This window comes from Platalea leucorodia (genome assembly GCF_965183815.1).
Source record: "Platalea leucorodia genome assembly, chromosome: 4".
Classification (NCBI taxonomy): Eukaryota; Metazoa; Chordata; class Aves; order Pelecaniformes; family Threskiornithidae; genus Platalea; species Platalea leucorodia.
The window spans coordinates 66441855-66582227 of NC_138826.1; the positions used below are offsets into that span (position 1 = coordinate 66441855).

General features: G+C 42.2%; 2 protein-coding genes across 2 annotated transcripts; one reads left to right on the forward strand and one right to left on the reverse strand.

Moving 5' to 3' along the window:
• Positions 1 to 6105: 6105 nt before the first annotated feature.
• Positions 6106 to 93200, forward strand: STAB2 (stabilin 2; the record flags this gene model as incomplete). The annotated part of the gene is made up of 69 exons (XM_082311375.1): positions 6106 to 6189; positions 10639 to 10772; positions 11590 to 11705; positions 15737 to 15822; positions 16680 to 16749; positions 19127 to 19222; positions 19527 to 19652; positions 21633 to 21829; positions 22809 to 22942; positions 27906 to 28039; positions 29860 to 29942; positions 30598 to 30747; positions 32037 to 32180; positions 32981 to 33043; positions 33136 to 33255; positions 33759 to 33812; positions 34982 to 35062; positions 36048 to 36200; positions 39442 to 39504; positions 40296 to 40379; positions 41578 to 41664; positions 42192 to 42303; positions 43627 to 43807; positions 44838 to 44931; positions 45152 to 45310; positions 45703 to 45798; positions 46582 to 46677; positions 47667 to 47714; positions 50131 to 50267; positions 50614 to 50728; positions 51674 to 51751; positions 51919 to 52011; positions 52125 to 52232; positions 54970 to 55101; positions 56496 to 56621; positions 57995 to 58051; positions 59224 to 59319; positions 59829 to 60024; positions 60565 to 60660; positions 61654 to 61699; positions 63182 to 63258; positions 64780 to 64905; positions 65437 to 65510; positions 67306 to 67377; positions 70079 to 70198; positions 70677 to 70724; positions 71899 to 71982; positions 72083 to 72229; positions 72636 to 72761; positions 73100 to 73159; positions 73702 to 73878; positions 73961 to 74050; positions 74798 to 74944; positions 76180 to 76236; positions 76685 to 76808; positions 77891 to 78040; positions 79904 to 80008; positions 80400 to 80507; positions 81209 to 81402; positions 82446 to 82587; positions 82937 to 83070; positions 84185 to 84350; positions 84575 to 84681; positions 85335 to 85454; positions 86232 to 86390; positions 88549 to 88656; positions 91163 to 91291; positions 92403 to 92522; positions 93150 to 93200. 69 exons carry the CDS (start codon positions 6106 to 6108, stop codon positions 93198 to 93200), a joined length of 7647 nt encoding a protein of 2548 aa, XP_082167501.1.
• Positions 93201 to 97356: 4156 nt separating this feature from the next.
• NT5DC3 (5'-nucleotidase domain containing 3) lies at positions 97357 to 117990 on the reverse strand (the record flags this gene model as incomplete). Its single annotated transcript, XM_082311059.1, has 14 exons — positions 97357 to 97829; positions 98974 to 99038; positions 99400 to 99540; positions 100737 to 100823; positions 101174 to 101255; positions 102240 to 102341; positions 102483 to 102585; positions 102822 to 102882; positions 104396 to 104533; positions 106210 to 106300; positions 109950 to 110005; positions 110518 to 110592; positions 114187 to 114371; positions 117798 to 117990. 14 exons carry the CDS (start codon positions 117988 to 117990, stop codon positions 97568 to 97570), a joined length of 1641 nt encoding a protein of 546 aa, XP_082167185.1. The 3' UTR covers positions 97357 to 97567.
• Positions 117991 to 140373: the final 22383 nt, after the last annotated feature.

A 140373-nucleotide genomic window follows, 5' to 3' on the forward strand; every position in this document is an offset into this window, starting at 1 on the left:
CATCCTCAGTTCTACCACAGCCAACTGCTAAGATCTGGAACGCGTGAGCCGCTCTCTGTCCTGCTTCTCTACCGTGGGGTTGGAGAAACCAATGTAACATTTACAGCACCAGAAATCCATGCTCCACATCCCTCTGTCCTTCCCAAATACTGGAATCTCGGGATTTTCCTGGTATTTTGGCCTTACATTCTGCAATTTTAGCAGAACTGCAGAAGTACAAGTCACACATACAAACAACCCCAGTCTCCTTCCTGCCTGGATGTTTATAAATTGTAAAATAGTTTTGTTTGACAATTGCCGTCAAGATCCATTTCAGCCACCTTCTCATCTTGTGTAAGCCCATTATTCATTCCTAGTTTCCAATATCCTTTAATTGCATCTTAAAGCTGAAGCTTCTTACATGTTGACATTACACAAACAGGCAGATGTTAATTCAAACTACAAGTTTATTTTGGTGTATTTATCCAGCAGCTTGTAACTGTGATTCATTTTATTCCAAATCTGTACAAAGAATATGTGTTATATTTATACCCCATTAAATATGAGATTTAATGATTCTGAAGAGTGTTATAACACCAGGGAGAGCTCCAGTATACAAAAAAGTCAGGATTTTGTACCAGGGCAGTACCTTCTGCGTTTACCATGCCATTAGCTGGCAGCAACATGGGACCAGAGTCTATGCATGGTCTATCAAGAACTGCAATGCAGGAGATGCAGCACAGACACAGGGACACAAAGTTGGCTTTAATATTCCTCTAAGCCAAAAACACTTCCAGGTGAGAGTTACTAAGTCCCTCCCTTCACCCCCATGGTACTGCCACCCAGCAACCCCATAGCTTCATCCCCCTGTACATCTCGGCCTGAATGTCACACAGCTGAACGTGGGAAATGCTCTCCACAAGTCAGGGACTTATTTATAAGTCCCATATCCTGCTGGACCTACAGGGCATGAGGCCTTACCTATGGCTAGAACATGATCTTCATCTTTTTAAACAACACGTTATTATAGCATGAAAAGGTAGCAGGGGTACCCGTGAGCAGACCCTGGTTTTGTGGTCGTTCCCCTTAGAGTGTGGTGCTGATTATAAGCTCAGCCTTACAGCTCACCCACCTAACACCCCCTTAAAATTCATAGTAAATCACACTGTCCAAGTTAGCGCCACGTACGCTACTTTCCTCATGCCTCCCTAGCAAAGCCCTCTTCGCCACGGCCTTAGCTAGAATGCCTTTTGTTTACAATTTCACCAGCTGAAAGACTCTTTTGAGAACAAAAAAAAAAAGAGGGGAAAGAAAGAAAGCTGAAGAGGCCACTATGAGGATCTAATCTATGGCTAAGACCACCCCTTGACTGGCAGTCTGCATTGCCATCAGCTGTATGCATCATGAACGCATTCGGGTTTAGATCAGCTGTCTGTGCCTTCTCCCTCATTAACATTGATAAAAGCGATGGCCTCTGCCGGGCGCACGGCATTCCTCAGCATACCAGCTGCAGCTCTATCTTAATGCATCCTATGGGCTTGGAGAATTAATTAGTTCTGATAGTCACCGTGTTTCAAAATGATGGCTGTCATAACCCTGCAGATAAAATTACACACCCTTAAAATTTTCCACATTGCCCATTCAGACTCTCCATAGGCCACCGTTGGCTTCCTCGGATGTATGGCACTGGAAAAATTTAACTTGCCAAACCTTTTTTTTTTTAATCTCTTTGTTACGTTCTGATTAAGTCTGTGTTAATCAAAGGCAGTATTTCCCAAATATTCTCCCCCCACCTCTTTCCCCAAGCCTCCTCCTAGGCAACTTGATGGTTTGTGCCCCCCTTCCTCCCACCTACAATTAGCATTCAGACGTTTCTTTTGGCAGAGCCAAAGCCTCCCTCCCCCTAGGAAGCTTTCTTCTTCTGAGCACATTTTATCTTTTCCTACCCCTCTGCAAGGTGCTTTAGCCAGTTAAACAAAGAGCAAAGTGACTTTCCTCAGACATGTGGAGCCTCAAACTGTATTCAGACACCCCTGGGACAGTTTTCCTGCTGTGACCAGCTCTAAAACAGAAGCCACATACAGTAAAGAACAGTAATTCATTTATTTTCTGCTGCTTACTTTCAAATTACTAAGTAAGAATATTAAATTTAGCTCAAGACTGCCCTCACCCTTGACACTCTCTAAGACCTCACTAACAAGGCTGCTCCCCTACGAGAGGAGCTGAGCTGCAAGTAGGGTGGCACATACCAGAAAAGCAGTACCCGCTTTTACTGCATAGAGCTCATGAATGTTCAGGCTGCAGTGAGTGCTCTGGTTCAAAATGGTCATATTTTTTTTTATTTCTTCCTCTAAAATGGTGCTTTTGTCATATGATTGATTGTGAAATGGCTGAGCTTTGTATGAGTCTCCAAGAGCTCACCATATACTGTTTGGCCACCTCTGGTTGAGAGCGCTTCACATTCAGAAAGCTCAGGGGAACGATATACAATGTGAGTCATGTAATCAATAATCAATTAAAAACTTTTTAAAATGCAAGAAATTATGTGGTTATCAAAACTGGAGAGGAAGGTGAGTGCTGCAACCATCACGTCTGTGTCTCTGCTGGTTTTTATTCACTTTTAAACTGACCTCATGCGCCAGATGCCTGTCTCTGAGAAAGACTAACTAGCTCATCGTAATGTTGAAATAAGTTGCAGCACAAAACATTGTTTTCGAAAACATCTACATAAATGAACAATCGCATTTTCTCTGGTTGGTTGACATTTTCAGCACAGAAATAGAAAGGAGCAACTTGGAGAGAGGCAGTAGGTGGATGAAGAAAGTAAAAAGGCAACCAGCTCACATATACTTAAAGTAGGAGCATCCAGTCCAGGAACGCAAGAGCAGAGCAGAGGAAGGCTGTGACGCACACGAGCGTATGCCACAGCGCATGGTATTTGTAGGATTACAGCACACACAGTGACTCTTACTAATCTTTTTCACGGGGCTGCTTGCAACCTGAAAGTTTTCAGGGGTACAAGGGTGACTGGCAGTTGAGACAGGGAGCATCTGAGTGGTTGGGATATCCCCAGGGAGGCTTGGTCGGGCTCCTCCATGTCAAATTGATCCCAGCTTTCAGGTGCACCTGTGCCCACGGTCACTGTCACTCCCACATTCCTTGCTCTCACTTCCCTCACCTCTATCAACATTATTTAAAAAAAATCCAGTGAGACCAATTCCACAGGCCCATTTGTAGTTTGATATTTGCTGTCTAAGGCTTCCAAAATTTTCACCTTCTTGTAGGAACCAAAGAGATCCAAGAACTTTCCACCACTCCAGCTGGACACAGAAAGAGGCATAGCACAAAGCTAAAATAAAATATCCTGCTAAAGCCAGGAAAAAGTAGGAGTAGGAAATGCAAGAGCCCGAAGGCCTCAGCTGAGCTGTATGAGTGGCAAGAAAACAAGAACATGATAGCTTGCCACCACAACCCTGGAGGAGGACAGCCCCAGAAATACACGGGCTGGACAGCCAGGACAGGATACAAACGCAACAAGGGCAGGAGCTGGAGGAGAGCCAAGACAAAAGTCAGCGCAGACGCGGCGATGCGCGGGGTAACACGCCGATGAGTGAAATCCCCGTTGGGGATCCCAGAGGTGTGCGGGCCCCTCGGCGTTCTGTGGCACTGGCACCAGCAGGGGAGGGGAGGAAGGATGTGGGTCCCAGCCTGCAGGGACCACCACCATCATGTTTCTAAAAGCAAAGGGTGAAACCCAGCAGACAGGGCTTCCTGCCCATGCTGACAGCATGCCGGCACCCAACACCAGCACAGACAGCAGCGCTGGAGCTGGTGGCTGCCCGGTACCTGGGGCACTGGCCAGGCCACCAAGGCAGCCTCCTCCCGAGCAAGGCAGTACCCCAGCTCCTCAGCCGGCTGGCAGATACACTGCCATCAGCAGTGGTGCCCCACTGCACAGGCTGTTTTGAGTGCTGGAGTGCCACCCTCCCACCCGCTGAGTCCCCAGGGAGCCCCGTCCTGTGTGCCAGGTGATGTATTAGCTTGTATTTCTGCTTGGAGCAGGGTGGGAGCTGGCCGAGCAGAGTTACAGTCAGAGCCCGGCACAGTCTGTATTTAACCCTGGCAAACAAGGAAAATCCCCGTCACCAACACAAGGAAAGGGTGGCCAGTCCCTCTGGAGCGGGGAAAGCGGTCATCACAGGGGTTAGCAGGGAGACCACGCTCCGACATGAAGGGAGAGGAAGGGAAGGGAAAAAGGGTTTATTTCACACAGATGCCTATACAGGAGGTAAGAGCAGATAACAAGAGAGCTGATGTGTGTTGCTTTTTATCTCTATCTACAGGACAGGAAAGGGACATGCTTGATTTACAGCTCCTTTCACCACTGTGCTGTCTGAAGTGGCAACAGGCAAGAAACCCTGCTGACCTCAAGCTGCTGCAGACGCTGTCAGCTCCTGCCATGACACATGCAGGGACCAGGCAAACATGTTTTGCCCAGGTAGCGCAGACCCTGCCCAAACAGCCACCCTGCCCACACTCCAACAAGGCACAGCTGCAGAAGAGGGAGGGTAAGTTTTACTCCCAAACATCCCACAGAGGACGGGATGCAGCCGTGAGCTATCATCAGAGGGGAGAGAAGATCCTCCAGAATTCTGCTCTTTTGGAGAAAAACCTGAGCCATTCCTTCCACCAGACCAGACTGTACATTGTATGCAAAACCAAAGTAACGTGAGAGACCTTGACCTCAGAAAAGAGAAATGGCATTTCTCAGGGCCATACGTACTGTTAGCATGTACGTCACGACCCCTGCCTGCTATCTTGTCTACATAAACAAGAAGTGATTTACTTTCCTCATCATATAGCAGAAAGGAACAGGATCTGATGAGTGCGCAGGAAACATCTTGCCCTGCCATCTTCTACCAGCAATTTTTCAGTATTCAGTTAGAGCATATAACAAAAGTAGATTAATTTCTGTACTATATATGTATCACCACTGAGTTCTTTAGGAAAACAATACAGAGTTCGAGATAATAGGTTACAACTGCATCAAGCATTACATTTGTGGTCTAAAGGTGAATGTAGCATGTAGCCATGACTACAAATAGGAATTTGGGAGAAAGCACTATGTTCACAGCACTGTACTTCTGTGGATTCTTCAGTCAAAAACATACCGTGGTTTTAAAATACAACTTTATATTAAGGCATGCTTATGGATTGCCTTCAAATGATTGAAAAATTATGTCAGGGGCACAAAGCAAAGCTGGCAAACTGGAGGCAGCCAAACTATTAGCTACTGAAGACACGAGAGAGGCTGCCCTTACAAGACTGACCAGAGCAGCAGCAAAGAGCAGCACTAGAAAAGAGCTGAAGAACTCTGAGAAGAAAGAAACAATTTTGATTTGGGCAACTCAAAACGTCTGTCTGTCTACTCATCCCTCCTAACCATATGCAAGTAACATAGCAGAGTTCCAGGAAATCAGTGAAAATGATTTAACAAAAAAAAAAAAAAAATTTAAAAAAAAAAAAAAATCCCCTTTTTTATCCGGCTAACCAAAGCTGGAAGATGTTCTTTTGGCCTCCTGAGATAAAGTCAGCAGTATTTCTCCCAGAACCACATTCAGGGGACCCACCCTTACATTACTAGGGCTGATAAGCCAACTTCCAGAGATCCTTTGCTCTGCCTTAGATCAGCTGAACAAAAGTAACGATAACAGGCACAGCAGTTACTCCAGTCCCCTGTCCATGCCCACCTAAAAGAAGAAAACATCTTCTGTCATAACAGTTCAGTGTCCTTGGTTTTGTACTGTCAACAGCTTCAGAGAGAGGGGTAAAGGAACAGAGCCCCGTCAGGATATCCTGTCATTCAGTTAGGAAGGGTTTATTCAGCTTTGCAGTGAAAACTTTCGGCAAATGCCCTGCGTTTTGGAATTTTTCCTGCCTGCAGGCAAGCTTCGCGTGCCGTATCCTTCACTCATTTTCCTTCAGGAAGACAACAGTCCTATTAAACTATTCACCTAAGAATGCAGAAGAAATAGCACCTCGAACAAACGATCACTTTACACCAGAGTATCAGTTCTCATGTCTGGAGGGCTCTGAAGGAAAAAAAGAAAAACCAAATTCTTCACAATGGAAAAAAATCCAGTTGTTTTATTCTTTTTGGCTTTTTTAGCTGCAGTGAAACTGTGTTTGACATCACAAGTCCCAGATGAGGTAAGAAGCAGCTTTTTATTTAAGTAATGAATTATTATATGTCTGTATTTCACTACAGGGGTGGGGGTTGTTTCATTGTTATAGAGAGAAGTTATCAGATACTCTATCTTATAGAAGAAAAACCCACTTTAACAGTCACTGATGCACATGACACTGAATTATAAACTAAGAGCTCTGTAATCCAGTCCTCTGAAACAACAGAAATGCATCTGTGTATTCCACATGAGAATTTGGCTCAAAGGATATGTCATGAATACATTGAAAAAGTCTCTAAAAAATGGCAAACATGGCAAAAGACTGTAGCTGACACATTCATCAAAAACAACAAAAGAAAACCATTAGAATTTCTGATAAATCAGAAGATGAAAGCAGAATTTTTTCCATAGTGAAAATTATCCACTCTACTAACCACAAGGAGGAAAAGCTATCTCAGATAGGTGGGGAAAAATTCTAAGGAATTGAGCTATTGGAAGTAATTGTACAAAGTTATACATTTAAGTAAAAGATTGTAGACTTCTGGGGAAATGGTGCGTTTGTCATTACAAATCCTATGGATCTGTGGAATTTCACAAAATCTGCTTTCACCACCCTCGTAGAGAGGTGGAAAGTGTTGGGTTACAAATCTGAACCAGGAGTTCAACAGCAAGACATTCACTCATTTAAACTACCTCTCAACATGAGGCTTTAAATTACTGTGTTCTGAAGAAAAAACACTTGTAAAAGAGGAAACAAAAGGACAGGGAGAAATTGCGAGGGGGCCAGGAAGGGAAGGCACTCCGGTTGGTTTTTTTGTTGTTTGTTTGGTTGGGTTTTTTACATGGAAAAATATTTTTAAAAGTACAAACAAGTGCTGGGAATTGTGTTAAGCTCATTCTGTCTCTATAAAAAGAGCCACTAACAAATCACTTTTCTTCCATTTTCCCTATGAGCAAAAAGGGAAAATGAGGAAATGGGAGAAAGTGGAAATAAACCCACCATTCTAAAATGAAGAGGTTTTTTTATAACTGGTTGTAGGGAAAGGGTATAACCTATTTTTATTTAGATGTTACTTTTTCAAAATCTCTTTGAATTTTCTTGTTCCAAAAATGAAATTTTGTGAGGTGCCTTTTTGATGACCACTTCTGCAGTGACATCATTTCAGTTACTCCTACCAACAGCTTTTTCACTTCTGAACCTTAATATCCTACAAGCCCTGCAGTTTATCCAGACTCTTAATGGCTTACCCCAAGCACCTGTGAGGAGCAGGTCTTAAGTAGCATACTTGGTTAGACTCAAAAAACAGCCAATGCTCTGAGTTTATGATTCTTCAACATTAACAGTACTGATTTGACTCAGTGGAAATGCTCATAGGAGTTAAGGTGCCCAGACTGCATGTTTGCGCTGTGTTGGTTCTTGCTCTGGTGCATGCAGAGCCTCTCATTAAGGATGGGCCATTAAGGTAGCTGCACTGGTGCTGAGCACTAGCATTTTGAAAGGCTTGAAGCATTCAAGCTCCCTCATGTCAGTGCCTCATGAGGTGATTTTGGATGGGAAGCAAGGTGCAGAGATGCTCTGGCTTGAGTTTGTGGGAGCCACCTTAGACCTGAAGCCCAAAGAGATGAGTCAGTCCAGTGCCCCACCAGCACCATGCTCTGCCAAGAGGGCAGAGAGGCTGCTCAGTCCTCCTAGCATGGCACTGCTCACTGCTACTTTGCCAAGTGTCTGATCAAGCTGTATCCACAGCTGTGTGTATAATTACCCACATCTGGAAAAAGGTCTCATTTTTATTTCAAAGACGCCTGAAATGCACCTACGCAACAGTAAGAGGTTTTACTACCCAAATACTTGAATGTTACCCAAATCGGATTTCAACAGTACACTTATAAAGACTAAAATTTGCCAACTAAATAGATGTTGAAATGTACTTATAACTGGGTGATGACTATCAAGGGGAGTCCCCCAAAGCTCATGCAACTTAATCTCCTTACCAGTGTCTGTGATACATTCTCACAATCTTCACTACTGAAATGAGCTGCTACCACAAACATTGAAGGAAGGATAACTAACAAGGGGAGAAACCACTGGGGTGAGGGCTTCATCCAGGACTACCAGGCTGTAGTGCATGTAGAAATCCTGCCCAAGGTGCCAGTGTACCTGCCCAGGCCAACCGTGAGCTTCTGCAAAGAGGCTGCAGCATCCCACATGTGCTCAGAAGGTCCAGTACTACCTGGACAGCACAGGGTTGCATGTGCACATATGTCGTTCGGGAATCCCTGGACAGAAATACTGGAGGATATCCATCAAGCAACACATCACAGCACTCCAATGGGCTCCATCCTTGGAAGCGGTGGGTTGGAATATACCCTGCATTGCAAATGAGCTGAAGCTCCTGCTGTGATGCTGCTGCACAAAGGGTTAATGGTCAATTTGCCAAGGCAGGGGACAGAGAAGACCTTGCAGGGAGAGTGTGCAGGTCCCATTCACATGCACAAGAATTGCCCAGACAGGCTGGGTCTGATGCTCCCCATCCAGGAGGGCTATTGGCAAACTGGGCAGGCTCCAGAGGAGAGCTGGGGGATGACTCAAGAATTGGGAAACCAGAGTCATATCAGGGAACTCAAGAAATGCTATTTATTTAGGTGCACAAATAAAATGTACTTTGATCTCAGACTGTAAGTATTCATAGGAAGGGAGCAGTAAACTCTGTAACAGAACAGATTCCTCCTACCTGTTTTGCAAGCTACAGAAAAGCAACGGCTGGAAACTGAAGCAAAACCATCACAGATAAATTATGACAGAAGCAACATACCACGATTTGTTTCTCCACAACTGACCATTTCCAAATCAAATGAATGCTTTCTGAAAGATCTTCTTGTTCAAACTAAATTTCATGCAAGAAGCTCCGTTATCCTGTGTTATGCTCCTCTGGTATAATTGTCCTTCTGGCTTTATAATCTGGGAAACTACTTAAAATGTCCACAGACAACTGTTAACATATATAAATATTTTCAAGCAGATGATGCTGCTAGAACTGGCCCCTACATACATACACATGTGCACGCACACACACACACACAGTGGGCAGGTACAGTTTTTCAAGATAAACACTAAGCATTTCCTCACGTTGGCCTGGCAATGATTCAGATATTGCCTTAATTGACTACTCAACTGCTTAATTGAAATCCCATTCAGAGAGTTCATTTCAATTCTATTGTGTCAGATAGGAAGTCTCTCACGGTCAACATTGCTTGCGTGAGTTAAGACCACCTAAATGAGTCCATAATTAGAGAACAGTGGATAAATGGTTATCTTGGAATAGAAAATTGAGCACTTCACAGTACTTCCTCTCTAAGAATGATGATTTCATTTATTACTTTTTGTTGGTTTTTAAAGATCATATTTTGCATTAGATCATTTCTCACTATTTGTGAATTACGAACTTACTTCTACAAATACTCACCAGGAAGAAAGAAGATGAAGCCAACATTAGATGGAGTTCAGCAAAGACTTTTTCTTTAAAATAGGTTGACTATTTTAGTAGTAGGAAACAGACACTAGTTTTGGTACATAGACATTTTCAAATCTATGATTTCTACAACAACAAAATATAATGCCACCGCTGTGACAATACCCTAAGCCTTTTCTCCTTTTTGCCACCTCCCCAAGTCATTTGTCAGATTTCCATGCTTGAAACTGGGACCTCCACAGCAAGGGGCACAAGCCCTTGGCATTTGAGCTAGAGGACTACGGTCAGGTTTCCCAAGCTGGGCTGGTTCCTTCTGTGGCTTTCTCTAGATAAAAAAAAGAGGACTCTGCTCTTCTCAGTGTGTTCCAGTGGGCCCAGGCCCATAACTCCTACCAGATTTGAATGCAAAGCTAGACACCATTCTTTTACACCAATTTGAAAATAGCAGCCATAGTTCTTTAGTTCAATATGGCGGTGCTGGTAATACAAAACCCGCGTTTGAGAGGAACAAAGGCTTGTGCTGCGCTCTGCATGCACAGAGCCCCGAGCAACTTCCACCACACCTTATGTTTAGCTATTCTGTTGAATGGAGAAGGCACTTGCCGGCACGTGGCTTTCTCCATCCTGCTTTAGGTTTGCGAGGCAACTTCAGAACTAACACTCCATAGGCTGATGCTGTCTCGGTAACCTGGCTTTTAAGTCTGCTGAACTTAGCATTTGTGGATAAAGCATTCTTAGGAGAAATATGACACTTAGAAGGGTTTATCCTGCAGTGGTTGGACATATTTTGCACAGACAAGACTACTGCAAAGCCCGAATATGTGGTCTATTACCTAGTTTAGCTGCACAGCAGGGAGCTCCTGCTGAACACGACAGAGCTTGCGTCTGTGAGTGAGAACAAAGCTGAGTTAAATTTGTCATTTTTCAACAATGCCACTGGGGGCAGAGTTAAGCCAACTCAGAGAACTTTTTCCTTCTTTTTAATTAATCTTCTCCTATTACAGATGAAGAAGCAATGTGATCAAAAGCTGCTCATTCAAATGAAAACTGAATGCGTACCTTGCTCTTTAAACCTCGAAACCCAGTGCCCTGCTGGTTACACCAAAATTACCAATGGGACCGGGATACCAGATTGCAGGTATCTCTTATGTCAGAGATTTTCACCTTTATTGTTCTCTATGAATTAGGAAATACTAATTTGTATTACAAATACTCTATTCTATGCAATTTCTATGCTTCACCAACTCCAGAACTCAAGCTTCACTCAAAGTATTTTAAGCCTAAAGTTAACTAGCAAATGATATAAGAGGAAAATGAACATTGCTATCGATGGCCTACCAGATTTCTTTTGAGTGATACCATAAAAATCACTTCCTTATTTATTCTGCGTACTTGATATGAATGATATATAAATATCATATGATAAATATGTATTATCATATAAGTGATATTTATATATCATTCATATCATATGTTATCATATAAATAACAGAGTTTTCAAAGTGCCAGATTGAGGAGGTGTGGGAGTGAAGGGCAGGAAGAAATATCTCAAAACAAATTTGAAATCTTGCCTTTCAGATTAGAAAAAAAGAAAAGCACTATTTTATGGAAAATGTAACTATTTTGAGCTTACTTAGCATTTAAAGAACCTTGATATTAAATAATTTTTAAAATACTATTTCAAATCAAAACTTAGAGAAAACTTCTGTGTTTAGGTTGCAGAAATGAAAAAAAAAAAAAAAGATAAATATACTATGCAAAAGAAACCGCTCCAAGGATCTTTTTAGACCTTGATGTACAATGTATGTTTTAATGAAGAAAAAAAGCAGATCAATACAACTAAGCTTAAAGTGCCCTTGTCTGACACTGAAAGGAGAAGAGGAGGTTAAGAATTTAATTTTTCCCCACAGGAGGCTTTTAAGTACTTTAAAGCAGCTCCAACTTCTTTTCCTCAGGTATTATCTAGAAATTAAAACACACACACTTTTTTTCCCGGGATGTCGGCATCATTGTATAAAGGAATTTGAACAACCTGAGTGCTGCCAGGGACACTGGGGCCCAGACTGCATGGGTAAGCTCTTTTTTTTTTTTTTTTTTTAATAGAATTTTAGTAGAAGTAAAGCAGTGATTTTTCTTCTTTTCAGAAATTATTGCTATGAGAAGATTGCTCCTCAGAGCTTATTATAGGAGTAGAAATAAACAGCAGTTTTCAGCCAAAACTTAGAGGATTTGGAGAAAAACACATATTCAAACTTTCATTTAAAAAGAAAAATTCAAAACACTCATGAACCCCCTTGGTTTTGAGATTTTTCAAAACAAATCATTTCAGTCAATGCCTGCAACGTGACTTTTCATTTGGGAGGATCCCTGCAATGGATTTTAAAAATTAAAATTTTTAAACTGCAAGTTTAAATGTTTCATTTTAGGTCAAAAATACCCTCATCTGAGTCTGAAATATTTCCAAATTTCTTTAATTCTTTACTTTCGGATGCAAGGAGGGTCTTTTCTTTTGGCTAAACTTGAAACAGTTTTTTCCTCCAAGTTTTTTGAACCTCCAGCGAATGCTGAAGACCATTACTGAAGCAGGGGTAATCAGGAGTGCCTCTCTTCCAGCTGCCCCTTCCTCAGGAAAAGCCTTTCAGCATCTCCACGAATGCGTCAAACCTCAGGCTACAGAGGTGGGCATCAAGACCCTCAGAGGAAGTTTCCCTGCCCAGACAGAGCACTTCCTCCTTTAGTTAATGCTTTAGATAACAGGGTAAAGGTCTGGTTCAACTTCTGTGAAGTACTTTTGTCCACAAAATAGATAAAAAATTTATTTTAGCATTGCCCAAGCTATGATTCAAATACCAGTCACTTATCTACTAAAGTAAAATAGTTAAACCCCAACTCACAGCTATTTCTTCTATAGAAAAGATAGGTGAATAGCTGAGTACATAGTGTGTGGTCCTATCTTCTTCTGAAGATAACTACTTGTGTGGTGATTTACCATTTTTCCACCAAATGCAGCCTAAGTGCCCGGTAGGAGGAAGGCAATGCTACACGTGATTGTCATCCCATACTTCAGGGTGCTCTGGGAGGCCACGCAAGGGGCATGCGTGTTTCTAGAGAGGGCAGAGCTCGCTGCCCCCGAGCCAGAGCCCTGCCTGCACTGCTATGGGCAGGAGGCTGCAGAGGCAAGGAAGCCCTCTCTCTTCCTTTGGACAAAATTCCTGGCCCTAAAAACCAAAGAATCAAGGTCTCGGCATTGTTTCTGCTGTCATCTGGAGGAAGAAAATAGCTCTTTGCATTATCACAATCTCTCTAAGAGCATACAGCGCGCCTTGAAATGTTTGGAGGAAAGCCGGTCCTTCCTGAGGCCAGAGAAAAATCCCTGATTAGGAGTTTACTTCACATTTAGCATCTGATGGCAATGACAAAATTAGGTCTTAAATAGCACTCCAACTTCCTTAAATGATAGCACGCGCTGAAACACACAGTGTGAATGAAAGATGTTTTGTCCCCTTTCCTCCCCACGAAGCGCCCCAAGCCAACAAGCCGCAGACCCATTCCTCTGTAAAAAGGCATCAGGGAAAAAGTACAGGGGAGAAAAGGTCCAGGGGAAAAGAACACAGACTTTTAGTACTGCCAGCATCATCCAGCCACAGATGCCAAAGCTGGTGGAGCTCAGATGCCCCACGTGTGTAACTGATGGGCTTCAGCGGGAGCTACGCCCTGCCCCAGCTCAGGTTCCTGCTCTGAGCAAATATTTGCATGGCTCCAAAGAAAAGCCTGGGTACCAACTGAAAGGTGCGCAGTATGAGCAACTAAGTAGAAAGCACTGCAAGAATAAAGGGGAAAAAAAAAAGTGAAAAGGAAATAAAAAGGCCAAGAGGAAAGATAATAAACATAATTCTTTCAAATTATATGTCCAAAATACATCTTATTTACAACTTCTACCCACTGCTCAGCCTGCAGGGGTAATCCCAGAAGAGGCTGCATTTGAGAACACTTGGGAAGTGCTGCATTAAACTCTGTGAGGCAAAAAAGCTGATAGATTTAAGCTCTTTTGGCCTAGGTATAAAGATTAGGCCTTCGGTCTCTGACAACTGTAAGAGCTAAGCAGAAACATCTCTTTCTTACTACTTTTCAAAAAACATCCTCAACAGAAGCGAAGGTCTCGCTCCTCCCTGGTACGGGGGGCGGCGGCAGGTGACTGTGCCAGCATCACTCCCGTGTCCCGGCACTGCCTCCTGCAGCCCCGCCAGCCGGGGGAAGCGCTTTATCTGCCTGACCAAACTCGTACAACAATGTGGTAATTTGCTAAACTTCTGATAAAGCTGTCCCTTGGTGGTGGTATCAAAACAAGAGACAAGAGGTAGTGAAGACAAGAGGAAGCAGAACAAATATCAACTGCAAAAAAAAATGTTTTGTCTGCAATTTTGAAGTATGCTTCCCTAGAATTTATACCATAAACTGAGTTTTCTCATGATTTCTCTATCTTTGCACATTCAATAAAAGCATCAGCGCAGTTACAATTGTTTCCATTCAGAGCAAATATTAAATAGTTTGCACCTGTGTCGGTCCTAAAGATGAGATTTTGCTATCACATAGTAGCCAAAAAACAAGACTCACTAAAAGCCACTTTAAAGATTAAAGTACATGTATTTATTACTTTACCTCATTCCTGGTTATTTCATCTCAACTCTTAATAAATCTTTTTATTTCAGCACGTATGAAATAAACTGCACCAAAATGTTAATCTTTAAATTCCATGGTTTCTTCACAAGAAGCTTACTCAGATCCAACAGACTTCACAGACTCATCATTAAGGAATAAATTGAGAAATATTGACAAATAGATATAAAGCCAAAGCCTTTGCTAAAATTCGGTGTATACATATACACATCCACTTATTTTCTCATCACTCTGCCCAAATCAAATTAATTTTCATTAAAACTTCTGTATCACTTAAACACTCTAAAACAGGATTAAGTTACTCAGTGGAAGCATAAATGTAGTGCTGCCCATCTCAACCCACACAGAACAAACTAAGACTCTTTATAAGCAATAAATCTACCAGTAAGGTACAGCAGAGAACCTATGAGGGCAGTTCGAGTTTGCTACATTTAAATACCACCTGCATCAGGATTATGGTTCCTAACGGGAATTCCAATTACAGGAGGAAAGGGCTTATGGAAGGGAGTTAATAAATCATTTCCATGGAGAGGCTGCAAAACTATAAAAAATGAGGATATCCCTGTGGGGGGGGAAAATGACAGAACAATCTGACTTAAAATATGCATTTCCTATAGGCAGCCTTTCAGTAAAGATTTGAATATAGAAAAATTTCAACCAAAAATTAATCTATTTTGATTTGAAAATGCAGTTATTGTTTCTTAGCCTCTCCTGCTGGCTGGAGTTTTTGGTCAGACTCTGTCTCACCTGGTGTGCCACTGCCTGTAATCAAGGTCTTAGCACCTGAGGATCTGAAGAGCATAGCACATCATTGGCACACAAGTTTTACTAGTGACCACAGCTCATTGGACAGAAGTGGGTTGTGAGATACCCAAATTTCAATTTCCAAGATCATTTGAATCAAATATCACAGTCTTATGGGAGGTAGTGGGGAAAATTTAAAAATTTCCACATAAAGCAAATGCAATTTGTAGGGAAAAGAAAAAGGCATATTTAAACTCTAATTTAGCATCAAATATAATTCTGACAGCAAATTTTCAATCAATCAGAGTTGTATTAACAAACAGAAGAAACGGTCAGGCAAACTCCACTTGTATCAAAACAGTTAACAGTTTAGAGTGTCTGCAGATAGAGGTGGATCAGCAGGAAAAAAACAAAGTGGTACTCTAGAATAAGAAAACTATTTTTTGTACAGTATATTAGTTACCGTCACTAGCTTAAGTTCCCATATTAGAGAAGGTAACGGTCTCTACTGAAGCTGAAATTCTAGTGGAGAGATTCAGGCAGCTGCAAAATAGCAGCAGTCACTCGAGGTCCCTGTCTGGCCCAAAACCCTGCAGCCTCCAAGGTCATCACCCCTAATGTGCAAGGGAGGCATCAGGGTCAGAGCGAGCTGACTGATGGCTTTAACATTGTCAATTTTAGCCTGTCCGGGAGGAGCTGCATCACCATGCAACAGGAGAGGACGCTGCTCCCAGGGTATAGATGGGGATGGAACGTGCACTTGTCAGGTACGCCCCTTCTTTTAAATGAAAAAATACAACAACAGCATATAAGCTCTGCTAAGAAATAACATATATTATGTGGTATAAATACATTGAAGGAAAGTATTTCAGAAATAGCAGAGATGATCTGCTTGGAGGTCATTTTTTGCTTGGTTTGCACTAATCTTCAGGCTATTATTTCTACAGACTTGAACATGTTTGGATGGTATTAAAGAGCTTTTCCATCTTGTCTTCCTGAAAGAGGTGGTTTGAGTCCCTCTGTTTTTAAGTGTGCTATTCCTTATGACTTTTTGCCCTAATTAGAAAGGAGGTATACCTGGGACTAATACTCTCAATATTATTTTCCTTTGCTGAGAATGCAATGCACAGTGCTTAATAACTTCAGCCAAAAAGATTAAAAAAAAAAGAAAAAAAAAAAGAAAAAAAAAAAAACACAACTCCTGAAATCTTTTCTACCTCCCCCTCTACTGGTTAATCTTTCCATTACATCAAAAGCACATCTGGGGATGTGTAAAGAAGAGACAGAGTGAGTAGTAGTCAGAAAATACAACATAACAATTGTAAGAATGATTTGGGCATTAGACTTGATTACTGTTCTTTATTGTTAACTTGATATTCAGAACCTCTGATTTGATTTGAAGTGCAAGAGCTAAAAATTTAAGATAAAAAAAAAGACAGGAAAAAACAATTCAAAAGACAATGTTTTCTAGATTGCAGTAGTCATCTTTGATTTTCTGACTGAACCTTTCATGTTATTTTCTTTTGGCAGCTAAAGATGCTGTTTTCAGGCTGCTAAGCATATATCTATGTATATAGAGATAGATGAGAAACTTAAGTTTTGATTTCCATTCTGTAATTCACAGAAAGGCTTTGGTGGGACAGCCTGTGAAAAATGTGCTGAAGATAATTTATTTGGTCCTCACTGCACATCAGGTAAGTTTGAGCTTGCTTTATTGAAGTGGGGAAAAGAAGGTGAGTGGAAGCTGTATTCAGACACTACGAAATCCCAGTGAAAGGGGTAGGGGGTCTAAGGGTTTCCCATCAAGAGCTGCTGTCTGCTTCAGGGAACACAACAGGGAAAGAAACTAGGCAGCTACTCAATTCCTCATGCACAGTGGGGCTGGATTCAGCTCAGGACTGTACAGACAACACTCAGTGTAGCACTACAAAAATATCTTCAGCTTATCTTGAATATCTTTATTACAGCCAACAGTCAAACAAATTAGGAATTAGAATCATCTGTGTCTTCCTGCAGGTATGCCTCCCTGTTAGCCAGTTATCATGTTATCCGCTTTTCACCCTAAATTACAGATTTGCATTTATTTGATCTAAATACAGGGGGGTTGTTATGGTACTTAAAATATTGGGTGGGAACGTACCAAGTGCATAATTTATAGTAGCTTACAGTGTTTTGGTATGTTTTTTAAATACATCTACAAACTGGAGCATCTGTATTAAGGCATGAAATACTCATGTGGTATTGAAATCAGTATATCTGACTCAAAAAAAGCCATTTTGAATCAGGCCAAAAGTCCTCTTAGCCTAGCATCTGATATTAGAGGCCAATAGTTGATATCTAGGGTAAGAGTACAAGCAGCCAGAGATTGCATTCAAATCGTAGTGTTTAAAGGCTCCTGCTGGATCCATCCTCTATAAATTATCTACCTTGCCTCTGAGTCCAGTTCTGCTTTTGCTCTCCACAATATTCTGTGCCAAGGAGCTCCACAATTTAGTCAAAAGCATGAAAAAGGATTAGTTTGGTTTAGTTTTGATTTTTGATTGGTAGATCATTCCATTGGTTGGCCATACTTCTATTAGGAGAAGAGGGATGTTGAAGGAGGGATCAGAGCTATGTGCACTATTTAAAATGTATGTGTATCACAAGTGTATACATTTGTATAATATTTTCCAGTTTTGCCTGTTTCTTAATGACTTCTAGTATTTTATTTGCCTTCCTGACCCCTGCTGAGCATTAAACAGACACATCAAAAGACTGCCTTAAAAAAATATTAAGAAACATCTCTTTCTTAAGTGGTAATAGTTGTTTATCTCTAAGTAAAACCCTTTTTGTTCCCTCAAGATCTACATAAAGTTACTTCTAAAAAGAGTCACAAATGGCCTCACTTTAAATGATCTGTGTTGGCCTTTCTACACTAATCCTACCACTGCTGACTCAAAGGCCCTTTTTCCACCAGCTGTCCACTGGATGCCAGTGTTGATACACAGAAATGTAACTGAGCCAACATTTTCATGAAAATAGAGTACCTGAATGAATTCAATACAGTAAATGTAATTATTTTCCAAGAAGCTACCAGAGGACTCAACTGCATATTAATTTAAGCAACATTTTACACTTCAGCTTGCAGGTATTTGAGCTCCTCCAAGTTTTCTAAGCACCTATAAATACTGTGCATTTGTGACGCACTGCTTTTCAGCAATACCTTAGACGTTCCTGGGTTTTATATTAGCACTACTAACATAGGTAGAATGTTATTAATTAATTAGTGTAGGTGATTTGCATGAACACAGGATATGTTTGTAAAGGGAAGAGGATATGCTACATCACTGCAGCTTAAACATGAAGTTACCAACGCAACTCTGTACATCTTAGAGGCTTTTCCAGGTGTAACTGTAAAGGGCCTTTTTAGAAAGCATCATTACGATAATTAAAACAGTTATGACTATAAAGCTTTTTAAGTATACTTAAGGCTTCAAAAACCACTTATAAAAGGGTCTCATAGTTGCCTGGACTCTGAATACGGCATCTTGTGTGCGTATTATCACAAGATTTATAACCAGAAATGACAGAATATAGGAACAGGACCAGAAAAAAGCCTGAGACCTACACAGTCATTAATTATTCTCTTAACTAAATAAATTCTGTTTAGGGAAAAAAAAAGTCACAAAACTCATCTCTTCTGGAGGTGTTTGAGAGAGGCAAACAGAATTGAAGCAAAAATGGGCAATTTGTTAACAGTTATAAAAATGGTCTCTGTTACACATTATATTCAATTTTGGCTCAAGATTGTATGTCAAATTTTACAAGTTTTATGGTATTAGCAACTAGTCAGTTTGGTGTTTATAGCGTGTGTCCTGAAGACTTTCAGGCCCCAGGCTATTAACAGCCTGTAAAAATGTTATTTACTGATGCATGCAACTGTGAGTATTGATCTTCTCATTAATGGAAGCCTATAAATTCAGGAACTCAGGCCAAAGCTTGGTTTGGCCAAAGCTGTTGGCCAGGACACTATTTGCTACAGGTAACCACTAATGATGTCTTTCTGAACACCCAATCCATCTCTCCATATAGTTTGTGACTGCGTTCATGGAGTATGCAACAGTGGAATTACAGGGGATGGAAGATGCACTTGCTTGTCTGGATACAAAGGGCTCAGCTGTGATCAGCGTAAGTAGATTATTTTCCATTTAAGATATATCTAACAGCTCTGATACAGTCAGAATTGGTGAGAACAAATGTAAAATCAGCCTCAGGTCAGTCATTCTAGAGCAACCAAACATACACTGAACCTCAAACCCTGTGTGTGAGCTCCCATAACCATCATCACCACTTCAATCACCATAAAAATGATGACAGCAATGGGGTCAATGATCCCTAGATCAGGCATACTTTGAACTAGTATACTGCAGAATGCAATGCCTCCTGGCATAGTGTGCAGACACAGTTTAACCTGTCACACTCTGTCCCTCAGCAATACCTGAATGCGAGGCCTTGCGGTGCCCTGCAAACTCCAGATGCACTGACTCAGGCAAGGATGGAAAACAACTGCAATGCACATGTCTGCCCAACTACCATGGGGACGGTACACAATGTGAACGTGAGTAATTTCCATGTCCACCAAGTTCTTGTATACAAACATCATTGGTATTATAATTCAGATATTGAGTGCGCTTTTGAACCAAATCTCACCATCTAATTGTCCTTGGGTTCATATCCCAAAGCAGTCTCATGTGCACAAACTAGATTCCTGCAGGATGAAACTATACCCTAAAATGTGCTTCAGAAGCACATCAGTCCAATTGCTAACAAGCTTCAGTCCATGCAACCAGACTAAAGCTAGTAAACCCCCCTTGAAATACATAGTGTGGATACTGGGTCATCAGTGCTTACAAATCCATTCCTATCATATCCCTCTACTTGCTAAAGTTCAGCCTCATAGTCTGCTTCCATAAAAATCAATAACAGCAACCAAGGGCTTGTATTTATTGAATATCCATCATGTGGCGTCTCAGCTTCATCACTAAACAAACTCTACAGACAAGTAAAGCTCATTTTAGCTTTCCCATTTTTCATGAAACAAAGCTAATAGTATCTCAGCTAGAGGTAAAAGTCTACCTTAAAGCTGTCTTTATAGACTCCTCAACTTGCCATTGAATGCTCAAATTAACTATACTACAAGAGTCCAGATTTTCTTTCCTCTACTTCCATTATGTCTTACAGCACCAGATCTTCCTTCTAGACCAATTGCAATGAAGAAAATGGTTGTATCTGATGCTGGAAGCACTATTTAGTAAATGTTGGCTTGGATCAGGCCACAAATACAACACTTCTTATCCTGACTGGGAATATTTACATTCAATCCTCTTGGTCCTAGCTATGGTGTCATCCTCTCTGAATAGGCTTGAACACCATCCAAGAGCAAGACATCAGAAAGTCAGTCCTCAGGGAATGTGATGTTCTTCTAGTAGGCAGCATAGACAAGTGACAGCCAAAGAAATTGCAGCAACCAGCAACATCTCTTGGGTTTTGTATTGATGCAGTCTGTGTGGATGTTGCTCCTCTGTCCTAAAGGCACTGGCCTTTAGATACTGGGGTCATCTGTGGCTTAAGCCAGTGTCTTCTACATTTGACTGGCTGGGAAGCAGAGGACAAGCAGCTCCAGCACAGCTAAGTATGTGAGGATAGCAGTGGCTGTCCCAGAATCTCCTTGGAGGTAGCGTTGCTTATGGTTGGTTTGAGCATGTAAATATGGGTGTACATGCGTGGTTTCACACCAGAACAGAAGAGGAGGCTTGAAAGAGTGAAGCTGAGCATTTCCAACTCTCAGTCCAAGCTGAGGGGGAAGAAAGGGAGGAGGAGAGGGGAAGGCAGGGAGCAGCACCACCTTTTAGGTGAGTCCAGGGCCTGCCACCTTCCAGCTACAATGCGTGCTTGACCATATCCTAAACTGGACACAAAGGTGTGAGAAGGTGTTCTCCAAGCACTGCTGGACTATGAACAAGGACAAACAATGCCATTGCCTTGAAAAAAAGGGTTCACAGAAATAACTAGTGAGCTTCCAGTCCAGTCCTGAAACTACAGCAGTGTAAACAGACTCGACTAAAGCACTTGCTGGCCAGGTTTCCATATAGCTGAACGGATGACATTATATTGTTTAATTACCGGAAAGAAAACAGTGAAGCCCTATTGTATTGAGAAATATTTTCCAACTGATCTAACACGTGCTTAAAGCTTGTACAGACCTCGTATCACCTACCTGACCTTCTCTGGTTAAAATCCTCCAGAGAACAGGGAAATAGTTGTGATATTTTAATGAGCACATTACATGTTTTAATCTGTTTATAACTCAATTTGCCAAGTTAAGAGATCATTTCTGTTCAAAAGCAAACAGTTGGTTGCTACGTTAGTATAAACACATTCCTCCCTTCTGTCTTCATGCCACCACGATACTTTAGGCTTGGCTGTTATGAGAAGTTTAGTCTACCCGGGCTTTGTTTGGCATGGAGGTGCTCTGGTAAATCCTCATCTTCAATTTCAGAACTGTGGGCGATAATTCGTTTACTTCTTTTTTCACAAGCTATCAACCCATGCTCCAAAAAGGTCTGCGATCCTAATGCCGACTGCATTTACCTGGGACCAAATCAGCACACATGTACCTGTCGAGAAGGTTACAGAGGGGATGGTCAAGTCTGCTTACCCATAGACCCCTGCCAACTAACATATGGGAATTGCCCTGCACGGTCTACTATTTGCATATACGATGGTCCAGGAAAGGTTAGTATTGAACGGGTGCCCCAGACATTTCCTATGTCAACTGCCTAGGAAGTAAGAATGCTCTCTCTCCAAAAAGAAGCCATCAGGGTATAGGAACAGGCCTCAGCAAGGCCAAGCTCTACTCCTAGCTTTGGCATAAGCCCTGCTGGTGACCAGGAGTGAGTCCCTTTACCTCCCACTCTATGCACCTATGTGGTGCTTTCCCCTCTGAAAATGAGAATGACAATAGTGTTCTTTTTGCTAGAATATTTAGGCTCAGATTTGCCTCCTGAAAATGAAGGTACTGAAATGAAGCTTCTCCCAGTTAAATCTTCTGTCTCTGACCACAGGGGGCTTGTAGGACCAGTAAGATCCTTATGCAGGTACCACAAATAAATGCCTACAGTGAATGTATTTAGGAAAGAAGTAATCTGGGTTTTTGAGGACTGCCAAGAAAAAGCACCATATAAAGGCTGCTGTCAGGAACTGGCTCAGGTTTCCATCTGTAAAACACCTGCCACTGAGAAAGCAAGACTTCAGAAGACCATGCCTGTTTTGCCTGGACACCCTGAAGAGCTGAAAAGGGAGTCAGTCATCCAGGGTCGTCCTGCAGTTCACTTTCATATAAGTGCTGATATGCCTCGCTCATTAATAATAAGCATTGGCGCTCATTTTGCCAGGCAGAGGGCTCTGGGAACAGAGGTAAAAAAATCTGACCTACCCACACTGATTTTAAATGTTCTATGGTCACAGAAGTGAATCTGAAGGGCTTTATCTGAAGGAAATTTATCTGAGAGTCAGTAGTTTTTGGAGTGGATAAAACCTAGAAGGGAGCTGTATAAATATGGATAAGCTTTACACTTGCATCTGAACTCACCAGGTGATTAACTAAGGCTTTGGAAGCTCACTGTCTTTAGACCCTAGTTTTAGAAAGTATTCTGAAATCCACAGTTTGTGCATGTCTAATTTTTTTCTCCCCTCTACCATCCTTCTGATTTAGTCCCACTGCGAATGCAAGGAGCATTACACAAACTTTGTACCTGGGAAAGGATGCAGCATGATGGACATCTGTGAAACAAACAACACCTGCCATAAAAAAGCTAAATGCTCAATGGTTGCCCCAGGACAGATTACGTGAGTCTTTTTGCTTATTAAAGCTTTCACCCAGTTTCTCCCTCCTCCCCCTAGTCAGCAGGCTGCTAAAGCAAATCCAGTGGATGAACACCTCCTGAAGTTATCATTAATGGTGTCTTTATCAAGGACAAATTACAAGATTTAATGGGGTTATGGTCAACCAATTAGCATAATGTTTGATTTAATCAGTCCAATTGCTAGTACCTACTAAGTTTTATTTTTATAGCACTCAGAGGTCATTTCTACACTACTAAATAAAAAGGACCAAGACCTCTTTTCTGTTTCTCAGGGCAAGCAGCATGGTCTGGCTCACAGCTAAAGTTTCTTCTTCTTCCAAAGCAGAGTAACTGCCTCTTGGCAGAGGTCCCTGGCACATGCTATCCCTTCAACTGTGCCCGGGCACTGCCTGGGAAAACGCTACTTGGTGTGGGCCAGAAACATGCCAGGCAGCATGCTAAAAATTAATCAGCATTAATTATCACGGGACAGCACTGGAGCCCTGGCTCTTTTTAGTATACTAATACTAGGGAATCTGACCCCATGCTGTGAAAGCAACACCAACCTCGGCAGATTCCTCAAAGCCTTGAGACAAGCACGTGGGAAACTGCAAAACCTCTGGCAGAGTTTGTTTTCCTGTACAGAAATTTGCTACACAGATGTTAGGAGGAAAGTAAATTTAAAAACAAGTGTTAAAACTGAACAAAGCTATCTTAAACCAAATAATTTGGATTACACATTTCTGTAGCCCAGTGATGGCTAGTACTGGGTTTAAAGAGGTGTCCCTGAAATGTTAGTTTTCAGGAGCTGAGAGTTTGAATGCGAAAGACAAGATAGGTTATTACTTGTAAGCTGGGAACAAATAATTTGTCATATAAATCTATACAGACAGAAAGTGTTCACTCGGGAGAGTATTCTTATTTGCTAGTTCTTGCTTCATCATGCAGCTTATGCTTACAGTGCAATACCAATATCACTTTTGTGTAAGCTATTGTGCATTTCACACAAGTTTATCTAGAATATCCCCTAGTTCATTTCTAGAGTGTACTATATACTCAAACTGCACTTAGTACATACTTATACTATACTTAGTATACGACTATACTGCACAACATGAGTTGAAAATTAAAATAAAATTCCACATCACATAAATCGGGACCTTTCTTTCCTAATTTGTCACTGTTTCACTGTTGCAACTCAATTTTCAATAGCTAAGGAAGTTTTGAGAATTTTAGAATGGGAAAATTAAAAATTTGTGACGGTGGAGCAGGGCAACAAGCAATCCAAACGTTTTGCACATCATTCATTCAATGACCTTTAATGGCAAAAACTAATACAGAAGAAAGGAATGGGATTCAAATCAAACTAAAACTACCTATTTGGAAAAAAATTTAAACTATACTGAATAGTTTTCAACTAAGGAAAATCCATTTATGAAAGGGGAACTTTGCAAAGAAAAACATTGATTGGTAAATGTGGGCGCAGTAATTTTCTGATAAGTGACAGACCCTGTATTTTGGCTGCATCACAGCTTTTAAATGTAGCTGGAAGGGCTTGTTTTGGTGGTGGGTTTTTTTTTTTCTTCTAAAACACAAAGCTGTAACAGAGGCCACAAACCTGCTTTGCTTCCTTTCCTTTTTTTTTTTGGTTTTGTTTTTATTAGAGATGCAGTTGTGCTGTTATCTTCCCCCATATAGAGTCACTTTTACTTTCTCCAGAATCAGATGATTTGTACTGGAATAGATCTCTTATACGGACAAAGATGTAGAAAAGACAAACAGTTTGTGAACATAACAACCTCCTGGAAAATCAAGATCGTCTTTGTTTTTTGTTCCCATATAGATTTTACTGAGTGATTGCTGATACTTTCTATGGCATTGCTTCAGCACAGTAATTATGTTCAGCCTTGCCGAGAAGCTACGAAGCTTCAACTGGTGCAGAATTACACTGCATATTAGACCATAACCTCTCTGGTTTCCAAGCAGAACTAGCTTTCCCTCAGCTAAACACCATTATTTTCTTTTTTAATCTCACTCTTATTTTTGCTCTGACTATGTCTTCAAGGTAGAAATTAGTAGCTTCATAAACCAAAACTCTCATACACATTTCAGGTAAAATAGAAACAGAAAGCTGAGCTCCTCTTTTCTAGAGAGATACAATTCTCTTCTCCCTCCTGGGTAAGCTGAAGTAGTGACAATTCCTGTCTTTTTCAGTCCTGCCTGTACTGTCCATGCAGCATATATGAAAACATTGAACAACTAAGTTTAAACAGTCCAGCAGGGTTTGTTGTAAAGCTGTTCTTCTTTAGAGGCAGCCAGCCCGTACAGTATACAGTGCATTCAAAGCAAAACCTATAAAGCCATATGCAGTACGAGTTGCAAACCAGATCCCCCAGACAAAGCTAAGACAAAAATAATCTAGTCAGTCAGCCAGCTGGTCCTTCCCGAGCCTGGCCACACAGAGTAAATTACTCCATCAGAAGGGGCAAGGGGACAGACAGGTTGAAGGGTTCAATCCCATGCAATAGGTGCTAATCTGTAATTGCTAAATACTTGCCTTTGGCAGTCAAATCCAAACCATTACTGGATGCCCGCTCAGTTATAAGCAATATTGTCCTCAGAAAAGAAATTTCAAACTGCATAGGTATTTCTGTAGTTCATTGTGCCCCTGGAAATGATAGCCAAAAAAATTATGTTTAACCACCTGCTTCTTTATGACCATTTGCAGAAAAAGAGAGGAGAGGTTTATTTTGAAACCTTGGTCTGATTTGTGCAATATTTCAAGAGTAGTTTCTTTTTTCTACTAAACTATTCCTCGGCTCCTTTGAAGCCTCAGGTTTTTTTTTTTTTTCTTCTCTGCTCAGAAGCAAAGGGAGCTATGTATATCAATACAGCAATATTTACCCCATCAGAAGAAAGGGGTCAGCTCCCAAGGAGGAGCTGCTCCTCTCTCCCAGCCCTGAACCCTTCATCCGGGCTCCACAGTCACACCCTCTGCCCAAGAGATCCCCTTAAAAAGAAGAGGGCTCACCATCAGAATCACATCCTAAAAATTTAAGATGCTTTCAGACTGCTATTTTTACCCAGGACCGGAAGGACTCATAGCTTGAGCCTCTTGGCCAAAATCCCAGCACCCTTCTGAGGCTATATGCAGTCCCCCAGACTGCAAAGACTGTGGGGATTTTCAAATATTGCTGTCACCAGAGAAACAGCTACGGTAGAGACCATACGTGGGAAAAAGGAGATGATTTGGCATCAGATTGATACTACTGTGGGGTGTGAGTGGCAGATGTGTGTTTGTAACAACGAGCACATGGAAAATTATTAGGTCATTAGTTATATAAAGAACATCTTTTGCTTGCGTGGAGTAATGTTCCTTCTGTAATGATACCTTTATAAAAAATATCCAGAGAGATGAATCATTATGGATAGGGCTTATACAAATACCGAGTGTGCTAGAGATTGAATTAGGAAAGGCACTATTAAAAACCAACGTTTGGCAACACATACCATATAGTTGTTTAGCCTCCTAAATATAGTTAGGGTTTCTTTCTGTGCGCGCTACATGTTGACAAGCACCTGCTTTAATTTTAGCACTGAAGATGAGTAAATGACTGAGCTGACACCACTAGCCGGTCTCCCAGGAGCAGCCAAGCAGGAGCTGATTATCTGAAAACTGCAACAGAAAGAGCTGAGATTGGCAAAACCAGCAGGCATCAATAGCCCCTCACATTGAGGCAGGCTTAAAGAGTCCAGATTTTTTAGAAAGTACTAACCACATCTCCCAGTGAATAGTCAGGCTGACACAAGGTCAAGGCACACACAAGTCCTACTTGCTCTTTGAAACTCACAACCATTTGTATTCATCAGGACCTAATAGCAAGCATGTGTCAATCACGTTGACAACCAACAATTTCTTCCCCACCTCTCTTGCGATGCTGAGGTCTTTCACAGCCATAGGATTCAGTTTTCGTGAGGCGTGTTCCCTCCCTCATAAGACAGAAAATGTCAGACTGACACTTAGGGTTGTTGTTCCATAAATTTCCTTTAGATTTTGCCTTGGCTGCAACTTGCTACTTCAAATGCAGCCCATCCCAAGGCAGTGAGGACATCGAGCCCATCTCAAGGCATCACCTGTCACTCTCATGGGCACCACGACCTGAGCCTGCTTTGGACATACGTAGGACTGGGTCAACCGTACATCACTGACACCTCTCACAGGCTGGAGTCCACAGGGGACAGCCAGGGTGTTACAGATGAGATGCTATTTCCAGTGCAGAGACAGCAGCACCATAAAGCATATATCTGAAAAAGTATGAGATTTCATGCTTCAGCAGCTTCAGAAAAAAAGATGAAGTACAAGTACCATTGCCCAAAATGGTTACTTTACTTCAAGTGCAGGGTAACAACCAACCATTTTGCTTTGTTAACACTCATGCCTGCCTTTTCCTACCAGTGCCATGCAGCTATCACAGGGATCACCCGCTTCGTACATAACTACCGTTAATCCTGCCGAGTCCCATGTAGCAAGTGGAAGCTTCACACAGCCGCCTCCCCGCTGCAAGGCTGGCACCCCACACATTTATGCCATAGGCTCTACTCGCCCACAGGCAGGCAGGTTCAATGGCTTTCTGGGCTCCAGCAACCACAACATTTGGGGACCAGAGGCTGCACCACAGGCAGGGGCATCATGTAGTCCCCATTCCAAGAGGCCCTGTGAGACAGACAACGCTGCCTCCTGGCCTGGCTGACAGAAGGACATCATGTCAGGCAAGCAGCCACCAGGCTGCCCTATGCACTAACATACTTCACAGCATACAGAAGCAAAGGTTAAACTAAAAAGCATTAGTGCTTCCTGAAAATGCCTTCGGAGAAGCAATTAAGTAACCCCTGGAGTAGGTTTAGTTACAGCCTTGCTGACGCCACAAGGCATCAAGCCCACAGCTAAAACGACAATCCCTTCACAGGTGTACATGCCAGGGGGGCTCCGTGGGGAATGGGTTTGTGTGCTATGGAAACATCATGGAGCGCCTCCGGGACATGAACGCCGAAGTAGGGGGACGGTGGCAAGGCAAGCTGACATCCGCCTTATCGCTCATGGGTAAGTGACCACATGCAAGCAGAGTCAGCTCCTGCTGGGTAGGTTGATCTTGCCCTGTCTTCCCCCAGTGCTCCCCGCTGCAGGAAGGTGCCACTAACAGCATGACACGGCACGCACACTACACACCGCAGACTCCCTCTGACCACCTAAAGCTTCCTTTGCTCACCATGCCGTGCAATCTGCAAGAATTTCCAAGCAGAAGCGCTAAACACATTCCCACAACCCCTCACGTATCATTTGGTATCACCAGTGGGTTTTGCCCCATAGTGGGATAAGTGGGATCATCCCAATTCCTCTCCCTCCCTGCCCCCATTGATTTGGATAATTGAGATTTGATCTGGAATGACGCACCGAAGTCTACCAAAAACATCAGGATTCCCAGCTGGGTTCCTCTTCCCCAGTTCCCAGCCATCAGCAGTAGCATTGCTTTCACCAGGAAAGAGGAGAGAGGCAAAAGGAAGAGACTGATCCCATCCCTGGTCTCCATCACCCTCAGGACCCCCCACCAGAGCACATCAGCCACAGCTGGGGGGTCTCCAGGTTTCCAAATTGTCTGCAGAGGTGAGGCGGAGACCCCATCAGGGTCACAGCTTCCAGCCTTTCACAGTTATTGCAGCCACCCCGTGAAAGAGAACCGCATAACTGTCTTCATCATCTTCTGTTGCACGACCACAAATATGAGCCGTGAACAAACACAAGCTGGATCTTCAAGTTAAATTTGCAAATATGAAAGATTTCCTCCTATTTAATATAATTTGCTCAGTCCTTTTCACTGAGCCCAGCAATTAAAATAAAGATCCTGAATTCCTGACCAGAACGGAATAAGAATCCCCCGTAGCTGGCCAAGGACAAAGCCTGGCAGTGACCTTCACATTCAGCACTGAAGACCAAAATCCATTGCCTCAGCACTGAGAGCTCAGTTGCAGTTTCTCTGTGTGTTTCTCCTTACGTGTCTGAAAAGTGCCTGACATACTGGGCACCACCATTTGTTACCAACAATCCAGATTTTATGTTATTTGGTTAAGTTTTGGACATAAATGTGCCATTTGATTTACTAGCCAGAAGCTACAAAGACATGTTAAGGGCACAGGTTATTTTACAATACTTTCACTCCACACTAATGTCTTTCAAAAACTAAGAATATACAGCAGAATAGTCCACACTGTTGTGAAAGACAGCATATTAATTTTGAGGTATATTCTCTGGAACAACACACCTGTAACAACTGTAAAGATTGTTTTAGTTCTAATTTTAAACCTCTGGAAAAAGAGATGAATATTAGAAATATTTAATGCCTTCAGCTACAGGATCAGTGGTCTCATACTACTGTCTTGGAAACAGAAATACCATCTGGGTAGCAAATAAACTTTAATTAACTTTCAGTTTTATTACCAGCTATGTGTTTGCTGATGTTTGCACTACCAGCAGGTTATCAGCAGCATATCCCTCACCCCATGAAGACTGAATTGATTTAAAGCAGGAGGCCATCTTCCTGTAAAATCACATCACCAAAGAAACGCTGTTTTCATGTCTATCACCCTGGCCTGCATGCCACAGAATACGGGGTGCCAGAAGCATTCTGAATGTTTTGCCTCATCCTGTATCACATATGCAGCAGCACCTGGATTTCACATCCCGTCTGCCTCTCATCTTTCAATGACTTGGATTTTAGAATCTTAAATTAACATTTAATAATCACAGATAGCGTTCTTTCTTATTCTGCCCTTGCATAGCTGGCACAGATTACACAGTCCCTTCCTCCAATGAGCTTTTCAATATACATTTAAACTTTTTTTTTTTTCTCCCTTTCTCCTTATAAGAAAATGTCTATGAATGGCCGCTGAGTACTCTAGGACCATTTACCGTGCTTGTACCAACAAACAAGGGGCTCAAAGGTACAAATGTAAGTAAACAACAGAAAGGGTTTTAAATTGGGGGGGATTTAGCTCCTTTGGAAATCTCATCTGTGTTAAAAGTGTTTTGATGCAACAGATTCAGAACTTTTTGCTCTAGTACACTTTTGAATACATTTAAATCTAGGGGCCAGAGACTGTCTTTTTCCTACTTGAAAGAAAAACAAAATAATTTGGCGAGTCAGAGTAGAATGCAGTCATGCTTCACCTAAGCTTTGGATTGTCTTACATGGCTATGCTCAAGGTCTTTTCACTTCGTTGACAGAGGGTCTGAATTAAGATCTGAATTTTCAGCAGGGAGGCCTACAGGTCACCTTTTATGTAATTTATGCAAGGGTGATAAAAAAAATAATGTTTTTAGTTAAAAAAAATGTCCTGATACACAAGTGGTCAGCATCCAGTACTTTCCCCTGAAGTGAGGACAACTCTGGAGGCACTTACTGCTCATGCAGGGACATAAGGGTGTAATCTGACCTGAACTGAAACCAAGAGAGGCCTCCATTTGGTTCAGACCCTATCACCTCACTTCAGAAGAAAACATATCATTCAGAATGTAACAGCTAGAGGGAAAAAAAGCATTCACCATGAAATTATTTTTAGATGAAGCCTGTATTGAAATAAATCTCTGTTCTTCTGCTCTTCTAGATAAAGAATCTTCTGAATAATAAACAGAAAGCACAGTACTTCGTGAAACTCCATGTAATTGCTGGTCAGTTGAATACCAATAGTTTGAATAGCACCAATGTAATATATACTTTGACTGGCAAGGCAGGAGAAATATCAAAGGGAGAAAAGGTAAGTGGCCTTCCAGCCTACCTCAGCAAGACTACTACTCTGTTCACTCAAAAAAGAGTATGACAGGTCTTTCTGCAGCGAGACATCAGGTTGCAGATAGCTGCTGGGTTACAAAAAACCACAGCTGTGGTCATGCTTACAAGGAGTTCAAGTGAAACTGGAAACCTGACCAGCATCAAAGTTCCCACTAAAATCAGTGAAAACAAAAGTTACTTTTAGAGATGCATCACCGCTGAGTAACACAGCAGTATAACACAGACCGCTCTAAAAATGTTTGGTAAAATTAAGTCATCTTAAATCTGCAGGCACGACCAACAGAGCTGGGGGGGACGTTAAAACAGCCTAGGTGAAGTAAGAGGGGGTGTGGGGAGGGAAAAGCCCAGAGCTTATGCTGGAAACCTGTGCCCACTGCTCACACAGAGCAAGCACCGACTGCACTGCAGATCCCACCTCCCACTCAGCATCAGCCTGGGCATCCTTTGCAGCACATAGAAGTCTTCAACATAAATAAAATGCACGTGGCAATTTATCATGAAAAACATGGAGTCAAGTTCATCACTAGCCCAGCTTATTTCATGTCAGAAAATATCAGGACAGCCTGATCCCACAGTTTAAAAGAATTGTTCTCTACAGCTGATGTATTAGATTTTATAATATGGAATTATTGTTCTTGGTCCCTTAAGCGTCTGTTAATGACTTGAGCCTATGTGAAGGCTGAAATCAAATACTTCTCATGTTTTTAGTATATCAGTGGCATCTGAGAATAGAGATCTATTTTATTTCTTTAACGGGTACACTCTCTATTGGTAACAGGAAAATATCATCGCTGTCTGAGGCCTCTTAGTTTCCTGCAGGCTTCAGTACAGTGCAGAATCAGCAACATTTTGTTGTTTTAAATATACATATAATATAAGGAAATGGGTTGTAGTCCCTTAAGATTACAGGAGTTGACCCTTTCAGTACAATCACATTTTAAATCATTTCCTGGCAGACTTTTATTACTAGCAGTCATCACAGCCCTTTTAGGTACACTGCTCTCCCTCCAGGGCCTGTCCCTGCTTCTTTTCTGAACTTTGTTGTCCTGGAACACAAAAACACAGTCCTGATCCAAAGTCAAAGAAATTTTTTCCATTTCCTTGATAAGCATTGGAAGCAACCTTTAGCCTCCCCAGATTTAAACAGCCCAGGTGGTGGCAATGGAAGGGGGTGTTAGACTTTATTCAACACATACTCTCTCTGTTGTCATTCCATAATAAAGAGCTCACTATCCATTGCCTGGCTTCTTTCAGGATAATCAGTTAAGAATTAGACTCCAAGGAGGAAGGAAAAAAGGAAAACTTTTGCAGGGAAATATTATTGCTTCCAATGGGATTTTGCACATTATTGACAAAGCCATGGACAACATGGACCCAACATTTGAAAGCAGCAAAGAGGTGAGCAGTAAGCTATATGCATGCAATATCAGACTTCGTTTTAAAATAGTTCCACATCAATTGAATGCAAAGGAGGATGACTGACAGCAGCTAGACAAACTCTACTGAGCCATTGTGTGTCAACTCAGAGAAGCAGCACTCAAAGTGAAAGGTAACAATGCAGATTCCACAACAAACAGACATTTGCTGTTCTGCCAAGCTGGTCCATGGAGGATTTTGTTGTGCTCACTGCATTTCAGTGGTTCCTTGGCAAATTGGCAGTTACAATCAGTGCATCTCACTGAATTCCAGAACAAAATATGAAAAGGAGGGACATCCGGACAGATGTCAGGCAAGACTTGTATTCAAAGCAGCAATCCCTCCCCCCAAAAGACTAATATTCTAAAAACCGATAATTTTGGATGCTTTGGGTTTTTTGGTGCCTGCTTAGCGTACTTCTCTCCTTGAGAGTTCACTTCTTTATATGGTGTTTTTGCAGGTATTTTATTTCTCTGCCCTTTCTCATTGGGAATGAAGAGATAATAACACTTTCCCCATACACACACTGTTTGTATGTTCTGTGACTACACAGTATTTCAGGAAAATGACAAACTAACTATAAGCCAGTATAGCACCAGGACAAGGGTGCTACCATCTCAGCCATTTCCAGACACCACCAGCCACCCAAACAATAAGGAAACCCAAATGTATTCAATCCATAATATCTAAGACTCATACAGTAATTCAAAAAGTGTCTTATAAGAATTGGTATTTATTCCATGTTCCCAACTAAAATGTATCTTACTTTCATCTTATTTTAGGAAACCATAATGTCACTACTTCAAGATAATGGAAGATACAGCCAATTTACATCTTTGATAGAGGTAAAGATCCAGAAAAGCCATTCCATAAAGCTATTTTCAGATGTTCTTCAATATTACTATGTAATTTCACTTTTATTTTTAAACCAAAACAGAAAACCGGCCTGGGAATGGATTTACAGCAGGACAACCGACCTCATACAGTATTTGTTCCAAGTAACGAGGCTCTGAGTAATATGAAAGCTGAGGCTCTGGACTACCTGCTTTCTGCAGAGGTATAGTCTTTCTATAATGCAAATCTGTCTTAGATAGTAGGTATGTAAGTAGATGCATACATACATAATTTTCCTGTGTTCATCTAGTTTAGTGTTCATCTAAACTACGCTCCTATGATCAAGGCTTAATCTATCTCTAACAATTAAAGATCAAGGTAACACCTAGAGAGGAATGGGATTTGGGATCTCCCATCCTGTGAAGTGACACCAATCCCCCCCACCAAGTCCTCATTCCCCTGCTCTTGCCCTGTCAGCACAGCCCCGACAGCCACATGGCAAAGCCCCAAACCCTCTCCAGGGAAGTGTCACCCATGGCAGGGACAGACAGAGGGAGCAGGCGCCACAGGGCAGGTTGCATGCCACGAGCTGCGCACCACCACTGACCCAGAAGTTTCTGGTGCACTGGCCAGTGATGCCATTCTCATCCCCATGTCCTCTCAGAGGCCAGGTTGGGTTTGTGTGACTCATTTTGGGCTAAAACAGCCTCTTTTCTGCTTTGGCAGGGTTCATGGAAGCTGCTGGAGCTGGTTCGATACCACATTGTTTCCAACACTGAGGTGAGTGCAGCTGCTTTACTGACCTGATGCGTAAGAGCATTTTCTAACCCTTTTTCAAACCCCCTCCAAGAACAGCCTCCACTCAGTATTGCACAGCAAGACTGCAAAGGACAGCTGTGCCTCTGCCTTTACTAAGGGTAGTCACATAAAGGCTGCTAATGGAGAACACAAACTTTTCACCTCAGTGTTGCTGATCAAAATAAAACCCTGCCAGGAGGCATGGGGTAGTCCTTGCATCATGGCAAATTAAAACTGTGTTGTGTCACACTAGTGTTTTACATACAAGTAACTATTTCCACTTTAAAATATACCTTTTGGTCATGGGGACTTAGCCCAAGTGGGGAAAAAAAAGATAGATAGATAGATAGATAGATAGATAGAACCATCCTGAACCTGAGACTCGCTACCTTAGCCTGCTGTGGAGCAAGAACTGCTGTCAGGGGGTGCTATAAGCTTGGCAGGGCTGCAAGAACAAGTAGCAGGAAAAGCACTTGCTATCAAAATCAAGCTCTCTATGAGCCAGTTCTGCTAAGATTAGTCTTCTGATTATCAGAAAGAGGTGGTTTTGTCATCCTCTAAGTAAGCCCCGTGTTTTCCCCCCCTTTTTTCTACTGGAAACAAAGAGCAGAACCCAGCAACACCCCCAGCAGCTAAGGCTAGAGGAGACTGAAGTTCATCCCCACCCCAATGCCTGCTGTGGGGAAGGAAGGATGTGCTCGTATCCTTAGCAAAAGGCCCTGTCACAGCATCCAAGGCAGAGGTCATTCCCAGCACAGAGCGGCATCACAGGGAGCAGAGGCATGAGATCCATGTGTCCCTTCATGGGATATCAGCACTGCTGTTTCCACAATGGTCTAAGGATGCAAACAGGGCTATTTTTAGGGAGAGGTGATAACTTTAGACTGGCTGCTATAGTTAGGAGAAAAATTAATATCTTTTTGGGCAACAAGCTCTTCACATGCAGCAACCAGCAAGCTCAGTCAAAATTTAATCCCTCTTTGTTACACGAGCAGGTTAGTCAACGTGAGGCTGCCCATGTAGCTAGAAAAAAAGCTGATAGGGTCATTCAGTCACCCTAAAGAGAACAGTGGTCTTTCTTGTGAAATCCATATGAATTTGAAAAGAATAATGATATTACATTTCTTTCAATCAATTTGTATTCATTTCAGCTAGAGGTTGCCAGCCTCGTCTCAATAGAGCACATCAGAAGCATGGCAAATCAGTTCATTTACTTTAACAGGACCAGCACAGTAAGTCAAAGACAGCTTTCACCTGTGAACAGGTCTCTCTGATCTAGGCAACTGTTGTTTGCATGCAGGGGGAATAGAAAAGGGAGGAGGGGGGACACTAGCAGAGGAATTTCTTGCTATAATGAGGCAGAAATTTTCAACTTGCCATTCCCACCTACTGTTAGAAATTAGTATTATAAACGATGCAGAGCAGATGACTGGTATATAAGGACAGCCTGCAGTTTCTTTTTTCTTATCATTAGCTCCAGTCCAGGAATGATACTCATTTATGCTCTACCTAGCTAAAAAAAAAAAAAAAAAAAAAAAATCTATTTAAAATATTCTAAATCATTCTGTTACATATTTTGGTTATTTTAAACACTTCGCAGTGCACACATAGATATTCTTTTATTCTCTTTAATATTATAGTCTCTGATCCTGATGAACCTAGCAAACACATTTTTAAAAGTGTTAATTTGTCAGTACTTTTGCAAAACCAAACTTATCCATTATGTTAACTCCCTTCTGTTCTTTGCATATTTTAGCCAAATATGAACATTCTGGAGAAGAGATACACATATGAAAATTCTTGTAAAGGCAGAGCAGTTGCATGAGTAAATGCAGAAAGAATACTTCCCCCCCCCCCCCGCCATGAATTTTGATAGATCCCAGATTCTCTCTCACTTTTTCTCCGCTTTGTCAGAGAGAGGACCAAAGCATGCTTATGCCCACTAAAATCTCTTTCTGAAGTCATCAGTAGTCTTCTCATTTTGGCCAGTCTTTTAATCACCAGTTCCACAGGCTAACAGTGCAGATTAAGACCATATTGTTGTAGACCAATATTCAAGAAAATGCACAACATATGCATGCTTTTTGCATAAAACAAGCATAATAAAAATATGTAGCCAATTAAAAAGAAGTATAACTAGAAATTCTTGAAATTAAATTATCAGAAATTGAGAGGGTATGAAAAATTTATTATTAATAATAATTTATTGTTTCATAGGGACAAGTCTTGGTGAGTGGAGAAGAAATGGAAGAAACAGATATTGTTGCAAAAAATGGTCGCATTTATACTCTTGCAGGAGTCCTTATCCCACCCACAATTGTTCCAATTCTACCACATCGGTGTGATGAGACAAGAAGTCAAGTTGCAATGGTAAGAGAATCACGACAAATCAATAGCTCTTTACTGCTCCATATAATGTGCTCCAGCTTCCTCTTTACTGCTTTCTCTGATATAGTCTATTAAAAGGGGGGTATTTTGGGAAATTAATATATCAGTGACATACAGCCACCTGGCTAGCAGTACTGCACAAATAGAAATAATCTCTAAATAGGGAACTCATATGAGCACACCCTATACCACTAACTCATCTAGTTCTTGCAGTAGCCCTTTTAAATATGTTATCTCTCTGGTCAAACTTTTCCCTCCAGTTCCTGAATCCTACCTGTGCATACAAGTACATGGTAAGTAGTGTCAAGTTCCCAGGGAAACTATTTTGAATCAGTATTTTCATTGCTACCAAATTTAGGTTGGATATTAGGAAAAACAAATTCTTCACCGAAAGGGTAGACAGGCACTGGAACAGGCTGCCCAGGGAAGTGCTTGAGTCTCCACCCCTGGAGGTATTTAAAAGACAGGTAGATGTGGTGCTTGAGGACATGGTTTAGTGCTGGACTTGGCAGTGATAGGTTAACGGTTGGACTCAATGACCTTAAGGGTCTTTTCCAACCTTAACGATTCTGTGATTCTATGAAATATGCAGGGAAAGGAACCAGCGACTTAAAACATAATAATTAATTTTATATTAAATATTAGAAATATGTTATTTTTGAAAGCCACAATTTCCCCTAGCCCTGCTTTCTTCCAGTTTTCTTCAAATTAGGAATTACAAAACTGTTTCATATTTCAAAGGGTGGATTTCAACATACCTTATTCAGTTTGGTAGCACAGTACAGGCATTCACACTTAGTAACATTCAGATACTATTTCTGGTAAGAAGACTGAGTATTTTAGTTTGCAGTAAGCGTGGCTCCAATAAGCTGTTACTGGACCGCGTTCAAGCACGTATCTGGGCCAGTAACAGTTCCAGTACAGTAATGCAAAACATTTACTATCGTTAACTTACAACAGTCCAGAACCACAGCCTTGAAAGAAGTTCCCAGCAGAGCTGGGCAGCATCAAAATTTAATGAAGAAAACACAAGAGCTGGCACTAAAGAACTATTACCTCTGGCAGTAACTACAAAGTGCCGTATGTGCAATATAATCGTAAACCAGGCAGAGTGCTGAGCCGCAATCTCCAATACAAAAAGCTATCAACACCTTACAAATTCAAATTACACTCTAGTAATTTGAATTTCCTACCAGGAGCCTACCTACAAACTATGTCTGACATCAATCAATCCTAAAGCAACACTATGAAAAATTATTTAAGGACAAAACAAATAGCATCTGTCACAAAAATTATTCCCCAAACTGAAGACAGGGACTTTCATCAGCTTTGAAGGCTTCATGCATAGTTTGAAATATAGTTTAATATCCAAGGCTTTAAGCAGAGCAACTTCTACCGAGGAGAATACCAGAGGGAGCAGTGGCTTTGCTGTTCTTACCTACCATCGTGCATCTTCATCATTCTCAGAAAACAAGAGCAATGCCAACTTGTAAATACTACTTCTGGTACCAGTGAAAAGTGACAAACCTTGTAGGAACTGGCAGTTGCACACACCTACAGGAACTGTACGTCCCTAAAGATGAAACCATTATGCTAACACATACATATCCATACAACTGTACCTGAGTGCTGGTAATAAGCGCAGGACTCTCTATCTTGCTCCACCTCCTCCCAGAGGTCATCACTTCCACAGCAGACTTGGTGGAAGGGAATATACGTCTATGCTTCAGACACTTTGGTGAAAAGACAGTATCCTTATCTACTGCTGAAAATGGGCAGATTTGACCTTGCGTGGAATTGCAGAGACATTTCCTTGTTCCCCCTCTGTGGCATGGCAGAGGGGAGAGACAGGACTCCCATCCTCAGGAAAAGGAGGAGCAGGTACACGTCAATGGCTGAGACCATCGCAGGTGGAGAAAGGGAGCACGTAGGTGACACTGAGTGGCACTGAGCAGCAGGGAGAGCAACACCAACAGCGGAAAACGCTTTCCACAGCAATCAGACAGATTTTTAAGTTCTAAAGGAGGAAAGAGGCACTTGCAGGGATTTTCAGAAACGCAAAGAAAGCCAAGAGCCTAAGTCAATTTCAGCCACGACTACACAGCTTATCAGAGAGTCTTATAGCACCCAAATGTATTTGCCAAAATACATCTGACTGACAGACCTTTAAAACATAGTAGTGGCATTGGTACCTCAACTATTTGATGTGCAAGTGCTTTTATAAGTGTGGTCCTTTATCCCTTTAAATGCTGTAAAATATGAGGGACTACTAAATCCAAACCAGTACCCAATTCTTTCCCCACAGCTCCAGTTATAAATCTATGGGGAAAATGCCATAATTCAGGTTCGTGGTCACTTATCCACTGATTATGAAACACAGTGAAGTAACACATCAGGTGCGGGCTCTAGGATTTATTCTAGCTTGGTTGAAATGCAAGATATTAGCAGTCACAAGCAACACGGCTTTGACAAACTCCATATCTGAAAGGCTCAACCTCTCTGAAGTTATTGTATGTTGAGCCTGTCAGAGGACTTACCTTTAAAACTACCACTGGAGTTTATATCTCCTCAGCGCTGTAACTGCCAGTCTCTGTCACCACCACATGGTGATAAGTTAGCTAGTGGGGAAAGGCAACCAAAAGGTGAAGACATAAAAACAGTTATACACTGCTGGATCATACCGGAGTACAGGATCCATGACATGGAAGCAAAGAATATTTGTCTTTCCACCGTCTGTACACAAGACAAATTTCTGTTCACACTGTCTATATACGAGACTCAACTAATTTGTGGTCTTCCTCGGAAGAAATAAAAAAATTCTCATAGAAATTACGTGTATGGACTGCACCAGACCCTCACACTATATATATATTATTATATAATATAATATTAATATATTATACTGGGTTAAGCAAACACCACCAGTGCACTTGTGCCCATGCTTATCTTCTATTTAGGAAGCTGCCAGTTCTTTAAAAGAAGGGAGCAGGGGAAGGACAAATGAAGATAAAAAGGGGAAGGTGGAAACGAACAACCACTCAGCAAAAATCAGAGCCAGCAGACATCGTCCTGGTGCCGCTGCTGGGTTCCAGATCCATGCTGTGACAGTTAAAAGTCATAAAAAGATCTACTTAAAATTTACAGGGTATATCATCCATAAGTATGCATCTCAGTAGTTGGCATAATGCCTTTTCAACCGACTGTCCTTATTGTTTTCATCTAGAGTGCCTGTGCAAGTTGTTTTTCACATGCATTGGCTCCCTGTCCGCGGGATTCAAAGCCCATCGTAAGTAACATTTTCTGACAGATTCCTCCGTTGTAAAAAAATGCATAGAGAGAAAGCGTCCCCATACGTTGATTACTGCTCTCCCAATATAGGGAGCAAAATAACCAGATATGAATACAGGACACTGCATAAAAATACGAATACAGATGATACTTTAGTCTCTTTTTAGCAATGACCGATCATCAAGTAATTTCAGCATTATTTTGTTTGCTGTTGCAAGATCCCTCATACACTTCACAGAAGCTCTGACTCTTTTCTCAGGTAAAGTAAGATCTATTTAGGATAAGCTTTGGCAGAAGAGGGAGCTGAGGATGAGAATTGCTACAATTATCCTCTGAGAGTTAGCAAACAAAAAACAGAGGAGGGATACATTTAAAATAGACCTCACATCTGTTAAAAATTTCCTTTTGATTTAGCATCTTCCCAGAACTAACTGTCTGCAGAAGTAGCTTCAGAAAGGATTGAAAATCTTCCATCTGCTTTACATCTAAGAGTTGCAAATCTGGCTGCATGTTTCTCCACATACAAAACTCAAGCCTAGCTACCACAGGAATTTTATTCCCCATGTTACTAAAAAAAAAAAAAAAAATCCACTATATGCCTTTATTCAGTAATAATGAAAAGAAAGCTCATATTATGAAAAAATACATAATTTAATAAATTTCTAAAATGCAACGCTATAGCGAGGTGCTTTCTGTTCTCTGGTTAAATTATGCTGCGATATTAAGACTGTATCAGAGAACTGTACTTTCCTTCAAAATACTAATGCTTCCATTTTGTGCATGTTCCAGCCTTTCTCAAAACGGAGATGCATTATTGAAGGCCCAACCTTTCAAAGAACTGGCTGTGCTAGATCCTGCAATATAACGATAAAGGTACAGAGTTGTGGTTTCTTAAGGTGAAACTTTTATTTAAGTTTTCCGAAACACTGCCTGTTGCATTGTGAACTTTCCTTTTGGAGATGTCCATGTAGTTTCCATATGCTTCTACGCTCCTCTAGCTGAGAGGAGCTACTGTAAATCTTAGAGCAAAATACTAGGCAAATTCCAGTGAGGTTTTTTTAGCTGCCATACAGTATTGATAGCAATGCTTTCATACTCTGTAACTCAGGAGTTTTCACATAGGACCCCAAGTCCAAATGTTGTCGTTACCCCATACAGCTTCACCGAGGAAGAACAGGACATCTTGTTCACCCCTGGTCCCCGCCTCTCCTGTCCCAGGATTTCACATGATACTGGCTAACAATGACTGGGAAACACTCCTGGGAACCACGCTCCACTTGGTCTGCTTGGCGAGCCTAGTCCTCGGAGAAGCCATTTAGCCCCTGAGAAGTACTTACAATTTTCTGGCTCCTGGGGCTCCTGAACAGGCTTCTGCATTTCATGACCACCATTAAGTAACAAGCAGAGAAGTCTACAAATCCATAAGCTTTAAGAGCCTTTTGCTAATTCCTGTTTCCCTTGAATCACAGACATAAATGAGGTTTTCTTCTAATACACTTTCTGTGCTCTTAATAAATAAATGGATCTAGCTGCCAACTCATGATTAAAACAAAAGATGCAGCCAAGAAAAACATTTAGGGCTGTGTAGTGGCTAAATCCCATACTGGTGCAAGGGGAAGGAGGAAGATCAAAGCAGCGTGTCTAGCTTTCACAGCATCTCCCTGGGGTAAAACGTATCTTTGAGTTCCTGATCTCAGACGCAAAGGAGACTGCCTGCCTCTGAATTGCACTGCGCTCCCACAGGCAAATATGAGAGTGCACGCAATACGAGCGGACACACACACAGGCACGTTCGTAACTAGTGACAGGACGGGGATTTTTAACACTGATGAGTCTGATAAGAACAAGGGAAGGATCCGGTGGTCTGTGCATCCCCTTCTTGGGCTGCCAACGCCCCTCCTGGTTTTAACAAGGCCATTGCAGAGGTGGTTCTGGTTCAACACAAGCCTTTTAAGAGCCAGCTACCCCTACAGGCCTTTGCCAGAGGGGCAAAACACAACAGGGAGCTGTCTTTTGTGCACTGGCTCTGCACTAAGGCACTGGAAAAGAGGATATTTGCTTTATTTCACAGGAACCAAAGTGTTGCAAAGGCTTCTTTGGCCCTGACTGCAGTCCGTGTCCAGGAGGTTTCTCCAAACCCTGCTCAGGAAACGGGCAGGTAAGCAGAGCATCTGGCAGCACCCTGCACACCCATGGCGGGAAGGACAGGCTGTGTCCCAAAAGTCTCTGAAGCACTTCTGCACAACAGGAATGTCAGGCTCCACAAGAGCTGCACCCTCCATTTATGTCCAGTGGTGGCTGTGAATTTCAGGTTCGGTTATACGGAGGAGGAAAAATGAATCGGTCTCTTCTCAGATGTCCAAATGGCAGGTTTCTGTGGTTCCAACACACAGGCAAAGCTGGGGCTGTGTGACCCACTCTGATACTTTTACTTTGCACAGCACAGGGTAATGACCTAGCTCACTATTTTCATTTTAAAATTGCAAAGGAAGGTAGAATACCCAGCAGCAAACTACAAGCACAAGGAAAGCTTTAGCTTTGAAACACCTTTTTCATCAAAGCTGAGATTCTTCCTGGTAGTCTATTACAGTCATAATACAGACAGGCATATAGTCCCTTTTCTAGGGGAAGGATAAAGATTCATTTCAATTTATACATAGAAATCACCTCTCTTCCATATCACAGTGCATGGATGGCCTGGGTGGAAATGGGACCTGCATTTGTGCTGAGGCATTTCAAGGCTCGCGCTGTCAGTTCTGCTCAGACCCTGGCAAATACGGACCTCAGTGTGACAAAGGTAAGTACAGCCGTACTTCCTCAGCCCAAGAGCATGGTCTATTTCTTTTGGACACTAGTAACGTGAAGGTAGGAGTTAACTGCTTGCTAAACAGTCTCTACAGAAGATGAGCAAGATCTCTCTGGGGTACTTTCATTTCTCATTTCAAAGGGATACATCATAAACCCAGTGTCAGTGAAAATCTTCTCACTGACTTAATTGGGCTTTCTACAGGGGCCATAGCTTGCTTTATATTAATTTATTGTTCTTTTCATTTCTGTCTGCCTCGCATAAGTAATTGAAAAGAAAATCTTTGCTATTCCATTCCCATCTGGTATTGCTCACAACAGAACAGATTCTGCCTGCAATGACAAACATATGTAATCTAAGAACAACTAGATCTATAAACAGATTGTGTTTAGGGCTACTTCATAACCATCTTTACTGAATAATTTCTGATCTATTGAATAGCTTATAGTTCTAGCAGTCATCTTCTATATACTGACAGATTTAATCCTGCTATGTCAAACCATACTACATTTCAGAGTCTACAGAAAATGCAACATCAAATATAGATATATTCCCCATCTACAAAATCATTTTTAGGGTTTTTTTTGTTTGTGGGGGTTTTGTTTGTTTGTTTGTTTGTTTGTTTTTGCTATGAAACAGCCTGTAGTTCCTGAAGCACAGCTAACTCAAAGGTTCAGAGCTACATAGACAAAAACAGAAAGACAAAATTCCGTAAGAAAGGGCTGTATTGCCTAAGCTTAAGCTCCAGTCCTGCCAAAGCAGTATGTATTGGCTTAACTAGTCACCACTGGCACTTCTTGGGATTGCAGAAGGCTTACCTACTCTGTCCTTTGGGCACATTTCTGTGCCTCCCAGCAGCATTACTCAGCCCAGCCCCAGCAAAGTGCTGGTAGGTCTGTGCTGCTGCTCTGTGTACTAGCCCAGCACTGTACAATTTATAGGATTGTGGACTCGGTATTAAAAGGCTTCCCATATCACTGAAAGTATGCCAAAAGTTGTGCAATGAAATAACTTTAGCCTTAATAGCCTGGGACATAGTATTTTGTTCCTACTTCTCTGAAGTACTTTGACTTTCATTGACAGATAAGTGCACTATAAAGACAAAATAGATTTTAAATAGTTAATCCATAAAACACACCTGAAAAGACATGGGTATGATAAATAAAGAATAACTCCCCAAACAAAGTGAGACTTTAAAAATATATAAGTTTAGATTCTAGAAAAAAAAGGAGGACCCAATTCATAAGAAATTCTGTGTAAGGATAGATGCCTTTTACCACTATGGAATTGTACACTGTAATTTATCTCTGGTAGAGTGCCTCTGCATTTATGGGAAGTGTGATAACCGAATAGACAGCGATGGGATCTGTGTTCCTGGGTCATGCAGAAGTGGATACACGGGGAAACTCTGTGATAAGCAGATTGTTCCCTGTGAGCCCTCCCTACGGCTCTGCCATGCACATGCGGACTGTCAGCTTAGTGATGGTGCAGTGAGGTAAGACAGTAACTTGCATCTAATTAATATTAACGATGATGCAGCTCTTTCCTATTTGCTTGATCAAAACAGCACCTTGTAGCAGTACACAAACATCAGCTACTGAAATACTGCTATGCGGCAAATAAGCATAAACATGCACCACATCGACCTTGAGTTGCAAGATAGTAATTAAGAGTTCTCAATGCCCTATCCTGTACCTTATATTTAACACTGATAAGATAGATGTATACGGATCTGACCCTTGTTCAGAAGGCTGCCTTCCTACCAACATCTACAAAGGCTCTTAGAAAACTTTTATTTCTACCTGTCCCTTAGTGAATTAGGAGTTTGAGCCTTATTGAAAAACAATGAAATTCTCAAGCAGTTTGGGGATAGATAGCTCGCTCTGGTCAGCTCAGGTAACATTTGCATGCCACAACACCACAGGCTTCAGCACAGGCTCTCCAGTCCTGACAGGACTGGTCATAAAACTCTTACAGCTACAGCTGCCTTGCGCTTGCCTCACACTCACCTTCACATGCAGCAAGTTTGCCTCTTACTGCAGTGTATTCATAATGAGTCACCACAGAAAGCAGAATGTGGGATGCTGTGTAACATGAGTGCTTATGAAATTCCCTCCAATATGTGTTAATTCTGGGGGGGGGACACCCAGGGAAACAGGGGGTCTCGTTGTCTTGCATGCATTTCAGGGAGAGCGCACTATCTTCTGTGTCACTGAGAGAGAACAACCCTGGCTCATAATTAATTTAGAGCTATTAGCTTACCTTTGTAAAGATCACATCAGCACAGAATTAATTTCACTCCCTATCTCACGTACAGAGAATGGATCCCTGATTTGACTAAATTAACCCAGTCAATATTTTGGAAAAAAAACCCATAATGTATGCACTTAAGCTATTTGCATCATGAATCCAAGGTTACCAATTTTAAGCTGCCTATAAATAGCATGTTACAATGGAAAACAATCACTTCACTTCACAGCTGTCCTATCAAGTTTAATGCCTCCCTCCTCCTCTTGTCTCTATAGCTGTGTTTGCAAACCCGGCTACGAGGGAGATGGCATGAGCTGCAGCAAAGTTGATCCTTGTGCCGCTTTAAACCCAGGTGGCTGTAATATCAATGTAAGTATGAACTTTACCCACAGAGCCTGTGGGTACCATAGAAAAGTAGGCAGTAAGGAAGGTTTGACCAGAAACCGTTGCAGAAGGAAGAGTCACAGTTTTCACTGTGATTTCAAGCTCTTTCCCCCAATAGCGGCATCACTATTGCTTAGACAAGCCTTACACCTAAATCCAGGTGCCACCTAACCGTCCTGAACAGATGTCTCTGCATCCCTCCCAGGCCGAGTGCATTCAGACAGGCCCAGGAGAGCACACGTGCATTTGCCAGGCAGGATGGACAGGCAATGGAAGGGACTGCTCAGCCATCAACAACTGCCTGCTGCCCACCACAGCAGGGTGCCATGAAAATGCCACCTGCATATACATTGGGCCCGGTCAGGTACGTCCTCTCACATTCATTGCCACCTTCAGCACTAGTCCTCACCCATTTTGCTCTGCCAGTGCTTCCTACCCTGTTTTCTTCCCCAAATTCTCCTCTCCCTCCCGGCCACAAGGCTATTTCCACACGGCGCTCTCTACCCAAAGCAGTCTCCTTCAGTTCATATCCCAGTACTCCCTCCCTCCTACGTGGTGGTGTTCTGGTAGCAATTCTTTTTAGTAAGTACATGAGCAGATATCAGGTATAAAGGTCTTCTGGAGATATTAATCAGTGTCATTTCACTGAAGTCAATGGACCTACGCAGAAACAGAGAGAGACTAATTCACCACATCTCCAATATGCACACTATTTTAATCATTTTAATGAACTGCTGTGTTTTATTGAAATAACAGAATGACTGCAAGTGTAAGGATGGATTTCAGGGGAATGGAATTGAATGCACACCCATAAACTCATGCCTGGAACAAAATGGAAAATGCCATCATCTGGTGAGTAATTAATCATTCCCTGAACAAAGTGTTCAGATACATATCACACCTCGCCTCCTGCACACACCATAGAGTTTCCTTGCCATTTCAAGCCTGCAATTTCTGTCTTAGTTGGAATAAAGCTTTCCAAGCAGTGCTACAAGCACCAAAAATGCTATGTGAACCACATCGGTATGGTAATGCGCTGAGGACAGACAGCAAGGACAGATCCCAATTCTGCCTGTACAGAAGGACTATCTTGAGCCTGGAGTAAATAAATGCTGCTTCTCTACCAGCAATTACAATTTGGATGCAATAGCCTGTTGAGATGTTTACTCAAGTCACACATCTCTACGCAGGCATCTATCAGCTCTATCAGTAGCTGCATGCGTTCAGCAGACTTGCAGGCTCTGCTGTGCTCTGTAGGGCCTGCAAGAGCCACATCAGCCTCAGGTGGGATGCAGGGACAGAGCTCAAGAAGAGCATGGGGGAGCAGAGGATGGGTCTGCGGTAGTCAGGTGAAGGAACAGGGCCCAGTTTATGTAGGGAGGAAGTAAGAAAGGGTCGAGTGAAGGTTTAGACTCCTAGACTTAGTGGAGGGTGGGCAGATAAGGGAGTTAGTGCCTTCAGCTGGTGGAGTTTTGTCCTATAGGAGGGCGAGGATGTCCATGGAAGATGGTATGAAGATCCTTTGTTAAGGTTATGTCTGTATATGAATGTGTGTAAGGAAGAGGGTTTACAGCCCATCCTTGCTCTTGAGTGGTCTCCTGAGTATTTGACAAGTTCTCTCTTTCTGGTTCAAAGGCAACTTGTCAGTATGAGCCTTCACATGGCTGGGAGTGTGTGTGCCCAAAGGGCTATGAAGGAGACGGTAGAATATGCTATGGAAACGCTGCAGAAGTAAGTAAGATGGTCATCTTCTCTGAGCACAGGACCTGCTGCACAGTTTTCACGCTGGATCTTAACCAGAGAGATAGCAAAGCCATTATAAACAGTAGAAAAGTGATGCCCACCAGTGCAGATAGCTATCTGCAGACAGTGTTCCTGCTGGAGACTCTTGCCTGATACAAAAATGATCTGTTGTGTTTAAAAGCACAGCTTGGAAAAGGGTCTAAGGGATCCGAGCATATTTCTTTAAGACAAATTGAAAAATGCCAGCCCCAAAGGCCTAACATGCAGAAGTGCTAAGCACTCGCCTCCCATCTGGGAGTGGCAAGCACCCAGCTCTTCTGAAGTTCTGCCTTGAGGTCTCTCTCAGCAGAAACAGTCAATTTATCATGTTAAAACCAACCATGCTGACCGGCAGGCAAATAAAACCAAAACAAGTAAATTGGTGAAATAAATACACATTTAACAGCATAGGAAAAATGAAACTATCAGCTGTCCCAGCCATTGGCAATAATCTTACATGGTTCTTAGCACTATCTGTCGTCCCTGCTCATACCGTCATCTATCTCTGTTTAAAGTACTGTGGCAGAATAAAGGCTCTCCACTTGCAAGGTGATATGTAAGATGCTGTACAAATACCAATCAAAACAACATACCTTTTTAATTCATTTTGCACTGAAGAAAAGATTTAGATTTACATTCCCAGAAAAATAACGCTGAGCCTGAGGTCAGTACACGCTACGTACCCAGGTCAGGCACACCTAATACACCTAAGCAATAGATGGCCTGATTTTCAAAAGAGTTGGTAACTCACCATTACCAGAAAGTATCAGTACTAGAAAAACATGACTGTTCTCCCTTTTCACACATACTGAAAATTGCTCCTCCATGACACATCAGCCAGGCCAGACACAGCAGGTTACACCACAGGCTACAGCAAGAGTACTTTGGTACAGCTAAAGCTATAGCTTGCATACTCATTGCGCTCTCTTTCTAATCAGGAATTATCTACTCTGTCAGAAGCAGCTGCATTTAACCAATGGGTTAATGTAAGTACACTTCATGGTTGATTTTTTTAATATGTTCAAGTTTGCAGAAATACATGAGCCTTTTAGCCTTTAGAAATGGGAGCCTCACAGCCATATTCCCATCACATAACAGAAGCCCAAGCTCTGGAGAGGCATTGAAGTCTCTCTCCCACCAGTAACGGTGAAGCTGATCACCTGGTTCCCTATTTCTATCTGAAAACCAAATTCTGATCCCAAATTCAGGCAAGCGAGGAAGCTCCACAAGCAGAAGAGCAAGTTATAAGCCCATTCTCTGAGGCAGGGGGCTCCGTAAGCCATGACTCACTCTGTACATAAATACACTGCAGTCCAGATGACCAGCAGCAGGGTACAAGCAGAACCTGAATATGCGCCCAAGTGGCTCCTTCCAACTTCCCTCATGCAATAAAACTACAAGTAAGTGGAGAGGGAAGGCAATGCCTTACCCTCCCCATTTTCACTGAGCCCCATGCCAGGAAAACGCAACCGTATGGCTGGTCGTACTTGGGCTGCTGCCACAGCAAGCAAGGAGGAAAAAACTCAGTCTGTGCAGGCTTGACTAAGGTGCAGGAAATGAAGGAAGAGATTAGCTTGTTTGGCTTCAGATTAGGGAAGAAACACCAATTTAGATGGGGGGGGGAAGAGGTTCTAGATAGATTGGTTGTCACTGTCTACTTTTTATTTTCACATGCTATCTATTACTAGGGCAGCAGTAACATTAGAGGTCTTACCCCACTGTGGTTGGCACTGTATGAATAAAGATCAAAACCAGTTTCTCCCAAAGAGCTTAAAACCTAGATATAAGTATACAGCAAATACATGGCAAACAGAAAGGAACAGGGATATGTTAATGAATAGCGTCAGAAGCAGAAGTCACAGCATATTAGCTGCTTTCATGCTTTTCAAAGTTAGACAGCTCAGGGATCTTTAAAGCATGCGATTGCAACAGGGACCTCAGGGGGCTGCTTAAAAGAGAGGCCAGTGTGGCTAATTTAAATTAGTTACCTGCCTGGCCCTGGGCTCAGGCTGCAGCACTGGACACTGTAAAGAGAAACTAATGAAGTTAACAAAATGAGCATAATAGGAAAGGCTAATGTGCTCTTTAGATAATGAAGGGGGGGGGGGGGGGAAATCAGGGAGCAGATTCTGTATAATCTATTGAAACACAGATGTGGAAATTTCTGCTACACTTCAGAGAAATGTTATCCCTTAAATTAAATAATGGTAGCTACAAATATGAGCAAAATAGGGAGTTGTAGCCATCTGTGGGGTTTTTAGCTTCATACTTGAGCAGGAATGTGATGTTTACCACTTTTTATAACAGAGTATTTTTCTTGCTGGCCAGGAAGGATGAGAAAGGGAAGTCTGTTGCTATTTCTATATTTAAATATTTGGAAGGTGACAGTGATGATGGCTAGAAAGAAAGATGATCTTAACGGAGACAAAATTCACAGCTATTTAAGGGAGCCAATTCCCTCCTTGACTTAAAACCCAGCATGGGTATTGAAGGACTATCCAAAACAAGCCAGCTTCCAGGCAGAATACCAACTGCAAAAAGGTAGAATGCAAGCTCATATTGCTCCCTCAAGTTTTGCAGTATCAAAAATGGCAAGTTGTGAAGCCTGTGAAAAGTTTAGAGAACCACATCTTCAACAAGATCCCAGTGAAATCTTTAGCTCTCCTTTTTCTACCCCACAAAAAATCCACTCAACTGGAAAAATCCTCTCCAGTGGAGGCTCTCTCCAGCCTTAAGGCAGACACAAACATATGGAAGATGAATCAGTCCACACATACTACAGAGCCCACATCCCCCATCTAAAATTAGGGCTGTCAGCAGCAAGCCCCACTGCAGTGCTAGTGGGCACAGATATCCCTTGGACATCTTGAAAAATCCCAGCCATGTTAAATAGTCTTATTCCAAATGGGAACATTGTGTCATGTGGGTTTCTTATTTCATAGTTCATAAGCCTTCTGTCTATTAAATAGCATGGAGTGCTCTGTAAGAGCAGGTTACTTGAAGTTATCAGTAACTGGCAGTATTTATGACCATGGGATTTTTTTGTTTTGGTTTGGTTTTTTTTTCTTTTTTTTTAACATTCAAGTGTATCAAAGAATCCATGAGACAGACTAACTTTTGTGGGAGGCTATGTATGTGTTTCATAATAAAAAACAATTCTGGCCTAAACATTGCTTCTGCCCTTTAAATGCTGGCAATCTGTTCTGTGAAGAACAGACACTCATTTACCGTTTTTGTACAGCTCTAAGTACTTTTGTTCAAGTCATTGCTCAGTATAATAGTTTTTCCTCTCCAGGCCGGTCACAAAGCACGTCACATACTCCACCTTGCTAAAAAGTCACCAGCTGCTATTTATAGATCGTCCTCAGGATGAATTATTTTACACTTTTTACTTTCATGCAGGAGGCTGAGATAAACTCTGTGTTGTCCACCACCTCAAACCTAACTGTCCTCGTGCCTTCTCTTCAAGCAATTGAAAACATGGATGAAGATGAGAAAGCCTTTTGGTTGTCAAAGAGTAACATCCCAACTCTACTGAAGTACGTTAATGGGTTTGGGTCGGGGCGGGGGGGAAGTGTGTTACATTCCAAACAAGACTTTGGTCTGAAGTCTCTAAAGCAAGACAGCTCTTACATTTTTGAGGGAGGGACACAGGATTCCCCTTCTAGTTACAGTGGCATAAATCTCTGTAGCAACTCCACTGAAAACAAAGACGTTATTTGTATTATGTCAGAAACGTTTAAAGGCCAAGCTGAGATCAGAACATAGCTGAACTAGGTATTGCACAAACAATTCCTGCTTTAACCACAGTTTTAGACACACTAAGCATATATATCTGGAAAAAAAAAAAATACAAACCCTTTAAATCCAGTTAATTTCCTTTAGGTATCATGTATTGACAGGAGCTTACAGCTTTGCTGATTTCCAGAATTTATCATCCTCCGACATGCTGCCAACATCTCTACAGAGCAACTTCCTACACTTGTCTAAAGAAAATGGGGTGAGATGACCTGCAAACCTCTGTGGTATCATACACCAAACCCTGACCATCACTGCCACTACCTTTCTTGTTTTACAAAACCACACAGACATTACGTACCTGCATTTAAAAAAAGACCATGTCATAAAATCAAAGGAATAGATCAATTATATTGGGCCCTCTGGGAGAAACATTAACTTGATTTTCTCCACCACTTTACCTAGCTGAAATTTGTTCACAATATTATGTATTCCTAATGTCCCAGTAGCTGCTGCAAATGCTGGACAATCTCGTAGCCAAACAGAAGCGCAGCCCCTTCCTGGAGCAGCCTGTGGGAACTAATTTAAGACAAAGAGCATCAAGGAAACCCAATAAATTATTTTAGGGAACTGGGAAGGTAGGAAGAAGCAGTCATACCGTGTACATGTCTGCATGTGCAACGTGATAGTCCCAAACCACCGGACGGTATTTTTAACGGTAAATAACTACAACTGACAGCCCTTCTCCCTCAGCCTTTTTATTTAGTACTCCATGTTCTGAGGAGGATTTTCTGGGAATCCATGTGGCACGTTTAAGCACTTCATCCCCATTTTTCCTTTGCCTCCCTTCCCCGAGGGAAAAATCATGAATGGGGTCCTTCAAAGCTGCACAGACACAGGAGCACTTAAATTGGCACAGGAGCTCATCCCGCCATGGGGTGGGGGGAGTGCACCTGCCCCAAATAACCATCCCAGTGCGAGTGACCCCATGGCTTTGCCGGTCTGTGCGCAGAGAGCAGCACCGAGTCCCAAAGTCACCTCTCCTGCGTGTGGTTCCCTGAGGGCAGGCGCACGCTGGCATGAGCAGAGCCATGGTGGAGCCTCAGGCAAGCGTTTGGGAAGGCATGGAAATCCACAGCACGAACCACCAGGGAAACGCTGCCACCACGATGGCAGAAGCAAACCCTTTCTCTTTTCCTTCTTTCAGAACCTCACCCTCGGGGGCGCTCGCATTGTGGCTGGCGACATCGCATCCACAAATGGAATCATACATGTTATTGATAAGGTATATGGCCACATAGGGAGCTTTTTCCCTCTGCACCACAAGCAGTGGAAAATAATTAACAACTCCTGGAAAAAAGCATTTGCGCAGGACAGCATTTTCTCCTGCATCTGATCCTTGCAGCTGCTACCACAGCGTGTGCACATGTGGGCTATCTGCTCCCTTTTCAGGTTCTGACCCCGCTCCGCAGCACCGTCATGCCGAGGCTGCTGGCCCGCCTAGAGCAAATGCCCGATTACTCCATTTTCAGAGGCTACATTATTGTAAGCTTTCACATCCTTTTAAGAACAGAAGCGGTTCTTTGCTTTGTTTGCATTTGGACTGGTATCAGACTATCAGTGGTCATTCTGATTTGTTTTTATGTCTTTCACAACAGGAATACAGCCTGGCAAGTGAAATAGAAGCTGCAAACACATACACAGTCTTTGCCCCAAATAATGATGCCATAGAAAATTACCTACGGGATAAAAAGTCTGCTACTCTGGTATGTATTACTTACAAGACCTGTCTCTAACTCCTCAGCATCTCATTTCTGTTTCAAGTGGATGGATTGAGAGGAAAGAGAAATAGGAAGAGGGATTTGTTCTCCAGAAATCCAGGTTTTATTTTGTTTTTAACACCAGAAGAAGGGAAGAGGGATGGATCCATCTATATTTTCCTGGCTTGCTAGAACAGCCTAGCTATTTGTTCTGGGTTTTGTCCTTCTCTAGATTAAAATCATGCTGATTATATCCAAGACATTTCATCAGTAGACTTTTTTTTTTTTTTTTTTCAAAGAAGATCAGTACAGGAATGACCAGGAATAACACTGAAATGAGTTTCCTAGGTGAACAAGTCCAGTCCCCTGTCATCACTGGCAACCTCATCATTAATAATACCACAAAAATATTCTGACTCTTCCTTAAAACTATCCAGATGCTTGCCCTGTCACTCCTGCAGGACTGCTATTGCCCAGCCACTTTCCGCAGACCATTTCTAATCCCAGTTTACAAGCACCGTTGGCTTCTCCTGGCTAGAAAAGTTTCCTTGGACAAACCCTGTTGCTGCTGCCCACTCCCAGGAGCCCCACACCAGGCTCAGGCCTGACCTGGCTACCAGCTCCTCCCACCGGCACAGACATGTCCATCCCACCTCCCCTGCTGACCTCAGTCCTCATGCCCAGAGCTAGTTTATATTATTTTGACAGCACACCTCTGGCCAGTTTATATCCCTTTATTCTTACGCCAGGAATATGCTTTAGCTGAAATAACTTTTTCTCTCTGGCATTTGTGCCTGACATATTCTCAAGGCCAAACAGCCTTCTCAGTCCTGTCGGTCTCCTCCCAAGATAAGCTATCCATTTTCTGCATCATCCCAGGGCCTTTCTTTGCATTTGCTCCAGTTTGAAACAGCTTTATCGAACGCATATATTGAGAGCCACACCTTGCAGAGGAAGCTTCGCCCATGACTTGCTCAATGACATTAATACTTCCCTGCCTCTTCCATAAATATTTACCCTGCCACATCCTGTCCCTACTTTCATGGTCTCCACTTACAGCCAGGAAGCTGAGGAGCACAGGGTTCAAATGACTCGTCTCAAAACATTTACCACCAACTAGCAGACTCACAGCAAAAGTCCCACTTGCTGTGTCACCGGAAGAATTCATGCACGATCTACAAGCTATGTCTGCTCAAATGACTTTTGAACGGTATTTTAATTAGTTTCATGACACGACATCATCATTTCTGCATGACTGTAAGAAGCATTTATCACAAACTTTGAAAGACACATAGGTAGCTTTAAGACACCAATCCTGTTGGATTTGGGTTACACACACACAGAAATCCTTTTCATTTCCACCACTTACCAATATGTTTCTTCTGTCTTTCTTCCATACTCCCAACCTTGCTTCATCTGGCAATCTGACAAAGAAAATCAGAAAACAACCATAAGGTTAAGCCTGCCTAAGCCTTATCTTCTTCATGAAACACCTTGGGAGAATTCTGCCACAGAGGGAAGAGACCCTATTTCTTGGCCTCGCTAGAAGCAAGGTTTTGTTCTCACTCTGCTGGTGATTAAAGACAGAAGTGGAGATGCACGAGAGTTAATTTTTCCTCCAAAGCATTCAAGTCAGGAGGATTAAATAGGGTTGGACATTGATGGAGGTCTATGCCTTATAAATTGGCTCTATCTTAATTCCCACCCTCTTGCCTGCAAATATTTCTTCATCAAATTTGTGGAAAACAAAGCAGAATGAGTCCCACCCTATGAGATGTAAAGACCACTACTTCACCCTGTGGGCAAAGCCAGGTAACATCACAAATCTTGCAAACTGGGGTTGTTTCATAGTTTCACACACTTTTGAAGGAGCCGAAGGTCAAGGAGCAGTATGAATGTTCATAACAAGGGGACAGCAGGCAATGGGATTTCCTACAAGCACCATTTGCAAAGACATACAGCTTCAGCAGCACTATATCTGTTGTCTAGGCAGCTCCTAAACCCTCCAAATGCCCCAGCTTCTCTCACATCTACAAGTCTCTCACAAACACATCCCCCCTTCTGCTTCCTCCTCCAAGTCAGGGAGAGCTCTGGGAGCCCCCTGCTTCAGAACAAGATGCAGAAGCCTTGTGAAGCCCTCACAAAATTTTGATATACAGAGAATAATTTCACCACCTCAATGGAAAATGAATATACTCTACCAATAATGCATAGAAAACTTTCCAATTAGCAGGTGTGGTTCTAGCACTTTATTGACTGAAGATGACCTTAAAGAGTAAAAAAAAAAAAAAAATCCTGCTGTAAATGTTCATCCATAGGTCATTCATGGATTCACAAAGGAAGAAGGAATGGGTATGGGGAAGATTATAAAAGCATTCATGTATATGCAACTTTTGATGTGAAATGAACTCATGAACTTCAGAGTCCTAAAAAATCATCTTACTAACTTTTCCCTGAATCTGTCAGCCAGCCCTGTACACTGAAAGACACACACACCACCAGGCACAAGCAAAACTTGGTCCCACCAGTTCAATAGCCTTCCATCCCCCATGGTCAATAAAGTTTCATTATGACAAGAATGTAGACTCTCCGCAGCAAGAAATATGAAATCACCTGCCAGCTAGAGAAGCTTCTCCTTAAGTTCAGGCAATCTATGTTTGGCTTATACCCTGTGAGAAAAAGCTATCCCAAAGAAATATCCATGCTTAGTTACGTAACTCTGAATTTAATTGTGTGTTTGCAGGATGAAGGCCAAATCCGCTATCACGTTGTGCTGGATGAGAAGCTCCTGAAGAACGACCTGCACAACGGCATGCACAGGGAGACCATGCTGGGGTTCTCCTACCAGGTTGGGTTCTTCCTCCACAACGGCCAGGTACTGCTGTCTGCACTTGCTCAGAGAAACAGGTTTCCTGCTTTTTACAAATCCAGCTTCAACTTTAAACTAACATGCAGTCAAAAGGAGCTGTGCACCTCACATTAGCTTCTGGGACTTAATAGCACAAAAGATGCCACTCAAATGCAATGTCTCTCTCAGACCAGCTTAATTCAAAGTCACCCTTGAAGGGACATTTGATTGAATTCGATCTCAGTTATGCTGTTCCCATTTAGCATTGCATTTTAGAAGCTACTGTGGTGGATGTTCTCTGCTACTACCTGAAAGGAGGCTGTAGCGAGGTGGGGGTCAGTCTCTTCTCCCTAGTAACAAGCGATAGGACGAGAGGAAACAGCCTCAAGCTGCGCCAGGGGAAGTTTAGGTTGGATATTAGGAAAAACTTCTTCACCAAAAGGGTAGTCAGACATTGGAACAGGCTGCCCAGGGAAGTGCTTGAGTCTCCATCCCTGGACGTATTTAAAAGACGGGTAGACGTGGTGCTTGAGGACATGGTTTAGTGGTGGACTTGGCAGTGATAGGTTAATGGTTGGACTTGATGACCTTAAGGGTCTTTTCCAACCTTAACAATTCTATATGATTTTATGTGCATCTCTAGCAGCTACAAGCCTGCATTGCAAAGCAGTCGTTAATCTGACTTCCAAGAGCTATTAGAAACCTGCCTTCAATTATAAAACATTAATTCTATTTTCTGTGGATATACTCCACTTTCAAGCCTAAGAGCTCAAAGCACTTAACAATAAATATGAATTGCTTTTCAATACCACACATGGGAAAATCAGGCACAGCAAGATTAAACAACACCCCCAATTCCGTGGCACAGCCAGGAAGGGAACTTGGTCCTCCTTCTCTATCCCAGAGCTCCCTCCAGGCATAGGCAAAGGAGGACATAAAGCTTCTCACCAAAGCAGTTTTGGCCCTGCTTTTTGCTCTGCCTACAGCAGAGCCTTGGAAGAAACATCTGCTCCTGGGGCTGTTGCTGATAGAGGGCACGATGGGAGTGTGGGGTAGCAGTGAGACAATGAGAGTCTGCCTTGAAGGAGCAGCTGCTGGGAGGTCTTCCCTGAAGCCCATCATCCCCCACAGACAGCAAACCCAGCTCTTGGCTGGCTTTAGGCTCCTTCTTCAAAACCTTTACACGCCATGATGGAAAAAGCTGCTCTGTCAAATCCTATGCTAAGAAATTAACAGACTGCATGTCATCTCATGCCCTCCAGTCCGGTGAAGCTCTTAAACACAGCAAAACTGGGATGCGAGCAAGGTCTTCAGTTTTCCTGAAGTGACGCTTGTACAGTACTCCTTTCACCCACTACTGCTGCCGTTACCATAAAGCTACTAAACAGCTCTGCTGCTAACTGATTGCATTTCTTTTGCAGTTATTCATAAATGATGCACCTATAAGCTATACAAATGTTGCAACAGACAAAGGAATTATTCATGGTTTGGGAAAAGTCCTGGAAATCCAGAGGAACAGATGTGATACAAATAACACCGTGATCACCGTAAGTGGTTCTGTTCATGTAGATGTTTAAAGGTCCAGCAGAGATATCTATAGCCAAACACAACTAAAATGTATGGGATACGTGACACTATATTTCCCAGTAAGGAGTGCATGCATTTTCCACAAAGGATATTCCTACCAGAGTTTTAGCATCTATTAAGACTGCTTTGATCCTGCAGTGTATGGACAGCCTAGATAGATAAAACATAATTAGAGTAGCACAGGAATAAGCAATTCCTGAGCTTTAATTTTCAGCAAATAATAGTAATGCACTATTCTAATACATCTTCTTAGCTAGACCACTCGTTTATAAAGTAAACAAGTGGAAAAAAAAATGAAAAATAAAATATTTTCAGTAAGGAAAAATGTTTCTTTTCATTCCAGGTGTAGATTACTACTGCAAATACACATTAATTTCTCATGCCCTCTGAGTAAAGCATTCTCCTCCTTTTGTTTCTTTTACATATGAAATTCAAATGGGTTTACGTTCCTTTAAAGAATAGGATGTGGTTTCCTTAAACTGGCAGAGAAAGGCTCCCTTTGCCTTTTCTCCTGAGTCAAACAGGACAGCAAACAGCCAGGTACCTCCATTTTTTACAGAGCATGCAACAAACTAGACAAGGAAGACAAACTGAGACTTGTGCTTCAGTTAAAGAAAATTTAACAGGCATGAACTTTTGCAGGTTAATTCTTTTCCTTGGGATCAGTCCCATATTTGAGTGTATTTCACTCAAGGCTTTCCCCCAGCTTTGCTCTGTCAGGTACTAACCAGGTTCACACATAGTCCTTTGTTTTCCCACAGAAAATTATTTTTCCTGCTATGTTCAAATGCAGCAACATACTTAAACATTCATTTAAGCCTTACTAAAACTAAGCACATATTTACCTAAACAGGAATAATATTAAACCTTGTATATTAGGTACAATATACACCTAAGCATTTCACAGAAACTGACCTTACATGAGCAAATGAATCACACACATAGATAACACAGGACATATACACCGTATGAGTTTTCCATTTCCAAGCTGCTATTGCCCCCTTGTACCACAGGCAAATTATGTCCAACCTCAAGATTTGCCTCTTATTGTGCTTTCAACGGGGAGGCCTTTGGGAAGCACTGCTTTAGAAGAGCAAAGCAAAATATCCAAAAGAGCTTTCCCATGGGGTGTCCCTACAGACCCGCTGGTAGGGGTGTTCTTCCTTGCTGAGCAGTCCAGCTACCCTCACCCCCTTTATCAAAGGGATTATCCTGACTAGGCACCCTGAGGGCTAGGTTTAGAAATACGGCTGGAAATTACGCATTTTTTATTAAACAACGTGTCTGCAGCTCTATACAGTCAGTTAACTACCTCCCATTTGTGTTGCTTAAGGAAAAGTGCACAAGTTGTCCACAGCCATCAAGTTGTCCCCCAGGAACAAAAGAAATAGTAAGTATCCTATCATTAATGCTATTTTTTTTTTTTAATCAAAACAGAGCATAGATGCATTCAATCCTGGTTTTAATATAATTGCCTCAGTTTCAACAAAATTTATCATAGTTACTTCAGCCTGCTACACACATTGCTTACAGTCAATAAACTCAATCCACCCTAAGAGCAAGGTAGCAGAATCAAGGGCAGCTTAAAGGTAGTTTTATCTTGAAAGACCAGTTTCTAATATGTATTGGGACAACTGGAGACTCCTCAAACTGCAAAGGTTACCTCCACCATGCAAAACTGAGGGAGCTGAACATGGTCTGGATTATACTTGCTACAGGAGGAATTACAGAAGCAGCTTTTAGCCATTCAAGTCAGAAATGTACAGAAGGGCAAACTCAACCTGTCCCCAGCAATATACTGTGAGTTATGTCACAAGGAGACTTGGAAACTATACTTTGGGTGCCCAGGTCCAATGCATGAGAACTCCAGATATTTAGCAGGTCCCTGTCAACTATGATAAGACCTAGAGTTTCTTGGCATTTAAATTTCTCTGGGAAAGCCCCTCTGTTGGGATTATATGAGCATATTTGCCTTTATAATTTTTTAATTAATTATGCCAGTGATAAGATTCCAAAGCAGATCAAGTCCCATCTACCCCATTAAAGTAATTGGCTGAAGTGCTCATAAGTAAAACTCAAAAACATTAACATTTTCTTGACAATGAGCAGCTGGATGGATGCTTATCTCAATCTCCTAGCAAGCATACAATGAGACCAGCAAGTCGTCTTCTGCAAGCAATCTTTCCCAACTGTGTTCAGACCTGGAAGATAAAGTTTCAACAACTGTTTTTGCAGAACTTTGGCACTCAGTTTTCCAAGAAGAATTAGGAAGAACAGGAAATGTGTCAGAAAAAGAGAGAAATGTTTGTCAAACTTCAGAAAAAAATTCCATTCAATTCTGAGCAAAGGCAGTATTAGACACATCTTTAATCACTAGCAAAAAAAAAAAAAAAATCATTTATCTAATGCATTTTTATTTCCAAAAGTATTGCCTTCATTTTCATTGTGAATGTGTGAGAGCGCAGCATGCATAAAGTTAATAACCCATTTTTTTAAAAAACATTTGAAAGTAGCTGATCAATACTACTCAGAAGTGGAGCCATTTCTCCAATTTTTATTCAGGCAGAGGAGAAGAAATACTGCATCCTCTCAGAAAACAACATGAGAACATACACCATCCAGATCGGGTGCCAGCTGAAGTGTGCCAAAACCATCATTGTGAGCAGACAGTTTCTGTTACGATAAAAGCCAGGAACCCCCATCCCTGAACTTCACCCTCCTTGTAATCCCCGCTAAACACACGCAGCATGTCAAGGCGGTCCCTGACAATATATCTATAGGCCTTTTACTCCAGATGCAGCAGAGATTGGAAGGTTAAAGGCTGCTGGTGGCTGCAGCACAGGAAGGGCTGGGATCTGATATGGTGCAGAGGGAGCACAGGTTTGGGAAGTGTAACCCCATGCTTGGCCCTAGCAATCCCATCCACCTTTCCCTGGGGTGGTGGAGGGCACCTGGGTCCCACCAAGGACTTGGGGTGGCAGCCTGAGCCCCGGCACAGTAAGGAGCATGGCCAGAGACCAGTAGAGCTGAAGCACTGCTAAAAATCCAGATCTATAGTTCACCTCCACCCAGCAGCCATCCCAAAAGACAATACCAGCAGCCACATGCTTGCTGCCACGCTTGCTACCCTGATCGTGACCCTCAGCATGGCATTTCTTGTTTTCCAGACCAGGGAGTGCTGCGCAGGTTTCTTCGGACAGCAGTGCCAGCCCTGCCCAGGGAAAGCAGGGAATGCCTGCTTTGGAAATGGCATCTGCCTGGATGGCATCAACGGCACAGGCGCCTGCGAGTGCGGAGAGAGGTTTGTTGGCACAGCCTGCGAAAGCTGCATCGAAGGCAAATACGGCCGCAACTGTGATCAAGGTACTGAGCATCCCCAAACCACACGGGCACCTTTGCTGGTCTTGTCAGATATCAAAACCTTCCCCTTAGGTCTTCTAACCATGTCCATTCTAGATCCTGGAAAGGTACATCACTTTCAGAGTAATAGGCTAGTCTCAAAAAACTTCATTAACCCCTTTTCTTTCCCCATTATGGTATTTTCTCTCTACTCCCTTGTCTGGAGATGGTGCCTCCTACTCTGGCACACTACAGGCTTAGAACAACATCCAGCAAGAATAATCCTCTTTAGCACTGCTTTTTCACCAATGCTTTTCCATTAAAATACAGTTTCAGTCCCTTTATTTGGGAACAGAGGAAAGATAACGTATTTTGAATTTAGATTTATTCTGTAGGAAGAAGCCAATAGGCACAAGCCAAAACATTTCTTGAAATAGCCTAGAGCAGAAGGTGCCATCAGCAGATATCTGGGCCATCCTCCTCCCCTTCCTTCCCCTCGCCGCCTTGCTGCACACACTGCTACCCTGCCCACAGACAATGGTTTCCTCCCATCTCTCCCCACAGCGTGCACTTGCGTCCATGGGAAATGCAGCAGCGGGATTGATGGGGACGGCTCCTGTGAATGTGATGTTGGCTGGAGAGGAGTAACATGTGAGACCGGTGAGTGTCCCCTCCTTTTTCTTCTGGGGAGAGAAGTGAGCATTTCAGGAAATGCCACAGCAGCAGCTGTGATCAGATCCCAGTGCAGGAGGTCCAAGTGCACTACCAAATACCCAGCAGCTTCCCACATGCAATGAAATACAGGTGATGCTCGTGTGCTATGGCAATTAATTACCATATTAAGAGAGCCACCTGCAATACTGCTCTTGAGACTTAAACGCCTTACTTCGCTAGTTCTCTAACTGTATCACCCTGTATCTTTCCCAAAAGAATATCCTATTTGTTAAGGCTATATATTTTGCAGTTACCTAGCACATTTTGATCCTCTGATCAAAAGCCTCTCAAGTGCTTCAATAGGTTGCTTTAGCTATACAACACTAGGTATTATGTTCTTGCTAATACAATAAAAATTAATTAGCAAATAAATCATTTTGTGTTGGTTTAATACAGCTCCTATATGCAATACAATTATATCTTAGTTAGACATAATTAAAATGTATTAAATAACTATTTCAGAACTCTACATATAATAGTATAAAATAAAAAAGTATAAGCACATTAATAATAGCATTCAATATCTGTTTTAAATTTGCTTGGGGGGAAAAATAGTAATGAAATGAACTTTAAAGAGTTGCTATAGTTGCTGCATCTGAGCAAATTTCAGTTCCTTTGGAAAACTTACACTTATATAAATAAACTAATAATGTGCAAAAGTCACCAGAGTAAATACAGATAAATGACATCAGGTGAAACGTTTTCCTGGGAATATGTTGACATGCGTCTTCCTCAGAACTGAATTTAAGTGGTACCCACTGATCTATACAGATGGGGTCTCTATACAGACAGAGAGCAGTTGTCTGGTACAGAACTCATACCAGACTCCAGTTCTCCACGGCGGGAGCAAAAGACTGGGAAACCAGAAGGATGTTGACACGAAAGGTTCTGATCCCTTTGGTTTTTGTTTGTTTGTTTGTTTTTTTTAAACTCTTGCAGAAATCAAAGATGATGCATGTAACGCCTCATGCCATACCAGTGCTAAGTATGTATGAAATCCACTAATTTGGAGGAGGGGGGAGAAAAGGGGGATCTCTTGCAAGCAAAAAGCCTAATCCACTTGCTCTTTATGAGGACTTCTTAGCAGCATAGATAACACTCATGTTTTCTGCCAGAGATAAGGGGTGATATTGATGTAACATATTCAGTGATTAGACCAAAAAGTTCAAAATGTGCATGTTTAAAGGGGAAACAAGTGAGATTTTGTGGGGAGAAAAATAAAAACACACCCGTGAGACATCCTACTGTGCAGCATACAAAGAAATGGAGCCTGCAGCACTAAAGAGAGCAAGAGGGCAGGGCAAGGCTGTTCACAAAGGTGGGTTTCTGAGGTGGGCTTTATCTGTACCCGCTATTCCCCCCATCTGCCAGCACACATACGACTGAGAAATGTCTCAGGGACTTCACTAGAGAGAGCTGCATTTGACAAGAAACAGCTCTCCTCTTCACATCAAAGAATAAATAATGCTTTTGGTGGTCCAGCACCAGTTTCAGGGCACTAAACAGTTTTCAAAGGAAAAAGTCACTCCCATTGCTCCATTTACTGAAGTGCACCTGCCACCCGTCATTGACCTGACAGCAAGATTTACATTACCCAAGACATTTAAAGAACAAGAAAATGTAGCTGGGAAGATTTTCAGCCACAGGTCTTCTGTATGAGCAGAGAAGCCAGAGGGACAAACCCCCTTTTTCCCAGATGTAGATCATTCTCTCCCCCATGTGCTTGTGAACTGCAGTTCACAGCAGTGGTATTTTACCAGGCTTTTTTGGCAAAACTCCACTTTCAAATTTGCTCAGGGGATCCCACATATGCTGGTATCAAAACTGTGTTTCTGACAGGAGCAGCAGACTGTTCTTCTCTTGAGCCTTATTCATCCACTGCCTTACCCCTCTAGGTACGAGGATAGGTACAGGCATGGCAGGATTACAGGGGGAAGGATGTGATTGTGCTGGCCGTGTTGGGACGTTGTCCCTGGCTGATGCCAGGGAGCAATCCCTGTATTACACACAGCTCATGGGGCAGTAAACCCACACTTGCATACAGAAGGCCAAACTGTCCAAAAAAACCCAAACTTGAACCCAGGGGACTCAAGTCTGGCTTGGCTCCCACCCCTGCACATCAGCTCTGCTGAGTCCCTCAATAAATTGTGAGCACAGAAACAAAAGTTTGTGCACAGTTTTTGGGTAAGCAGGCAAGCAACTTCTGGAGTTTTGTGTGAGAAAATAGGACACTTGATGACCAAAGCATGCATTTTTAATACTTAAAACAATACATCCAAAATGCATTTGGAAACCTTGGTCTGACTAGGTTCATTTTTATGGTTATAACTACATCATACTGTATAGTTAAATGCCTTGTTATTTCTATGTGACATTACCCTCGGAACAACGCACAAAAACAAGGGCTGTACAGAAGACCTGACTTTTTTTTTTTTTAAATGTCGTCTCACTCTTTTTACTTCTTTAGCTGCCTTCTCCTATCAAATGGCACTGCCTATTGCAAGTGTGCAGCTGGGTTCGAGGGGAACGGGACGTTCTGCACAGGCAAGTGGACTTTGTTTCTTCCCTTTTGAAAAAAAAACATGCTTGAAGCACTCTGTGGTCACAGTGGAGCTGGTAAGAGATGAGCGCTTCCCTATGCACCAGTTAAAAAAAAAAGAAAAAAAACAAACAGGAATTGCTGCCAATTTGCTCAAAACGAATAAGAGCCCGACAGGTGTAGATTCATAGCAAACAAAGGGCTCAAAATCTCCAAGTTGCAAGGCATTGTGCTAGGGGAGACCAGAGAAAAGGGAACGTGCCATGCACAACCCAGGCCCCATTGTTTGCAGAGTAATGAAACCTGGATTATGACTTTTACTCCTTTTCCCAACAAAGCCCAGAGAAGAGAGGCCAATTCAGGGTACAATAGCACTTCCAGCTATTGGAAGCTGTATAGCCCTACCATTTCCTCAGCTTTCTGAACTTGCACAGATTTCTGGGGTGGCAAAATAAACTTCTTTAGACCAGAGATATCTGAGAGACCTTCAGAAAGGGGCAACAGCAGCTTATCCTAGGTGTTCCTCCAAGAGTCTGGGATGGCCAGACTTACAAAATAGACTGCTTCCAGCTACAGTGATTGTAATTAATGTTACAGTTGGTTTACTCAATCTTTACCTGATTAAAATACTAATTCTCTTGGGAACAGAAGCATATTTGTCTACTTACAATGGCTGGCAGGGTCCTAATCCAAGATTTTAGCGCTCTTACTCTGGCTGCTTTCGTTTTCTCTACTGGCACAAACCAACCAAATCCATTTTAATCTGTTGGTGGGAAATTCCCCATGTGCAGGAAGAGCTGGGTGACACAGATCACCCATAGCAGCTCTGCACCCACCCTTATTCCCCTATACAGGATTCCCAGGCAAAACCAGTTACAGGATAAGTCATCTCCCCAGTCTGGCTGTTACAGCTGCTGAAACAGCAATTTGGGGTCATTTGAAGTAAAAACTAAACCAACGTTTGGGCTGATTTGATTCGCACTGAAGACCAGGAAAGGCTCCCTCCCTGCTCTCGGGGAAACCCAAGCAAGCTCAATTTGCCAGCCTCTGACTCATCCAGAGTTGCAGAAATGCCATGAGTATCCATCTGAATAACAACCAGGGCTTTTTGTCACAGGAGGGGGCCGGGTGGTATTGCACTCTAGACCTCCTGCAAGAGAAGGCTATTTCATCTGTGTACAGAAAAAGGCAAGCTAAGGGAAGTCTTCCAATGCCGTTTAATCTAGATAATAACGAAGGTCCCTTTTTTGGTGCTTGGTTGGAACAGGCAGAATCAGATGGGAAGTTACTTAAAGTCAGTCCTGGATGAATTCTTATCTTCCAGACTAGAAGCATCTTCTCAGCTTTCCCTCTTGCAATCAATAGGATATATTAAATATCTGGCACTAATGAAGTCTATGGCCTCTTAAATCAGAAAGGTTCCGTGTTCAGAGGATGTTAGCAAATCCCTTTAAAATAGACAGCTTAATCTGAAAAGCAAAAAGCCATTTAAGCACATTGTTTTAATCTGTGTTGTCACTATTCAGCTATTGATGCTTGCAAGACCAACAACGGTGGCTGTTCTGCCAAAGCAGAGTGCAAAAGAACAACTCCTGGCAACAGAGCATGCATTTGCAATGCTGGGTACACTGGAGATGGAATAGTCTGCATCGGTAAGCATTCCCAATCTATCACAAGGAGGAACACAGGAGTGAGTTTTCCTGTAGATGGAAGAGCCTTCTTCCACTATGACCCAGAAGTGCAGTTTCCTGATACTATAGGCCCTGACACCAAAGGCATCTCTACATGCCACATGGTTGATACTACTTGGCAAACCACGCAACTACAGCGGTGTGGTGTGACACCAAAGCTTATTAAAAAAGATCTACCTCTCAACAAGGATAGCCCCATCTTCAGCAGCTTGATACACTCACACTTCTCTGACCATTGCAAACTTAAAGACTTTTAGACACTGTTGTACCATACCTCCCCAGGTATGGTTTTAGAAATGCTGATGGCCAGGTTTTAGCCTTCACGAAGACAACTGCAAGGTCTAGACTGAGGTATTAAGTAGCTAAGGGAAGGAGAATCATTCCTTCACAGTTGTCGTAAATCTGTATTTCTAGTATACTTTACTTAAAATTCTCCCTTCTTGGGTTTTCAGAAGTCACTTTTTTTTTAATTATATTGTTTGTTTTATAAAGAAATCAACCCTTGTCTGGAGAACAACGGTGGATGTGATAGAAATGCAGAATGCACACAGACTGGACCCAATCAAGTGAGTACTTTGTCAGTGCAGAAAAATAAGACTGGCCAACTGTTTACATTTGGGTAAAAAAAGATTTCTCAACTTCATTTTTAAATGGAAAAGTGGATTTCATAGCAAAGTCTGAAAAGTATATGCTTCCCTCAAAAAGGTATTTGAGAGGGAGTGTGGACAAACATGAAAAAATTAATTTCAGTAAAAGAAATCCAAAACTGCAGAGGAAAGCAGTGTTTTGCTGTTTCAAGTGGTTATTTTTCTCCTTTGGGAGGTTTTGATGTGAAAACCTGTCAGTTTGAAAGTCTTGCCAGATGATGTTTCTTTTTTGTTATAGAAACTGTCCATGGAAAAGAAATCTATTTCAGAGTAGCCCTTCTCCCAGAATAGCTCAAACATATCCACAAGGAAACAAAACAGGCTGAATCATAGTTCTCATATAGGGGTTACAGCATACCAGCATCCACTCGCTCCTCTGCTGTTCTGTGTCCCCCATACAGAAGTACACACGCTCCCCAAAGAAAAAGAAGTATAAAAGGACAAGGTGGAAAAAGAGAAACAAATTGGCCTAGGCAATCAAGTGACACAGATTAGTGTTTCTATTTTTATAACGGTTTCAGAAGAAGCTGAATGCCCTGATTGCAGCACTACTTATCATCCCCCTATAGTTTCATATTGGCAGGACTGTAAGCCTCCAGCGAGCACTACACAACAGTATTTCTTCAGGAGCAATGCAGGAAACAGCAACCAGAAGTCAGAGGCCACCTCCTGCCTTCCAGTTGTCCAGGGACAGGAGGGGCAATAACACCATCAGCCCTTTTTGCCACTCCTGATCAATTAACTCTTTGCCTTGACTGTCATTTGCAAGTCTACATTTCTGGTGGGAGCACAGAACCACTTCACTCCTTCCCCATTCCCTCTAGACAAGACAGGTGATGGCTATTTGCTTCCATACACTTTCACTGGGGATAGAAGTAGTAGCTACAACATGATTATTTATACTTCCTCACCCATGGGAATATAGTTAACATCAGAGCAATAATAAGCCCCACTACAAAAGTCCCACTGCAGCAGAGCCAAACTTACAGGGCAGAAATGAGTCTGCTTTCTGTAGGGCTTTCAGTCATACAGATACCTAAGCCACTGCTATTACACTGCCTACCAGTTTTATTTCTGCTGCAGAAATCTCCTTGAATTTTCAATCTCCTACATATGAAATGTGAATTCTAAATTGAGAACCATTAAGCAGTGAATTGGAGAGGAAGAGAAGTCATTTCTTTGCAGCCATGTTAATTTTTCATCTTTGTGGTAACTGCAAGTGCAAAACAGAGTAATCATGACTTAAGTGTCAAATGCATTAGCACTGTATGGGAAGCTGTCAATACCATCAGGACACAATTCCAAATATGTTTTGAAGATATGTTTCATCACTTTAAAAAAAACAGGGGAAGGGAAGGGAAGAGAGGGGAACACCAACCTATGCAAATAAAGTGAGGGAAACAAATTAGGAGTTTAACCTGTTTTGCCAGCAAGATGACTGTATGCAGGTGTCAGAGGGGTCATTTCAAATGACCAGGACAGCAGAAGAGAGATGAGAGATAGGCAGAGAAAGGGCAGATAGAGCCTCTTGGAAATTGTTATTCCCCAATCTCAGTCTATGGTTGCTCATACTGGCTAAGAAACTGCTGAGGGAGAGATGATGTACACCATATCACTGTGAAATAATCTGGCAAAAAAGTAAATTAAATGTAAGTGTGCTGAAAAAAGTCAAACACCTTTCCATGTATGCATGTTTTCTGGTTTTGCTTTGTAGGCAGTATGTAATTGCTTGAAGGGATACTCCGGAGATGGTAAAAGATGCACATATATCAATCTCTGTTCACAAGTAAGTATCCATTTAAAGAGAGCATTTTAGGTCTTGTTATAATCATTACACTTTGGGGTTTGTATGCATTCAAAACTAAGTCAGATGGGTAGATCTGGGACCCTCTGTGCCCAGAATCCACTTACGTTAACTTAGCTAATTTTTAAACGTGCTTAGTTCAGTACACACTTTAGTGTTGTCACCGTTTTAGAAACTACACACGCAGTAAGGCCTTTTCCCAGGCCACAGCCTGGACATAATACAAGTGAGGGCAAGACTCATTACTTAGTCTTAAAAAAAGCACTTCAGATCTAGAGAAACAGACCCTAGTCCATAGTGGTAAAGTGCAAGTCATGTCTTCTCAGCAGATATTTTGCCATTGCTAGAATTCATATAAAAAGCCACCACCTAAATTTGTGTTTGGGACACAGCGGGCCTGCCAACATGTCAGTTACTGGGGGGCAGAACAATGCAGCTTCTAGGCAAGACAATTAAAGAGCTTGGTTCAAATGATAAAAGAGAGAAGTGTGATCTATTGCATGTTACTTGTAATGTTAAGAAAAAAAAAAAAAAAAACAAAGGCTCAGGTTGTTGATGCTCAGGGGCCAGTTCTAGCTGTTCTAGGAGCCAGGTGATTAGAAGCCAAAGAGAATAGCCTACAGTGGATCAAAACCCCTATTTATTTTTAATATTCTCCTGTCATTAAGTCCTCTGGTGTGATTTGGGACCATATCTGTGCAGCCTGAACAAGAGAAATGATCAAGTGTCAGCACACACAACCCCTTCTCAGTCTGAAATTTATATAGCTAAATCAGAGTATCAAATCCTGACGTTGCTGGGTCATTACCAGTGAAATCCACGTTGGAGCAATCCAGGCTCAGGGGCCTGAGCATGCCTGGGCTCCCTGGAGTAGGTGTTTCCAGCAGAAGTCCCAGCCTGCGGGCTCACCTAGGGCAGAGCTCCCATGGAGCAGCCAAAGAACAGAGCCCCACAGCCCCTACGGCCATGCATAAGCTGCATCCCAAGCGCATCCCTGTGGGTGCATCATATAGGATAGCAACACTGCAAGCTGCAGAGGCGGGTTAGTCAATAGTGAAACAGGAGATGCAGTGGGAGGATGGAAGCCTGTCTTGATGGGGAAGGTAGAAGGAAAAAAGAAAAAAGCATTCTCCACAGAAACTATCTCCTTCCTTTCCCTCCGCAACACACAACACAGGGCTTCCAATAGCATTCCTCATTCTGTCCCTTACTTATCACTGCAGGCTGAGAATTAGCTACATTCATTTCACACAAGCTAGCTCACACACTGCAAGCCACCTAATTCACAAGCAACGTGGTGCCCTGCACCAGTCACATCGCTCTGCTTCTTGGCAAGCTGCAGCAGAGACATATCCACTCTCCCGTGCACATCAATCCTTTGTGCTCCAAGTGCAGTGACAATAATTCTCACCCTCCCAGCGTGGCCTGTCAGCAGAGTTTCATCTCTGCAACCTTTCAAGGTTAGAGAAAGAGCAAGGGCAAAAACAGAAGCTGGAAGAACGGAAGCTCAAAGTTATGAGCTGCTGCTTCCTCTGATTTTGTATGCTTTTGCTTTTTCCTATGCCTTATTCCAGCAATTCTGCTTCCACTTGACTAATTATGCCAGGCTAATTATATATAAAAAACAAACAGTCTTGAGAAGCATCTATGTCAGACCAGAGGCTAATCTGGCTTCATCATGGCCAAACCTCTGTACAGCAAAGCTTCACAGGAAGCTATGATAAAACCAAGATTACCAACAGTTCACCTAAAGCTAGCCAAACAAACAGCAAGTGCACCCAAACCCACCGCTTACAGGCAGTACTCACTATGGCCTGTCAAGTCAGGTCCTGCTGGTAGCTCCCAAAGGAGCTTCTGCTCCCACTCATGGCCTGTGGGAAAGGATCCCCGAGATGACCAGCGGCAGAAAGGACACCATGAAACAAGCACAAGAAAAATAAGATGGCTTCTCAGTTTTTCCTGATTTGCTCTCAAATCCAAGGTAGAAATGTATCTGCAAGCTGAGGTGCTAACTGGGGAGCACCTACTTGCAACTGGGCAGAGCTCTGAACCCCAGCACGCTGCTTCTGGGTGAGGAACATCTCCCCTTAGCACAGAGAGCTTCCTGGAGCAGGTGGCCAGGTTTGGTGCTCCAAGCCTTAGGTCACACTGGTGGTGCACCCGTGGGCAGACAGGATATGTTTTAGAGGAGAGCACATGTGGCAGGTCCCCGTTCCAGCTGGCCTGGGCCATCAGACAAAGAACAATAGACAGAATTATGCTAATGCTACTCTAGAAATCCAGGCTCCTGGCACCACAAAAGTGATTTACAGCTGTAAATAGTTCCTTTCAGTGTACATCAACACTGCCTTGGCAGAACAGCTAAGACTTATCCCCAAGGTCCAGAATGAAACCTGCCTGGAAATCTTTTGGATCCTTATAGCACCATAAACTGAAGATGTAAGGAGGGAATCAAAACTGCATCCTCTGCATAACAGGAGAGTTATTTCTTATGAACTTTAAATGCTCTTTGTTGTTTGCAAGAAAGTATATACCATCAGAAGTTCCAGTAAGATCTGGTTTCAAAAAGCTATTGGGATTAAGTCTTTCTAAGCTATATACATGGAAAAAAAGTGATGAACTAGAATTGTTTTGTAAACCTGGCAATGAAGGAATTAAATATTTTAAATTTTGATCTTACAAGAATAACGGAGGCTGCAGTGAATTTGCCATTTGTAATGACACTGAGCTGACAGAAAGGACCTGCACCTGCAGACCTAACTACGTTGGGGATGGATTTAAGTGCCGAGGCAATATCTTCCAGGTAAAGTGCTGCACGTGTTTCCTGTCCTTTATTTTTCTTCAGATAGTTACTTAATACGATGGTTATCTTTTGAAACATGCCAGTTTTTCTCTTGGACAAATTGGCAAATGTACCCCAGAATTTCAAATAATTCCAGTCCAAGAAACCCAGAATAGGAGCAGGATGCTGCAAGATAACCATACCTGCCAAAAACACCCAAACAAACAAAAAAAAACCCACAAAGACAAAAAACTGATGGACAGTTATTATGACTGCAGTACTTGACTGCAGTACTAGGGAGTTAATAGTGGTATTTTTAGGTTTCGAAGAAACCTGTTCTTTGATAGAGCAAGGTAAGAACAGAACAGGAGCAATGCAGATGGGCAGGATTTATTCCAAACCAGAAGTTCCTGGTCTTGTCCGAGTGCTGCATTTGTTTGCACTCCACAGATGTTGCCTCACATTTGCAGCTCTGTTAAAGTCTTGTTCTTGATTGCAGGAACTTCTCAGGAACTCCAACACATCTAGGTTTTATTTCCACTTAGAGGTAAGAAAAGGTTGAGTAGGGGGTTTGGGGAGGTTTTTTTGTTTGTTTGTTTTTTGGGGGTTTTTTTTGGTTTTTTTTTTGCTTCAAGGGTGTAGGGGGGCAGGGAGCAGGCAAGAATCTGGCATGTACCAACATCCTTCAACTTAATTGGGACTGGATTTGGATCACCAGTCACTAATATCAGAGATGCTCTGATTTAAAATATTAACTGCCATTAAAGCCTCTAGAGAATTAACGATCAAGACCAAGACCCCAGGGAAATCTAGGGCCTCCAGACCAGGCATAAAACTGAAGCTTTCACCCATTAACAGTCCAAGATCTTCCAGCACATCTCTTGAAGTCTGATGTGAACAAATACCACTCTTCTACTACCCCTGCTGCATTTGCAAACTGTGATGCTGTTTTCAGTTGGCCCTCTGAAACGTCTCGGGACGCTTCTGTGTGTTTATAGACAGCCAACATGCACCACCAGTTCTCACTGCTTTTTGGAGACTGGCAGTAGTAATTCTCCATTTACCCTGAGCCTCAGGGCAGCACAAATCTGTATACTGGCCTACTAGTCCAAAGACTCATATTCTAGCTTCGATTCTGCTACCTGGTAGACAGATGGCTTCCTCTCACTTTAGCAGAGCTTTCTTCTTATTTTAGTTTGTCAGCGGTCATTGCAGAGTGCCTGCAATACCCCAGGTCCATTACTCTAACAGTAATTAGTCTACTCATAGGTACAAGCAACCATGTATCAACTAAATACACGTACAAACACATGCCTATATCCACTCTTGACTATCTCAGGATGAAAAGGTTTATTCATCCTCCCTTGCCCAGGAGGGAATAAGCCTCTCCATCCTCCCTATGCTTAGTGTTTGTTGCAAGCTTTCCCTCTTCTACTGATCGTTGTCGCAGAGGAAACAGGGACTTGGCTATAAGCCAAAAGAGCAAGAGAAAAATCTTCCGTTTTATACCCATGGGCAGAGGTGACAGAAGGGGCTGGGAAGGAAAGTCCACACCATACAAGAGAATTTCTCTCACCCTTGCACTGCAGGGAAGGGAAACCAATGTGCAGCAGCAATGGGGCTGTAGGCCCCACCGCCCACTCAGCAGGGCTGCCCCCATCGCTGCGTGACGTTACGTGCATTAACGAATCATTAATGCTTTGTCCTCTTAACTTTGGCAGGCCTTGTCTATCAGAGATATTGCAGGTCCTGGCCCTTTCACTCTGTTTGTACCTCACACAGATGTACTAAACAGTGACTCACGAGTAAGTAAGAAGGCCAGAAGTTTTTGGTGAGATGGCCATGAGTTTTCGGAGTCAGATGCCTTGCTCAACTGCTTCTGAACTCCTCCACATTCTGCTGCAGGTCAAGGACTGGATTGCCAAAGGAGTGATGGCTCAAGTCCTCCGGTACCACATGGTAGGTTGTGCCAGTCTGCTGTACAATGACCTGAGGACAATCACCAACGTCACCTCTCTCCACGGGGACCCAATACACATCAGCTACTCTCAGGTAACAGAACATGAAGAGGCGGGGGACAGACTAATAAAACAGTCTGCTCTCATTCCGCTTTTTTTTTTTTTTAAACCTGAATGGTTCCCTTTCTTCCTCTGATGCACAAAATTAAATAAATAGCATTAAAAGAAGATTGCCCATTCAGCTGAAGCGTTCAGCACTTATCCGCTACGCAAAGAGTGCAGTTGTACAACCCTTGCTTTGACACAAGTTATTTTATCCTCAGACTCTGGCTTTATGAGCATGATAAGAGTTCGAAAAAGCAAAGGGCAATTTCTTAAAATTGAAGCAACTGTTTGCTGCAAAGAAAGGACAATCTGGGCTCACCATATCAAAGAAATTTGTCATTACCCTCACCCTCGCACAAGGTTCCACAGAAAATGTGTTTTTGTTGCCTTTCCAGAACTCGCTGGTTTTGAACAATAAAGCTGAAATTATACTCAGTGATGCTGTTGGCACAAATGGAGTGATCCATATGATAAACCAAATTCTGGTCCCATCACATATGCAAGATTTCCCCCTTAAGAAGGTATGTATAGCTCATTGCCATTCTCAGTGCAGGAGCTTTTCCACAGTTACTGTTAGATATATAAATCACGTAAGTCACAAAAAACCCCCGTGATACTAAAAAGACCTTATACAAACATCATTTGACACTGCTGAATAAGTTAAATATTGTATTTAAAATTCATTCAGGAATTACAGTTATACTACAAACAGTATAAGAGGAATTCTGCACAGGGCTTTTACAGTGGCATTGATTTCATAACAAAAAGTGACTTACAGGGGAAAGCAAACCAATATCTGCTTTTTAAATACCCATTAATGTATTTATTAGATAAATTACTGAAATTCCTTTCTTTGTAGGAAAGCCTTAAAATGGTTGCAGTCAGACATGGGTACATCCTGTTCAGCAGTTTGCTAGAGGTAAGGACACAAGAGACAGCAGCCATTTGGCAAAGATTTTAAACACTTTTTTTTAAGGACAAAAGCACAGACATGGCACATGGCATTAGTGGCAGGATGGTGTTCAGTGGAGCCAAAGGGCTCACAACACAGTACGCAACAACCCTGGTCACCACATGGTCCCTCTCCCACAGAGGTGGGTGGGATGTCAAGCAGACACACAGCCACCTTTCCCCTCCCCGCTCAGCTCTGTCTTACCATATGTCAAATTACGTGGCGAAGCTTTGACCCAAGTATGAATTTTTGAGCCCAAAGCGGGGCCATCAGCCTGGTTTTCAGTGGGCAGCCCTGGGTTACGAAGCACTTCTGAGAATTCAGTCATATAACTCAACTTGGGCAGCTCAGCTCGGGCATCTGGTTCTTAAAGTCAGGGTGTTTGCAGGCTGGTGACCAGGCGGCCCACAGGCCACTGCATCCCAGCTATACTAAACATTCACTCCATAGGGTCAGTGTTGTTTTAGATGGAGCATTAATCCTCCACCCCAATTTTTGGTATGTTGCAGAAAAACAACCTGCTTGGGCTGATCAACGATCCTATTCACAAACCCGTCACGCTCTTCTGGCCCACAGACGCAGCTATCCGTGGGCTGCCACAGGAGCAACAGGACTTCCTCTTCAGGAAGTCCAACACTGACAAACTGGTGCAGTACCTCAAATTCCACATTGTCCGTGACGCTGCGGTAAGCCCTTGCTTTTTAGGAGCATTGCCAAGGCCAAGACATGCAAGCCCAGACACGTGCGTTTCCCCTGTTCCCTTCCCAGGTGATGGCCTACCAGCTGCCTGTCTCCACCTCACTGAAGACCCTGCAGGGCTCCAACCTCAGCGTTAGCTGTGGGGATAACAGGGACATTGTAAGTGCTCACTCTGTCAGCACACTTACCCCTTGCCCCTGCTGCAGAATCCACTCATGCAGACCCTGCTGTGCCTGTGCATAGCCCCCAGAAAGGGTCAGTGGCACCAAAACTCAATCGGTCCTCACCAGTCCGTGCCAACAGCCACAAAACCGGGGCAGCCACCTCAACAGATTCAGCAAACTAGATGGTTTGCAAGACTCTTTGGAGCTGTCATTTTCTGTGCTGTAAGATGCTATTTGTTCAAAACAGCTCTCAATCACCTCAAAACTGACATACCAGCACATTTTAATTTCTCCTACAATGAAATACACAATGGAAAACTATTTAGGTGAACCTGGCTTTGGCAGAAACCTCACGAATGCAGCATCTGCAAACTCTGGTTTGTAAGCACTTACAAGCTAAGATTGCAGGCATGTATGCAGCCTGTTAAGCCAGAACAGCACATTTTTCTTTGCAAATGTATCACACCATCCCTGGCAAGCATCTGCTTCTGAAAACATGACTAAGCCTAAATGTGTGTAAGGTTAACCTGTGGACATAGGGCTGGTATACTCTGTCCCCTTCAAGAAAGGCAGAAGATCTGCCCATCTGTGATGTTATAGCATTCAGCTATAGATCCCCAGATTGGTTTAGAGCAGAGGGAGGATTATCCTGAACACCCATGCAGGACATGGATTCAGCCTGGCCCCAAGGAAGACTGGCTCACAACTTGTCACACCCCCCTCTCCCCATCCCACCTCTCAGGGTGCCCTTTTCCTGAACGACAGACAGTGCAAGATAGTGCAGCGGCAGCTGGAGTTCGACGGGGGCATCGCCTACGGCATCGACTGCCTGCTGACGGACCCCAGCCTGGGGGGACGCTGCGACAGCTTCTTCACCGTGGATTTCATGGTCAGTCCCCTTTCTTGGTCCCCCACCCTGGCAAAGACACAGCCAAAGGGCCAAACCCTGTCATCACAGAGACCAGGGCAACACACGCAGCAGCTTTAGCACTACCGAGATTAAGTCCCACCATTTCCAGCTGACTTCATCTGCCTCACTGGTTACAGCTAAGGTTATGCAGCACAGCACAATGCCTGCAAGATACACAGCAGAAATCCTGCATCCACACTAAGCAACACACAGGACAAGTGGTTTCAGTTAAGACCAGCTTAGCGAGCCCTGCCCTGTTTTCAATAAGAACAGTACCATACAAATGCAAGCATAAATTTGAGCAAGGACAGATCTTTCTACCTTGCTTTTACATAAATACAAATTCCCACTATGAATTTGGTCATACAGATTGCATTTACAAAGTTCCTAATTACAAAGGAACAGCATTGCTGTCCCAGCTGCACAGGGTATTAAGGACACAAGGCAGAACTGCCTCATCTGTTAGCCAGGATCTTGGTCTCACATTTCTTGCTTTCACAGAAATATCCTTTAACACACCTGAACAGGCACTAGTAGCGTGGAGGAGGTTTCCTCCATGAACTTTGATAGGTCCCACAAACAGGAAGTTTTGAAACCCATTTTGAAATGGTTTCAAGCCCAAATTTACTTCAGTTTAATTTGAATGTATGAAAAAAAATTACCTAGAAGTAAAAAAAAAAAGTAGTCAGTCTTAAAAAAAGCTTATGGGAATTTATATTTTAGTTATAAAACCAACACTTGTATATACCCCATCTGCTCAAATTACCTTTTGTTTCAGGATTTTGTTAAATGAGATAGATACAATTTCCTCAGGTCTGGTCAGCGCTTCCCAAGAAGTAACCATTTACCTCTGCTCCAAATTAGACATCCAGGTCTGGTGCAGCCCATGTCAATATTTATTTGAAGAATAGCCACCATATTTTCCCTGCATGTTTAAATCCAGAGAAAAGTTTCTTCTTCCATAACTTATATCCTGGTATCAAAACTAATTTCTTGCATCTCATGGCACTAAATTAATGCAGCTATTTTTGTTGTCATTCTCCTCTCTTCTTTCTCCAGAGTTCTTATAATCTGTTTCAAGCTTAATAAGCCTATGCTCTTCCCTGCTCATATTTTTCTGCTCTCATAAAACAGACTTTCTGTCCATTTCAAATAACCTTTTGTTGCCATTATTTTAATACACTTTTCTTTTTCTTTTCCATTTTGTACAACAGGGGCATTGTGTTAGCTGTTTCAGTAGTTCTAAATGCCCTCCAGGGACAAAACCAAAGGTAATACATTAAAATCTTGCATTTAAGCAGACTCTTCTACTCTTCTCTCTACTTAAACACAAGCAAACTAGAATAAGTTGCTTTGAAAAAATAAGAGAACCCTCAACAGTGAAACCACAGTTAAATGATGCCATAAAGCCTCCGGGACAAAGCCGTCCCTGGGCAAACACCCAGACACTGGTGGTGGGGGGACGCTTGCCGGTCTCAGTCAGCATCCACTGTAGCAAGTACTTTGACTTTGGAGCAACCCCTTTATCCTCATTAATGGTGCTCAGCAAGCTGGGAATCAAAGAGAAGGTGGGGGGCCTCACACTCTTCACACATCACATTTTGATTCAATGTACATCAAAACCTGTGATTTAAAGAGGAAAAAAACCCAAACCTCCACATAGCACTCATCTTCTTGTGTTTTTACCCCCCTCTCTGCGCTGGCATGTGCAATGCCCAGGAAGGGATCCGCTTGTGCACGTACGAGTCCTATGGGCTGCAGAGGACCGGCTGCCGTACGAACTGCTCCGTGGTCATCCAGACGGCCAAGTGCTGCAAGGGCTACTTCGGGCCAGACTGCCAAGGTAGGACACAAGGATGGACAGACACACACACACCCCCCCACACACACTCTGCTGCCGGCAGCCTCTGGCCTTCCTAAGCACAGCTGCATAGCGCCCAGCAGGCTGAATTGAGAGCGCTGGGATAGGGGGCATGAGAAGAGACTGGCCGCAAGATGGGGGAGCTCTGTTGCAACAGCTGAAACAAACAGAAAGCATTATTGCTTTTCCGCTCCAGATAATCTCTTTTTCACATTTACAGCAAGTTTTAAACTCCATGCTAGTAGCAAAGGGAATGCTATAGAAAGTAGACTGCTCTGCTGTAACCAAACCTAGCGAGTCTTAACCAGTCACCAGCTGAAAGTCCTTTCAACACAAAAACAGACATCAGGCTCATGGCAGGACACACCAGAGACACAAAGTACAACTCCTCAGCCACCTGCAAGCACACACACCACTGGTGCAAGCTCAGAAATTGTAGCTTTAAGCAGATGTGAGACAGTTTGGGAAGCTTTATCTCCAGCTGTTTGTTAGCAGATACTAATGAACGGTGTGCTCCTTCACCTGCCAGCTCCGCAGGGGAACAGTACAGAGGGTCTCACCAGGGCACATAAGGTCAGAATCCAGGTTAGGATATCTGCTGGCAGACAGCTCCCGGGACACGTAGCCTTGCCAGCTCACTCTGTCTGGATTTCACAGACACATGGGGGTCCCAAGCCATTTTGGGCAGCCCAGCCTCAGCTGCCCTTTGGGCTCACCAGCACATGGAGGTGCACAAGCAAGGATGGATTTGGGCTGGGGCTGGGCAGTGCCATTCACTGATGGGTCTGAATGAGCAAGCACCCAGAGCCAGGGCTGGAAGAGTCCACACCTTCCCGACAAGAGTTGCAAAAGTATGTTAAGGAATTCGGGGCAGGAGGCTTGCAATTGCAAGCGTCACAGCTGCTTTTACACACCCCAATAGACACGTGTTTACAGGCCTTTCCCTGTTCAAGGATTTTTACAGAACAATAAATAACAAACAGTGACAACAAATAAATATGCACTTGAGCTAAACAGCCACTTGTTTTTTGTTTTTTTTTAAACAACAAAAAAAACCCTTTCAGCTTGCCCAGGGGGCCCAGAGACCCCGTGCAATAACCATGGCTCCTGCGACGACGGGTACGCCGGGACAGGAGAGTGCCACTGCCACAGCGGCTTCAACGGGACTTCGTGCGAGCTGTGTTTGCCAGGCAGATACGGATCCAGCTGCAGGCGTATGTTTAAGTTACCTTTCCATATCATTGCCCGTGTCAAGCCTAAACTATTTTGTCAGCGATGAGTTTTTAAGTAAACCAAGAAACACTTCCCACTCTCAACACCAACATTTTTCCCAAGTGCGTCCTCATACGGAGGGAAGGCACAACATCTCAGAAGGAAGGAAGAAAAGGCAGGGGGAGCGGAGACTTACATAGCTTTCTCTGCAGGGCTCTTCCTATTCTTGTAGGGTACATAAGTAACAGGCAACAGAGACAGAACCTCCATCAACAAGTGTTTTCAACTACAGCCTTCTCCCCCATTCCCATAAAAGACAAGACAGCATTTTAGCAATGCTGTTCCTCAATGATTGCAGGAGGCCAAGGCCATGCACTGCTTTTGCAGAAGAGAAGAAAAAGGACAGAGATGAAGGCAGTTTGTGAAAAGGGATGGCAGCCAAGAAACTGCTCATATAACCCACTTCACTGTGGTTTTAAGTGTAAACTAGGTGGAACCAGGATCAATATTACCTTTTAAACTTAAATGCTTCCCCAACATAAAGCCTTCAGATGCAAAGCTACAATATTAATGCTTCCATCCTAACTGTGTGCACCTGTAGTACTCATGAGGCACCTACAATGGAGGATTATAGGCTAGATACCCTTGCAGTATAGGCAAGACACCAGACTTAGACACCAACACTCAGGATTATGCTTACCTACAGTTTATCCATTTTATAGTACACCATAGCATAAACTGTATGAGCTGTTCATCTGAAACCCAGATTGTGGTATTCTAACAGAAAAGTTTTATAGCCACTTCTTTTTAATGTATATTTATATCAACCAAAAATTAGGTAACAAGGCTAAATGAAATAAAGCCAGAGGATGAAACTCCTTTTCAGCAGGATCAGGTTTTCAGAGAATCAGTTCCCCCAAACCCACATCATTTTCCTCTTTAAACAACAATATTTCAGGAAGACAGATAAGGCAAGAAAGGGTGCTACTTCATTACGTTATAAAACAGAGAGCCATCAATAATTCCTTAAGGAGGACTCAGCACATAAGTTATTGCAGGGCCCAAAGAGAGGGGGGAAAAAAACATCACCCATAGATTAAATCAGCCCCTCATGCTTCAGTTTGCAGGGCACAAGGGGTAACACCCACATATAAGAGGAAGAAAAGGAATACAGAAGCTTTTAGCCATAAAAATATCTAAAAACCTAAAAAACACATCCCAGGTAACTTGCCCAGGTTTTACAGCAAAGCTCACTAACCTCATATTTGGTTTCCTTACTCAGACAGACCTTCTCCCAGGCAGCAACCACACACTCTCTCTCTGTGTACACTTCTCTCTGGCTAAAAGGCTTCCCCACAGCTAGCAGGTGCTGCACATTAGGACCTGATCAGGCTAGGTCTTCAGCTCAGCCATTAACTCCTTCCTGCCATAGCCCTTTGTAAAATTTGCTACTCTGCTACAATGCAGATCAAGACCCATTTTCATTTCCAGAGGTGCATTGAACTAATGCCAGTTATAAAATCATAGGACCACAGGATAATTCAGGTTGGAAGGGGCCTCAGGAGGTCTCTAGTCCAACCCTCTACTCAAAGCAGGGTCAGCCCTGAGCTCAAGCCAGGCTGGTCAGGATTTATCTTGTTGGGGCTTGCAGACCTCCCAGGATGGAGACTGCCCAACCACTCTGAGAAGTCTGGTCCACTGCTTGACTGGCCCCATGGTGAAAAAACATGAAGTTAGATTTATCTGAATAATTGCTAAAAAATACTGTATCTAAACTGACAGTATAGGTGATGTTTCTGTAGGGAAAGATTTTCCCCTTTCCCAATGGCAGCTCTGTAAGTGATCCCTCTGCATTCCTTTTGCAGCCTGCGAATGCAAGACTAACGGGGAGTGTGACGAAGGATATTCAGGAACGGGACGATGCTTCTGTGAAACAGGATGGACTGGCCAGCTGTGTGAAACCAAGCTAGGTCTCTGCCTCCTCTCACTGGACTCCGTCACATGGAGCCACGGGTTAAAGCGCTTGCAATTTAACAGAGGGTTTGCATAGAGGAGAGAGAGAAAGGGTTAATAACGCCAGAAGCCCTCAAAGGAGACTAAGGGACTCCTCTGGACTGAGAAAAGTCCCTTCACCCCCCTGTCTCCTCCTTTGTGAAATGGGAATATGAGTGCCTACCTCCCCTGTGGAGCGGCTCTGGGCTGTATGAGGGAAGGTATCAACTGTGAGCTAAGCAGTCAAAAAAAATATTCTTACAGGTTTTCCAGTTAGCAAGACTGATACGAGGGCTTTTCTTTCTGCATAAAAAAGGGCATTGCAATATAAATAGCACTTTCATCCCAGCTGTTCTGCCTTCCCCACAGCTCTGCCCCCAGTGTGTTCCCCGAGCTGCTCTGCCAACGCTGTCTGCATGGAGAACAACACGTGCCAGTGCAAGCCATTTTACAACGGGGACGGGCTGACGTGCACAGGTGAGCTCCCTCTCCCATTCACAGCCTGCTACGAGAAAGCAGGATGTCCCCTCTCGCACCTGCACGCAGTTACCCTCTCCTATGAAATGTTGCCTATCAAACCTAACAGCTTCCATAGTGCAGCAGGTGAAACAAATTTAGGATATATAAAGATCAGGTTTTTTTCTGAAGCAAGTGGCTGGTTTCATCAGGTTTTACCGAATAGGAGTATGAGCAAGAAGTGTGCTTCAATCAGGTTTTGGAGACAGCAGGGTTTTTAGCAGTGTTTCACTTACAGGATTTTTCTTTGATGATCTTAGGCGAGGCAGGACCCCAGTAACATCGCTGCAGAAACAGTCATTCTTTCTGAGCCAGGTGTCTCGTGTCCTCTAAAGTCACTCTGGCCAGAGCAGAGTCCCCAAAAAAGCAGCTTTCTTGGGCTGCCAAAGGTGAAGGAGAATCTTGGGGGGGGGGGGGGGGGAGGCGAGGCGCGGAGAGTGTCTCTTAAATCGAGGACATCCTGAAAAGGGCTTCAGGGCCCTGAAGGGTAGCCTTCACACAAGTTCAGGAATGCCTCAGGAAACTCAGTTTTTGTCCCAAAACAAGTGTTTTTTAAGGCCCATTTTTAGTGGGCCTTAAAAATCTGGAGGTGGTTTGTCTTTGTGAAGAACGTCCTCTTTAAAAGCAGACTTTACTCACCTGTTTTCTTTTCCCCCATGCAGCTGCAGACCTTTGCAAACAAAACAACGGTGGGTGCCACAAGGCAGCCGAATGCACGCAGCTCGGGGTGAAAGTCTACTGTACCTGCCAGAAAGGATACAAAGGCGATGGCTTTACATGCCTTCCAATAAATCCTTGCGCCGATGGGTTCAACGGAGGCTGCCACGAGCATGCCATTTGCACTGTCATAGGACCTGTAAGTTGAATGATTTCAGTCAGCCCCAGGGAGGTCTGAGGCATTTCTTCCTGGTGCCAGCAGAAGTCCTTTCTCTGGCTGGATCACACTCCGTACCTCTCAAAGTCCCTGTTTTCCAAAACAACCTTTACATAGCTCCAGCCTACTTTCCACACCAGTTTGGTATCCTTTCAGCTGAGGGGTGAGCAACAGTTTGACATCTTTTCTCTAGGGAAAGGGGTACTACAGCAGATTGGATATTTTGCATGTCTAATTTTTCTGTCCTCTTCTTAGCTCTCCCTAACTGGATATCCCTATTTGCAATAGGAGTTTATTGGATTGAAACGGAATATATTTTGGTAGCTAAACGTAGGGACAGCTGGGAGAATAATGTCACTTGTTCACTGGCCAAATTCAGCTTGAAAAGCTCTCCAGCCACATGACACAAATTCCTTGGCCCAAACGGTCAATGTTGTTGAGGAAGACTTGTGCCAGTGACTTGATCCAGCGTTTGTCCTGGTGCTTTCAGGATCACCTGTCCATCCCATTTTGGTGGCTTGCCTGATGTGTCTTCCAGGAGCTATTTAGAGAATCCTTGTCGCTAATCCATTCCAGCTGCCAACCATCACAATCCCTGGATGTCTCCAGCTCCTGCTTGGTTTACAGTTCTCAATTTATTACTATCAGTGGACTGCTAAATTCCTTTCATGCTCCCATGCCCAGTCATTTAAATATCATTTTGATAGGTTTGCCATCCATTTTTGTTAATTACATGTCATATAATTCTCCAATGCATGTTATTAACTTTGTGGATGGAATTATGCTTTGGTATTAATTCAGCAAAGCACCCAAGCACATGTGGAAATGTTTTGCTTCGAAGAATAAATGTCACCATCAGAGTTTGTGGTCTGTTGAATCACAGTTGTTAGTAGCAACTTTCCTATTTGTCCATTCTTGGCTATTATCAAGTGAAATTTTTCCAACAGTTCAGAATGTTGCTTGAAATACCACTTTTACGTCAGCTAAGTACTCGGCTTGGCCTTTTTTATTCTCTCTCTGACCAGGACAAACGCAAGTGCGAATGTAAAAGTAACTACATCGGTGACGGGCTGAACTGCTCGGTGATGCAGCTTCCTCTCGACCGCTGCTTGCAAGACAACGGGCAGTGCCACCCCGACGCTGACTGTGCTGATCTCCACTTCCAAGGTGAGGATGGCACACCGTGCACGCCATGGGGCAGGGACATCATCGTCCCTGTCCCGCCGCAGTGAAGCCTGTGGCCAAGTTCTTTGTGTCTGTAAGCTCACCCAGTCCTTTACCTATATCCTCTTGAAACAATGAGATTTAAGCACGATTGAAATTAGAACGTGTGCTTAAATACTTTGCGATGCCGGATTTATGAAGCAACAGATGAGGGCATTCCAGGTAGGAATATTACCCGTAAGGGATCAATCTGTCCTAACTACATTTTAACAAAATTCACAGGTAATTGCATGGCACAGTTGACTGCACGGAAACCCCCTCAGGAAGAGCTGGTTCTTCTCTCTCTTTGCAGATACCACGGTTGGAGTTTTCCATTTACGGTCCCCACGAGGGCAGTACAAAATGACTTACGAGAAGGCAAAGGAGGCCTGTGCCAATGAGTCAGCCACCATCGCTACGTATAACCAGCTGCTGTACGCGCAGAAGGTGAGGTAGCCTCACTGCCGGAGGAGATCCCCACAGCAGACCTAGCCACAGCATAAATGGGGAGGGAAGAGCAAGGGGGCTGCTCTGTGCTAATAAGCTTCATTTTCCCTCCTTTCCTTCCCCTGTGCCTCAGGGAGCAGTTTTTAGACTGTTTATTGGTTTCACGCCTGCTCATATAGCACTGAAACCAGTTGCCAAGTTCTTGTTTCCAGTGATCCTGGGGTGAGACGGTAAAGTCACTTACAGAGTGTTTTCATGGGGGTTTTAATTATTAACACTTCTTAAAGGAATGTACACTTCAGAATTATGCTTAGATTGATTTTTTTTTTTTAATGTAAGGCTCCAGGAATCTTTTCCTCAAAGGCTGTTAATTTAGCAGAGCCATTTCCATATTCTTTTCCTTAAGTATGTTATAGAGAACACATGACTGACATCAGTGGGATGGGCATCACATCTTGGGTTTGTAAACCTTGATTTAGAAGAGTGGGTCAGACTGGCTGTACCTTTCTGGCTCCTTCCCATCTGCAGAAGGAAGAAAGATGCTTACTGTTTAGAGACACCTTTAGCAAAATGTGAGGCTGGATCACGGCCAGAACGTAAACCTCCTCCTGCTGCCTGAGGAGATTCAGATTGCAACCGGAGCTGCATGTCCCCTGCACCTCGTAGTCTAAATCAAAGTTGGCAGTGGGGCTGGCTCCAGTGCTCCTGGGGATTTATTTTCTGTGTTGAGCTGGTTTGTCAGCCCTTCCCATGACAAAAGGTGGGCTGGCACATGATGGGATTGCACGTCCCCCTTTGGCTTTCACACCCACCTCTGATCCTGCCTGGCTATGGGCTCAGGGAAGCTTTTCCCAGGAAAGGCTCCCTTGGCCCATATGGGAAGCCACTGACTTTCGGGGGGGCCCCCTCTCTGCATCCCCTTGGCCCCGAGCTCAGCACAGGGCAGGCTGCAGGACAGATGGACAGAGCCTGCTCAGACCCTCAGAAAGAGGGCTGGCGGGTTGGGTGCTGCCTGAGGGCCCCGGGAGGAATCATCCATTTGCTCTACGGCACCCCAGCCCCACCACCCAGCTCTTCCCCCAATGTTTTTTCCTTATGGCCCTGCCGGCTGCAGGCGAGGTACCACCTGTGCGCTGCTGGCTGGCTAGATGGTGAAAGAGTGGGCTACCCAACTGCCTTCTCCTCCCCAAACTGCGGGTCTGGGTACGTCGGCATCGTGGACTATGGGAGAAGAGCCAACTTGAGTGAAACCTGGGATGTCTTCTGCTACAGGGAGAAAGGTAAGAAGGTCCTTTGCTGCATCCCTCTGCACAAAGGGGAGCAGCAGCCCAGATTTTGGTTCCTTTGGTCGGCCACAGGCTGCTAGATAACGCTGCAAGAGACTCTGCCTCTTTTTAACTGTAAAAAAAAAAAATCTGTTGCCTGCAAGTTGTTTTTCAGGCACAGGACAGCCTGCTAGCAAAGGGCATTTGCCCACATGGCTATCTGTGTTTGTACCTTCCAGAGGTGAACTGTACCTGCAAGCCAGGCTACGTGGGGGATGGCTTCTCCTGCAGTGGGAACTTGCTGGAAGTGCTGACGTCCTTCCCAACGCTGACAAACTTCTTGTCGGTATGGCCCGCAGCTGGCGCGCGGCTCCGTCGGGTGAGCGGAGCGAAGCAGGCTCCGCCACTGCGTTGTATCTCAATGTTTGCTTTACTAGCAGGTAACACCACCACACCAGCAAAGCAAGGGTGGAGTGGTCTAAATCTGCACTGTCAAAATCGGAACTTAGTTGCTGCTTTTTTAATTACTTGCTCCAAAGAGATTTTGGATTTTTTAAAACTCATTTGGAAATTAAATGCTACTGCAGCTTTAGCTTAAAGAGGATTCTGTGATTCTGTGCACAACTGCTCCTGGCTTTCTAAGCATCCCAAGGAGTGTCGGGCTTTTTTGTGATTTTATTGAATTGCTGCTGGGGAAAAAGGCATAGCATTAAAAGGGTCCCTTTCTTGCCACTACTCAGAAAGGCATTATGTGTGTAAGGAGCCTCACAGAGACAACAAGGGCCCAACTCCTGCAAGTCAGTTTAAGATGTGCTCACCAAATCAGCAGTTAAAACTGGGTTTTGAATACAAACTCCTTCCATAATGTCACTCCAGAGTTGCTTTGTGGCTATTAATAGAAAGCTGCTTTGTTGTTATTTATACAGTCTCATCTTTTCAGCTCCCTGCGCCGGAGCACGCGATTGCTCTTTAGTAAAGCTGGGTTTTGTTTCCACTTAGGACATCATGGCTTACTCCAACAGCTCTAGGAAGGGGAGAGAGTTCCTGCGGTACCTCACGGACCTGTCAGTGCATGCCACCCTCTTTGCTCCAAACAATAGCGGGTTAAGGGAAAATGAGGTCAGGGTTTTTTCGTTTTTCCTTCCTCGTTGTAATAAGACTTTTTAAAGAGCCATTATGAGTTTCTGTATCCTGGTGAAATTTAAGTTTAAAAAAAAAAAAAAATCTTAGTGTGACATGACTTCTGTGTAACCTCACATAGTTTAAACTGTGCTTCTGAAAGAGGTGCGTTCATCATTTCCATTTCTTTTCCATAGTTAGGAGTATAAGGTTATCCAGTGTTCAAGTCACTACAGAGACTTTTCCATCAGGGATTTTAGTTACCTTTAGTTATAAAGGAGTCTGCCTGAGATGAAGCTTATTAACATCACGCACAGTTATTTGAAGAAAGCAGTGCACAGCTTTGGTATTTCCCACAAATACATTAAAGGCATCTGTTCCTAGCTTCGTTTCTGTGCTTATCCCTTTTTTCCTTCCTTCCTTCCTTCAATCAAACATTGTCTCAAACAATTCACATGGGTTTATGCCCTGGCTTACCCCTTCAAGCTATTTGGAATATCTCGGAGGCTCGTCACTTCAGGTCGTCATACAAAAGAGTAAAATCCTTTGTCGCACCAGAATCAAGGCACTGCCTGCGGCAGGCAGCTGTCAGAGGCCAGCAGGGACAGCAGATCCCACTGTTCGCACCCAGATTTCCCAATAGCCTCCGCCCCATATTGCACTTGCTGCAGCATTAATAGCAAAGAGGGAAAAAGGTCACAGGCACTTAGCCTACTGGTAAATCCAGAGGATTAATGAGATCAGTCAACGTTCCTTGTATTTTGCTCTCATTTGCAGACGCTTGCCGGGCGAGACATCGAGTATCATTTATCTAATGCCAGCATAATGTTTTATGAGGACTTGACCAACGGAACCACTCTTCTAACTCGTCTAGGGGAAAAGCTCCTCATTACAAACACCAGGGGCCAGGAATATCACGCCCCCGCCACTGAACAGGTACCTTTTTAATAAATCTCCCATCTTTGTGCTTCCTCCCCCCATGCTATATCCTATAATCGGGTGACACATTGATCTGGAGAGCAATTCGGTAAGGTTACAGGGGGCAGCAATGAGAGGCTGACTTCAGAAGGCTCTTTCCCGCCGAGAGACTGCAGGACAGCAGCTGGCAAACTGCAAATTCACAAGTTTGCAAATGGCCAAGCTGACGGGCAGATCTCAAAGGAAGCTGTTCAGGTGGCCTGCAGGAACAGCAGGATGGGGATACGGGCTTGATTCAACCCTTCTCTCAGCCTGGCAGGATTACGGGAGATGGCAGCACGATAGGAGGAGAGATGAGAGCAGCAGCTTATCAGTAAAGAAAGGTGCTGGCATTTGTAAAGTTTCTTGGTCGCTTTCTGGGAGAGGCAGGAGATGCCAGCACAGCCTTGCTCAGAGCAAAAGCAGACAAAACAGTGGTTTGCATTTTTTGTTACTATTTCAGTGGTTTTTAAATGCAAAAATTTATATCCTTTTTGCAAATGGAAAGCATCCTTTGACATTTTAGGGGAACACGTCCTTTGAAAACATACCAAACTTCTCCTTTTTATTAAGAAAACACTCACTGCCCAAGCATTTCAACTGACCTCTGTGATAGGAACCTCTTAAGACCGAGGCTGGGACTCTGCTGTGGGTGATGCAGTATAGCTGAATCTGAAAATAAGGAACACTGCGTCTGCGGGCTTGCCATTAAAAAGCGCTCTAGAGAATGGCGCTGGACCCGAGGAAAGTTGAGTGCCCAACACGCCAACTGGGGGGGTAGATTTTCACAGACACCACCAAGAAGGACATAGGTGCTGCAGGAAGAGGTGCACAAATGACTCATCTGTTGCCTTTGCTCCCTTCCTCCTTCCCCTTTCAGGAGAAACTCCTTTGGCATGAGAATTACCATCTCTATTTTTAAAACCATGCTATACTGCAAACTTAGTAATTGCATTAATAAAGTATACCCACATGAGAGATCGGGTCCACCAGCACAAGGCTTACCTGTATCACTCATTAGCATGCCAGGAGCTCTTTTGGATCACTTTGATCTGATATTTGAGTTAGAAGAGATTCTCCTTAAAAAAATCCTCCTTTCTTCAAAAGCTGCCAAGGGGAGGCTCTGAGCCCATTAATACAAATCTTGCTCCTGCTGTTCAAAGCTGGTTGGAAATTTGTAGCTTTTCTTCCTCCCTGGAGGACCTAAGCAAGCCCCTGGTTCCCCCGGCTGCAGTAAAGCTCAGTGGGGTGCCAGGGAGGGAAGAAGAGGTGGCAGCAGCTTTCCACGCACCCTCCCGGCAGCCAAGCACCCCCTGGTCCCAGCACACCAGGTTGGAGGCCACGAGCTTTCCCCAGGACCCTGGCAGGGCAGCACAGGGGTGAGGGAGAGGGACGAGGACAGGGTGTGACTCCCACACCACTCTGCGCTGCCACCACAGCTGAGCCCCTTCGTCCCTGGGCACAGAAAATCGCCGTGTGCCCCAGCAGCAGCCCACCACCTCATGCCAGGGGCAAGAGCAGGCAGCAGCTCCCAGTTCAGCTCACCAAGGAGAAACCATTTTGCTAGGATGCAATTTAAAGCAGAGTTTGCAATAGCACAGACACCCATGAACCCATCCTCCCAAAACGCTGGAGAGACTCAGGATCGGCTCGCAGTAGTCAAGGACTCCCATTAGCAGCAGAGTCCAGAGAAACATTGGGGTGGCAGTGACTGATCCCATCCTTCTCCCTTCTCATATCCTGATGAGCTGCCAAATGGGACCACCTCCCAGCTCACTGATGCTAGGCCACCAAATAATCTGCAGGCAGCAGCTCCCCATCAGTGTGGACCCAGTTCTCTAGAGCAGGTAAACTCCATGCAAGTGGCACAAAACCTTTATTTCAAAAAAAAAAAAAAAAAAAAAAAAGAGAGAGACAAAGAAATGCCTGAAGGCAATATGCAGGTAATGATGTACAGGAGAGCCATGACCAGCCTGGGGCCATCCCAGGCTGATGTCCAGGGAGGCAGCGGTGTAAGCCCTCACGTGATTTTTCTCTGTGTGTCAGTAACTGAGGTGGGGAAATAGTCTCAAGGTTTATTTCAGTCCCAAAGGGAGAAGGGTCAAAGCTCAGCTCTCATCACTCTTTCTCCTGGCAGAGAGAGATCAGATATGTGGACAGAAGTGCTATTGTTGAGTGGGATATAATCGCTTCCAATGGGATAATCCACGTCATTTCAGAGCCTTTAAAGGCTCCGCCAGCACCTGTAAGTACATAGTGATTTTTTTTTTTTTTTTTGGGGGGGTGGTGGGAGGTGGCTGTGGCTTATATCATCCCAAACTCATTGCTGACATTCACATATTCCCAGTTTCCTTCCCATATATGCAGTTTCAGTTTAAAAGGTTACTTTGAAAGAAAATTAGAAGTTGAGAACAAGGTGCCAGTAAAGCTTGTTCAAAATGTTTCTGTCTGGACAAGTTCTTCCCACATTTATTTTATATAAATAAAATAAATTTTTTTGTAATGGAGGTTGGATAAAGCTCCATTTCAGCTCTTCCAAAAAGATCTTTCAAGCTTCTAAGGAAAATTTTTTACTCTTGGCTTTGCATTCATTCCTGTCCAAAACAACAAGGTGTTTTGAAAATAGATATTTTTTGCCTGCATGAATACCTGCAATGGGCCCAGTTACCCAATTATCTCTCCCATTAGAAAGGCCAAAGCAAACAGCGCATGGCAGAACAGCACAGTTCAGAAAGGGGAGCCGTCCTTTCCATGGAGGCAAGCCGAGTCAGCAGCTGCACTGCTTCAAGCTGGCATCAAAATGGTACAGGGCCCAGCAGGAGGGAGGCAGGAACATTGCTCTATTTGCTTCCCACCAGCAAAGGTTACTGCTTTGTATGAAAGGGAGGAAAAGCATTTTGTTCACCTGCAGCGCAACTGGGATGTTTCACAAAAGTGACCCCTGCTGCCCCTGGGAGAGGTGCGCAGTGAGCACCTTTTTTTCCAGTACAAAATGTTCTCCTTACTGAAGTTAAGCGTTCAGATGTGCAGCGTTAGCGCTCCCCAGCTCTGTTCCATGCAGGGTTCTCTGTGACAGCCCAACACAGGCTCCAGCTGACCTTGCAAGAAGACCCACCACTTACTTAATCTGAAGACCTTCCCTTTCGTCGCGGTAACTCATTTCTGATCCTTCTGTCCGTGCACTGGAGGGGCCTCGCTTATGTTTACAGCCCATCCACCCCAGCTCTGATTTCGGAAGTGGCTAACCAGCTGCCTCCTTGGTCCACAAGATTAATCCTATCAATACCGTATTTCTCACCTTCATTTTGTTCTGAGCAACCCTTTCTCCTTTACAAACCAGCCTTCTTGTTCTTAGAAGCTCAGTAATATGCTTGCACAATCTCAGTTCACAGAAATCCCTTGCAGCCTACAATTCTCACAAGTAGGAAATGACACACTTGGGTAAAAGCATACATTACTGCCTGAAAATGATTCAAAATAATAGGTAATTTCTGTCAGCCTACACCAGCATATTACAGCCTTTATAATACCTTTCGCATGCTAGAGGGCAACTAAATGTTTTCTAATATTTAGCTGTCCAGCTGCACCATGTAAATTACTTTGTTTTCTAAAAAGTAAATGAAGAGAGCATATCTATTAAGACAACAATGTGATTGTTTTTGCAGGGTAAGTTTAGTAATCAGTTTTCTAGACGGGAGGCTGCAGAGCTAGGGCATCACATGGAAAAGCAAGAGTAAGAGCATATGAATCTCCTACCCATTTCCAGACCCCTCCTCACCTCCCGGCTTGCCAGGAAAGAGCAGAGCGCTTTGGAAGGACTGCAGCCTGAGTGGCTGCGTGCCCTGGGATCCCTCAAACTTATCATCACCCCAAAACTGCCGGTCACCTTCATATCAGTCTATCAGGCCACAGAGCTGCAGAAGGCAAACCAAAGTCAGGGTCTGAAGGCTTTTCTCCCCCTGAGATTAAATCCAGATCACGTATGAATTTCTTTCAGTCCTTCACCTACAAATTTATTAAAACATTTATGAAATATTATATACAGTTACTTGGATTGGCACTTCACCTGCTTGACTGAAGGATGATTTCAGGTTAAAGGCATTGCACGTTTTGGGGCAAAATGACCTACAGAAGGCAGGTGCTGGGCCACTGGCGGAGCCCAGCCCTGCGCACCCTCTGCACAGGCTGGCCGTCCCTCTAACCAGCGATGAGATGGGCCACGTCTCAGGTGCGGTTTGGTTCGAGCCCTGGTAAGCAGGGCTCAGAGGATGGCATGGCTGCTGATAGCTGGCAATAACCAACACCTCCCCAGCGCACAAAGCGGTGGGGAATAAGCTTGAACCCATGCAGAGCCCTCTAAGGTTTGTAGAACAGGTTTCCAAAGCTGCTTAAGGGAATTTGGTACCCACTTCTCCTCCTCAGCCCAGTGAGGTTTCAGGCTCAACATAGCCTCTATTGCTACTTTAAAAAACCTGACCAGAAAAGATCACTTAGGCATGCTCTGTAACTTCAAAAACATAAACAAGATGAAGCTGTACTGCAGCCAGTGTCCAGTACCCTGAAAAAATTTAATTTGTAGTTACTATCAAAAGGCCATATTTAACTGTCTCTAGGGATCACGCACCAGGAAACTCGAGCATGAAAGCAGTTCAGGACTAGGGCATATCTCAAAGGGACACTGCATGTGCTCAGGTGCTGGAAGGTCACCAGTGCCCAACCCGTAGCTCACTCACCCTCTCTCTTTCTTCCAGGCTCCTCTCCATGCCAGTACTGGGACAGGAATATTCTTTGGCATCTGCCTGGTTACTGGAATTGTGGCTTTTATTGGCTATTCTTACCTCAGGTTCAGGAAGAGGAACACAAGCTTCCAGCACTTCAAGGTAGGTGGCAGACAGGAACGCGAAGCAGGGGGTCAGCACGACCCCAGACCCACCGCACCTCCCAGACTCACAGCCTCCAATTTCTCCTTGCATTTTATTAAGTTAGAAACATTCCCGATCACTTCCCACTTGAACCACTCAGACTAAGACATGGAGACAGCGGGGTAGGCTCACACACGTGTCTTGGGCGCAAGCTTCCATTTGCCTACGGCTGCCCCAGACCTCTCCCTCCAGGGTGCCCAACGGGCTCCTGCTCTCACAGACACTTCCAACACCAAGGACCGGCCAAAAGCTTATTCAACTGCACAGCGCCAGTGCAGAAGCCTTTGCCTCACCAGACAGCTCACCCCTAGGGAAGCAGGTAATTACAACCCCTGAAAGGGCACCTGTTCTCTTCCCCCTCCTCCGCAGCATTGCTAATGATTTTGCTGCTCTGGAGGTTGAAACGCTTGATAGGAAAAAGGCCAGATTCAAAAGACAAGCAAATTGAAATAATTGTCGGGATTGAAAAGTGCAAATTTTTATACTGATGCGCTCTCATGCTTGCTTTCTCTTAACTAACTTTGCTAGCCTCACATAGTATCATGATGACATGAAACCAGCCAGCAACAGCCAAGCTACTCAAGAGATGAGGGATGACAAGAAAGTGTTACAAAATACACAAAATTTAATCCAAAAGAAAGTCTACCTAGAAGTAAACAGAAATCCCTTCCTATTCTAGACCCTGCATAACGTGAATCGTCTTCTAGAAACAAAAACAGGAGCCATCAGCCAGGGGAAACGCTTGTGTTTCTATATAGTTGCAATGAGAGTGCTCAGGCAGGACCAAGCAGGGATCTTTTATCCCAGGCGCAATGCCAGGGCAACACTTCCTCTCCCATGCTTTGCTGAGGCTTTAAAATAATAAGGGAGAGAAATAAGGTAGCAGCGTTAAGCGACCTGAGAGAGTACAACCACCTAGGACACAGTTTGTGCCCAGAAACACTGATTTAGGGGATAAAGCCAGTTCAGTTACAACACTGCACCAGTCGGTAGTGAGGCTTAAGTGCCCCACTTAATGCACTGTTAGGAGGAGGATGGATTTTAAGCAGGTTTGTGTGATTTTATGTAGTCAAAAGATGACACTGACGTAACATCACTGGACAAGTCACAGTCTTCAAATATCACCAACCCCTCATTCGAAAGTTCTTCTGCACTGACTCCACCAGAACCTACTTATGATCTTTTCTCAGTAAGTGTTCATTTTGATTTGAGATTGAGACACAACTAAAATCATGGTAAGAGGGAATGACTTTATGAAAGGAAAATGTCTAGCTGGCAAAAAAAAGAAAAATTAGTCTGGGCAAACACCATTCAAGTTCCTGGCTTTCCTGTCTCACCACTGCTACAAATTGGGGCTGTGGTCTACAGATGTATCTCAATTCTACCTTCAAAGAGAGATGAATTAAATTGGACTTCAAATGCTACTGGATGCCAGTGACATGTCTATACAAACTTAAAAAGCCTTCCAAAACAAAGAAGTCTTCCCTTCTCTTTGCTGCAAATGCAGCTGAGTGCCATGCCAGCGCTCTGCTAAGAAACCTGAAATGCAACGGGAAGGGGGCTGGGAAACAAGGGAAGGAAAGATTGAGCAAAGCTAGAATACGTGAATAGCCTTGATGGTCCAGTTTAGCAAGACCCTCCTATACATGCAGAGTCTAAAATCAAAATAAACCTTTTTGCATCCAGTAAAAAGACTTGTCAGGTGCAAAAATGTCAGGTGCAAACTCTGCCATCTGTATGGACAAATTTGCCAAAAAGTTACTTTATTTCTTAATGCAACATTCAAGTCTGATTTTCTTTTTCTTCTATTTTATAGGATTCAGATGACCAGCAGCTTGTGATGAGTGGTCCTCATGATCAGAATTAAAGGCTGAATTTGGCATTAGTCAATTACAAAACATTTCTATTTACACTTACTGTGAAAAAACAGCACCTACGTGTTTCAGGGAATAAAATCTCACTACAAATTAAAAACCAAAAGAGCACAACTTTATTTAAGATGCAGTCTGTCGAGTTCACAGAGTTACCAACCTCAGAAGCGGTGGCTGTATCTGAGCAACATCAACTAAGAGTGCCAAATGCAAGACCGAGTCTCAACTTAACCTACCCAGAAGCAAACGGACACTTCTCAGTGAAGAGACTTTCACTAGCCTGCTATTTAACCGCTTTTATTCTTCTTCACAGACTTTAAAATGGCCTCAAACACACTGCTAAGTTGGCAAATATCCTAAATTTGCTAGTACTCCAGCTCTACACTTTTATTTTGGCTCAGTTACAACTACAACTGGCAAGTGTGAAACAGAACATGTGTTAAACCTGTATTTTTAAACCGAGGAGATTTTTTGCTAGCATACTTTCTTGTAAGCAGAATTTAGCAGCAGGAAACGCAACCATCCTGTCTACCCTGCCTGCCTACTCTAGCTTTTCTCTCTTTCCTCCAGCTTGACCGTGTTTTGCTTATATCTCACCTCACTGTACAAAGGGAAATAGTAATTGGAGCAGCTTTAGCAAGGAATATTGGTGATATGAAGGTTATTCGAATAGTAATCAACTTTTACTTGAGCTATTTTTGTGAAAAGTGGACAAGGAAGATGAGGTACTTGCCATCTCATGTCCACATTCAGATTTTTGGGTCCGTGAGGACCAGAAGCTACCTGGTTGTTCATGTACCCTAATTTTACCAAGCACATTAACATTGCCTTTCAACTGACGCACAGCAATAACAGCCGAAATTTTCACCGTGCTATTAGAAGTGAATCGAACTTGAGTTTGCTTCACTGTCCTTTCCTTCCCTCAAAACATTAATATCATAGCAAATTGTGAGAACACTACAGAAACCGCAGAACAGCAAGAAAAGGAACGTTTTCTTGCTGGCAGCAGTAACGTTCCCCTGCGACAGGCTTCCTGGTGTCCACCATGCGTGGGGGGCAGGAGGGAAGGTGTCGCCGCAGGAAAGCGTTAGTTACCTCCGAGAGCAACCCCAGGATGCCTCCTACCAGAAGACGGTGTGCAGGCAAATCCAGGGCTGTGGACACAGCTATCAAGCACAACCAAGGGAATCCAACGTGTAAACGTGCCTGGATGAAAGAGACAGGCTGAAGTAATTTCCCTAACTCCTTCCTTTGCCCCCCTACACATGCCTAATTGTTTTTACCTATAAGATATTAAAAAATTTAGAACACACAACACTTAAACACCCACACATATTTATGGGAGTTTTCCCCGCAGAGTTTTGCAATTAATACAACCCGTGTTCTTTCATTCTCCCCAGTCACCCAAAGTATTAAGGCTTGTAGGGACTAGAAGATAAAGTCCAAGCATTTATTTTTGTAATAATCATTAAATATTTTTATCACAAAAAATGTTTCCACAGTTCATTAAATTCTTCTTTTACTGACAGAGTATTTTCTTCAAAGTTTTTGATAGAACAGAAAGAAAATTTCTTCTTGCTTTGGTGTTCAAATAAGCTATACTCCCAAAATGAATGTAAAGAGACACTGCCCTTCAAACATGCTCAAAAAAATCTCTTCAAAGTCAGTAACATAACAAGGTTAAAGTAATGCAGAGAGCGCCGAGGTGTACAGCTCAAGTTCTCTGAAATCATTACAAAAATGCAAGACATTTTTAAAAGTTAAAGAAGAGCATTCTAACACTGAAAAATAAATAATACACTTTAAAATTCTCACTTAATTTCATATTATATATAGCTGGGTTGTTTTAAAGGAACATAACCCTCCCATAATGATTTTTTTTTTCATGCAATGTTGTTTATTTCAAGAAGTCATGCAATATAAACAAGATTTTACTTCAGCTGGCTTTTGTAACATAGCTTTGTACAGAAGTTTGATTTGTAAGTTAAGAGAAAGGAAGGGGGGGGAGGAGAAAATCATCTTGACACAAAATGCATATTATGTGGGTAACATCACCCAACCCAATTAAACTGTTCCTGCTTAACACAGGAAAATTAGGCAAACAAACTGACTTCTAGCCAGCTTTAAAAGAAGAAACATCACAGAGCTATAACCAACAAAACATGAACAAATTCAATAATGCAGAACTGAAAAACACAATACCATTATTTGCTGGTGGTAAGATGAATAATGTACAGTGGTTTCGATTTTTTTTAAACAGTGCATTGAAATCTGAAGCATGAGAGGTGCTACACATGCGTAGCACCAAGTTCAGTTCTAGCTGAGCATTAGGATAAAGAACTGAAGGCAAATCAGGGATATTTCCATTCCCACATTTCATTATCAAGTTATGCTAAATATTTCTCGCACAGCCGCACCAACAAGTCTCCTGATAAAGCCAAACTTCCTGCAAAACTTCATCTTTTTCTTCCAGCAAAACAGCAGGACTGTCAGATGAACTTACTCATTTCAAGTATATTCATCTGTTTAAATACACACACACACACACACACACACACACTTCAGGAGTGTTGCACATCAAGTTTGAAACAGGAGCACAAGAAAACCAGGAACATAAAATCTATAACTGCCTCTGAGGACTTCAGACTGAATTCAAGCATACAGGAGAACTGCTTATGAAACTGTGCAGGCTAGATTAGAAGACATTCTTTACTTTGCACCATGCTTTTAAAAATATGAAAGATACTGCATATGAAATTCAATATAGGTACTTGCACATGATACAGACAGGTTAAAAAAAAAAAAAAAACCAAGAAAACTTTTGGTCACCAAAAGTTTATTTACCTGACAATCATGGTAGGAAGCAAATGATATCCCAAAATGAAGAATACCAAATGCTATATATTTTGTTAATCATATGCTTTTAAAAACAGAGCCTTTAATAACTAAAATTTGAAAAATATTAATCATATTATGCCTTCTAACATGGCTGGGGTGGAAAGCACCAGTAAAAAAAAGTTTCCTTTGGATGCAGAGAAAGGAAAGCATCCTTATTTAAAAACAACTGTATAGCAGTTCTATAAAGTGCCTGTTTGGGGAAAACATCAACAGATGTTTTCCTTGTGCAAAATAGACATTTTTCAGCTCAAATCTTTGGAACATATATGCTACCCAGAGTTTGTGTTCATGCATTACCTGTAATATCAGTAGTTCAATAAAACTGCTAATCTGCACTGCCAAAAATTGTTTTGATTGATGCAAACTGTCCACCACCCCCAGTTCAGCTTTGAGGGCTTGAGCTAAAAAAATGTCATCAGAAAACTCTGGTTTTCATTTCCTCATTTCTTACTTTGTCTTTCAACTCACTTGCCCATTGTGCGTGTTTACTTTTGACTGTAAAAGTCCGTTACTGAAGGCTGTATGAAATACATTCTCTCCTAGGGAACAGCAAAACCACATTGCATACCACAGTAAGACACTTAAAATTTTAAAAAGCAGCATTTAGGATCAATCTAAAGCCTGACAGAGATCTGTCTCCACTTTGAAATGCAAAATGCAAGACCTCTTGAAATGGCTTTATATCAGAGAGTGTTTGAAATGTTTTGAAACTTAAAAAGAAAGGTGCCTAAAAGTTAACAAAAAGGAAGCTGAAGCAGCCCCAATTACTGCCACTTTCAGTTTGAGGCTCAGGTCCACCTACAGCCAAGCACAGACATTACAAGAACAGAAACTGCACAGACGGGAGAAAAAACCTCCCGTCAGCCTGAGCCTGTGCTGTAATCACTGCAGTGCAGCAGAGCCACACCACCACTACACAGTGGTTAGTTCAATTACAGGTAAGGCTCTAGCTATGGCAGCAAGGGAAGTTACAATGTGTACACCATCCCTCTCAGTCTCACCCTAAACTGGCTACTAACTGCATATCACTGAATTACTAATGCTGGATTTAAGCTTTTCAGTGCCAAGATCCATTACAGGCTCCAGCTGGAGTTCTGATCAGGGCCAGAACAGAGAGTATAGGTATTTCTTTGTAAACCACAAGGCTGCAGATTGAAATTTCCAATGAACAAACAAACAAAACCAACTTACCCTGGAACACCACCAGTCCTTCCCCTCCGATTTGCCCTCCCTCCCTCCCAGCCCACTACTATTTTGGCAGTCCATCATCTCTTCTGTGTGTAAGAGGAGTTTTCACATCTCTGAGCAGAAGTGGAGAAATTGGGTACAATGCTTACGAGAACAAGTATGAATTACAGCTAAATCAAGGTAACAGATTTTAAGTGACTTAAATAAAATACATGTACATTCAAAAATTTTAAAAAGAAGATATATTTGCCCATGTTAGAGAGAACAAGCCAAGTGCTTATTTGATCTGAACTGTCTCTTGTAGGAAAGGTATTCTGAATGTACCAGTGCACAGCTGGTCTGACCAGCCAGGAAGTTCATGCTGCAAAGGAGTCCTTCGTGGATAAAACGTGTAATCAGGCTCATAGTTCAAGAGACAACTCAATGATGCCATGTAGATATCTGCAAATCTAGAGAGACGTCTTAGGAAATAAGTTGGATTCTCATCAGTTCTGAATAAGCTTCCAAACTGTGCATTGAAGAAATTCCTGTTCATCTCCCTGTCCCAAAAAAAAAAAAAAGGGAAAAAAAAAAAAAGAGAATGAAGTGAACATACCTGCACCCATCTCTTTACCAGCTAGCATCCAGAACTTGAAGCAAGCAGTTCCTATAATCTGTTCGATGCATTATTCTCTTGCCATTTCACTTCAAGCCACTTAAATGCACCACATAAGAAATTTTTGCACCTCTTGTGCATACGTAGCCCAGATCTAGCAATCACAGTAGTGAACAGAAGAGCTTCACACTTCTCCCACTAAAACCAGTGATAAGTTACTTCTGACTTCAGAAACATGACATCTCAAGCTTTCCTTTCTAGAGATTGTAAAAGATGACTTTTGCCTTCACGTAAATCCTAATGACATCCACTTGTCCCAAAGATAAAAGACGTTTTTAAAAAAAAAAAAAAAAGCAAAGATTTGGCTTAACGTACACAAAAAGCTTAAACACATCTTGGAATTGACTTCTGTTATTAGTCACTGCCAAGTATCATTCCCATTTCATTTACTTCCACATTTCTGGGGAAGGCTGCTGGTGGTACAGCTGCTGGCCCTGCCAACTGTGCACTTCACACACCCTGCATTTAGGGATTGCTCCTTCATGATAGTAGATTTTTAGGAGTTTTAGCCCTATTACCTATCTCTGTGATGAGTCCACTGCTAAATCCAGTCTAGTGCAGAGCCCAGTTTCTGCATATTCGAAGATGTATTGTATGTAATCTGAAGAAATAATCTGAAAAAACCTGAAGAAGTGACCTAAGTCTTGATACGGAAACACATTTTTAAATCATGCAGAAGTTAAGCTGTGTAATCAATAGCAATGGTGACAGCTGAACATCGAGGGACAAGAGAATTAAGATGAGAAGGAAAAGTATTTGACCTGATGTTACCCTTTCATGCAGAAAACTAACATCTGTTCCAAAGAAGGGGAACAGGGAAAAGGGGTTCATATGCACAAAGTGTCAGAGGGGAGAAGAGCTGCACAGGTAGAATACTGCTTTACACAGATAATTTTAGAAGGTCTGTAACTACCAGGGAATATACATCAGGGATGGACAGAAATCCTGAAGAAACTTGCGGAAGATATTACATAGAACACTTGGCTACCATGAAGCATATTGCAAATTCTTCATCTCCCATGTCTTACCTCATTTCCTTTCTTTCCTTCTTCCATTCTTCTAAAATCATTTGTGAATCAGGATCACGGTGTACCTGGAATGTAAAGTATGGATGACAGGTAACTAAGGATGCCCTCGTAAATGAGCCTTGCCATTAATAAACCCTTATTAGCTAACAGGACAACGCTTCAGAGATCAGCATACAGAAGTTACCCACACACACTTTAAACAACAGGAAGCAGGAATCAATCCAGGCTGATAGGTAGAGGAAGGGAACAAGATTTTGTTAAAACTCTTATTACCTAGCCACACAAATAATTGCATTTATTTATCTACAGTCAAATTGGTGAACTTTAATGAGACAAAAAGCACTTGCAACGTCAGTGTCCAGCATTTAGAAACTTGGCTGGATCCCTTCTGCTCTACAGAGCCGATTACACACACAGAGAACAAACCTGCATGTGTTCCAGTAATCCTGTCAAGGTTTGCAGCCAGGTCATGGTTTGAATGTACTTCTCTGTGTTCATGATTTTAATCTCTGATCGTAACTCTGGAATAATTGCACCAGTGCGCCAGCCATGCTTCAGGGTCAAATCCTATTTACCAAGAAGAATTACAAAATACAAGTATTAGTCTTAAAAATAACTACTTAAAAGAACTGAAGAATCTGACCATTGTTTATACCAAAAGGGCACTAATGTAATTGCTTCTTATGTATAAGCAGAAATATTACACAGTGGGACTTAACTATGCCAATAGGTAATAGATTGTAATTTCGGAGTAAGCTTCAAATCCCACATTTTTAAAGAGATAAAGAACACCTAAGCACTTGCAAATAAGCACTAACTCATTAGGTTTAAAACAAACAGTAGGAAACTCCTCTTGTAGATGAGACCTCTGCTGCCATCAGAAGTATCTGGAGGAAACGGTGTGTTAGGTTCGTGGTATTTACCCATACACTCAGCTGACAGAAGGGTCCTATCGGGACCCCCAGCTATTCAAGCTCCTCCTGACAAGTACAGGATGAGGCAGCTGCCACCTGTGCTCTTTCCTCCATTGCGCCAGAGAAGAAGAGAGCCGCATCCTCCTTCCTTTGGCCCTCAGCCTTCTGAAGCACTCAAACTTACTTTTCTTTTTAAAAAGCAGATTGGGGCAAAAATGTTAAGTCTGCTGCTGCTGCTGAAACACCTTAGCACAGCTTGGCAGTGGAAAGTCATATCCAGGCATTCATACGCAATCAATTACAAAAGAGTTAAGCTGTGGTCACTTACTCTAAAGTAACAAGTAACAGTACATTTGTTCGTAAGGTGGTAAGAAAACACCTGGATAGTGGGGCTACAAACCATAGCAAGATCTCAGGAAGAAAGAAAGTTTACTATTAATGACAGGAAGATTGCCTCCTGCATTCAAAACAGAAGTTCATTCGGCTCTTATTACACTTGGTAGTAAATGTCATCCAGATCAGCCACATCCTGTACGTTTGGATATCTGTGCTTACTCTCTGTTTCATCTGACACAATCAGTATCTGGATCAGGAACACAAACTCACACATTCCTGAGCGCAGTTTGTAAACAAGTTAAATGCTACGAGTCAGGTGGAAAATATGGTCAGCCTTTTACAGCACCAATTTTCTTCACTGCAAGACAAGCAATACTGCTTAATTACCAACTCAAACTTTGTTGTATTTAGAAATCTCAAAAGTGTGTTATAATTGAATCACTGGGGAGGAAGAGAGAAAAACTAACAAAAAGCCTCATCCTTTATCCTATTTTGTGAAAGTAAACTACTTACTGCCAAATCACTGTAAATGTGATCACCAAAGTAGAGAACCTTAGAGCCCCTCCAGCCAGTAAGCTTCAGAAATTCGTACAAGTTACCCTGCGGAAACAATGACACATACACTGTAGCAGCATGCAACTTGCACCTTCACAGGCATTAAAAAGGAACTTAGTACATCCCCAAAAAAATTTTCATATCAAGAATCTTGTCCTCAGTTTATATACTATGAATCCCAAATTTTACAGGCAATTTCAATAATACTAGCACTTCAAGAGGCAAGTAAACTGCAGACATACAATACCAACAATGAATTTGTACCACTTCAATCATTAAAATAACTCTCTTAAAAAACATATCTACTTTTTAGAAGCCTTTATAATGTCTAAAGAAGCTTGGGATTCTAGGAAATAGGATTAAATTTGATCTGAAAGGGTTTATTGAAAGCATACCTGTTTGTAAATCTGACCTTTCTGCAGCTTGTGAATTTTGTCCCAAAGCAACACTCCTCTTTCATTCACCTTCCGAAACGGTCTAGAATAGAATTATATGCAGTTGTTACATTGCTGTAGAAATTCTGTCACTTTTCAGGAGGTGATTAAAATTTTAATATTAAAAATATTCATCTTTCAAAAGGAAAACATGCTCTCTAGCATCTGAACATTATGTAATAGACAGAAAAAGCAAAGCTCCAAAACTTCAGCTTTAGCCAGTGAAATGCAATGTATCTATCCAGTATACCTACGACGTTTATAACAGAGTTTGAGAACAACTGTTGAGAACTCAGGCAGGGATCCCAGACAGAGAGGAAGAAACAGTGTGAATTATCTGCCATTAAGAAGGAGAGAAGAGAACACAAAAGGAATGAAGATGTGTAAAAATCTTGCCCAATGCCTCATTTTGTACAACTGAACAACTGGAGAAGGGGGCAGAGGACTGGGGGCAAGATGTACAGCAAAGTTCTTTTTAAAATTAAATGAAAAAAAGAGAAAAAAAAATCCCACCTCCCTCTATCTCACTTTCAAATCATAAGTACACATAAAGGAATAGGTCTTTTTCAAGTGTAAGAGGAGTTTACTTAATTGAACAACTAGTCCAAATACTCCAGTCTGTCAGCCAGTCTGCCCTTTAAATATCACGTATGACTAAACAAAACCAGAAGCAAGGAAAGACATTTCCAGATAAGGGGCTCATTCTGAAAGGCACCAAAATTTCTCAGGTTTATTAGGAAAGGAACACACTTCACCAGCATACAAGCTAAGACATTAAAAACAGCTTCTGTGGCCCTAACTCAGTCCAGGAGACCTGTAATAGCTACTGGAACTTTCTCAGGTAAAAAATGGAAAATATTTGGACTTCAGAATTGTATGTTGCTGCATTCCGTAATGACTTTAAACAGGATTTCATCAAATATGATTTCATTTTACATTGCATCCAAATTAAAATATTTCATAACACGCTCTATAGCCTTATATGGAATAAGCTGCTTGAATCATTCTTTATTGACTAAATACCCACCTTCGCTTATCATTGAAAAAGTTTGGCTTATCAGCCTGTACAATGACCACATCAAAGAGATCCCTCCAGTCCTTGCCAACTATGAACTTCATGCCTTTGTCCCTAAAAAGGGCAGAGGGATATTAACAGTGAAGCTTAACAGAAGTGCGGTTATCTGTGCAATATAATGAATTACATTCAAGAACTTCATCCTCCCCATCCTTTAAAAATGTATAGTTGAACAGCAAACAACTGTTCCCTTACACGAAGCTGCTGGGACTGTTTGTGATGAGAAACATCTTCTTGCCATGATCAGCCAGCTTTGCTAACACTGCACGAGTTTGTTCGGCATAGCAGATGTATTTCTCTGTGAGGATTGGAGAAAATACGATATTAATTGAGAAAGTTTTTCACAAGAATTTTCCCTGCATTCAACCAAGGGTTCAGAACATGACGTTATACTTAACAAAGGCACCTTAGACAAGTGGAAATAACTCTTTCAAGCTTTAAAATTTAGGATTTGTAATCCTAAATACGGAAGCCAGAAAAATCATTATACAATCAGTGAAAAAAGCTTTGATAGATGATCTCATTAGTACTTACCAATATCTGCTTCAATTGCTCTGTACATTATTCCTTTGATGTGGACATCCCTGATTGAATCCTGTCAGGAAAGCAACAGAGCACTAAAGAACTGAAAAATATTTTCAAGTGTAAAAACCGTGTTCACTGCATAGCACTAGTAATTTGTTTTTAAAACAACTCCTTTCTCTGAATTATGCTTTTGACTTTACAGAAGTGCCATGTGATGTTCATTATATCTATGTCACCACTAGACAGAGCGTAAGCCTGTCCTCCAAGAAACTAACTTCATACTTTTGGGAAGTACAAAACTGTATAGCACAGGGGCTGTTTTACATAACAACTGTGAAAGGCCGCTCAGAAGGGTGAAGAGGGGCAAAAGCCCTGTGCAGAAGCAGAGTCATCACAGATTTCCAATGACCTTTGGAGCAGAACACATTCCTTTCCTCTTGCGGGGGGGGGGCGGGGGGAGGAAGCTTTAAGTCAGACATTTTAGATTATGATCACTCACAAATGCCTGGTTATTTAAAAAATAAATTTATGAACAGATGAAAGAATGCTTAAGCAAAGTACCCATAAGGCGCTCTGAAGGCATTTGGCAGCTCTCCTGAGCCAGCTTTGCATCAGACAGCTTTGTTTAGGATAGTGGTACTGCCATTTTGGTACTTACATGGAGTATGTCCTAAAAATCCTCAAAAAATGCCACTATAGGGCTTCCAAAATGTTCGTAATGCTGAGCAGTACAGAAGCTTCTACAAACACTTCAGCAGAAAGCACAAGAACTAGACTTCTGACTCTATGTAACCATAGGCAGAAGGGAAAATTACTCTGGAGATCAAAAGTTTCTTAAAACTCATCTGATCTACTTGGAAAAGTGAGAAATTCAACATTCAGGTGCATCATATATGCTGAACAACTACACAAGTTTAATACATGTGAACGAAGGGCCAAGGAAAAGGTTTTGGATTGAAAGCTTGTGCAGACAAATACCATCAACTGGAGCATGACCTCTTCTGTTCTTAAATAACCATGACATAAAATCATCTCCTCTGCAGGATACATCCTGAGGAATCAAGAGGGTCAAATTACTCTAGTCATTATAACTAGATTTTTTGGGAGGAGGGAGAGAGGAAAACAGGCAAAATAGATATGCCAAAAGCAAGAGACAGCAAATGATCGTATACTAGCAAAGATACAGAGGCAATACAACTGAAAGTTCCAAACTGGAATTCCCTACAGCCTCTTACAATTCCTGCTAGTGAGAAAAGTATGTGTTTAATAACAATCAAAAGAAGCTTTATCGACATACAAGAGCTTCTTCACTTTTCCCCATATCCACCCCTTCAAACCTATAAGAAGAGCAACAGCCCTAGAACGTCAGATTTAAAACAAATTTCAAATTATTCCAGGTTTATTTTCCAAGGACTATCTTCATTTTACTTATGTTTTTATGGTTGTATAGCAATAATCACTCTATACAAAACCTACAGTTGAGGTATTTCACTGGAGCTGATGCAACAGGTTGAAGCTTCCTGAAGTGCTCACAGAGAAGATGCACAAATGTAGAGGTTTACCTAAATCTTCAAAGCTAGTACCTTGACGTCTTTGTACAGATGAACGGGCTCATAGTCTATGTTGTTTTTCAGAAAATATTCATTCACACAAGAAAGGAGTGTCATTTCTGGCAAGGAAAATATATCCATGAATTGCTTCATTGTATTTCCTTGTGAGCTCTACAGAGGCGAGAAGAAAAAAGAAGAAAAAAAGGTCAGGCATTTCTCAGATTAGAACGCTTTCATTCATTCAGTGTAAACACTTCAGCTTAGTTGCAGATATTCAGCTTTTGCCATCACTGTTCACATTGCTTTAGATTCTTTTTGAACAAACAGACTTTCAATAAAGTAACTCCAACAAAAGTGTTGGCTTAATTTTAAGAATTAATCATGACTCATTACTCTTAAAAGCAGTATTTTAATTCATAAATACATAAACGACAGCACTCAGATAAAAGTCAAGAGAAGGACTTAGAGGCCTTCACTGTAAGTCTGCACTTCTATAAGTAAGAGGCACTGGGTATTGAGATGGGGGGGGGTGCTATTTGTTTGGGGGGTGTCTCTTTTTTTTAATATGTGGAATACTGATTAGGACTGCAAAACAATTTACCTCCTTGAAAAGAGATAATAAAAAGTTGTAAGAATCTACAATAACTAATGCAGTAACAGAGGAAGAGATTTCTAGTCTGCAAAAGATGTAACTATAGTTAAGTTTCACAAAAGTAAAGAAACTCATTATACAAGAGCAAATACAAGCCAAATACTGCTCAAGAAGAGAGGTAAAGGAACTAGCTCAAGACAGCACACTGGTCAAGATCACGGAAACACAGAATGGTTGAGGTTGCAAGGGACCTCTGGAGGTCACCTTGTCCAACTCCCTTGCTCAAGCATGGCCACCTACAGCCAGTTGCCCAAGACCTTGCCCAGATGGCTTCTGAATCTTCAAGGATGGAGACTCCACAACCTGCCTGAGCAACCAACCCATGCCCGTGCTCGGTCACCCTTACAGGAAAGGAAGTGTTTCCTGATGTTCAGAGGAAACCTCCTGTGTTTCAGTCTGTGCCCACAGCCTCCTGTCCTGTCACTGTCCTCTCCAAGATCAAAGAAAGCATAGACCTGCAGAGACTAAGGCATCCCACAGGGAATGCCAGGGTGATATTCAGAACTGCTGCAGAGACCAGATTTGGGAATTCTAAATTCAGCTCCATAAAATAAGAGCAAGTGCGATAACAACAAAATACTCCACAGCGCAAAGACAGACCTTTCATGTCAACATGGAATTAACATCCATAAGTAAAAGGAGTAAAGTAAACTTGGGTTTTACTAGAAAGACAGGACCGTTCTTCATTTGGGAAAGCGGAAGGAACCTACCAGCAAGAAGATCAACTTTCCCCACAAAGTCAAATCCTAAACTTAAAAGCTTTATATTTTATCATTCATCTTTTGTCAAATCCTCTGCCAGCTTCTATGCAAGAGATGCCTCCATACATTTACTTGCTGCTACATCAGCTAAGCCATTAGACCACCAGGAAGAAGTACATAGCCGAGGTAAGGCACCAGATATGGTTCATTTCCCAGCCTTTATCAGATTTGCTGTGCAACGCTGAGCAAGTCACTTGATTTTTCTATGTTCCACTTCTCTCTCTGTATGACTGGGCAAGGGAACAGTGATAGAAGAAAACTACAGTGAGTGGGAGAAAGAAATTTGTCACTTTAGAGGGCAAACTTCACATCTAGCACTGTAAGTCACTCATGTATTGAGACAATATAACTGCTAGTAAGAACAAGAACAAAAAGCAACCACCACTAGCCCCACCCAAAAAAAATAATTTTTGAAGAGCTCTTTGTGGTTTTACCTTTCCATAAAAGTCACTCATTTGTTCTAAAGGGACATGGGAACCATCATACATTGCAATGACTTCTTCGTCTGGGACAACACTGAGGCCTCTGGAAAACAACATTACATTTAGTTCAAATGTCAGATTAAAATTTTCAAGTCATTACCAAATGAAAGTCTGACAGATTAACACTTAGATCTGGAGCTTATTAAAATACTAATAATGTCATAGGAACACTTTAGTCTGTAAGTTAAAACAGCATCTTTCCTTACAGAATGAGTAACATTTTAACAGGCTGACGCACACGGAACACATTCCAATTTTAAGTCCTTTTTACTTTCTTACGGGAAAAGAGCTAATTAGTCTCTATTGAAACTATGCCTCAAGGGTTTGTAAGAAGTAGTTAGAGCTTCCAGTTTCTTAACACAAAGTAATTCCTCACTCTGCCTTTGTTTCATACAGCACTGATGATGTGATAGTGTTTAAACCAGATTATTCTGCAGCATGACCTTGAAGATTCAAGGGAAAGAAAAACGTACACAACATTTAACTACATAAAAAGTTCTTTTAAACTGTATCAACAGTTCAGTTTCCCAAAACTTAAGATTATTTGAAGGATTGTTGACAAGAAATTAAAATATAAAAATATAACAACAAATGAGGAAGAAGGAGACATCATCTCTCCCCAGAGTTTCTTTATCAACTATGAAGACATTAAAGGCTTTGTTTTGGTTTGGTTTTGAACATTCACAGTATCAAGCATCTTCCACTAAAGCATCTAAAACACTGCAGGTATGCAAATGTCCTCACCAGAGGACACAGAAGTGTTGAGGTTTTGCTTCATCCGGTCCCTTTTTTTCAAGCCTACTTACGGTGTTTTGCAGCCTTGTGAGACAGATAGTTATTTCAGTGCCTCCCTTTCTTGGTCTTACCCCGAAGTGTTGTGAGGCATTAAAAAAATTAATTAATTAATAAGCCTAGTATTTTCAGTGTTTAGTGTCCACACCAGCTTTGCAGTGAAGAGCATGGTACATCAGCTTCCTCAGGGCTGCTATGGTTGCAGAGTCCCATGTTAACTAGTTTCTTTGCTGCACTTCTCAATGCTACATCGACTCGCACATTGCTCTGTGCTACTGCTGGTAGGACTCCAGTGGTCAAGTTTGTATTGTAAACCAACAGGGCAGATAATAATCTGGTTTTGTAACTATGAGAGTTCAGTGTCACCCACTCCACAGCGAGAAACACAAAGAAATGCAACCAAAATGTTTAACACATACTGAGTAATACAATCAGAATTACGAAGGACTGACTCATCTTCTAGTCTGCAGACAGCTATGCCAAGTGGTATCTGAATATTGCTAAAGAAAATGCTTGTAGATCAGGAGCTATTTAAGCACAAATCAAGAGACGACAACAGACATATATGAAATCCAGAGAGGAGAGACGACTGTGTAGGGAAAGCTGTAGATTAGTTTTACCAGAAGACCCATAGTCTTGCCACAGTTCACAGTCCAGCTGTATAACTACAAAGTTTATTTTATTCCACTCACAGCATGGACAGACAGCACTAAAAGCATCACAGTTCACCTACAGCAGTGCTCCCATTGCTGCTCTTGGAGATGTGCGTTGTTAGAGGGATACCAGAATTGCTTACACCTCTCAGCACCAATGAGGCTGTACACTTGGGAAAGTCCTGCTACTTTCAGCAGTAAAATTGTCCTACAGACATACAGAGCACATGGAAGGTTAAAGCCAAGAACTACAGATATGCAGCAACTGACAGCAAAGCTCAATGTTGGTACAGAAGAGAAAGGTAATCTTATTTTAAACAAAATTAAGAGAAAGTATTGAGCGAAACAGTAGCTTTCACTCGCTCCCTCACATACACTCACAAGTACCACGACATGTGGCCTAGCAGTCTGTCCAGAATTACTTTGAGTGACGTAGAGAACAAGGAACGCCAGCTCTTCAACAAATCTCAACACCTCTCTTGAGTTTTCTTGACCAGTCATCACATGCTGGCTTCAGATGTGCCTTTTGTACTAGAGGTTGACAGCAACTGTGATCTTCTGCCTCGTCATTCATTCTGTCCCACTCTAAGTCATAAGGCAACACTACTGATGGTCACACCACTCATTTCTCTTCTCCTCTAGGTTGCTATACACTTCCAGTCATACCGCTGTTCTTCCTGACACCTTCTCTCAAAGCCTTCAGTGTCTTTTTTGCTCCCCCCACCCCCATACAGGTGTTTGGAGAAACAGCATGCAGCTTTCTTGACGACCAGCTGATCCAGGTACCACCAACACATGCCATCCTTTTGTCACTTGTATCAACTTTTCTTCTCGTGCTCTCACACATATATGTTTGCATTCATACCTCATTCATACCAATCTTAATATTTCTACTACATACCTCTACAGATAAATGTATCTTTGATTACTTCACCTAGCCTTTAATCTAGCAAACCAGCATTTTTCAGTGAAAAAATGTAAAATGTGACAGCCTTTTTAAATGAATCTTACAACTAGCAACCTTCACTCCGAGTTCTCCGGTTACCTCCTAGCCCTACACAAAGGACTCCTTTGAAAACCACAGGAACAGGTTTTGTCAGTTGAAATATGCAATAATTATTCTATATCAGCATGTATAAAACACACAAATAAATGGTATGACGTTTCACTTGGACTCTGATGATACATACAGAACACACATTGTTTTGGCCACTTTAGACAGCCACTACGTTGACAGTATGAGCCTAATGCTGGACCCGTGCCATCTTGTTTCCTCTTTCACTTTCCTTCCCTTCCTCTCCCCTCTCCCAAAGCGCATCTCAGACTAAGTCATAAAAAGATCAATGACTAAGGCTGAATCACCCACCTATCTTCCCATCTGGCAAACAAAAATAAGTAGTGAGTGCCTTATCATCATTTCATGCTACCATACACAGTTCCATGCTAACCCCCATAGTAAATCACCTCAAGGTTGCATTACCTTTTGGCCCCAAAAGAAAACTTCTTGTCCAATGACATTAAGAAAGGTGCTCAGGCTTGTTGTTTAATTTAAAATATGGTACCAAGTGTGGTGTTCATGTCAGTCAAATGCATACTGCTTCATTACAGCAAACTGAGCCATACTAAAAACTCTGCTGTCAAAGATCACACACGGTAAGTCTATACCATGTAACACGGCACAGCACAGAGATCACCAATTTTACATCAGTTCAGTCAACTGAAAAAGTGTCAGGCTGTGCGGACACAAAGCAGTTGTGCTCCAACCACATCGTACTTGCAGAATGGTATGTCCAAACTTAAAAGGTCTGTGCAAATACAGTAAGACCTCTCAAGTGTCTCTGCAACCACACTAAAGCCATGCTAACAGGCACTCTGTGACAATTATTTACACAGAAAGCAACAGCAGAGAAGTCATCAGCGTATTTTTAGATGTCTTTCAGCACAATTTAACAGCCGGAAACAAAGTGAGTCAGCACTATGTGACCAACCAGCTTGCCAGCTTCCCCAGTTCTGAGCCGGGGAATCAGCTGTACTGTATCAGTCAGTAGACATGTGCACATGCCTGTGTGTACACACAGAGGTGCAAAGAAACCCCCTTCCAGTAAGACTGCAATATTCATTCATGTTTGTGTTTTTCAGTGCACTGTTCCTGATATGAACCTAAGATGTACACTAATAAACGCAATTAAGAGATTCAAAAAACAAGAGTATACATTTTTATTATAAACAGGAAATAATTTTACCTACCTGTAAACTGTTCCCAGCTGAATATAATGAAAAGCATCAATCTTCATTAATAATGCCTTGCAGGGGAAAAAAAAATAAAATTCAGTTTTTATCACATCAACTATTTGACATGAAATTATAAAAGTCAAAGCAACTTTACCTATACTCTTTCCATCTCAAGAACGCCTGAACACCCTCACTTCAAATTCCAAAATACTTTATCAATGGCTTTTACCTAGGGCTTGCCAAATCACCAAGGAAAGATTGTCCAGTGACCTGAGCTAGGTCATGAAGAAATATCTTTTCCTACTACCAGATGCCTGCTTAAATTTATTCTGTTGCACTCTAAGTTGTCTTTCTCCCTCCCCCCACCCACCAGGAGAACAAAACACCCAAAACACTTTATACTTAAGAGCTATTTAAAAACAAAAAAAACCAAAAAAAGTCAAACTTGCCACGAAAGAGAAAAATATGAAGCAAAATCCTTACACATCAACCCAGAAAAGCTGGAAGACTTAAAAGCCCTATTTATTTTCTTTGGCTAGGTTCTCAGCACTACATAACTCATCACAAAGTTATTTATACATACCCGGTGCACATCATAATGAAGTCCTCTGATTGCGAAATTGGGATCATAATCATATTTTCTTATTTCTGCAGGATACTAAGAAAAGATGGCAATGATTTCATTTTAAATCAACTACAAAGACAAATAGAAAATTGCTTCTGCAGAATTTTAAAAGCCTAAGTTTTCTATGCTTCTCACTTTCACTACTCATTAAAAGAGGCTTTTTGATAGGTTGGTGAGATTTGCAGAAACATATGTACAGTACAAGACAAGTCAAACATTTTTCCAAAATCCAAGGTCAATGTTTCAAATCTAAGTCAAGCACGGTACCTAAAGTTGGAAACCCAGCTACTCTGTAGTGATTACTTTTGAACATTAGCCTCTTGTACAAAAAGTTAGTTTAATATATGTACCTTTGAAAACAAACTAAATTTTATTAACTTCCTAAAACTTAATAGCTGAGTTACCTTGCATTGTGAAGTGTCACCAAGAAACAGACTATACATACACACTTTCCAACTCATCCTTCCAGCTAGGAACCCAGGGACATGGCCTGATTTACAGAGATACCTGAACTTCACTCCTCACTTCTACTGAAGGAAAAATCAATACAATATCATCAATATTAACAGGAGCAAAAAAAATCTCTGGCATTTTCAAGACAGAAGCACAGCTATCTGTTTTGACTCCCCAAGCGTGGATCACACTCCTGATCTTAGATTGTCGTGTTTGAAATGTGGACCCCAGAGGTGTTTAAAGATACGGTGCACTGCAAATAAACACCAGTGGGAAGGAAGGAAGAAGAGAATTCACAATGGCTAACGTTACCGGGAGGAGCCAGGGTCCCCTAACAGGGACTTTCCCCAAGGTACAGTGCGTCACAAAGATCGGATTCTGAAAGCAAGTTGCATGTTAAACACCATCAGGGTGAGTCATTTCAGGAGAACACCACAGTGACCCAACGCAGTTTACCCTGGACGGCATTTGTAACACCTTGTTGTTTAGAGATGCACATGAATTCAACGTCTGTGTCATTTGTTCTTTCCTCGGGTTGTTTATAGATAGCATAGGTAGCTCACACCACCTATGTGGTTAGAGAGTTTTCTAACATTTTTCAGTACAAGCCCATTTTCAGTCGATTATAATTTTGTCCTGCTTTAAGCATAGGTTAGCCATGAAAAAAATATATTAGGTGCGTGCCTTCGGCTAAGGGTTTTGTTCGTTTCTTTTTAAAAGGTAAAATGCTTCAGTCATTTCTGACAAGGCCTGAGAAACCTACCATTTCTTTGATTAACCAACTGAAAGGTGATCCTTCATTTCCCTCCCACAGGCTATAGCAGCATTAGAACTTGACAAATGCATCTCAGGCACAGTCTCCACCTTCTCAACACCAGTCTCCATACATTTATGGCTAATTTACAAGCCTTCAGGGAAAAAAGTAGATTATACAGCTTCAACAGACATTCTAGCCACTCTTACAAAAAAATAAATAAATCACAATTTCTCCACACAGTTTTTATCTATGCTGAAGAGGACTTGCTCTGCAACTGCTGTAGATTGTGCTTGTTTTGAGCACAGGCATCTACAGTCAAAGAAAACAGTCCTTTCTGCTAATTTCTGAACTATCATCCCTACCACCACTTCCAGAAAACATGGAGGAGGCTACTGATCTGAACAAAGAGCATCAAAAGCCTACAAACGCATTGGGAAGATGTATCGATTTGGCCAGGGAACATGAAGCAGAAAAGGAGACAAAGGAAAACATCAGGGGATGATGCAGAATGTGATTCATTAAAAACTACAGTGTACTGCACATGCCTCAAAGCAGCCACATCAAGCATGAACAAGGAAATTTATTTCTGACTTTTTCAAATTTCTGCATGGTTGACTTTCCTACTTTAATTTATTCTACTAGAAGGCTGTCTTTTTGCATGCATGCCAGTACATATGAGAAAAAGATTGAGCCTATCTTGGCATACAAATCAAAGCTTCCTTACAAGCCAAATAAAATAATGATAAAAATTGCACTGTTTGCTTACCCCACTCATGGTAGGGATAATTATATCTGGACTGAAACAGCAGTCCAGATAAGGTGGCGCAAGGCTGGTACATTAGGAAAGAAATAAACCCAAGAGCAAGAGTTTACATTCAACACCTGCTGCCACCTCCAAGATTAGCATTAAATTGATGTTTATTCTCTTGGACACACTTCAAAATTCCTTGCTTCCTACACTGTATTTTGCAATTTCTGATGAATTACCTTACACTGCCATGACCAAAATTGGCCATCGTTTAGGTTGACTAGGACAGTCATAATGGGCAATACTATCTAGAAGCTTTTATTAATGTTAAAGGCAAGAAAAATGTTAACAGTATAAGCAGCTACAGATGTAGCATTAATGAAAACTGTTCTCCCCCAATAAATTCCAACAGTAGAGGACACATTTCAATAAGTTGTCTCAAAAAGTAATTACAGCTTCATTTACTAGAACTCAAGATATTTTAATTGAGACAAACTGGAAAGTTATTACTGCCTGAATTCATTCAAACAGTAAATACAGCACACTGTTTTAATCATTGTCTAAGAGAGTTGATCTTGGCTCCTATGGTAATGTTGATCTGTGCAAGAACCAAGTAGCTTTAATAAAGTATATATACACATTCTACCGAAATTGCTATCAAGACACGCCAAAATCTTAGGAGGATCAAGTTGTGTATGCTTGTAGCGCCCATGAAGTTTTGTTTGTTCTTCCAGGGATATTTATAGATGTTTATATATAGCTCCTAACCTTTAGATTCAAATATGAAAGTAGAGTAACACCACCCATTCAGATTTAGGTTGTATAAAATAATACACAAGCAGTTTTATTAATAACTTACTCTGTGGACTTTTTGTCTTTTATTTTCCTGCAAGTCCCACAGTTGAATAAACTTCGCCTCTTTCAGTCCACATTTTCTTCCATCTTTTTGCCTGCAATACCTTCAGTTTCCCAAGTCAGCCATCTCCCCCCTGCTTTCTGACACACAGTAACTTCTCCCATCCCCAAACTACACAACAACCAGCTCCAAGCTGCTTGGATGTCAACTGGTCACCGATGCAAACGCACTGCTTGGTGAGGCAACAGGGCAGTGCTCCCTCTTAGGGGACTACCGAGCTGAACACTTACTGGGGTGTCTCCTGTATCCAGCCTCTGATTACAGCGTCATGGCAGCTAACTCAGTTGAAACACCGGGCACATACAGAGCACCTCGCAAGCACACAGCGCAATCAAAGACCTCATAACAAGTCAAGCTGAAAATATTTCACATGGAAATTAATCACTGCACTCACAGCAATGCATAAAACAGAGTAACGGTAACTTTTAAGCTCCTTACTTATTAGGGTGACTCCAGTAATTGACAATCAGGGGGAAAAAAAACAAAACAAACCACCATACCACCACCACATTAAAAAATAAACAAAATAAAACTCTTTTCCTTAACAGTTGTCAGATTGCACTCTGCTCAAAACTGCAGCTGAGAATAAACCAGGACTTCTGTGGTTCTTATGTAGCTGTTGAACAGAATGTGTTGTAAGGAAGCCAAGCTAGGACTGAGGCATGAAAAGATCAGTTACGCCTCTCTCAGTTAGAAATTATTTATTATACTCTTTATTCATAAGTTTACGGTTATTCCATTAATTTTACTTACCCGATGCTCGTTAATAAGAAGATCTCGAGCAGCATTGAAGATCAGCGTGTGCAGATGTTTAGAATAAAAGACCAACGTGTAGTCGTAATCAAAACCATAAATTTCAATGTCTGACAGGCTCATTTCATTGTTTGAAAAAATAGCATCCGGATTCAGCATGTTACTCATAATTGAAGGGACCAACTCTGGGAACAGGGGAGAGGGGAAAAAAAAAAAGTTATACCAGCCTTGTAGCTTTACTTAAATAAATCCATTAGCAATTTCTAAATAGAAATGATGATGGAAACTATCAAACTAATTCACACTAACCAGCTAATTCTTAACTACATGATGCTATTGAAAATACTGTCCCTAACTTGTCTTGGTGACCCATAGTTTTTATTTGAAGCACACTTTTCTCTGTACAGTTCAAGTAGGAGAGAAGATGCATTTCAGCATCTTGCTCAGAGAACCCCAGACTCAATATATATAATTTTTCACTAACTCCGTTAACATATTTATTACTGCTTTTGAAAATGAACTTTGGAGTTGGAGCTAGGCATTATATTACTATATTACTATTATATCATAGGAGCCGTGTCTTCTCCTCCCATTATTTGGCCCAGCTTCCGCCCCAGAAGCAGAACTGACATTGTTTTAATTTGACATTGCTTTCATTTCTTTTGCTTCACCATTTCAAGGTTACCACATTACTCAGTTTCAACTCAAGTAAGTAAACTTTAAGTGATTGCCATACTTTCCAAACAACAGTTACATACACATTGCTATGCTTATTAACCTTCTAGCAAGTCAGGAAACCAAAAATATTCTGCTTATTCTCTATACACATGTACCTAGCATGTGTAAATCACTTCCATTTTTAAGGGTATATTTCTCTTGCTATTTGTTTGAAAAGTATACTGAGAAGTTACAGCCACTTATATAGATCCATAACATACTAACATTAAGTAACTTTAGGACCCACACCGAAGTCAGTATTAAGGATGTTTGTATTTCTTGTTTAGAAACTTGGCAGAGCAACATTAGGAGGCTAAGTGCTACCCTCCTGGAAGCATAAAACATGAGCACATTCTCCTTCCTTTCCTTCCCATACAGTATCTTTATAATCCAGCCTGCCTTACTAGTGGAAAAAAGGGGAGTTTTCATCTTAAATCTGTGCTTGAAAGGGTGAGTTTAAAGAGAATATGCTTTGTTTGATTACTTTCTACAGATAAGTCTAGAAGGAATTGGTCAAGCTTATCTCAACACCTTCAGCTCTGAGGCCAGATACGCTACGTGCTCCACAATGGGAGGAAACCATCTCAACAAGGTAGGCATGGGGACTCCAGATCTGTTAGAAAGATAGTGCTCCATTTTGAAAACTCTGGCCAACTCGTAGAAAGGGAAATAACATTTATTTTGTAAAAGCAATGTGTTAGCCTCCTGCACAGTTGATGGGCAGACGCAACACAAAACTTACACAGATGCCCAATAACAGATGTTAATCTGAAGCCATTCAGCTTTATCAGATGCAGATACCCAAGCCTTTTAATTTTTAAGAGAGAGACAGAACAGCAATTTCATTGAGTTTAATTCCAAGTTTCAAATAAAGTCCAACATCTCTTTCACCAAAAAAGATCCCAGGTGTTCCTCATGCTTAAGCTGACATGAAAAGCTTTATCTTTCATTTCAGGGGATTTAACAAAATAAGCCTCAACCAAAACATTAGCTCCTACTATCTCCAGTCACTGCTTATAGTAATACAGGAGATAAACGTTATGCTCAGTTGAGGTAACAAAATAATCAAATGCAATTTGACACGCTACTATTAAGGCAAATACTCTTATTCTATAAAAAGGGCCATGAATCATTCAATTAACTTGAAGTCATAACCATAGTTGTGAGCGAATTTCCAAAATCACGTTACAACACCCATTTCAGCATTATAATTAAAGTATTTTATCAAATGTCAATTGTGCACCCTGGTGAGTCAATATTTGCTTTAAAAATAAAGATATTTATATATCTATATATAGTTAAAGAGATAAAGATATTTCAGATTAAAAAAAGCTTGACTAGCGCCTGCCTGAAAACAGACAGTATAAACACTTTGTTGCTATTAGACATTCTGGCTGGCAGACAGCATCCCAAGTGCTATAAACCTTGGGTCAAAATCAGGACAGCTTTGTCATCTTAACACTGTAACTAAGCAAAGCGTCACATACTTGAAGTCATTGGGTGACTTAGGCAGTAATAAAATATTCTGAATTATTCTAGAAGCACTTGCCTCATCTTTCACCAACCCACACCCACTTATTTTCTCTTAACACTACCCTACTCTCTAACCTCAGCTCTGAAGTATTATTTGGGTGTGGTTTAGAATAAGAAAAAATTAATTCCAAAAACAGGAAAAGAAAAGAAGATTCAAAATAAAAAGCATTTACTCTCTTCTCCCTATCCCTTATCCCACTCTCCAAAGTCCATAGTATTCTTCTGAGATCTCTAGCATGGCTCCTTATTTCACTTGGGAAATGCTGCCACTATGCAGTAGCATTTGCCACTTATATTTGCAAATGCTACGTTTGCACCCAGCACAGTGAAGCCCCAGTCCACACTCAAGACTCTTAAGTGCAGGACAAGACCATGCTTATTATATTTTTTTTTTAAAGCGCAAAACATGCAAGACTAAAGCATTATCTGTTGCCACTACAGGATAAGCTTTCCCACTTGACGTCGCAGAACACACGCTGCCTCTTTCTCTTTCAGCTCTCTAAAAAGATCACATATTCAAGCACCTTGGTAGTACTCTGGTCATCAGAGCAAGGGCAGAAGCAAGCAAGCCTCAAGCAAATACTTGGCCCTTAAATTTTTGCCTAGCTGGGCTGAAGCACAGGGCTTCCCAGAGTCATGCACCTATCACTAGCATTTTACCCAGGCTTCAATGCTTCACAGTATTTTAACGGAAACATAGGCAAAATGAAAAAAGTCATCTAAAACTTTGCAGCACTTTAACTTTTTGGAAGAGCAGCCTATTACTGAAAGCCCCTCAAACAGACGACCAGCTTTCCGATTTTCTTTTTACATTTGCTGTTCTCCACACGTCTCCAACGCCAGCCGCTTTGCCCGGCCCAAGCGAGGCTGTACGAAAGGCTTCTTCCCCGAGGCACCCCGAAGAGCTGCAGCCCCGGTGGGTGGGTGGGTGGGTGCGTGGGTCGGGCGGGCGGGGGGCTGAAGGGCTCAGAGCGCTGCGCGTCCGCCGGGTGCCCGGCCCTCGGGACCTACCGAGGTGACGGTCTCACCCCGGGGGAGCGCCGAGACCGCCACAAGGGAGAGCGCTTCGACGCCAGCGCCGCGGCGACCGCAGGAGCAGCCGGCGGCTCCGCCGGGCGCTGCGGGACGGACCCGCAGGAGCGGCCCCCCGGCTGCCGGCGCGCAGCGGCTCGCACGCCGCCCCAGCCGCCCCCGAGCCCTTCACGCTGCCGCAGCGGCTCCCGCTCGGTTCGCCGCCCCTCCTCTCCCCGCCGCCAGCACGCACTTATTTGCTCCGAGAGCGGCGGCAGCCCGGCCGGCCGCGGGAGGAGGGCTGGCACGGCGGGGGAGCCGCGCCGCTGCCGCCCGCCGGCCCCGCTCACCCTTGGTGACTCTCTTGGCCTCCCTGTAGCGCGACCACAGGTAGCTCTTCATGTCGGGCGGCGGCTGCCGCCGCTGTTGCGGGGCCACAGTGCAGTAGGGAGCGGCCCCGGCGGCGGGCAGGGCCCGGCACCGCCGCCCGCCCGCCCGCGCCAGCCCCACCGCCAGCAGGGACCGCGCCGCCGCCGCTGCCATGCTCCGCTCCGGCGCCCAGCCGCGCCGCGCCGCCGCCGGCTGAAGTCACTTCCTCGGGCCCCGCCCCGGGGCCGCGCCGAGGCGGGGGGCGGGGCCCGGCCCGGCGGCCGCAGGTAGCGCCGTCCCGCCGCGCCCCCGGCCCCGCCGCCCGCGGGCTGGGCTGGGCCGGGCTGGGCGCCGCGGCCGGCGGGGAGCGCCGGGAGCCCGCCGCTCTGTTGCCTCGCCTCCGCAACGCCGGGGTACGCGGGGCGCGGGGGGCGGGAAGCGCCTTTCTCAAGAGCCGACCGCGGCGGGCGCGGCCCCGGGGGGAGCTAACCCGGGGGGCTGGGGCCCGGGCCCTCAGCTCTGCCATCCCGACCAGGGAAAGCAACTTCCCAGCCGCCTGCAAACCCCAGCAGCATTTTATCAGCAACTGCTGCAGGTTCATCCCTGGGTTCAAGGTCAAGTGGAGCTGCGTGGGGAACGTACCCCGCCTTCGCGCCTCTGCTGCTCCCCGGGTCTCCCGCTCTGCTAGGAGCCGCCTGGGATCCTTTCACAACAAACACCACCTCAACAGCAAATATTTACTTTTCCAGCCAGCGTGCACTTGAGAAGTGCTACATACACCTGCTTAGGTCCCTGAACAAAATAAGCTCAAAACAAAAACTGGATACAAAATGTGTAATACAAAGAACACCATGAAATCCACAGAAGTCCTAGTGCTATTTTGAGGCCCCCATCTCCTTGTGAAACACTTGCCACTGATAGCTGTAGACCCTGGCAGCCTGAGAACTTGAACCATATCTCTTAATACTTGTAAAAAAAAAAAAAAAAGTTAGATGATGCATGGACGAAGAACAAAGACCAGACCGCTTCCACAGCAGAGAGGTTACAGCTCCACACGCAGAATTCCTGATGTGCTCAGAAACTTTCTGTACAACAATACAGTAAACAGCAAACAGAGCTTGTTCTTATACCAAGGAGATCTGCATAACCCATTGCCACTTATGTCTGGAAATTACTCAGCCACTCCTCCCCATACATCCCTAAAGCAGCAATCCTATACAAATCTGAAGGATTTCAGACTAAATACTACTCTGAGCATTCTCTCTCTCCTTTTTTTTTTTTTTTTTTTTTTTTAACAAAGAATGACACCCACCTTATTTTTACAGGCAAAACCACAACAAACTGAAAGAAAAACAATCAGCCTTGGATTTCAAAGTGTCTGTCAGTGGGTAGCTGCGTGCTCTATCCTTCCCACCGAGGCCGAGTTCCTGATTGATGCTACAATTGTTATTGCCAAAAGTCTGATACCCTACGGACTTCCCAGACTTGGTTACTTGTGGAGACCAGATACAGCTTTCATCAAAAGTTCCTACATTATCATTTATGTTAGCTTGTCATTTCATTATTGCAGTATGTGATTCTGGTATACGTTACTACGAATCCGTCATGACAAATTCTGGGAAGAAGGGGAGAACAAGATGGTCAATATTCAGAAAACAGACAAGGCGAGAAGAAAGACAACTTCATAGAGAATTTCTAATCTGGTACTTGCTTTCTCTGATCTTTTAGTCAGAGATGATTTTTACAGAACTCTTCTGCTACAACACCCAGGGGCAGAGAAAATGAAAACTCCCATTTACCTTTCAGCATCAGACTTTCCATGTACAATGAGGAAAAAAAACATTAAGTCATTTATGAAATTAGAAGACTCGGTGAAAGTCATTCTGAATTCATGACATAGTTCTAGGATATTGCAAGTTTGTCACCCCACCTCCTAATTAATCAATCACCTTCAACAAAGCAAAAATGCATTAGAACTGGACAGCTTTTTCACTCCAGCCTATGGGCTAATTAATCCCACATGCAATTCAATGGAAACTGATAGAAAAAGGCACATTGTTCTTCTCCTGACCGCAGCCTAGCCTGGTCTCCAAGTCCCAAGACTATAAATATTGTGAACAATAACCACATTGGTAGGTGAGGCATTCTCAAGGAAGACTTACAAGAACAGCTCTGAATAATACGAGAAGGAGCAGTAAAAGAGAAGGCATTTCCAGCAGTCAATGGAGGTGTTGCTGTTCTGCCATAAGCAGTAAGAGAATACAGCAGAGCCAGGGATTTATGTTCCCTTACTGTAACACCAGCATTAAGGTTAGAAAACTTATCTCTAATAGAAGTCTGGAAAAAGACAATACAGTGCTCTATAGCACTGTCATTCACCCCTTGAAACCTAAACGCTTTGAACTTTCACATTCATTTATTTTTTATACTATCAAACTAGAATGATAGTACTTCCATTTCTTTTGCAAACGTGCAAGACAGGGCTTTGAATGTGAAAACGACTATTGTGGGTAGAAACCCCTGGTTTTGCTGCAGATAGCCTGTGGTTAGCTCCCCAGATAGCTGGGACTAACCTATAAAAAGAGATATGTCCTTGAGCGTCTAGTCCCAGTACTCTCAAAGATCATTCTCCCTGCATTTCAGACAACATGCTTTGGTAATGCTAGCATATGCTTGATGTATGCAATATAAATAAAAAGAAAAGTTGTTTCCTTTATGTAATTCTGTTAGCTAGAGCAACTTCCGTGGGGTGTTTGCTTCAGTGGGTTATTCACACAAATCAAAGTAATCCTTAAGTGTTAGCAGGGAGACTAGAGACAGAACTAAAACATGAGGTAGTAGTGTTTAAAAATAAAGTTGTTAAACAACTCAACTTCAGACAACTCTGTCCTTTCCCTTGTCTGCTGCTCTCTGAGTAATGACTCAAATACTGGAAAATATGTGGTAATGTAAACTGGCATGAAGGAGCACACATGGGAATTCATTTGTCTTTATTTGGGGTCCATAGAAGATAGATGAAGATACATTCCTTCTTCCAAAAGTTCTATCAGCTTTTATTTAAACAGAATGGGATATATAGAAGTAGAGGAAGCCAACCTACATTTTTTCTAAAATTGCACTTAACATATAATATAATCCTACAGGCTAATGTAACTCTAAATGTTCCTTCTTAATCAGATCAGTCCAAGTGATCCTAGCTGCAAGACGACTAAAAAAAGATGTATCCAACACTTTACACAATGCACAAAAGAACACAGACTTTCCCTCATGTTATTGTCAGTCTTGACCACACCTATGACATTTACCTGGTACAAACTGGTACTGAAAGGTGTTTAGGTACGGCTGGCAATTTAAAAAAAAAAAAAAAAAAAAAAAGAAAAGAAAACTCGCACCCAACATAAAGAGCTTCACAGAAGAATTATCCTTCAAAGAAGAATCTCAGAGGGCTGTCTTAATGCATGGATAGAGCAAGAAATAGCATGGACCGAAAACCAAAAAGGCATGCAGTTGTGTTAAGTACGTACCACATACCCAGATTTATATCTGGCATCCTAGTACTATTCAGGGCCTGTGGGACTAACTAGGTTCTGAGTGGGGATAATATACACAATTCCTTTCAAGATAAACAGAATGCTTATGAACTGTTTTGCTTTTGGCTGAATTTTGTGACCAGGAGTAATTCAGAGAGAGGCTTCATACTATCCTCAGTTCACAAACACCAGCTCTATTAACACTGTTGAAGGTTCAGGATATAGATGCCATGTGATCTCCATATGTGCATACATAAAACACCTTTGAGAACCTGTTAAGTGGTTCACATATAGTATGTATGACAGATTAGACCTATAATTACACCACTATCTAATTTCTTTGCTTTTCATAGTTTTGTTCACACAGGGGAAACATGCAAGTCTCCCCGCAGCCTGCTCAGCCCTGTCGGCTCCTGTTTGGGTCTGTGATTACTGAGAGCACTCAACACCTCAGAAACCACTTGGCTAATAAAGACACTCCTGCACTTAAGTGACCGCAGGATGGATTTCTAATCAGCTAGTACAGCTTTTAAGTAAAGCCTAAGATTGGGCTAACAGATACTACAATTCATTAAAGTCCCATTGAGTGAAATTAAAATCCAACGTGAGGAAAGCTGACAATGTCTTACCGCAGCTTCTGCAGTACAATGTTTCAAACGGAACAGCTTGGTAAGCAATAAAACCATTTGACAGATTGTATCAGACAGTTGTTTATTACAGAGGTGAATGACCTTGGACTGACAGAGAATGGGCAAAAGCAACACAGAAACAGTCTCTTGTGAAGGAATCAGAAGTTTTTCTTACTGCCTTGATTCTGAGGAATGTTATTTTCTTCATCTTTAATATATTGCCTACTTACATAAATCTTCCTAAATGTGTTTGTAAAAATTATTTTCCTTTAAAGGCCACAGAACCATCAGATGCTGGTAACAGTTTTCAGCCGTTATTGACCTGAGTCCTCTTTGAAACCGTACCCTGTTATGGTCACTTGTACCTCTCCCACCAACAAACGGTTCTGTATAGAAAATTATTGCATACATTAAATTCTTATGCATTTTTCATTTTGGTATTGGTATTTAAAAATAAGTGGAACCGTGTTTATGTGCAACTATTTGGGAAAAGCATCTTTAACTATTTGGTGGGGGGAAAAAAAAAAAAAATCTTTTTTCTGAACTACTTATTTGCTACCTTCGCTTCTGTTGCAGTAATACTAACATCGTTTAAAATAAATTTGCTACATCCAATGTGGAAAAGCAAGAATATAAGCACACACTACCTATGCATATTAATATATGGTTAAAATGAGAGTAGAAAAAGAAAGCAATTGAAATCAGAAACATTAGTCTCTGTACTGTTCCTCAAAAACTCCCAATATAAACCAGAGCTGAATACTTTAAATGTTACACTTTCATAGTGGAGCTGGGTAAAGAAGATTCTGACTATTTAGTTCTGCCTGGTGAGCACTTGTCAGCCATCCCTTCTCCCAAAAGAAAATGTTTAATCCAAATAAGTTATGACATTTCCTGGGAACCCAAGTGGCACAATTTTACCATCCCGGCACCCTGCCATGTGAATTCTGGTACATTATTCCAGCCATTACATCAGACATCCTAAAAACTTGCCAAAAAGACAGATCCAGTAACATCAAGCAAACCTAAATTCCTAAATTGGGATGCAAGTTTTGTAACTGCTTTTGCCCAACTTCCTAGCTTTGCAGCCTAACCTTGTATTGAGGAGAAGATTAAATGGCAATTAAAAAAAAAGAACCTTGTTTTTTACATTAAATACATTTTGAACTATATATCCCCTTGGGAACAAACTTACCAGAGGAGTTAGAAGCCCATCATTCTTCTCTGTTAATGCCATCCAGCATAGTACATGCTACCTGTTATGTGACAGGCGAGCACTTAACCAGAATCTGGTCCAAAGGGAAGTCTGAGTCTCCAAGGCAAAAAAAAATAAGCAACCTTGAATTATTTTATACCAGTTATCAAAATAATAACACTGGCAAAGCAGACGCAGCCAAGTGTGTCTCTACCTAAACTCACAGTGGACAGGAAATGTAAAGAAACACAGTACAGAGACAGCCAAGCTGTCTGCAAGGAAGACGGGTCACATCCTAGACATCTCTGCCTGGCACTGCGCTCAACCACTCCCACCAGCTCTTGCACAAGCTTGTTTAACATTCATAAAAAAATACCCAGAACTAAGTCCACCAGGCTCTGTTCTACCCCATGAAACTACATCTAATTCAATTTTACATTGTAAACATGTCATGAACACCTGACCAAAGTGTAGATATACCCTTAATTTAGCCAGGGCAGTCCCAGAATGCAGGTACCACTCCTATAAGAGTCAGGACATTATTTCATCATGCCTTACACTAGGGCAGAGGATTTTCTATCCCCACTTTCAGTATGCACCTGACAATTCATCCCCAACATGGCAGAAGCGGCGGGGGGGAAGCTATCAAATTCAACACTTGCACCAGGTCACAACTTAATGTGAGCATTTTTCCCCCTCCAGCAGGAGTTGCTGGAGGGACATCCTTCTGGCTCTGTCACATAATGCCAGGGAGCAAGCTCTGGTCAAATGACATTCCACAAGAAGCAGGGCCCACATCTATCTAGCAAATAAATTGGTTGCCCTCATCTCTAGTGCACAGACTGCTTCCGAATCATCTGAAAATTAATCCAGCTGCAGCAGCCCAGAGTTCCCATGGGCTAATTTATTCTGCTCCTAGCTAATAATTCAAAATATCTGCCTCTGGGCAGAGTAAATTAGCCTATACAGAACCAGGTGCTGTCACACCAAACTGCTGCTGGTCCTGGCTGAAACACTGGCAAGGTAGCTCAGGCATCTCTGTATTATACCAATCTGAATTAGAATAGCTCAAAGAGCAAAGAAAGTTTCTGGGCTGCACAGACAAGCAGGCATGGGCCAGAGTGTCCTCCAAGTTACACCAGTTGATGCTGCCCTTTCACTCTCAAAAAGTGACCACTAAGGTGTTCCAAGCGCAGGAGCTAGGAAATTCATTCCCCAAGGCATGCCTCACCTTTGGGCTGCAGAATGAGATGATGTTGTAGCGTTGGCTATCTTGGCTCTCTGTCACTAGAACCCTCCCCTCTACATGACTGACTTGATTACCAGCATAACATGTCACATCACATCACTAAGCAGGACTGGTTTTTTTCCCCCCACTATACCCAACCAGAGCTCAGTAAACACTCATCCTATGATCTTATTTTCAACGAGTTTATGAGCCGGCAAGGAACACAAGGCAGTCAGCCATCAGCTGGCAGGATTCTCCCCGCACCCAGGGACCTAGGTTGTTTTCACTCACCCAGCTAGGCAGAGATAACACTGACAATAAATTTGAAGAGCTTGGGGAAAATGGTGAACAGCTGTCAATCTTTAAAGAGACTAATGAAACTTTACTAAAGTTTCAAATTCTTAACATATCATAAAACAATATTTCCTTTACAGACAAATTTAGGTGAGGTGATTATATAATTATATGTCACTTATTGCTCAGCACTTTATATATAGCCCTGACTTTTTACTATTCTTGAGATGACTTGAAAACTCTGCCAGCTGTCCTTGACCTCCAACTAAAAGATTAATCTTGCCATGCAAAGTATAACTTGCACAGAAGCAAAAAGAGAAATAACCTTCACCCCCAAAAAATCTCAAGCCAAAAAACCTAGTAATAAAAAACCCCTCACACCACAAGAACTGAACTACTAACATTTTTTTCCTGAACACAAGCAAGCAAAAGGAAATTTTGTCTCTAAAAAAAGGATTATTTTTTCATGGACAATTTGTTTGCCTGAATAAACTTAACTGATCAAATAAAGTTACATTGAAACATGATACAAATACAAGCTTTGCATGAATGTCATACCATAGCCCACTGGGTTTGCCGTGGCTTCACACAGTGGCACCCTCAGGGAGATTTAGCGAAGCCCCTGTTGAGCACATGCAAACTGCAATTCTGCAGAGACTTGCAACTGCCACAGTTGAGCAGATTTTCAGAGAGACATTTGTTGCGCAGAGGACACCGCCTCCCATTTCCAGTCCCTGTTCTAAACCAGAATAGTTTAACTACCGATTTATACTTTTTCTTAGACAACCTCTATTTGAAATTTCAGAACAAAGAAAAAAAGCCTGTTGTAACAACCTTCAAGTCCACATACTGAAACTTTGGCAAAGTGAAAACCAACTGAAAACAGTCTTATTGTGGGACATTTCCTGTTACCAGAGGCAGGGCCTATAACTCAAAAAAGCCTTTAAAAAGAGGCAGGTTTACCTTCTTTTAAACATCAACATCTCAAAGCCAAGAGACAATGTAAGGGTGTACAGTATTGCTTCAAACTGAATATATCACACACATACAGTAACAATTCAATCACTCTTCATAGAAGTCTCCTTGAAATCAGATACTTTATCCAGAGAAAATAAATAGTAAAATTTACTCTCCAGTGCCAGGCCTATTGGATTTGTCTCCAACCACGCAGTCCTATTACTTTGTCTGGTCTTGTGCATCTTCAAAGTTTTGATTCATATCAGAAAAGACTGGTCAATGTTTCTCTCTCCATTGCCCTTTCAAGAATGGAAGGAAGAAAGCAAAACAGACCTAAGCACCTTTTAATATATCTTACCACTCAGTCCTGCAACTAGACCAAATGGTGAATCCTTCTCTCCTTACAAATCGTTGCTAACATGAGTTGTGCTTTATGCTGGTAAAGGAGTCTGTTCACTGAGCGCAGGGCTGTGGCAGACCCAGACACCCAGGTCATCGTTTAACTGTCAGGTTTGTAGCAGAAATAAATACTCCTGACCCGTATCCATCTCTGGGTTAATACATACTCCTTCTCAGTATATCTAATGAGTGGAGCAATAGCACACTGATAGCTCTATGTCTGTTTTGAAGGTATGTGTACTAAAAGAGAAATAGATATGATACGTACGTATCAAACGTACAGAAATATTTTTTCTTGCTTCTGGAGGCTTTGCAAAACTATGATATAGATCAGTAACATTTTTTCCTCCCCCAGTTTCTGGCAGCCTCCTCCAGCATCCATTGCTCTTGCTTTCGAAAATCCGTAAGTTATCATCCAGTTACACAACCATTTGCCTGAAAAGCATGACTACTCTCACACTGTAACGCTAACTAGTCAGGAAGGAAAGTATGTTTTAATGCTATTAGCACAGACAAGATTTAAATAATAAAAAATACAGAGGAAATTTCTGCAAGGAAAACCAATGACGCCTTATACCATTGGATTAGAACAAATGGGCTTTAAACAACCATAAATTGTACTTAAAATGTACACATTTCAACTTACACCCTGTTAGAGAAATGTACAGGTGATCTCAGGCCTCATTTACTTGGAAAAATTGCACTGGTTTAACTTCATCCAGTTTTCAGATGCTGTAATTAAAGCCGTATAAAATTATTATGTTGGCTTAAGAATGTTTTATTGCAATTTACCCTATATCAACAGGATATCTTTTCTGTCCTAAAGCAAAACATGAACTCATATCAAAATAAGCGTCCACGCTGCTGAGTTACACTTCTGCAACCTTTTCATAGCCTTAGCACAAATGCAAATGAGAATGCATTCATCATACTGCTGACTCTTCTCTGATCCTTGTAAGACACACCTCATTTGATTACAATAACTAGATTTTGTTCTATCCAAATCAAATTAACTGTTTGTAATATCTTCTGCATAGAAAACTTTTGCCCTAACTTTATTCTAATTTGACTGTGTCTGAAACAAATAACCTTCCACACAGTTAGGGAAAAGAGGCATAAAAAAAACCCCAAAACCAAAAAACAACAACCACCACCAAAAAAACAGCTCAGTGCTCCGTACTTTATAGTGTGGTATGGCTGCATTCTTTTTATAGTTGCTTTAGGTTTGATCTAGTAACAGTACGGTTTTTATTTTTTAAACATGGTCTACTACTGTTGCCCAAAATCAAATCATTAACAAATAATGACAGCTATGTCAACACATTACTTTAAAAATATGGCCTAAGATAGAACTCTCCATTTTAATTAAATTACTTTAAAACCCCGTGCATTTTGGCATAAAATCTTATGTTGCTACAAATGAAAAATGCATCTGTACCAATTTTAGGGGGAAAAAAAAAAAAGGAAAAAATCCCGAGCAAAACTTCTTCAATACTCAGAAGGCTATATTACAATTATGACCCCGCATTAAACTATGCAAGTCTTGGGATACATCTTCAGCTCTGCATATGTTATTTTAGCTGTAAATACGATGCACGCTCACTGAAGACAACAGAATTCAAGAGCAGCCATGTCTGTTCTGCATCCTCTGAAGATCTTCAAATAATTGAATCAAACAGGTCTGACCCTCCACAGCTTAGCTACACCAGACTAGCTCCTAAGAGTTAGCCAATCAATTAATCGTTTTTTTTTTCTTTAAATGTAGCACATAAGTCTTTCATTTAGCCTATATTTTCCAGAGAACAATCATGCATATGTGAATATTTTAATTTATCTTCCTCCTAAAAATCAGAATCACCTCCCTTCAGCACACTACTTACTTTTCTTTCTGGCGATTCTACCCGTCTCTTGTAGTCTTTCAAGGATTCCCTCCTCACAACATTTTACAGCACTAAGACTCAGCAAAAACAGGATGCTAGTATTCACTGGTTGAAAGACCTTTTTTTTTTCCTCTTTTGGGCCTAGATTTGAGAGTACGTGCATGGAATTAAGCTTTTTAGTTCATTTTTATTATAATTTTCTGTTGATAAACAGACACTTTTGATAATGTTACCACCTATAATCCTAAGAATACGCGAGCACAACTATTAAGTGAGGTGAAGGTGAAGATATATGCATCATATTCTTAACGTTTCTTAAATGGGATTATTATCTGTAATCTGTCTCCCCCTGCATGGCTCTCTCTTTTATGGGGGAAGCCTGTGCATCCTCTCCGCAAAATCCATTACATTGCAACGCACTTATACTGCACTTGTAACTAACTTTAGCCTAACTACACTGTGTCTGAAACCTGCGAAGATTTATGGATACACTTGACTTAGCAGTCTCCTTGAAGTTTTAACTACTCCTTGCACAAAGTTATTCACTTAGGTAAGTCTTCACAGGCATAAGTTCAAGGAACACAGATGCAGGAACTGTGTCTTGCCAGGGCATAATGCTAAAATAACAATATGCAAGCAGTGAATGACATTCAGAGAAGTCAGTGAAAGTATGTATATGTTAAAAAGTACGACTCCTTCCTCATAACTTTGTCCCTAACGTTACTAAGCAACACGAATTTGCAGGCACTCTATTGCTGCAATTACAGTGATCTCAGATAAAATTGGTACAGCTTCAATCTGCAATCTGAGTAATTTCTGAACCCTATAATCAGTTTTATTGGAAGAAGGGCTCTGACTATTTAATTTCACAAAGACTAAATAGACAGTTCATTTATAGTGTTTTTCATATTCTCTGCATTTTCTAATATGAAATTAAATACGTGTTTGCCTTTGTCCTCTGTTTTCTGATATATTAAGCAGCAGAAGCCCAGCCAAGAAATCTCAAAATCCTAAAGAACTGAACCAGTTTACTAAATGCTTCAGCTTAGTCCATGTATTTTATTCTCTTTTCTCATCTGATCCAAGCAGTGATGAAGCCTCTGCCAGGTGTTACACTCCTGTGCAAGGAGATGACCTTATTGTTAAGCTGGTTGTCATACTGATGATGTAATAGAATAGACTAGACTATTTCAGTTGGAAGGGACCTACAACAATTATCTACTCCAATTGCCTGACCAATTCATATTTTGAACCATATTTTGTAGAACTTACTGCACAATCGCTAGGTTAATGACAACAGTCTCACAGAAGCACAGTAGAAATACCATCAGTGATGGCAATCACTGGCAGGTCATTCTGTAGTCAGGGAGGATGTGGGCTTGGCAGACAGTATGACGTCCAAATACATCTGCTGACCAAACATAGCAAGGTGAGTTATATACCATAATCAGCATAAAGCAAGAGCACCATAAAGCCAATCAGTCTGTTTGTTCTGGGAATGTCTTATTGATAAGAATTATACACAGAAGAAATATGACATTACAGCCATCCAGTGCATCACCGTGCCATCCGGCAAGCTCATGGTGTATATCTTGCATGAATCAAAGACTACAAACATTTTTTGACCAGCCTGCCAGGAAACACCATCACTCTTTAAATCAATGATACTTCACCCCACCTGAAGGACCTTGCTTTCTAGTCTACCCTTAGTTTCTAGTGTGTACAATTCAAGAATTTCTCATGGGAATCCATTTTTGGCAAATAACTGAAGGTATCTTCACATCTCCTCTAGATTAACCTTACAAAAACTGGAAGAGATACAAAACTCCTTGTGCATTTCAGAGTTCAGGAAAATTCAGTATCAACGTGATAACACATAATAGCACATTAAACTATGACAGATGTCTGTCATTGCAGTGTAACATACATCTTTGAGTGACAAAATTATGAAATAAGACCTTAGAGGCTTGATCATGCACATCTGAAATCGTCAGGAGTTTTGCCTCTATTTCAGTAGGAACGAGCCATGAGTTAACTACTATAGGCAATGTTCCCAGAACTGTCAAATGCCTGGCAGCTCTCACTTAATAACAACAATAATAAGGAATTGCTGGGTGCAGATTGAATTTGAAGTCTGGCTTAAGATTTGCCTTTCATGTCCTATCAAGCACTGAGATCTTTTGAAAGTCTGGATGCCTATTGACAGGTGTACACTAAAATCTGTTACAGCCTATTAACACACCGTTCTTAAAACACAAGTTACTCAGAAAAACCTAAAGCCATAGACAGACACATTCGCTCTTAAAAACCTACTGCCAATCCTTTTAAAGAGTTCATTAGTTTCATACAATTGATAATTTCAGCACATCATCCACTGCATTCTGCTGCTTCTTTAAAACAATGGTATATTTAGCATTGCTATTAAAAACTCACAGCAAGAAGCATTCACTTCTTTAAAAGTGTCTAGGTCTTGTAGCTGGAGAACTTCTGAATCATTTAGTATGAAACTATTACAACAGATTTCAGCATGTCTCTCTTGGCTGTTCCTGTCTTTTGGGAGAATGCAAAAGATTCACTGCCCCCTCTCCCCCTTCCCGTAGCTTTAATGAGCCTAACTCAGGCATGACAGCATTTTATCTTACCCAGCACCTTGTCAGATCTAAAGTCTATTTTTCTATCCTAAATTTTATTACTGTCTGCTTTCATTACATAATCATTCCTGCAGGTATTTTCACAACCCGTTACCTGTTGGATATAAGCAAAATGAATAGGGGGAAAAAAATTCATTATTATATAAAATTCTCAAAACTACTTCGTTATATCCAACCCTCCAAATCCATATCATAGCTCTGGATAAATAACATAGAGATATAATGGCTTTATTGTAGCATCCATCAGTATCAAATTGCTGACAATTACCTGTGACTCAGAGAAAACCTGCACAGTTTTTCCATCTGTCATAGCAGTTCTCATACGCTCTAAAAGTCATTTTGCTTTCAGAAGTACTGAGAGTTACAACCGCATGCTGACTTGCTACCTTTCAGACAGAACTGAATAAAAGATAGCTTATCAAAAAACAAAAAAAATCCCTCATAAAAAAATCCCTCCCTTTTTTTTTTTTTTACAACTTTTATTCAACACACAGCTATAGCCTAAGCAGCATTGTATCCTATAGCTAGGTTTGCAGAGCCAACTCATCACCTAGCCAGGATACTCTCATCCTACCAACACCATTTATCTTAGGAGATGCACCCTTTCTCCTATTAAATATCCCATCCTACTTCACACAGAATATTCAAGAGAGAGACAATCCTGGATGAGATCTGCAGAAGGACTCATATGCTGGCAAGGAAACAGTTTTCAACAGCCTTGCCACCAAATGAAATGCATGCTTCTCACAAAGGCTGAAAAAAAAGCTCCTAATACATAAGGATAGCAAGGCAGCTATGGATGAAACACTTGTACACCAAGAGATGGAACAGGGAGCCAAACGAGTTAGCAATTACAATGATTGAGAAAGGCCAGGTTAAAAGCACATCAGGAAAGTAGCTGGGCATGTAATCCTGAGTATTCAAACAACAGATATTCTCACTCAGCCCTGTTAAAGCTGTTCCACTTTGCATGCAATAATTAAATCATTTGGCCCAGAAATAGAAAGGATAGTCTAATATTATAGAAAAGACCTGAAAACAAGTTTTGTGACTCGTGTACTCCAGAACCAAGAAACCAAGTCCAGTGTAAAAGAGTAACACACCCTACAGAAAAAGAGCTTTGTTCTGATCAATACTTCATGCAGTTTCCTGAATTCTCACCACAGTCACAGTAAGAAGAGAGAGATTTCATACTTGTCTGCATAGCTAGAACACCTAAAAGACAAGGTGTTTCACTACCCCCTAACTCAAAGCAGAAAATACTATTTCAGAGTCAAAACCCTAGGCACCCAAAAAGGCTCTAACTACCTCAAACAGCCTGCAACCTTCACTTCTCTACAAAATCTTTGTTATTGTAGTCATCCATCCCTCCACCCGCCTCAGGCTTCAGCTGCCACTGTTCAAGCTATGCTCTGATACGGCACAGCTGTGTAACCTGGCCCAGGGTCCTGTGAGAACAGCTGTGAGAAGCCCTGTCTGTGCCTCCACCCACACACCTCGCACCCTTCGGCTCCCGAGCTGGACTTAAGCTCAGGCGTGTGCCTTAGTCCTCATACGGCCTGTGCTGTAGGTACAGCTCACTTGGCCAAGGCGACTTCTGGCGAGACTCAGATCCACCTGGTCAATATGGACTATCGCCATGCAAAGTCTAGTAAGGAAAAAAATTGCAGTCTCGTCCTTAAAATATGTTTCACAGTCCCAATAAAAGGATCTTCCTTCTTTTTAAATATATTTGGACATACAATTGGTACGTAGGTTTTACATTGATATAAACCTGGATTTCACAAAATTAATTAAAAAATATTTTGCCTTACTCTGAGAAAGCTCAAAGATTTTTTTTCTAATTAACGTTCTTTTACTATCTATTTTCCAGGCATGTTAGGTTTGACCTAACATATAAGAAACAAAAGCCAGAGATAACAAATAGATTATACTTCCACCTATTCAGTGAGATCCTGGCACTCGTTTCTGTACAGTCAACAAGGTCTAGAGTTCACAGGCTACTGCAGTTTACTTATGATGTCTCTGACTGGAGGAATAAGAACCGTTTCTCCTGACACAAACAAATGTTGCTGAAAGGTTGTCTATTAACTTTCTCTGGCAGTACTGCAAAGAGCCTCTTTCTGGGACACAAGAACAGGAAGTCATGACGTATTTGCAAGGGGGTGTGAATTTGTATAACCACAAAAAAAAAATATTTTCCCTATTAAAAAGTTAGAGAAATAGTTATTTTAAATACATGCATGCACACATATGTGCAAAGAATAGTTGAAATATTTGAGAAATGGCTCTTTCCAGTCTTAATGTCTCTTTATGGGGATGAACATATAAAGGCAATAAGGAGAATACAATGATAAAATATTTCTTAAAAGTAGCAGGAACAACAAATGTAACCCAGCCATTTGCACGTAAAGACCTGGCAGGGGTGATCTTTTGAAAGGACAAGCTCCCTACAGGCCGCCAGGGTGAGCTCTCGCCCAGCAAATCCAGCCCCAGCCCTGCAGCTCTGCCACTTCAGGTCCTTTCCCTCCTCCCGTGCTTTCAGGCAGGGGAGGAGAGAGAGAAAAAAAAAAAACAAAACACGTTATTTAAAGCTTAATGCCTTCTCTTCAAAGCTTTTTGTATCTTCCTGCCTCGGCTCTTGAGCAAAACATGAGTGCCAGTGCGCAGAAATGGTGTTTCCCAAGGATATGCTCAGATCTTGACAGTCAACTTTGCGGACACAGGCTCTACTCCAAAAACTCTTAACATCCACTTGAGCGATAAGAAAGCTGGCTAAGCTCGCAGGAACAAGCTGGAAGCTATACCAACGCGTCTGGGTGACGCTATGCAAATACTGTACGCTGCTGCAGCTGCTGTACGCTCCCCGAGTCCAGCCGAAGGTCTCACACATCCTTATCAACAGTGCTTCTGCTGCCAGGGGTCCCCAGTTGCCATCCTCGGGGAGGAAGCAGAAGTGATACTCTTTACACCACGGGTTTGCTGGGCCCAGTGCGCTGCAGGTGTTGACACGCTCCTCTTCAGTTAACACAGACGTGCCCTCTTCCACAAACAGAGTATTTGACCATTTTAGCTTTTCTCTCCTTCTCTATACTAGCATAGGAGCATGAGCTTAACTTCAAAGATGTGAATGGTTTCCTTGATTTTTAATTGAAACGTGCGCTCTGCCAGAGTTGACCTCCTAGATCCAATCACGCACCACAAGGCAGAAGCTGCTATGAAACCAAAGGGAGCTCGTAGTGGATGCCACCGCTTGTGCACTCGCTGTGGCCAGCCATTTCAAGCCAAGACTTTCTTCAACCATGGAGAATGGCAATTACAGATCAGAATAAGGCTTAACTCTTTTGAGAAGAGTGATATTCCCTGTGATACGTTTTTTATTCTTAGCCACACAAACATGTTGCTGCAGGTGCAGATTTCCAGTCATACTGAAACTTACAGAGGTTTTAGTATTTGAAGGGTCAGGGAGGTTTTTATCATGATAAAAACATGGTTATTCTATCTGTACAAAGATTCTTCTAGTTACAATTCTTCACCTTAACAGGTTTTGCCCTTTATGCTAGGCTCCTTATAACCCATTCCCTTCTGTCAATTCTTCTATTATGAGAATACAGAGCATTAAATTTCAAGGGACACCTTGCAGACTTCAAAAATACTTGTCGGGGGGAAAGCCCACAGATTACTGACTTTTCACTAACAGTGCCAGCTGCAGTGCAATCATCAGTCTCAGGAGGAATGGGATAAAGCTGACTAAAGGCCAAATAATACCTGAAGAACAAACACTTTCTTCCAAACTTAGAGCAGAGCAGAAATAAAAATTTTAAATAATGGAAGTATGACACTCCTGTTTGAGTAAGTATTTAACATTTTTTAAAAGGTTATTACAAATATAAAATGGCAAAAGATACAGATGAACGGCTTTCCCCAATGTGATTCTGATGGTGTTGTGAACAACAGTCTTAATGTTGAAAGAAACATTGACACCAAAAGTGCTTGCTGAAGGAACAACTTAGAACCCAGTCCTTCAGGTGTTTAAACACCAGCTCTGACCATGTGTGTAGTGTGCCCAACACCGGTGAATCTTTCATCAGACTCCTAGGACTTGCATATTAGTATGAGTACTATGTCTCCTGAAAGTGTAGTGTCTGAAAAGTTAGGGATTTCTGACCAAGGTCCATCAAGATGCTTTGGACCTCCTGGCAATTCCCAAACCTTAAATTCACAGAAAGTTATAACTCACTTCTAGTTCCCTCTTCAGACATATGGGTCCAAAACTGCTGTCTCCAAAATGCTTCTCCAGCAGTTACCTAGCTTTGAAACCACCTAAGCACTGTCAGCATCTCAGTTTTCATTCTGAAGCTTCCCAAGCACTGAAAGTCTCTTTTCTGGTACTGCAAATGCTTATTGTGTCAAGTAGTGATGAACCTAGCTCATTCTTGACATTCACAAAACAAACCTCCCTCCACCTTTCATGCCAGAGTGATTTTGGTCCAGAAAGGAAGCCCAGAGCATACTTAGTAAATCAAGTTTCAAAAAAAGGTGGAGACTGCTGCCTTCCTTCAAAAACCAGCTGGTATTCATAGCATTTCTATCCAGTGACTCAGTGATCAAAATATTAATCCAAGCTGAGAGAAACTTCTGTTCAATTTGTTCTCTACTTTAGGGTATTCACCCTCATATTTAGGCATTGGGACAGGCTGCCCAGGGAAGTAGTGCAATCACAGTCCCTGGAAGTATTCAAAAAACGTGTGGATGTGGTGCTTAGGGACATGGTTTAGAGGTGGACCAGGCAGTTAGGTTAACAGGTTGGACTTGATGATCTCAGAGGTCCTTTCCAACATTAACGATTCTATGATTCTATATCTCTCACCACCCTGAATGGTGATCTAAAAATGGTGGCAAAAAGGAAGAAAAGGTTGAAAACATACAGGTAACTTGCAACATGTTTCATTGCAGCTGTTCCACCTTTTGTGATGAATGATGAAGGACTGATTTGACTGAACATTATAGTGCCCAAGGCTCCCTGGGGATCTGGTTCTGACTGTGTTCTACACCCACTGCATTCAGGCCCCTAGGCATTCCAATTATTCAAGCTGATGAAGCTTGTATAAAACATATGTAGTTCCTAAGAACGGCCATCTCAGATCAGCCCAGTATCTTGTCTCCAGCAGTAGCCAACTGTGGATGCCCTGGCAAGAACAGAGGACAAGAAGAGAACAAATCAATAAAAGCCCAGACTGTTCCTGTTCATGTTACTTAGCTCACTATTCATCTGCTGACTTAATTGGCTTTTTCATAAGTAAACAAAGAGGATTTGTCCAATATTAATATTGAGACAAAAAAAGTTTTAAAAATTAAAATAAACCAAAGGGTTTCTCAAGTCTTAAAATGAATGATGCTGTGTCATAGTAGAACTCCTCAGGATCTGGTCTGTGGGGGTACCAATGCTGTTTCATATGCTTTGGTTTTTTTCTCCCTATTGTTTCTCAGGAAAATAGGTAAAATAGGTAAAGTGAGAGCACTGATATTACTGTAACAATTAAAAAGCAACATTCCAATTTAGTGTCATTGTTAAGAGTGATGATAAGCAAGTTTTGGTAGTTGCAGAATCCTTTGTCGTGCTCAGAGATTACCAAAGTATGGAGGGTGAGTGTGTATAGATAGATATATAGATATATGAATGTCACCTAATAACATGTCACATAACAGACACTGTATCATAATTGTTACAGTTGCACCAAAGCACATTGCTTCTGCCTAAATGATTTCACCCAGCTAGTGATCAGAAGTGAATTCCCACTACCATAATCTCCAAATAGTAACAGGATAAACTTGCCTGTTGCTCCAATCTTTAATCTAAAAATTAATGCAACAAGGAATCCATCTCAGCAGGAAGCACCTGTTTCTGTGCAAGCAGATATTTTCATAGTCCCTCTTATCTTGTAGTCAGTCCTGTTGCACCTCGTAAAATCTTTCCTTCTGCTCCGCATCTGACTGTGCCATCTTCAAAGCCGTCTGTAATACCTATTGCCTATTTTGGTTGAGGTGAAAAAGTCCAGGAGGGATTTAGAGGAGGGGGAGCTGGAAAGGAGGCTCATGCCTAACCGAATCCAGGACTCCTACACCCCGCTGCAGCCCAACAAGCAGCTCTTTAGACAGCAGCCCAGCGTCATCGTCAGTTGCCAGAGTTCAAGGAAGGTGCTGCTTCTCTCAAAACGGTTCCTGTTGCCTATGATGGGGTCACAGATACATACACTAATAGCTTCATAGAGTAAGGAACGTGCTCACTACAGCTCATGATCTGTGGGCCCACGATGAAATATGTTTCATACCACTCTCTGATGTGTATTACTCTCTGGAAAGAGGGTTTACACCTTTGCTAACATCATCACATCAGAAAATGATGCATCAGACCCTGGCCATCTAACATCATCCACACTACCGATACACCGTGGGAAGAGTCAGATTCACAGCCCCATAGTAAGATTAGCTCTATGGATCCTCGGCAGCTTTCTGGTGAGATTCACTGCTATTCAGCTGCACAAACTGGCAAATTTCAGAAACCCAGGAAAACAGGAGCAAAAGCAGGAGGTGAAACTACTGTTGCTAATAGAAATCTACTAAACAGCTGTATCAGGGTAGCTGATGGGCCTACATTTATTGCAAAAAAAAGGTGAAGAAGTTGTCTTGTATCTGAACATCAGTCAGACACACACACTCTGGGCTTACTGTTTTCTTTCACACATGTATAATTCAAAGTACCTCAAGTCTTAACTTCTGCTTTGGCTACCTTTCTCATACAGCACTCTGCTGAGTCCTGGAAACACTGAATGTACCTCTACCTAGCAAGTTATATTAATTATAACTGGGAAAAAAAACAGTTTTTCATAAAACAAACCATATTCTTGTTTCTCTGCAAAGAATAAAAGATTCGAAGAAACAGGTCTAAAGAAAGACATTTGTACATGAAGCTCTAAAATACTTGGCTGCGTAGCCTTTGACAGTACAGGAATGAAAAAGTTAACCTTTTCATTAGGATTCTCAACTCTTAAAAGTAGAGTACAGCTGGAATCCCTCTTTGGTGGAGATTAATAGTTCTGAGACTAAGTAGGTAGGTAGCGGATACAGGATGTATTTCTCCTAACCGGAAAAAGGTTGAAGTCAAAACATGGTATTTTGGTCAATAGAAGTTCTTGATAAAAAGAGAGCAGGTAAGAATAATTCATAGCATAGGCATTTAGTAAAGCTGTCACTGTTTACAAACAAGAGTATTTTTATCTTGCTTGTATGTAGCTACTGTTAAAATTTTCTAATATTTGGATAATCAGCCTGAAAAGCTAGCTAATGGCAGCATTTTTTTTGTTTCATATTCACACTCAGTCCAAATATTGTAAAGCATCTTAAGTAAGTGGATATGTCTTCAGTTTGTGCTATATGTACAATATTTAGTCCCTGAAGCAGACATTGCAGAGGAAAGGAATATTAACTCTCAATGTATTCTTTTATAAAGATACAAATGAAGCTCAAATTACAGAGAATGCAGAGAAGTAGTTCTTCATATTTCCAATGCATCATGCAAGAAAGACGGGACTCTATTTGGTGGTATTATTCTCAAAGAAAATCACTTGCACTTCTTTATCAAAAACAGTATGATAGTACATGGCTAGTTAGCAGTGACACAAATTACAGCATTTTTATTATCCATGAACAAAAATGGAACTTGCATTAGTTACAGATTTCAATTTAACTGTGTATTAAAAGAGGCGATATTGTGACAATGCAAACTCTTTGTTTAGTTTTATGGCTTCCCTACATTTGCACCTATGTACAATGTCTTTGTCCTATGTAATTTACAACCCAGGCTCAGCCTACCACCATCAAAACCAGGGTATCACCTTCTCCTAGCCATAAACTCCTGCTCTTTACCATGCTCTAATCTGGTGCATCCTGGACCTGATATAAGCGGATTTAACTACAGAGCATTTTGCTGGGCTAGAGAGTTAAATCAGCTCAGGAAAGAGCCTGACATACGCCAAAGCTAGTACAGTGAAAGGAGGACTCTCGCTCTATTACAGATGGAGCCTAGGCAGATTAGCTGGCTAATTTAGCTGGCAAAGTCAAATACCCACAGTCGGGTTGTATGAACTTCTCTCAGTTTATCTCTACAGCTATTTCTGGCAAGGTAATGCTTCTTGCTAGTTACAACTTACAGTTGGAATCATGTGGCATGCTTCAGTGAGCTGACTTGCCCACGGACACATGGATGAGCTGATAAAGTTGCATTCAGAGGACTGGAGAGGGGCTTGCTCTACTGTTTGCATGGAAGAAGACACTACCTATATTCTGTTTCTCTTATCACTACATGCCCCTGAATTTTTAGTTAACAGAGCAAATACAGCACTTAAATATGCTATTTCAATCATGCACACAATCATCAAAGTATATCTAATTGCTTTACAGAACACTTTAATGTAGCTAAGTTGCTGAAGAACTATTACCTCTTAAGAGGTACACCTTTCCTTTGGTATTAAATCCTGAAAGATGATACTCAGGCTTCTTTTGAATGGCAGTAGTAGTCAGTGCAACTAAGATCTTAAAAACTGCATTAACTCTATCCCAGCTGAAACCAGGACACTGCCTTAAGTTTTTTAAGCAGAAATTAAGCTGAAATTAATAATTTTTCAGTGGAAATTCTACTCAGATTTGCTTGAAACATTGACAGCAGCATTTGACAATATGTTCATAGTTTTAAAATAGATAAAGCAAAGTATTTTTAGAAGTTTAATATTCAAAGAAGATATTTTCTTCAATTGCCAACCTCCTTGTAAAGAGATCAAACTTTCTTTGTGAAAGCTTAAGTAGTCAGCTGCTTCATTCTTGCCTATCAGTTTTGTCCTGGGTAATCCAGCTGGGCTTTCATGAAAGCAAACAGTATACGCTACATAAAGCAAGCAATGCCGCTAACGACATTACGCTTCTTACTGTCTGACCTCTAAATTCAAAGCACAAAACACAGGTGTATCAGGTTTCATATCTCCTTCAAAAGCAACATTCTACTTCGTATATTCATAAGAGCAAAGTAATCAATAAAATGTGGATTCCACCAAACTTAATCTAAAATTTCTGTTGGTTTAGCATAGTCAATAACAGAACTGGTTTGCATTCCTACTATTCCAGTTACCAAAGTTCAAAAAGATTGCCACGAAGCATTACATTTTCCCACTGCCAGCAAAATGACTGCTAAAACAGAACTGCCATAAAAACCTGTTAATGCAAGAATTCTAGAACATGGAGATAAATTTACTCTGGCAATCCCTATGTTCCTCAAATGCCTATTCACAGTCATAAAGCAACATATCTCGCTCTGGGAATCATACAGACATAATCAGGAAATCAAATCCTGAAACCGCTTGTAGGTGAGTTATAGAAAAAGACAAACTTTATCTGCTTAGACTCCTGAATAACTAAATTGTATTTTCAATTAAGTAAGACTACCCTTTGGAAAACAGTTCTCCGAGTTCACACAGCTCTCCACAAAAACCTGACAGTTTTTTACTTACAACCCTGACACCAACCACTCATGCTTATTTTTTACAGTCATTCTCACACACACTTTGGGAGAGTAACTTTCCTTCTTATGTCTCTTATAATTTGTGATCAGTGAAGCAGCAACTTCTGAAGAACAGCTACTGAAATTGCAAATCATGCAAAAGAGCTTCATGACTATTTGTAAATAGGTCATGATCGAATCTTGGCTTCATTAAGAAGAACCCAAAGATAAGCATTATTTACTG